The following is a 138231-nucleotide window of genomic DNA, read 5'->3' on the forward strand; positions in this document are numbered from 1 at the left end:
GGGAAAGCTGGGGTTTGGCCTGGAAACGCAGGTAGCATCTAGTGCCTCCCCATGGACAGGGGAGGTCATTAGCGGACTTCCCCCTGGCAGGGAACACCTGTGACACCAGGAAGCTCCGTGGAGGGCGGCCCTAAACCTCACCCACACAGTCACCCGTGTTCCGGAATTCTGAGTGTGGGGAGGTTCCGTCTTCTGTCTGCAGCACCCGGGATCTCCTAGGAGCCCTTCGAGTGTCTTCCCCGAGTCCCTCCCAGTGCGGGCTGCCGGGGAAAGGCGGGGGTTGGGCTGGAAACGCAGGTAGAATCTAGTGCCTCCCCATGGACAGGGGAGGTCATTAGCGGACTTCCCCCTGCCAGGGAACACCTGTGACACCAGGCAGCTGCGTGGAGGGCGGCCCAGAACCTCCCCCAAACAGTCAGCCGTGTTCCGGAATTCTGAGTGTGGGGAGGTTCCGTCTTCTGTCTGCAGCACCCGGGATCTCCTAGGAGCCCTTCGAGTGTCTTCCCCGAGTCCCTCCCAGTGCGGGCTGTCGGGGAAAGGCGGGGGTTGGGCTGGAAACGCAGGTAGCATCTAGTGCCTCCCCATGGACAGGGGAGGTAAGTAGCGGACTTCCCCTTGAGAGGGAACACCTGTGACACCAGGAAGCTTCGTGGAGGGCGGCCCTAAACCTCACCCACACAGTCACCCGTGTTCCGGAATTCTGAGTGTGGGCAGGTTCCGTCTTCTGTCTGTAGCACCCGGGATCTCCTAGGTGCCCTTCGAGTGTCTTCCCCGAGTCCCTCCCAGTGCGGGCTCCCGGGGAAAGGCGGGGGTTGGGCTGGAAACGCAGGTAGCATCTAGTGCCTCCCCATGGACAGGGGAGGTCATTAGCGGACTTCCCCCTGCCAGGGAACACCTGTGACACCAGGCAGCTTCGTGGAGGGCGGCCCCGAACATCCCCCACAGTCAGCCGTGTTCCGGAATTCTGAGTGTGGGGAAGTTCCGTCTCTGTCTGCAGCACCCGGCATCTCCTAGGAGCCCTTCGAGTGTCTTCCCCGAGTCCCTCCCAGTGCGGGCTGCCGGGGAAAGGCGGGAGTTGGTCTGGAAACGCAGGTAGCATCTAGTGCCTCCCCATGGACAGGGGAGGTCATTAGCGGACTTCCCCCTGCCAGGGAACACCTGTGACACCAGGCAGCTGCGTGGAGTGCGGCCCCGAACCTCCCCCACACAGTCAGCCGTGTTCCGGAATTCTGAGTGTGGGGAGGTTCCGTCTTCTGTCTGCAACACCTGGGATCTCCTAGGAGCCCTTGGAGTGTCTTCCCCGAGTCCCTCCCAGTGCTGGCTGCCGGGCAAAGGCGGGGGGTGTGCTGGAAACCCAGGTAGCATCTAGTGCCTCCCCATGGACAGGGGAGGTAATTAGCGGACTTCCCCCTGCCAGGGAAAACCTGTGACACCAGGAAGCTCCGTGGAGGGCGGCCCTAAACCTCACCCACACAGTAAGCCGTGTTCCGGAATTCTGAGTGTGGGGAGGTTCTGTCTTCTGTCTGCAGCACCTGGGATCTTCTAGGAGCCTTTCGAGTGTCTTCCCCGAGTCCCTCCCAGTGCGGGCTGCCGGGCAAAGGCGGGGGTTGTGCTGGAAACGCAGGTAGCATCTAGTGCCTCCCCATGGACAGGGGAGGTAATTAGCGGACTTCCCCCTGGCAGGGAACACCTGTGACACCAGGCAGCTGCGTGGAGGGCGGCCCAGAACCTCCCCCACACAGTCAGCCTTGTTCCGGATTTCTGAGTGTGGGGAGGTTCCGTCTTCAGTCTGCAGCACCCGGGATCTCCAAGGAGCCCTTCGAGTGTCTTCCCCGAGTCCCTCACAGTGCGGGCTGCCGGGGAAAGGCGGGGGTTGGGCTGGAAACGCAGGTAGCATCTAGTGCCTCCCCATGGACAGGGGAGGTCATTAGCGGACTTCCCCCTGCCAGGGAACACCTGTGACACCAGGCAGCTGCGTGGAGGGCGGCCCAGAACCTCCCCCACACAGTCAGCCGTGTTCCGGAATTCTGAGTGTGGGGAGGTTCCGTCTTCTGTCTGCAGCACCCGGGATCTCCTAGGAGCCTTTCGAGTGTCTTCCCCGAGTCCCTCCCAGTGCGGGATGTCGGGGAAAGGCGGGGGTTGGGCTGGAAACGCAGGTAGCATCTAGTGCCTCCCCATGGACAGGGGAGGTAATTAGCGGACTTCCCCCTGCCAGGGAACACCTGTGACACCAGGAAGCTTCGTGGAGGGCGGCCCTTAACCTCACCCACACAGTCACCCTTGTTCCGGAATTCTGAGTGTGGGGAGGTTCCGTCTTCTGTCTGCAGCACCCGGGATCTCCTAGGAGCCCTTCGAGTGGCTTTCCCGAGTCCCTCCCAGTGCGGGCTCCCGGGGAAAGGCGGGGGTTGGGCTGGAAACGCAGGTAGCATCTAGTGCCTCCCCATGGACAGGGGAGGTAATTAGCGGACTTCCCCCTGCCAGGGAACACCTGTGACACCAGGCAGCTTCGGGGAGGGCGGACCCGAACCTCCCCCACACAGTCAGCCGTGTTCCGGAATTCTGAGTGTGGGGAGGTTCAGTCTTCTCTCTGCAGCACCCGGCATCTCATAGGAGCCCCTTCGAGTGTCTTCCCCGAGTACCTCCCAGTGCGGGCTGCCGGGGAAAGGTGGGGGTTGGGCTGGAAACGCAGGTAGCATCTAGTGCCTCCCCATGGACAGGGGAGGTCATTAGCGGACTTCCCCCTGCCAGGGAACACCTGTGACACCTGGCAGCTGCGTGGAGTGCGGCCCCGAACCTCCCCCACACAGTCAGCCGTGTTCCGGAATTCTGAGTGTGGGGAGGTTCCGTCTTCTGTCTGCAGCACCCGGGATCTCCTAGGAGCCCTTCGAGTGTCTTCCCCGAGTCCCTCCCAGTGCGGGCTGCCGGGGAAAGGCGGGGTTTGGCCTGGAAACGCAGGTAGCATCTAGTGCCTCCCCATGGACAGGGGAGGTAATTAGCGGACTTCCCCCTGCCAGGGAACACCTGTGACACCAGGCAGCTGCGTGGAGGGCGGCCCAGAAACTCCCCCAAACAGTCAGCCGTGTTCCGGAATTCTGAGTGTGGGGAGGTTCCGTCTTCTGTCTGCAGAACCCGGGATCTCCTAGGAGCCCTTCGAGTGTCTTCCCCGAGTCCCTCCCAGTGCGGGCTGTCGGGGAAATGCGGGGGTTGGTCTGGAAACGCAGGTAGCATCTAGTGCCTCCCCATGGACAGGGGAGGTAAGTAGCGGACTTCCCCTTGAGAGGGAACACCTGTGACACCAGGAAGCTTCGTGGAGGGCGGCCCTAAACCTCACCAACACAGTCACCCGTGTTCGGAATTCTGAGTGTGGGGAGGTTCCGTCTTCTGTCTGCAGCACCCGGCATCTCCTAGGAGCCCTTCGAGTGTCTTCCCCGAGTACCTCCCAGTGCGGGCTGCCGGGGAAATGTGGGGGTTGGGTTGGAAACGCAGGTAGCATCTAGTGCCTCCCCATGGACAGGGGAGGTCATTAGCGGACTTCCCCCTGCCAGGGAACACCTGTGACACCAGGCAGCTTCGTGGAGGGCGGCCCCGAACCTCCCCCACACAGTCAGCCGTGTTCCGGAATTCTGAGTGTGGGGAGTTTCCGTCTTCTGTCTGCAGCACCCGGGATCTCCTAGGTGCCCTTCGAGTGGCTTCCCCGAGTCCCTCCCAGTGCGGGCTCCCGGGGAAAGGCGGGGGTTGGGCTGGAAACGCAGGTAGAATCTAGTGCCTCCCCATGGACAGGGGAGGTAATTAGCGGACTTCCCCCTGCCAGGGAACACCTGTGACACCAGGCAGCTTCGGGGAGGGCGGATCCGAACCTCCCCCACACAGTCAGCCGTGTTCCGGAATTCTGAGTGTGGGGAGGTTCCGTCTTCTCTCTGCAGCACCCGGCATCTCATAGGAGCCCTTCGAGTGTCTTCCCCGAGTACCTCCCAGTGCGGGCTGCCGGGGAAAGGTGGGGGTTGGGCTGGAAACGCAGGTAGCATCTAGTGCCTCCCCATGGACAGGGGAGGTCATTAGCGGACTTCCCCCTGCCAGGGAACACCTGTGACACCTGGCAGCTGCGTGGAGTGCGGCCCCGAACCTCCCCCACACAGTCAGCCGTGTTCCGGAATTCTGAGTGTGGGGAGGTTCCGTCTTCTGTCTGCAGTACCCGGGATCTCCTAGGAGCCCTTCGAGTGTCTTCCCCGAGTCCCTCCCAGTGCGGGCTGCCGGGGAAAGGCGGGGTTTGGCCTGGAAACGCAGGTAGCATCTAGTGCCTCCCCATGGACAGGGGAGGTAATTAGCGGACTTCCCCCTGGCAGGGAACACCTGTGACACCAGGAAGCTCCGTGGAGGGCGGCCCTAAACCTCACCCACACAGTCACCCGTGTTCCGGAATTCTGAGTGTGGGGAGGTTCCGTCTTCTGTGTGCAGCATCCGGGATCTCCTAGGAGCCCTTCGAGTGTCTTCCCCGATTCCCTCCCAGTGCGGGCTGCCGGGGAAAGGCGGGGGTTGGGCTGGAAACGCAGGTAGCATCTAGTGCCTCCCCATGGACAGGGGAGGTCATTAGCGGACTTCCCCCTGCCAGGGAACACCTGTGACACCAGGCAGCTGCGTGGAGGGCGGCCCAGAACCTCCCCCAAACAGTCAGCCGTGTTCCGGAATTCTGAGTGTGGGGAGGTTCCGTCTTCTGTCTGCAGCACCCGGGATCTCCTAGGAGCCCTTCGAGTGTCTTCCCCGAGTCCCTCCCAGTGCGGGCTGCCGGGGAAAGTTGGGGTTTGGGCTGGAAACGCAGGTAGCATCTAGTGCCTCCCCATGGACAGGGGAGGTCATTAGCGGACTTCCCCCTGCCAGGGAACACCTGTGACACCAGGCAGCTGCGTGGAGTGCGGCCCCGAACCTCCCCCACACAGTCAGCCGTGTTCCGGAATTCTGAGTGTGGGGAGTTTCCGTCTTCTGTCTGCAGCACCCGGGATCTCCTAGGAGCCCTTCGAGTGTCTTCCCCGAGTCCCTCCCAGTGCGGGCTGCCGGGGAAAGGCGGGGGTAGGGCTGGAAACGCAGGTAGCATCTAGTGACTCCCCATGGACAGGGGAGGTAAGTAGCGGACTTCCCCTTGAGAGGGAACACCTGTGACACCAGGAAGCTTCGTGGAGGGCGGCCCTAAACCTCACCCACACAGTCAACCGTGTTCCGGAATTCTGAGTGTGGGGAGGATCCGTCTTCTGTCTGCAGCACCCGGGATCTCCTAGGTGCCCTTCGAGTGTCTTCCCCGAGTCCCTCCCTGTGCGGACTCCCGGGGAAAGGCGGGGGTTGGGCTGGAAACGCAGGTAGCATCTAGTGCCTCCCCATGGACAGGGGAGGTCATTAGCGGACTTCCCCCTGCCAGGGAACACCTGTGACACCAGGCAGCTTCGTGGAGGGCGGCCCCGAACCTCCCCCACACAGTCAGACGTGTTCCGGAATTCTGAGTGTGGGGAGGTTCCGTCTTCTGTCTGCAGCACCCGGCATCTCCTAGGAGCCCTTCGAGTGTCTTCCCCGAGTACCTCCCAGTGAGTGCTCCCGGGGAAAGGTGGGGGTTGGGCTGGAAACGCAGGTAGCATCTAGTGCCTCCCCATGGACAGGGGAGGACATTAGCGGACTTCCCCCTGCCAGGGAACACCTGTGACACCAGGCAGCTGCGTGGAGTGCGGCCCCGAACCTCCCCCACACAGTCAGCCGTGTTCCGGAATTCTGAGTGTGGGGAGGTTCCCTCTTCTGTCTGCAGCACCCGGGATCTCCTAGGAGCCCTTCGAGTGTCTTCCCCGAGTCCCTCCCAGTGCGGGCTCCCGGGGAAAGGCGGGGGTTGGGCTGGAAAAGCAGGTAGAATCTAGTGCCTCCCCATGGACAGGGGAGGTCATTAGCGGACTTCCCCCTGCCAGGGAACACCTGTGACACCAGGCAGCTGCGTGGAGTGCGGCCCCGAACCTCCCCCACACAGTCAGCCGTGTTCCGGAATTCTGAGTGTGGGGAGGTTCCGTCTTCTGTTTACAGCACCCGGGATCTCCTAGGAGCCCTTCGAGTGTCTTCCCCGAGTCCCTCCCAGTGCGGGCTCCCGGGGAAAGGCGGGGGTTGGGCTGGAAACGCAGGTAGCATCTAGTGCCTCCCCATGGACAGGGAAGGTAATTAGCGGACTTCCCCCTGCCAGAGAACACCTGTGACACCAGGCAGCTTCGTGGAGGGCGGCCCCGAACCTCCCCCACACAGTCAGCCGTGTTCCGGAATTCTGAGTGTGGGGAGGTTCCGTCTTCTGTCTGCAGCAGCCGGGATCTCCTAGGAGCCCTTCGAGTGTCTTCCCCGAGTCCCTCCCAGTGCGGGCTCCCGGGGAAAGGCGGGGGTTGGGCTGGAAAAGCAGGTAGCATCTAGTGCCTCCCCATGGACAGGGGAGGTCATTAGCGGAATTCCCCCTGCCAGGGAACACCTGTGACACCAGGCAGCTGCGTGGAGTGCGGCCCCGAACCTCCCCCACACAGTCAGCCGTGTTCCGGAATTCTGAGTGTGGGGAGGTTCCGTCTTCTGTCTACAGCACCCGGGATCTCCTAGGAGCCCTTCGAGTGTCTTCCCCGAGTCCCTCCCAGTGCGGGCTCCCGGGGAAAGGCGGGGGTTGGGCTGGAAACGCAGGTAGCATCTAGTGCCTCCCCATGGACAGGGAAGGTAATTAGCGGACTTCCCCCTGCCAGAGAACACCTGTGACACCAGGCAGCTTCGTGGAGGGCGGCCCCGAACCTCCCCCACACAGTCAGCCGTGTTCCGGAATTCTGAGTGTGGGGAGGTTCCGTCTTCTGTCTGCAGCAGCCGGGATCTCCTAGGAGCCCTTCGAGTGTCTTCCCCGAGTCCCTCCCAGTGCGGGCTGCCGGGGAAAGGCGGGGGTTGTGCTGGAAACGCAGGTAGCATCTAGTGCCTCCCCATGGATAGGGGAGGTAATTAGCGGACTTCCCCCTGCCAGGGAACACCTGTGACACCAGGCAGCTTCGGGGAGGGCGGACCCGAACCTCCCCCACACAGTCAGACGTGTTCCGGAATTCTGAGTGTGGGGAGGTTCCGTCTTCCCTCTGCAGCACCCGGCATCTCCTAGGAGCCCTTCGAGTGTCTTCCCCGAGTACCTCCCAGTGCGGGCTGCCGGGCAAAGGTGGGGGTTGGGCTGGAAACGCAGGTAGCATCTAGTGCCTCCCCATGGACAGGGGAGGTCATTAGCGGACTTCCCCCTGCCAGGGAACACCTGTGACACCAGGCATCTGCGTGGAGTGCGGCCCCGAACCTCCCCCACACAGTCAGCCGTGTTCCGGAATTCTGAGTGTGGGGAGTTTCCGTCTTCTGTCTGCAGCACCCGGGATCTCCTAGGAGCCCTTCGAGTGTCTTCCCCGAGTCCCTCCCAGTGCGGGCTGCCGGGGAAAGGCGGGGGTAGGGCTGGAAACGCAGGTAGCATCTAGTGACTCCCCATGGACAGGGGAGGTAAGTAGCGGACTTCCCCTTGAGAGGGAACACCTGTGACACCAGGAAGCTTCGTGGAGGGCGGCCCTAAACCTCACCCACACAGTCAACCGTGTTCCGGAATTCTGAGTGTGGGGAGGTTCCGTCTTCTGTCTGCAGCACCCGGGATCTCCTAGGTGCCGTTCAAGTGTCTTCCCCGAGTCCCTCCGTGTGCGGACTCCCGGGGAAAGGCGGGGGTTGGGCTGGAAATGCAGGTAGCATCTAGTGCCTCCCCATGGACAGGGGAGGTCATTAGCGGACTTCCCCCTGCCAGGGAACACCTGTGACACCAGGCAGCTTCGTGGAGGGCGGCCCCGAACCTCCCCCACACAGTCAGCCGTGTTCCGGAATTCTGAGTGTGGGGAGGTTCCGTCTTCTGTCTGCAGCACCCGGCATCACCTAGGAGCCCTTCGAGTGTCTTCCCCGAGTACCTCCCAGTGTGGGCTGCCGGGGAAAGGTGGGGGTTGGGCTGGAAACGCAGGTAGCATCTAGTGCCTCCCCATGGACAGGGGAGTTCATTAGCGGACTTCCCCCTGCCAGGGAACACCTGTGACACCAGGCAGCTGCGTGGAGTGCGGCCCCGAACCTCCCCCACACAGTCAGCCGTGTTCCGGAATTCTGAGTGTGGGGAGGTTCCGTCTTCTGTCTGCAGCACCCGGGATCTCCTAGGAGCCCTTCGAGTGTCTTCCCCGAGTCCCTCCCAGTGCGGGCTCCCGGGGAATGGCGGGGGTTGTGCTGGAAACGAAGGTAGCATCTAGTGCCTCCCCATGGACAGGGGAGGTCATTAGCGGACTTCCCCCTGCCAGGGAACTCCTGTGACACCAGGCAGCTGCGTGGAGTGCGGCCCCGAACCTCCCCCACACAGTCAGCCGTGTTCCGGAATTCTGAGTGTGGGGAGGTTCCGTCTTCTGTCTGCAGCAGCCGGGATCTCCTAGGAGCCCTTCGAGTGTCTTCCCCGAGTCCCTCCCAGTGCGGGCTGCCGGGGAAAGTCGGGAGTGGGCTGGAAACGCAGGTAGCATCTAGTGCCTCCCCATGGACAGGGGAGGTAATTAGCGGACTTCCCCTTGAGAGGGAACACCTGTGACACCAGGAAGCTTCGTGGAGGGCGGCCCTAAACCTCACCCACACAGTCACCCGTGTTCCGGAATTCTGAGTGTGGGGAGGATCCGTCTTTTGTCTGCAGCACCCGGGATCTCCTAGGTGCCCTTCGAGTGGCTTCCCCGAGTCCCTCCCAGTGCGGGCTCCCGGGGAAAGGTGGGGGTTGGGCTGGAAACGCAGGTAGCATCTAGTGCCTCCCCATGGACAGGGGAGGTCATTAGCGGACTTCCCCCTGCCAGGGAACACCTGTGACACCAGGCAAATTCGGGCAGGGCGGACCCGAACCTCCCCCACACAGTCAGCCGTGTTCCGGAATTCTGAGTGTGGGGAGGTTCTGTCTTCTCTCTGCAGCACCCGGCATCTCCTAGGAGCCCTTCGAGTGTCTTCCCCGAGTACCTCCCAGTGCGGGCTGCCGGGGAAAGGTGGGGGTTGGGCTGGAAACGCAGGTAGCATCTAGTGCCTCCCCATGGACAGGGGAGGTCATTAGCGGACTTCCCCCTGCCAGGGAACACCTGTGACACCAGGCAGCTGCGTGGAGTGCGGCCCCGAACCTCCCCCACACAGTCAGCCGTGTTCCGGAATTCTGAGTGTGGGGAGGTTCCGTCTTCTGTCTGCAGCAACCGGGATCTCCTAGGAGCCCTTCGAGTGTCTTCCCCGAGTCCCTCCCAGTGCGGGCTGCCTGGGAAAGGCGGGGTTTGGCCTGGAAACGCAGGTAGCATCTAGTGCCTCCCCATGGACAGGGGAGGTAATTAGCGGACTTCCCCCTGGCAGGGAACACCTGTGACACCAGGAAGCTCCGTGGAGGGCGGCCCTAAACCTCACCCACACAGTCACCCGTGTTCCGGAATTCTGAGTGTGGGGAGGTTCCGTCTTCTGTCTGCAGCACCCGGGATCTCCTAGGAGCCCTTCGAGTGTCTTCCCCGAGTCCCTCCCAGTGCGGGCTGCCGGGGAAAGGCGGGGGTTGGGCTGGAAACGCAGGTAGCATCTAGTGCCTCCCCATGGACAGGGGAGGTCATTAGCGGACTTCCCCCTGCCAGGGAACACCTGTGACACCAGGCAGCTGCGTGGAGGGCGGCCCAGAACCTCCCCCAAACAGTCAGCCGTGTTCTGGAATTCTGAGTGTGGGGAGGTTCCGTCTTCTGTCTGCAGCACCCGGGATCTCCTAGGAGCCCTTCGAGTGTCTTCCCCGAGTCCCTCCCAGTGCGGGCTGTCGGGGAAAGGCGGGGGTTGGGCTGGAAACGCAGGTAGCATCTAGTGCCTCCCCATGGACAGGGGAGGTAAGTAGCGGACATCCCCTTGAGAGGGAACACCTGTGACACCAGGAAGCTTCGTGGAGGGCGGCCCTAAACCTCACCCACACAGTCACCCGTGTTCGGAATTCTGAGTGTGGGGAGGTTCCGTCTTCTGTCTGCAGCACCCGGGATCTCCTAGGAGCCCTTCGAGTGTCTTCCCCGAGTACCTCCCAGTGCGGGCTGCCGGGGAAAGGCGGGGGTTGGGCTGGAAACGCAGGTAGCATCTAGTGCCTCCCCATGGACAGGGGAGGTCATTAGCGGACTTCCCCCTGCCAGGGAACACCTGTGACACCAGGAAGCTCCGTGGAGGGCGGCCGTAAACCTCACCCACACAGTCAGCCGTGTTCCGGAATTCTGAGTGTAAGGAGGTTCCGTCTTCTGTCTGCAGCACCCGGGATCTCCTAGGAGCCCTTCGAGTGTATTCCCCGAGTCCCTCCCAGTGCGGGCTGTCGGGGAAAGGCGGGGTTTGGGCTGGAAACGCAGGTAGCATCTAGTGCCTCCCCATGGACAGGGGAGGTAAGTAGCGGACTTCCCCTTGAGAGGGAACACCTGTGACACCAGGAAGCTTCGTGGAGGGCGGCCCTAAACCTCACCCACACAGTCACCCGTGTTCCGGAATTCTGAGTGTGGGGAGGTTCCGTCTTCTGTCTGCAGCACCCGGGATCTCCTAGGAGCCCTTCGAGTGTCTTCCCCGAGACCCTCCCAATGCGGGCTCCCGGGGAAAGGCAGGGGTTGGGCTGGAAACGCAGGTAGCATCTAGTGCCTCCCCATGGACAGGGGAGGTAATTAGCGGACTTCCCCCTGCCAGGGAACACCTGTGACACCAGGCAGCTTCGGGGAGGGCGGACCCGAACCTCCCCCACACAGTCAGCCGTGTTCCGGAATTCTGAGTGTGGGGAGGTTCAGTCTTCTCTCTGCAGCACCCGGCATCTCATAGGAGCCCCTTCGAGTGTCTTCCCCGAGTACCTCCCAGTGCGGGCTGCCGGGGAAAGGTGGGGGTTGGGCTGGAAACGCAGGTAGCATCTAGTGCCTCCCCATGGACAGGGGAGGTCATTAGCGGACTTCCCCCTGCCAGGGAACACCTGTGACACCTGGCAGCTGCGTGGAGTGCGGCCCCGAACCTCCCCCACACAGTCAGCCGTGTTCCGGAATTCTGAGTGTGGGGAGGTTCCGTCTTCTGTCTGCAGCACCCGGGATCTCCTAGGAGCCCTTCGAGTGTCTTCCCCGAGTCCCTCCCAGTGCGGGCTGCCGGGGAAAGGCGGGGTTTGGCCTGGAAACGCAGGTAGCATCTAGTGCCTCCCCATGGACAGGGGAGGTAATTAGCGGACTTCCCCCTGCCAGGGAACACCTGTGACACCAGGCAGCTGCGTGGAGGGCGGCCCAGAAACTCCCCCAAACAGTCAGCCGTGTTCCGGAATTCTGAGTGTGGGGAGGTTCCGTCTTCTGTCTGCAGAACCCGGGATCTCCTAGGAGCCCTTCGAGTGTCTTCCCCGAGTCCCTCCCAGTGCGGGCTGTCGGGGAAATGCGGGGGTTGGTCTGGAAACGCAGGTAGCATCTAGTGCCTCCCCATGGACAGGGGAGGTAAGTAGCGGACTTCCCCTTGAGAGGGAACACCTGTGACACCAGGAAGCTTCGTGGAGGGCGGCCCTAAACCTCACCCACACAGTCACCCGTGTTCGGAATTCTGAGTGTGGGGAGGTTCCGTCTTCTGTCTGCAGCACCCGGCATCTCCTAGGAGCCCTTCGAGTGTCTTCCCCGAGTACCTCCCAGTGCGGGCTGCCGGGGAAATGTGGGGGTTGGGTTGGAAACGCAGGTAGCATCTAGTGCCTCCCCATGGACAGGGGAGGTCATTAGCGGACTTCCCCCTGCCAGGGAACACCTGTGACACCAGGCAGCTTCGTGGAGGGCGGCCCCGAACCTCCCCCACACAGTCAGCCGTGTTCCGGAATTCTGAGTGTGGGGAGTTTCCGTCTTCTGTCTGCAGCACCCGGGATCTCCTAGGTGCCCTTCGAGTGGCTTCCCCGAGTCCCTCCCAGTGCGGGCTCCCGGGGAAAGGCGGGGGTTGGGCTGGAAACGCAGGTAGAATCTAGTGCCTCCCCATGGACAGGGGAGGTAATTAGCGGACTTCCCCCTGCCAGGGAACACCTGTGACACCAGGCAGCTTCGGGGAGGGCGGATCCGAACCTCCCCCACACAGTCAGCCGTGTTCCGGAATTCTGAGTGTGGGGAGGTTCCGTCTTCTCTCTGCAGCACCCGGCATCTCATAGGAGCCCTTCGAGTGTCTTCCCCGAGTACCTCCCAGTGCGGGCTGCCGGGGAAAGGTGGGGGTTGGGCTGGAAACGCAGGTAGCATCTAGTGCCTCCCCATGGACAGGGGAGGTCATTAGCGGACTTCCCCCTGCCAGGGAACACCTGTGACACCTGGCAGCTGCGTGGAGTGCGGCCCCGAACCTCCCCCACACAGTCAGCCGTGTTCCGGAATTCTGAGTGTGGGGAGGTTCCGTCTTCTGTCTGCAGTACCCGGGATCTCCTAGGAGCCCTTCGAGTGTCTTCCCCGAGTCCCTCCCAGTGCGGGCTGCCGGGGAAAGGCGGGGTTTGGCCTGGAAACGCAGGTAGCATCTAGTGCCTCCCCATGGACAGGGGAGGTAATTAGCGGACTTCCCCCTGGCAGGGAACACCTGTGACACCAGGAAGCTCCGTGGAGGGCGGCCCTAAACCTCACCCACACAGTCACCCGTGTTCCGGAATTCTGAGTGTGGGGAGGTTCCGTCTTCTGTGTGCAGCATCCGGGATCTCCTAGGAGCCCTTCGAGTGTCTTCCCCGATTCCCTCCCAGTGCGGGCTGCCGGGGAAAGGCGGGGGTTGGGCTGGAAACGCAGGTAGCATCTAGTGCCTCCCCATGGACAGGGGAGGTCATTAGCGGACTTCCCCCTGCCAGGGAACACCTGTGACACCAGGCAGCTGCGTGGAGGGCGGCCCAGAACCTCCCCCAAACAGTCAGCCGTGTTCCGGAATTCTGAGTGTGGGGAGGTTCCGTCTTCTGTCTGCAGCACCCGGGATCTCCTAGGAGCCCTTCGAGTGTCTTCCCCGAGTCCCTCCCAGTGCGGGCTGCCGGGGAAAGTTGGGGTTTGGGCTGGAAACGCAGGTAGCATCTAGTGCCTCCCCATGGACAGGGGAGGTCATTAGCGGACTTCCCCCTGCCAGGGAACACCTGTGACACCAGGCAGCTGCGTGGAGTGCGGCCCCGAACCTCCCCCACACAGTCAGCCGTGTTCCGGAATTCTGAGTGTGGGGAGTTTCCGTCTTCTGTCTGCAGCACCCGGGATCTCCTAGGAGCCCTTCGAGTGTCTTCCCCGAGTCCCTCCCAGTGCGGGCTGCCGGGGAAAGGCGGGGGTAGGGCTGGAAACGCAGGTAGCATCTAGTGACTCCCCATGGACAGGGGAGGTAAGTAGCGGACTTCCCCTTGAGAGGGAACACCTGTGACACCAGGAAGCTTCGTGGAGGGCGGCCCTAAACCTCACCCACACAGTCAACCGTGTTCCGGAATTCTGAGTGTGGGGAGGATCCGTCTTCTGTCTGCAGCACCCGGGATCTCCTAGGTGCCCTTCGAGTGTCTTCCCCGAGTCCCTCCCTGTGCGGACTCCCGGGGAAAGGCGGGGGTTGGGCTGGAAACGCAGGTAGCATCTAGTGCCTCCCCATGGACAGGGGAGGTCATTAGCGGACTTCCCCCTGCCAGGGAACACCTGTGACACCAGGCAGCTTCGTGGAGGGCGGCCCCGAACCTCCCCCACACAGTCAGACGTGTTCCGGAATTCTGAGTGTGGGGAGGTTCCGTCTTCTGTCTGCAGCACCCGGCATCTCCTAGGAGCCCTTCGAGTGTCTTCCCCGAGTACCTCCCAGTGAGTGCTCCCGGGGAAAGGTGGGGGTTGGGCTGGAAACGCAGGTAGCATCTAGTGCCTCCCCATGGACAGGGGAGGACATTAGCGGACTTCCCCCTGCCAGGGAACACCTGTGACACCAGGCAGCTGCGTGGAGTGCGGCCCCGAACCTCCCCCACACAGTCAGCCGTGTTCCGGAATTCTGAGTGTGGGGAGGTTCCCTCTTCTGTCTGCAGCACCCGGGATCTCCTAGGAGCCCTTCGAGTGTCTTCCCCGAGTCCCTCCCAGTGCGGGCTCCCGGGGAAAGGCGGGGGTTGGGCTGGAAAAGCAGGTAGAATCTAGTGCCTCCCCATGGACAGGGGAGGTCATTAGCGGACTTCCCCCTGCCAGGGAACACCTGTGACACCAGGCAGCTGCGTGGAGTGCGGCCCCGAACCTCCCCCACACAGTCAGCCGTGTTCCGGAATTCTGAGTGTGGGGAGGTTCCGTCTTCTGTTTACAGCACCCGGGATCTCCTAGGAGCCCTTCGAGTGTCTTCCCCGAGTCCCTCCCAGTGCGGGCTCCCGGGGAAAGGCGGGGGTTGGGCTGGAAACGCAGGTAGCATCTAGTGCCTCCCCATGGACAGGGAAGGTAATTAGCGGACTTCCCCCTGCCAGAGAACACCTGTGACACCAGGCAGCTTCGTGGAGGGCGGCCCCGAACCTCCCCCACACAGTCAGCCGTGTTCCGGAATTCTGAGTGTGGGGAGGTTCCGTCTTCTGTCTGCAGCAGCCGGGATCTCCTAGGAGCCCTTCGAGTGTCTTCCCCGAGTCCCTCCCAGTGCGGGCTCCCGGGGAAAGGCGGGGGTTGGGCTGGAAAAGCAGGTAGCATCTAGTGCCTCCCCATGGACAGGGGAGGTCATTAGCGGAATTCCCCCTGCCAGGGAACACCTGTGACACCAGGCAGCTGCGTGGAGTGCGGCCCCGAACCTCCCCCACACAGTCAGCCGTGTTCCGGAATTCTGAGTGTGGGGAGGTTCCGTCTTCTGTCTACAGCACCCGGGATCTCCTAGGAGCCCTTCGAGTGTCTTCCCCGAGTCCCTCCCAGTGCGGGCTCCCGGGGAAAGGCGGGGGTTGGGCTGGAAACGCAGGTAGCATCTAGTGCCTCCCCATGGACAGGGAAGGTAATTAGCGGACTTCCCCCTGCCAGAGAACACCTGTGACACCAGGCAGCTTCGTGGAGGGCGGCCCCGAACCTCCCCCACACAGTCAGCCGTGTTCCGGAATTCTGAGTGTGGGGAGGTTCCGTCTTCTGTCTGCAGCAGCCGGGATCTCCTAGGAGCCCTTCGAGTGTCTTCCCCGAGTCCCTCCCAGTGCGGGCTGCCGGGGAAAGGCGGGGGTTGTGCTGGAAACGCAGGTAGCATCTAGTGCCTCCCCATGGATAGGGGAGGTAATTAGCGGACTTCCCCCTGCCAGGGAACACCTGTGACACCAGGCAGCTTCGGGGAGGGCGGACCCGAACCTCCCCCACACAGTCAGACGTGTTCCGGAATTCTGAGTGTGGGGAGGTTCCGTCTTCCCTCTGCAGCACCCGGCATCTCCTAGGAGCCCTTCGAGTGTCTTCCCCGAGTACCTCCCAGTGCGGGCTGCCGGGCAAAGGTGGGGGTTGGGCTGGAAACGCAGGTAGCATCTAGTGCCTCCCCATGGACAGGGGAGGTCATTAGCGGACTTCCCCCTGCCAGGGAACACCTGTGACACCAGGCATCTGCGTGGAGTGCGGCCCCGAACCTCCCCCACACAGTCAGACGTGTTCCGGAATTCTGAGTGTGGGGAGTTTCCGTCTTCTGTCTGCAGCACCCGGGATCTCCTAGGAGCCCTTCGAGTGTCTTCCCCGAGTCCCTCCCAGTGCGGGCTGCCGGGGAAAGGCGGGGGTAGGGCTGGAAACGCAGGTAGCATCTAGTGACTCCCCATGGACAGGGGAGGTAAGTAGCGGACTTCCCCTTGAGAGGGAACACCTGTGACACCAGGAAGCTTCGTGGAGGGCGGCCCTAAACCTCACCCACACAGTCAACCGTGTTCCGGAATTCTGAGTGTGGGGAGGTTCCGTCTTCTGTCTGCAGCACCCGGGATCTCCTAGGTGCCGTTCAAGTGTCTTCCCCGAGTCCCTCCGTGTGCGGACTCCCGGGGAAAGGCGGGGGTTGGGCTGGAAATGCAGGTAGCATCTAGTGCCTCCCCATGGACAGGGGAGGTCATTAGCGGACTTCCCCCTGCCAGGGAACACCTGTGACACCAGGCAGCTTCGTGGAGGGCGGCCCCGAACCTCCCCCACACAGTCAGCCGTGTTCCGGAATTCTGAGTGTGGGGAGGTTCCGTCTTCTGTCTGCAGCACCCGGCATCACCTAGGAGCCCTTCGAGTGTCTTCCCCGAGTACCTCCCAGTGTGGGCTGCCGGGGAAAGGTGGGGGTTGGGCTGGAAACGCAGGTAGCATCTAGTGCCTCCCCATGGACAGGGGAGTTCATTAGCGGACTTCCCCCTGCCAGGGAACACCTGTGACACCAGGCAGCTGCGTGGAGTGCGGCCCCGAACCTCCCCCACACAGTCAGCCGTGTTCCGGAATTCTGAGTGTGGGGAGGTTCCGTCTTCTGTCTGCAGCACCCGGGATCTCCTAGGAGCCCTTCGAGTGTCTTCCCCGAGTCCCTCCCAGTGCGGGCTCCCGGGGAATGGCGGGGGTTGTGCTGGAAACGAAGGTAGCATCTAGTGCCTCCCCATGGACAGGGGAGGTCATTAGCGGACTTCCCCCTGCCAGGGAACTCCTGTGACACCAGGCAGCTGCGTGAAGTGCGGCCCCGAACCTCCCCCACACAGTCAGCCGTGTTCCGGAATTCTGAGTGTGGGGAGGTTCCGTCTTCTGTCTGCAGCAGCCGGGATCTCCTAGGAGCCCTTCGAGTGTCTTCCCCGAGTCCCTCCCAGTGCGGGCTGCCGGGGAAAGTCGGGAGTGGGCTGGAAACGCAGGTAGCATCTAGTGCCTCCCCATGGACAGGGGAGGTAATTAGCGGACTTCCCCTTGAGAGGGAACACCTGTGACACCAGGAAGCTTCGTGGAGGGCGGCCCTAAACCTCACCCACACAGTCACCCGTGTTCCGGAATTCTGAGTGTGGGGAGGATCCGTCTTTTGTCTGCAGCACCCGGGATCTCCTAGGTGCCCTTCGAGTGGCTTCCCCGAGTCCCTCCCAGTGCGGGCTCCCGGGGAAAGGTGGGGGTTGGGCTGGAAACGCAGGTAGCATCTAGTGCCTCCCCATGGACAGGGGAGGTCATTAGCGGACTTCCCCCTGCCAGGGAACACCTGTGACACCAGGCAAATTCGGGCAGGGCGGACCCGAACCTCCCCCACACAGTCAGCCGTGTTCCGGAATTCTGAGTGTGGGGAGGTTCTGTCTTCTCTCTGCAGCACCCGGCATCTCCTAGGAGCCCTTCGAGTGTCTTCCCCGAGTACCTCCCAGTGCGGGCTGCCGGGGAAAGGTGGGGGTTGGGCTGGAAACGCAGGTAGCATCTAGTGCCTCCCCATGGACAGGGGAGGTCATTAGCGGACTTCCCCCTGCCAGGGAACACCTGTGACACCAGGCAGCTGCGTGGAGTGCGGCCCCGAACCTCCCCCACACAGTCAGCCGTGTTCCGGAATTCTGAGTGTGGGGAGGTTCCGTCTTCTGTCTGCAGCAACCGGGATCTCCTAGGAGCCCTTCGAGTGTCTTCCCCGAGTCCCTCCCAGTGCGGGCTGCCTGGGAAAGGCGGGGTTTGGCCTGGAAACGCAGGTAGCATCTAGTGCCTCCCCATGGACAGGGGAGGTAATTAGCGGACTTCCCCCTGGCAGGGAACACCTGTGACACCAGGAAGCTCCGTGGAGGGCGGCCCTAAACCTCACCCACACAGTCACCCGTGTTCCGGAATTCTGAGTGTGGGGAGGTTCCGTCTTCTGTCTGCAGCACCCGGGATCTCCTAGGAGCCCTTCGAGTGTCTTCCCCGAGTCCCTCCCAGTGCGGGCTGCCGGGGAAAGGCGGGGGTTGGGCTGGAAACGCAGGTAGCATCTAGTGCCTCCCCATGGACAGGGGAGGTCATTAGCGGACTTCCCCCTGCCAGGGAACACCTGTGACACCAGGCAGCTGCGTGGAGGGCGGCCCAGAACCTCCCCCAAACAGTCAGCCGTGTTCTGGAATTCTGAGTGTGGGGAGGTTCCGTCTTCTGTCTGCAGCACCCGGGATCTCCTAGGAGCCCTTCGAGTGTCTTCCCCGAGTCCCTCCCAGTGCGGGCTGTCGGGGAAAGGCGGGGGTTGGGCTGGAAACGCAGGTAGCATCTAGTGCCTCCCCATGGACAGGGGAGGTAAGTAGCGGACATCCCCTTGAGAGGGAACACCTGTGACACCAGGAAGCTTCGTGGAGGGCGGCCCTAAACCTCACCCACACAGTCACCCGTGTTCGGAATTCTGAGTGTGGGGAGGTTCCGTCTTCTGTCTGCAGCACCCGGGATCTCCTAGGAGCCCTTCGAGTGTCTTCCCCGAGTACCTCCCAGTGCGGGCTGCCGGGGAAAGGCGGGGGTTGGGCTGGAAACGCAGGTAGCATCTAGTGCCTCCCCATGGACAGGGGAGGTCATTAGCGGACTTCCCCCTGCCAGGGAACACCTGTGACACCAGGAAGCTCCGTGGAGGGCGGCCGTAAACCTCACCCACACAGTCAGCCGTGTTCCGGAATTCTGAGTGTAAGGAGGTTCCGTCTTCTGTCTGCAGCACCCGGGATCTCCTAGGAGCCCTTCGAGTGTATTCCCCGAGTCCCTCCCAGTGCGGGCTGTCGGGGAAAGGCGGGGTTTGGGCTGGAAACGCAGGTAGCATCTAGTGCCTCCCCATGGACAGGGGAGGTAAGTAGCGGACTTCCCCTTGAGAGGGAACACCTGTGACACCAGGAAGCTTCGTGGAGGGCGGCCCTAAACCTCACCCACACAGTCACCCGTGTTCCGGAATTCTGAGTGTGGGGAGGTTCCGTCTTCTGTCTGCAGCACCCGGGATCTCCTAGGAGCCCTTCGAGTGTCTTCCCCGAGACCCTCCCAATGCGGGCTCCCGGGGAAAGGCAGGGGTTGGGCTGGAAACGCAGGTAGCATCTAGTGCCTCCCCATGGACAGGGGAGTTCATTAGCGGACTTCCCCCTGCCAGGGAACACCTGTGACACCAGGCAGCTGCGTGGAGTGCGGCCCCGAACCTCCCCCACACAGTCAGCCGTGTTCCGGAATTCTGAGTGTGGGGAGGTTCCGTCTTCTGTCTGCAGCACCCGGGATCTCCTAGGAGCCCTTCGAGTGTCTTCCCCGAGTCCCTCCCAGTGCGGGCTCCCGGGGAATGGCGGGGGTTGTGCTGGAAACGAAGGTAGCATCTAGTGCCTCCCCATGGACAGGGGAGGTCATTAGCGGACTTCCCCCTGCCAGGGAACTCCTGTGACACCAGGCAGCTGCGTGGAGTGCGGCCCCGAACCTCCCCCACACAGTCAGCCGTGTTCCGGAATTCTGAGTGTGGGGAGGTTCCGTCTTCTGTCTGCAGCAGCCGGGATCTCCTAGGAGCCCTTCGAGTGTCTTCCCCGAGTCCCTCCCAGTGCGGGCTGCCGGGGAAAGTCGGGAGTGGGCTGGAAACGCAGGTAGCATCTAGTGCCTCCCCATGGACAGGGGAGGTAATTAGCGGACTTCCCCTTGAGAGGGAACACCTGTGACACCAGGAAGCTTCGTGGAGGGCGGCCCTAAACCTCACCCACACAGTCACCCGTGTTCCGGAATTCTGAGTGTGGGGAGGATCCGTCTTTTGTCTGCAGCACCCGGGATCTCCTAGGTGCCCTTCGAGTGGCTTCCCCGAGTCCCTCCCAGTGCGGGCTCCCGGGGAAAGGTGGGGGTTGGGCTGGAAACGCAGGTAGCATCTAGTGCCTCCCCATGGACAGGGGAGGTCATTAGCGGACTTCCCCCTGCCAGGGAACACCTGTGACACCAGGCAAATTCGGGCAGGGCGGACCCGAACCTCCCCCACACAGTCAGCCGTGTTCCGGAATTCTGAGTGTGGGGAGGTTCTGTCTTCTCTCTGCAGCACCCGGCATCTCCTAGGAGCCCTTCGAGTGTCTTCCCCGAGTACCTCCCAGTGCGGGCTGCCGGGGAAAGGTGGGGGTTGGGCTGGAAACGCAGGTAGCATCTAGTGCCTCCCCATGGACAGGGGAGGTCATTAGCGGACTTCCCCCTGCCAGGGAACACCTGTGACACCAGGCAGCTGCGTGGAGTGCGGCCCCGAACCTCCCCCACACAGTCAGCCGTGTTCCGGAATTCTGAGTGTGGGGAGGTTCCGTCTTCTGTCTGCAGCAACCGGGATCTCCTAGGAGCCCTTCGAGTGTCTTCCCCGAGTCCCTCCCAGTGCGGGCTGCCTGGGAAAGGCGGGGTTTGGCCTGGAAACGCAGGTAGCATCTAGTGCCTCCCCATGGACAGGGGAGGTAATTAGCGGACTTCCCCCTGGCAGGGAACACCTGTGACACCAGGAAGCTCCGTGGAGGGCGGCCCTAAACCTCACCCACACAGTCACCCGTGTTCCGGAATTCTGAGTGTGGGGAGGTTCCGTCTTCTGTCTGCAGCACCCGGGATCTCCTAGGAGCCCTTCGAGTGTCTTCCCCGAGTCCCTCCCAGTGCGGGCTGCCGGGGAAAGGCGGGGGTTGGGCTGGAAACGCAGGTAGCATCTAGTGCCTCCCCATGGACAGGGGAGGTCATTAGCGGACTTCCCCCTGCCAGGGAACACCTGTGACACCAGGCAGCTGCGTGGAGGGCGGCCCAGAACCTCCCCCAAACAGTCAGCCGTGTTCTGGAATTCTGAGTGTGGGGAGGTTCCGTCTTCTGTCTGCAGCACCCGGGATCTCCTAGGAGCCCTTCGAGTGTCTTCCCCGAGTCCCTCCCAGTGCGGGCTGTCGGGGAAAGGCGGGGGTTGGGCTGGAAACGCAGGTAGCATCTAGTGCCTCCCCATGGACAGGGGAGGTAAGTAGCGGACATCCCCTTGAGAGGGAACACCTGTGACACCAGGAAGCTTCGTGGAGGGCGGCCCTAAACCTCACCCACACAGTCACCCGTGTTCGGAATTCTGAGTGTGGGGAGGTTCCGTCTTCTGTCTGCAGCACCCGGGATCTCCTAGGAGCCCTTCGAGTGTCTTCCCCGAGTACCTCCCAGTGCGGGCTGCCGGGGAAAGGCGGGGGTTGGGCTGGAAACGCAGGTAGCATCTAGTGCCTCCCCATGGACAGGGGAGGTCATTAGCGGACTTCCTTCTGCCAGGGAACACCTGTGACACCAGGAAGCTCCGTGGAGGGCGGCCGTAAACCTCACCCACACAGTCAGCCGTGTTCCGGAATTCTGAGTGTAAGGAGGTTCCGTCTTCTGTCTGCAGCACCCGGGATCTCCTAGGAGCCCTTCGAGTGTATTCCCCGAGTCCCTCCCAGTGCGGGCTCTCGGGGAAAGGCGGGGTTTGGGCTGGAAACGCAGGTAGCATCTAGTGCCTCCCCATGGACAGGGGAGGTAAGTAGCGGACTTCCCCTTGAGAGGGAACACCTGTGACACCAGGAAGCTTCGTGGAGGGCGGCCCTAAACCTCACCCACACAGTCACCCGTGTTCCGGAATTCTGAGTGTGGGGAGGTTCCGTCTTCTGTCTGCAGCACCCGGGATCTCCTAGGAGCCCTTCGAGTGTCTTCCCCGAGACCCTCCCAATGCGGGCTCCCGGGGAAAGGCAGGGGTTGGGCTGGAAACGCAGGTAGCATCTAGTGCCTCCCCATGGACAGGGGAGGTAATTAGCGGACTTCCCCCTGCCAGGGAACACCTGTGACACCAGGCAGCTGCGTGGAGGGCGGCCCCGAACCTCCCCCACACAGTCAGCCGTGTTCCGGAATTCTGAGTGTGGGGAGGTTCCGTCTTCTGTCTGCAGCACCCGGGATCTCCTAGGAGCCCTTCGAGTGTCTTCCCCGAGTCCCTCCCAGTGCGGGCTCCCGGGGAAAGGCAGGGGTTGGGCTGGAAACGCAGGTAGCATCTAGTGCCTCCCCATGGACAGGGGAGGTAATTAGCGGACGTCCCCCTGCCAGGGAACACCTGTGGCACCAGGAAGCTCCGTGGAGGGCGGCCCTAAACCTCACCAACACAGTCACCCGTGTTCCGGAATTCTGAGTGAGGGGAGGTTCCGTCTTCTGTCTGCAGCACCCGGGATCTCCTAGGAGCCCTTCGAGTTTCTTCCCCGAGTCCCTCCCAGTGCGGGCTGCCGGGGAAAGGCGGGGGTTGGGCTGGAAACGCAGGTAGCATCTAGTGCCTCCCCATGGACAGGGGAGGTAATTAACGGACTTCCCCCTGCCAGGGAACACCTGTGACACCAGGAAGCTGCGTGGAGGGCGGCCCTAAACCTCACCCTCACAGTCAGCCGTGTTCTGGAATTCTGAGTGTGGGGAGGTTCCGTCTTCTGTCTGCAGCACCCGGGATCTCCTAGGAGCCCTTCGAGTGTCTTCCCCGAGTCCCTCCCAGTGCGGGATAACGGGGAAAGGCGGGTGTTGGGCTGGAAACGCAGGTAGCATCTAGTGCCTCCCCATGGACAGGGGAGGAAAGTAGCGGACTTCCCCCTGCCAGGGAACACCTGTGACACCAGGCAGCTTCTTGGAGTGCGGCCCCGAACCTCCCCCACACAGTCAGCCGTGTTCCGGAATTCTGAGTGTGGGGAGGTTCCGTCTTCTGTCTGCAGCACCCGGCATCTCATAGGAGCCCTTCGAGTGTCTTCCCCGAGTACCTCCCAGTGCGGGCTGCCGGGGAAATGTGGGGGTTGGGCTGGAAACGCAGGTAGCATCTAGTGCCTCCCCATGGACAGGGGAGGTCATTAGCGGACTTCCCCCTGCCAGGGAACACCTGTGACACCAGGCAGCTGCGTGGTGTGCGGCCCCGAACCTCCCCCACACAGTCAGCCGTGTTCCGGAATTCTGAGTGTGGGGAGGTTCCGTCTTCTGTCTGCAGCACCCGGGATTTCCTAGGAGCCCTTCGAGTGTCTTCCCCGAGTCCCTCCCAGTGCGGGCTGCCGGGGAAAGGCGGTGGTTGGGCTGGAAACGCAGGTAGCATCTAGTGTCTCCCCATGGACAGGGAAGGTAATTAGCGGACTTCCCCCTGCCAGGGAACACCTGTGACACCAGGCAGCTGCGTGGAGTGCGGCCCTAAACCTCCCCCACACAGTCAGCCGTTTTCCGGAATTCTGAGTGTGGGGAGGTTCCGTCTTCTGTCTGCAGCACCCGGGATCTCCTAAGAGCCTTTCGAGTGTCTTCCCCGAGTCCCTCCCAGTGCGGGCCGCCGGGGAAAGGCGGGGTTTGGCCTGGAAACACAGGTAGCATCTAGAGCCTCCCCATGGACAGGGGAGGTAATTAGCGGAATTCCCCCTGCCAGGGAACACCTGTGACACCAGGATGCTGCGAGGAGGGCGGCCCTAAACCTCACCCACACAGTAAGCCGTGTTCCGGAATTCTGAGTGTGGGGAGGTTCCGTCTTCTGTCTGCAGCACCTGGATCTCCTAGGAGCCTTTCGTGTGTCTTCCCCGAGTCCCTCCCAGTGCGGGCTGCCGGGGAAAGGCGGGGGTTGGGCTGGAAACGCAGGTAGCATCTAGTGCCTCCCCATGGACAGGGGAGGTAATTAGCGGACTTCCCCCTGCCAGGGAACACCTGTGGCACCAGGAAGCTCCGTGGAGGGCGGCCCTAAACCTCACCAACACAGTCACCCGTGTTCCGGAATTCTGAGTGTGGGGAGGTTCCGTCTTCTGTCAGCAGCACCCGGGATCTCCTAGGAGCCCTTCGAGTGTCTTCCCCGAGTCCCTCCCAGTGCGGGCTGCCGGGGAAAGGCGGGGGTTGGGCTGGAAACGCAGGTAGAATCTAGTGCCTCCCCATGGACAGGGGAGGTAATTAACGGACTTCCCCCTGCCAGGGAACACCTGTGACACCAGGAAGCTGCGTGGAGGGCGGCCTTAAACCTCACCCTCACAGTCAGCCGTGTTCCGGAATTCTGAGTGTGGGGAGGTTCCGTCTTCTGTCTGCAGCACCCGGGATCTCCTAGGAGCCCTTCGAGTGTCTTCCCCGAGTCCCTCCCAGTGCGGGCTGCCGGGGAAAGACGGGGGTTGGGCTGGAAACGCAGGTAGCATCTAGTGCCTCCCCATGGACAGGGGAGGTAATTAGCGGACTTCCCCCTGCCAGGGAACACCTGTGACACCAGGAAGCTGCGTGGAGGGCGGCCCTAAACCTCACCATCACAGTCAGCCGTGTTCCGGAATTCTGAGTGTGGGGAGGTTCCGTCTTCTGTCTGCAGCACCCGGGATCTCCTAGGAGACCTTCGAGTGTCTTCCCCGAGTCCCTCCAAGTGCGGGCTGCCGGGGAAAGGCGGGGGTTGGGCTGGAAACGCAGGTAGCATCTAGTGCCTCCCCATGGACAGGGGAGGTAAGTAGCGGACTTCCCCCTGCCAGGGAACACCTGTGACACCAGGCAGCTACGTGGAGGGCGGCCCAGAACCTCCCCCACACAGTCAGCCGTTTTCCGGAATTCTGAGTGTGGGGAGGTTCCGTCTTCTGTCTGCAGAACCCGGGATCCCCTAGGAGCCCTTCGACTGTCTTCCCCGAGTCCCTCCCAGTGCGGGCTGCCGGGGAAAGGCGGGGTTTGGGCTGGAAACGCAGGTAGCATCTAGAGCCTCCCTATGGACAGGGGAGGTAATTAGCGGACTTCCCCCTGCCAGGGAACACCTGTGACAACAGGCAGCTTCGTGGAGGGCGGCCCCGAACCTCCCCCACACAGTCAGCCTTGTTCCGGAATTCTGAGTGTGGGGAGGTTCCGTCTTCTGTCTGCATCACCCGGCAGCTCCTAGGAGACCTTCGAGTGTCTTCCCCGGGTCCCTCCCAGTGCGGGCTGTCGGAGAAAGGCGGGGGTTGGGCTGGAAACGCAATAGCATCTATTGCCTCCCCATGGACAGGGGAGGTAATTAGCGGACTTCCCCCTGCCAGGGAACACCTGTGGCACCAGGAAGCTCCGTGGAGGGCGGCCCTAAACCTCACCAACACAGTCACCCGTGTTCCGGAATTCTGAGTGTGGGGAGGATCCGTCTTCTGTCAGCAGCACCCGGGATCTCCTAGGAGCCCTTCGAGTGTCTTCCCCGAGTCCCTCCCAGTGCGGGCTGCCGGGGAAAGGCGGGGGTTGGGCTGGAAACGCAGGTAGCATCTAGTGCCTCCCCATGGACAGGGGAGGTAATTAACGGACTTCCCCCTGCCAGGGAACACCTGTGACACCAGGAAGCTGCGTGAAGGGCGGCCCTAAAACTCACCCTCACAGTCAGCCGTGTTCCGGAATTCTGAGTGTGGGGAGGTTCCGTCTGCTGTCTGCAGCACCCGGGATCTCCTAGGAGCCCTTCGAGTGTCTTCCCCGAGTCCCTCCCAGTGCGGGCTGCCGGGGAAAGACGGGGGTTGGGCTGGAAACGCAGGTAGCATCTAGTGCCTCCCCATGGACAGGGGAGGTAATTAGCGGACTTCCCCCTGCCAGGGAACACCTGTGACACCAGGAAGCTGCGTGGAGGGCGGCCCTAAACCTCACCATCACAGTCAGCCGTGTTCCGGAATTCTGAGTGTGGGGAGGTTCCGTCTTCTGTCTGCAGCACCCGGGATCTCCTAGGAGACTTTCGAGTGTCTTCCCCGAGTCCCTCCAAGTGCGGGCTGCCGGGGAAAGGCGGGGGTTGGGCTGGAAACGCAGGTAGCATCTAGTGCCTCCCCATGGACAGGGGAGGTAAGTAGCGGACTTCCCCCTGCCAGGGAACACCTGTGACACCAGGCAGCTTCTTGGAGTGCGGCCCCGAACCTCCCCCACACAGTCAACCGTGTTCCGGAATTCTGAATGTGGGGAGGTTCCGTCTTCTGTCTGCAGCACCCGGCATCTCCTAGGAGCCCTTCGAGTGTCTTCCCCGAGTCCCTCCCAGTGCGGGCTGCCGGGGAAAGGCGGGGGTTGGGCTGGAAACGCAGGTAGCATCTAGTGCCTCCCCATGGACAGGGGAGGTAATTAGCGGACTTCCCCCTGCCAGGGAACACTTGTGACACCAGGCAGCTACGTGGAGGGCGGCCCAGAACCTCCCCCACACAGTCAGCCGTGTTCCGGAATTCTGAGTGTGGGGAGGTTCCGTCTTCTGTCTGCAGCACCCGGCATCTCCTAGGAGCCCTTCGAGTGTCTTCCCCGAGTCCCTCCCAGTGCGGGCTGCCGGGGAAAGTCGGGGGTTGGGCTGGAAACGCAGGTAGCATCTAGTGCCTCCCCATGGACAGGGGAGGTAATTAGCGGACTTCCCCCTGCCAGGGAACACTTGTGACACCAGGCAGCTACGTGGAGGGCGGCCCAGAACCTCCCCCACACAGTCAGCCGTGTTCCGGAATTCTGATTGTGGGGAGGTTCCGTCTTCTGTCTGCAGAACCCGGGATCCCCTAGGAGCCCTTCGAGTGTCTTCCCCGAGTCCCTCCCTTTGCGGACTCCCGGGGAAAGGCGGGGTTTGGGCTGGAAACGCAGGTAGCATCTAGAGCCTCCCTATGGACAGGGGAGGTAATTAGCGGACTTCCCCCTGCCAGGGAACACCTGTGACAACAGGCAGCTTCGTGGAGGGCGGCCCCGAACCTCCCCCACACAGTCAGCCGTGTTCCGGAATTCTGAGTGTGGGGAGGTTCCGTCCTCTGTCTGCATCACCCGGCAGCTCCTAGGAGCCCTTCGAGTGTCTTCCCCGGGTCCCTCCCAGTGCGGGCTGCCGGAGAAAGGCGGGGGTTGGGCTGGAAACGCAATAGCATCTATTGCCTCCCCATGGACAGGGGAGGTCATTAGCGGACTTCCCCTTGCCAGGGAACACCTGTGACCCCAGGAAGCTGCGTGGAGGGCGGCCCTAAACCTCACACACACAGTCAGCCGTGTTCCGGAATTCTGAGTGTGGGGAGGTTCCGTCTTCTGTCTGCAGCACCCGGGATCCCCTAGGAGCCCTTCGAGTGACTTCCCGACTCCCTCCAAGTGCGGGCTGCCGGGGAAAGGCGGGGGTTGGGCTGGAAACGCAGGTAGCATCTAGTGCCTCCCCATGGACAGGGGAGGTAATTAACGGACTTCCCCCTGCCAGGGAACACCTGTGACACCAGGAAGCTGCGTGGAGGTCGGCCCTAAACCTCACCCTCACAGTCAGCCGTGTTCCGGAATTCTGAGTGTGGGGAGGTTCCGTCTTCTGTCTGCAGCACCCGGGATCTCCTAGGAGCCCTTCGAGTGTCTTCCCCGAGTCCCTCCCAGTGCGGGCTGCCGGGGAAAGACGGGGGTTGGGCTGGAAACGCAGGTAGCATCTAGTACCTCCCCATGGACAGGGGAGGTAATTAGCGGACTTCCCCCTGCCAGGGAACACCTGTGACACCAGGAAGCTGCGTGGATGGCGGCCCTAAACCTCACCATCACAGTCAGCCGTGTTCCGGAATTCTGAGTGTGGGGAGGTTCCGTCTTCTGTCTGCAGCACCCGGGATCTACTAGGAGACCTTCGAGTGTCTTCCCCGAGTCCCTCCAAGTGCGGGCTGCCGGGGAATGGCGGGGGTTGGGCTGGAAACGCAGGTAGCATCTAGTGCCTCCCCATGGACAGGGGAGGTAAGTAGCGGACTTCCCCCTGCCAGGGAACACCTGTGACACCAGGCAGCTTCTTGGAGTGCGGCCCCGAACCTCCCCCACACAGTCAGCCGTGTTCCGGAATTCTGAATGTGTGGAGGTTCCGTCTTCTGTCTGCAGCACCCTGCATCTCCTAGGAGCCCTTCGAGTGTCTTCCCCGAGTCCCTCCCAGTGCGGGCTGCCGGGGAAAGGCGGGGGTTGGGCTGGAAACGCAGGTAGCATCTAGTGCCTCCCCATGGACAGGGGAGGTAATTAGCGGACTTCCCCCTGCCAGGGAACACTTGTGACACCAGGCAGCTACGTGGAGGGCGGCCCAGAACCTCCCCCACACAGTCAGCCGTGTTCCGGAATTCTGAGTGTGGGGAGGTTCCGTCTTCTGTCTGCAGCAACCGGCATCTCCTAGGAGCCCTTCGAGTGTCTTCCCCGAGTCCCTCCCAGTGCGGGCTGCCGCGGAAAGGCGGGGGTTGGGCTGGAAACGCAGGTAGCATCTAGTGCCTCCCCATGGACAGGGGAGGTAATTAGCGGACTTCCCCCTGCCAGGGAACACTTGTGACACCAGGCAGCTATGTGGAGGGCGGCCCAGAACCTCCCCCACACAGTCAGCCGTGTTCCGGAATTCTGAGTGTGGGGAGGTTCCGTCTTCTGTCTGCAGAACCCGGGATCCCCTAGGAGCCCTTCGACTGTCTTCCCCGAGTCCCTCCCAGTGCGGGCTGCCGGGGAAAGGCGGGGTTTGGGCTGGAAACGCAGGTAGCATCTAGAGCCTCCCTATGGACAGGGGAGGTAATTAGCGGACTTCCCCCTGCCAGGGAACACCTGTGACAACAGGCAGCTTCGTGGAGGGCGGCCCCGAACCTCCCCCACACAGTCAGCCTTGTTCCGGAATTCTGAGTGTGGGGAGGTTCCGTCTTCTGTCTGCATCACCCGGCAGCTCCTAGGAGACCTTCGAGTGTCTTCCCCGGGTCCCTCCCAGTGCGGGCTGTCGGAGAAAGGCGGGGGTTGGGCTGGAAACGCAATAGCATCTATTGCCTCCCCATGGACAGGGGAGGTAATTAGCGGACTTCCCCCTGCCAGGGAACACCTGTGGCACCAGGAAGCTCCGTGGAGGGCGGCCCTAAACCTCACCAACACAGTCACCCGTGTTCCGGAATTCTGAGAGTGGGGAGGTTCCGTCTTCTGTCAGCAGCACCCGGGATCTCCTAGGAGCCCTTCGAGTGTCTTCCCCGAGTCCCTCCCAGTGCGGGCTGCCGGGGAAAGGCGGGGGTTGGGCTGGAAACGCAGGTAGCATCTAGTGCCTCCCCATGGACAGGGGAGGTAATTAACGGACTTCCCCCTGCCAGGGAACACCTGTGACACCAGGAAGCTTCGTGAACGGCGGCCCTAAACCTCACCCTCACAGTCAGCCGTGTTCCGGAATTCTGAGTGTGGGGAGGTTCAGTCTGCTGTCTGCAGCACCCGGGATCTCCTAGGAGCCCTTCGAGTGTCTTCCCCGAGTCCCTCCCAGTGCGGGCTGCCGGGGAAAGACGGGGGTTGGGCTGGAAACGCAGGTAGCATCTAGTGCCTCCCCATGGACAGGGGAGGTAATTAGCGGACTTCCCCCTGCCAGGGAACACCTGTGACACCAGGAAGCTGCGTGGAGGGCGGCCCTAAACCTCACCATCACAGTCAGCCGTGTTCCGGAATTCTGAGTGTGGGGAGGTTCCGTCTTCTGTCTGCAGCACCCGGGATCTCCTAGGAGACCTTCGAGTGTCTTCCCCGAGTCCCTCCAAGTGCGGGCTGCCGGGGAAAGGCGGGGGTTGGGCTGGAAACGCAGGTAGCATCTAGTGCCTCCCCATGGACAGGGGAGGTAATTAACGGACTTCCCCCTGCCAGGGAACACCTGTGACACCAGGAAGCTGCGTGGAGGGCGGCCTTAAACCTCACCCTCACAGTCAGCCGTGTTCCGGAATTCTGAGTGTGGGGAGGTTCCGTCTTCTGTCTGCAGCACCCGGGATCTCCTAGGAGCCCTTCGAGTGTCTTCCCCGAGTCCCTCCCAGTGCGGGCTGCCGGGGAAAGACGGGGGTTGGGCTGGAAACGCAGGTAGCATCTAGTGCCTCCCCATGGACAGGGGAGGTAATTAGCGGACTTCCCCCTGCCAGGGAACACCTGTGACACCAGGAAGCTGCGTGGAGGGCGGCCCTAAACCTCACCATCACAGTCAGCCGTGTTCCGGAATTCTGAGTGTGGGGAGGTTCCGTCTTCTGTCTGCAGCACCCGGGATCTCCTAGGAGACCTTCGAGTGTCTTCCCCGAGTCCCTCCAAGTGCGGGCTGCCGGGGAAAGGCGGGGGTTGGGCTGGAAACGCAGGTAGCATCTAGTGCCTCCCCATGGACAGGGGAGGTAAGTAGCGGACTTCCCCCTGCCAGGGAACACCTGTGACACCAGGCAGCTACGTGGAGGGCGGCCCAGAACCTCCCCCACACAGTCAGCCGTTTTCCGGAATTCTGAGTGTGGGGAGGTTCCGTCTTCTGTCTGCAGAACCCGGGATCCCCTAGGAGCCCTTCGACTGTCTTCCCCGAGTCCCTCCCAGTGCGGGCTGCCGGGGAAAGGCGGGGTTTGGGCTGGAAACGCAGGTAGCATCTAGAGCCTCCCTATGGACAGGGGAGGTAATTAGCGGACTTCCCCCTGCCAGGGAACACCTGTGACAACAGGCAGCTTCGTGGAGGGCGGCCCCGAACCTCCCCCACACAGTCAGCCTTGTTCCGGAATTCTGAGTGTGGGGAGGTTCCGTCTTCTGTCTGCATCACCCGGCAGCTCCTAGGAGACCTTCGAGTGTCTTCCCCGGGTCCCTCCCAGTGCGGGCTGTCGGAGAAAGGCGGGGGTTGGGCTGGAAACGCAATAGCATCTATTGCCTCCCCATGGACAGGGGAGGTAATTAGCGGACTTCCCCCTGCCAGGGAACACCTGTGGCACCAGGAAGCTCCGTGGAGGGCGGCCCTAAACCTCACCAACACAGTCACCCGTGTTCCGGAATTCTGAGTGTGGGGAGGATCCGTCTTCTGTCAGCAGCACCCGGGATCTCCTAGGAGCCCTTCGAGTGTCTTCCCCGAGTCCCTCCCAGTGCGGGCTGCCGGGGAAAGGCGGGGGTTGGGCTGGAAACGCAGGTAGCATCTAGTGCCTCCCCATGGACAGGGGAGGTAATTAACGGACTTCCCCCTGCCAGGGAACACCTGTGACACCAGGAAGCTGCGTGAAGGGCGGCCCTAAACCTCACCCTCACAGTCAGCCGTGTTCCGGAATTCTGAGTGTGGGGAGGTTCCGTCTGCTGTCTGCAGCACCCGGGATCTCCTAGGAGCCCTTCGAGTGTCTTCCCCGAGTCCCTCCCAGTGCGGGCTGCCGGGGAAAGACGGGGGTTGGGCTGGAAACGCAGGTAGCATCTAGTGCCTCCCCATGGACAGGGGAGGTAATTAGCGGACTTCCCCCTGCCAGGGAACACCTGTGACACCAGGAAGCTGCGTGGAGGGCGGCCCTAAACCTCACCATCACAGTCAGCCGTGTTCCGGAATTCTGAGTGTGGGGAGGTTCCGTCTTCTGTCTGCAGCACCCGGGATCTCCTAGGAGACTTTCGAGTGTCTTCCCCGAGTCCCTCCAAGTGCGGGCTGCCGGGGAAAGGCGGGGGTTGGGCTGGAAACGCAGGTAGCATCTAGTGCCTCCCCATGGACAGGGGAGGTAAGTAGCGGACTTCCCCCTGCCAGGGAACACCTGTGACACCAGGCAGCTTCTTGGAGTGCGGCCCCGAACCTCCCCCACACAGTCAACCGTGTTCCGGAATTCTGAATGTGGGGAGGTTCCGTCTTCTGTCTGCAGCACCCGGCATCTCCTAGGAGCCCTTCGAGTGTCTTCCCCGAGTCCCTCCCAGTGCGGGCTGCCGGGGAAAGGCGGGGGTTGGGCTGGAAACGCAGGTAGCATCTAGTGCCTCCCCATGGACAGGGGAGGTAATTAGCGGACTTCCCCCTGCCAGGGAACACTTGTGACACCAGGCAGCTACGTGGAGGGCGGCCCAGAACCTCCCCCACACAGTCAGCCGTGTTCCGGAATTCTGAGTGTGGGGAGGTTCCGTCTTCTGTCTGCAGCACCCGGCATCTCCTAGGAGCCCTTCGAGTGTCTTCCCCGAGTCCCTCCCAGTGCGGGCTGCCGGGGAAAGGCGGGGGTTGGGCTGGAAACGCAGGTAGCATCTAGTGCCTCCCCATGGACAGGGGAGGTAATTAGCGGACTTCCCCCTGCCAGGGAACACTTGTGACACCAGGCAGCTACGTGGAGGGCGGCCCAGAACCTCCCCCACACAGTCAGCCGTGTTCCGGAATTCTGATTGTGGGGAGGTTCCGTCTTCTGTCTGCAGAACCCGGGATCCCCTAGGAGCCCTTCGAGTGTCTTCCCCGAGTCCCTCCCTTTGCGGACTCCCGGGGAAAGGCGGGGTTTGGGCTGGAAACGCAGGTAGCATCTAGAGCCTCCCTATGGACAGGGGAGGTAATTAGCGGACTTCCCCCTGCCAGGGAACACCTGTGACAACAGGCAGCTTCGTGGAGGGCGGCCCCGAACCTCCCCCACACAGTCAGCCGTGTTCCGGAATTCTGAGTGTGGGGAGGTTCCGTCCTCTGTCTGCATCACCCGGCAGCTCCTAGGAGCCCTTCGAGTGTCTTCCCCGGGTCCCTCCCAGTGCGGGCTGCCGGAGAAAGGCGGGGGTTGGGCTGGAAACGCAATAGCATCTATTGCCTCCCCATGGACAGGGGAGGTCATTAGCGGACTTCCCCTTGCCAGGGAACACCTGTGACCCCAGGAAGCTGCGTGGAGGGCGGCCCTAAACCTCACACACACAGTCAGCCGTGTTCCGGAATTCTGAGTGTGGGGAGGTTCCGTCTTCTGTCTGCAGCACCCGGGATCCCCTAGGAGCCCTTCGAGTGACTTCCCGACTCCCTCCAAGTGCGGGCTGCCGGGGAAAGGCGGGGGTTGGGCTGGAAACGCAGGTAGCATCTAGTGCCTCCCCATGGACAGGGGAGGTAATTAACGGACTTCCCCCTGCCAGGGAACACCTGTGACACCAGGAAGCTGCGTGGAGGTCGGCCCTAAACCTCACCCTCACAGTCAGCCGTGTTCCGGAATTCTGAGTGTGGGGAGGTTCCGTCTTCTGTCTGCAGCACCCGGGATCTCCTAGGAGCCCTTCGAGTGTCTTCCCCGAGTCCCTCCCAGTGCGGGCTGCCGGGGAAAGACGGGGGTTGGGCTGGAAACGCAGGTAGCATCTAGTACCTCCCCATGGACAGGGGAGGTAATTAGCGGACTTCCCCCTGCCAGGGAACACCTGTGACACCAGGAAGCTGCGTGGATGGCGGCCCTAAACCTCACCATCACAGTCAGCCGTGTTCCGGAATTCTGAGTGTGGGGAGGTTCCGTCTTCTGTCTGCAGCACCCGGGATCTACTAGGAGACCTTCGAGTGTCTTCCCCGAGTCCCTCCAAGTGCGGGCTGCCGGGGAATGGCGGGGGTTGGGCTGGAAACGCAGGTAGCATCTAGTGCCTCCCCATGGACAGGGGAGGTAAGTAGCGGACTTCCCCCTGCCAGGGAACACCTGTGACACCAGGCAGCTTCTTGGAGTGCGGCCCCGAACCTCCCCCACACAGTCAGCCGTGTTCCGGAATTCTGAATGTGTGGAGGTTCCGTCTTCTGTCTGCAGCACCCTGCATCTCCTAGGAGCCCTTCGAGTGTCTTCCCCGAGTCCCTCCCAGTGCGGGCTGCCGGGGAAAGGCGGGGGTTGGGCTGGAAACGCAGGTAGCATCTAGTGCCTCCCCATGGACAGGGGAGGTAATTAGCGGACTTCCCCCTGCCAGGGAACACTTGTGACACCAGGCAGCTACGTGGAGGGCGGCCCAGAACCTCCCCCACACAGTCAGCCGTGTTCCGGAATTCTGAGTGTGGGGAGGTTCCGTCTTCTGTCTGCAGCAACCGGCATCTCCTAGGAGCCCTTCGAGTGTCTTCCCCGAGTCCCTCCCAGTGCGGGCTGCCGCGGAAAGGCGGGGGTTGGGCTGGAAACGCAGGTAGCATCTAGTGCCTCCCCATGGACAGGGGAGGTAATTAGCGGACTTCCCCCTGCCAGGGAACACTTGTGACACCAGGCAGCTATGTGGAGGGCGGCCCAGAACCTCCCCCACACAGTCAGCCGTGTTCCGGAATTCTGAGTGTGGGGAGGTTCCGTCTTCTGTCTGCAGAACCCGGGATCCCCTAGGAGCCCTTCGACTGTCTTCCCCGAGTCCCTCCCAGTGCGGGCTGCCGGGGAAAGGCGGGGTTTGGGCTGGAAACGCAGGTAGCATCTAGAGCCTCCCTATGGACAGGGGAGGTAATTAGCGGACTTCCCCCTGCCAGGGAACACCTGTGACAACAGGCAGCTTCGTGGAGGGCGGCCCCGAACCTCCCCCACACAGTCAGCCTTGTTCCGGAATTCTGAGTGTGGGGAGGTTCCGTCTTCTGTCTGCATCACCCGGCAGCTCCTAGGAGACCTTCGAGTGTCTTCCCCGGGTCCCTCCCAGTGCGGGCTGTCGGAGAAAGGCGGGGGTTGGGCTGGAAACGCAATAGCATCTATTGCCTCCCCATGGACAGGGGAGGTAATTAGCGGACTTCCCCCTGCCAGGGAACACCTGTGGCACCAGGAAGCTCCGTGGAGGGCGGCCCTAAACCTCACCAACACAGTCACCCGTGTTCCGGAATTCTGAGAGTGGGGAGGTTCCGTCTTCTGTCAGCAGCACCCGGGATCTCCTAGGAGCCCTTCGAGTGTCTTCCCCGAGTCCCTCCCAGTGCGGGCTGCCGGGGAAAGGCGGGGGTTGGGCTGGAAACGCAGGTAGCATCTAGTGCCTCCCCATGGACAGGGGAGGTAATTAACGGACTTCCCCCTGCCAGGGAACACCTGTGACACCAGGAAGCTTCGTGAACGGCGGCCCTAAACCTCACCCTCACAGTCAGCCGTGTTCCGGAATTCTGAGTGTGGGGAGGTTCAGTCTGCTGTCTGCAGCACCCGGGATCTCCTAGGAGCCCTTCGAGTGTCTTCCCCGAGTCCCTCCCAGTGCGGGCTGCCGGGGAAAGACGGGGGTTGGGCTGGAAACGCAGGTAGCATCTAGTGCCTCCCCATGGACAGGGGAGGTAATTAGCGGACTTCCCCCTGCCAGGGAACACCTGTGACACCAGGAAGCTGCGTGGAGGGCGGCCCTAAACCTCACCATCACAGTCAGCCGTGTTCCGGAATTCTGAGTGTGGGGAGGTTCCGTCTTCTGTCTGCAGCACCCGGGATCTCCTAGGAGACCTTCGAGTGTCTTCCCCGAGTCCCTCCAAGTGCGGGCTGCCGGGGAAAGGCGGGGGTTGGGCTGGAAACGCAGGTAGCATCTAGTGCCTCCCCATGGACAGGGGAGGTAAGTAGCGGACTTCCCCCTGCCAGGGAACACCTGTGACACCAGGCAGCTTCTTGGAGTGCGGCCCCGAAACTCCCCCACACAGTCAACCGTGTTCCGGAATTCTGAGTGTGGGGAGGTTCCGTCTTCTGTCTGCAGCACCCGGCATCTCCTAGGAGCCCTTCGAGTGTCTTCCCCGAGTCCCTCCCAGTGCGGGCTGCCGGGGAAAGGCGGGGGTTGGGCTGGAAACGCAGGTAGCATCAAGTGCCTCCCCATGGTCAGGGGAGGTAATTAGCGGACTTCCCCCTGCCAGGGAACACTTGTGACACCAGGCAGCTACGTGGAGGGCGGCCCAGAACCTCCCCCACACAGTCAGCCGTGTTCAGGAATTCTGAGGGTGGGGAGGTTCCGTCTTCTGTCTGCAGCACCCGGCATCTCCTAGGAGCCCTTCGAGTGTCTTCCCCGAGTCCCTCCCAGTGCAGGCTGCCGGGGAAAGGCGGGGGTTGGGCTGGAAACGCAGGTAGCATCTAGTGCCTCCCCATGGACAGGGGAGGTAATTAGCGGACTTCCCCCTGCCAGGGAACACTTGTGACACCAGGCAGCTACGTGGAGGGCGGCCCAGAACCTCCCCCACACAGTCAGCCGTGTTCCGGAATTCTGAGTGTGGGGAGGTTCCGTCTTCTGTCTGCAGAACCCGGGATCCCCTAGGAGCCCTTCGAGTGTCTTCCCCGAGTCCCTCCCAGTGCGGGCTGCCGGAGAAAGGCGGGGTTTGGGCTGGAAACGCAGGTAGCATCTAGAGCCTCCCTATGGACAGGGGAGGTAATTAGCGGACTTCCCCCTGCCAGGGAACACCTGTGACAACCGGCAGCTTCGTGGAGGGCGGCCCCGAACCTCCCCCACACAGTCAGCCGTGTTCCGGAATTCTGAGTGTGGGGAGGTTCCGTCTTCTGTCTGCATCAACCGGCAGCTCCTAGGAGCCCTTCGAGTGTCTTCCCCGGGTCCCTCCCAGTGCGGGCTGCCGGAGAAAGGCGGGGGTTGGGCTGGAAACGCAATAGCATCTATTGCCTCCCCATGGACAGGGGAGGTCATTAGCGGACTTCCCCATGCCAGGGAACACCTGTGACCCCAGGAAGCTGCGTGGAGGGCGGCCCTAAACCTCACACACACAGTCAGCCGTGTTCCGGAATTCTGAGTGTGGGGAGGTTCCGTCTTCTGTCTGCAGCACCCGGGATCCCCTAGGAGCCCTTCGAGTGACTTCCCCGACTCCCTCCAAGTGCGGGCTGCCGGGGAAAGGCGGGGTTTGGGCTGGAAACCCAGGTAGCATCTAGTGCCTCCCCATGGACAGGGGAGGTCATTAGCGGACTTCCCCCTGCCAGGGAACACCTGTGACACCAGGCAGCTTCTTGGAGGGCGGCCCCGAAACTCCCCCACACAGTCAGCCGTGTTCCGGAATTCTGAGTGTGGGTAGGTTCCGTCTTCTGTCTGCAGCACCCGGCATCTCCTAGGAGCCCTTCGAGTGTCTTCCCCGAGTCCCTCCCAGTGCGGGCTGCCGGGGAAATGTGGGGGTTGTCCTGGAAACGCAGGTAGCATCTAGTGCCTCCCCATGGACAGGGGAGGTCATTAGCGGACTTCCCCCTGCCAGGGAACACCTGTGACACCAGGCAGCTGCGTGGAGTGCGGCCCCGAACCTCCCCCACACAGTCAGCCGTGTTCCGGAATTCTGCGTGTGGGGAGGTTCCGTCTTCTGTCTGCAGCACCCGGCATCTCCTAGGTGCCCTTCGAGTGTCTTCCCCGAGTCCCTCCCAGTGCGGGCTGCTGTGGAAAGGCGGGGTTTGGGCTGGAAACACAGGTAGCATCTAGTGCCTCCCCATGGACAGGGGAGGTCATTAGCGGACTTCCCCCTGCCAGGGAACACCTGTGACACCAGGCAGCTTCTTGGAGGGCGGCCCCGAACCTCCCCCACACAGTCAGCCGTGTTCCGGAATTCTGAGTGTGGGGAGGTTCCGTCTTCTGTCTGCAGCACCCGGCATCTCCTAGGAGCCCTTCGAGTGTCTTCCCCGAGTACCTCCCAGTGCGGGCTGCCGGGGAAATTTGGGGGTTGGGCTGGAAACGCAGGTAGCATCTAGTGCCTCCCCATGGACAGGGGAGGTCATTAGCGGACTTCCCCCTGCCAGGGAACACCTGTGACACCAGGCAGCTGCGTGGTGTGCGGCCCCGAAACTCCCCCACACAGTCAGCCGTGTTCCGGAATTCTGAGTGTGGGGAGGTTCCGTCTTCTGTCTGCAGCACCCGGGATCTCCTAGGAGCCCTTCGAGTGTCTTCCCCGAGTCCCTCCCAGTGCGGGCTGCCGGGGAAAGGCGGTGGTTGGGCTGGAAACGCAGGTAGCATCTAGTGTCTCCCCATGGACAGGGGAGGTAATTAGCGGACTTCCCCCTGCCAGGGAACACCTGTGACACCAGGCAGCTTCGTGGAGGGCGGCCCCGAACCTCCCCCACACAGTCAGCCGTGTTCCGGAATTCTGAGTGTGGGGAGGTTCCGTCTTCTGTCTGCAACACCCGGGATCTCCTAGGAGCCCTTCGAGTGTCTTCCCCGAGTCCCTCCCAGTGCGGGCTCCCGGGGAAAGGCGGGGGTTGGGCTGGAAACGCAGGTAGCATCTAGTGCCTCCCCATGGACAGGGGAGGTAATTAGCGGACTTCCCCCTGCCAGGGAACACCTGTGACACCAGGCAGCTGCGTGGAGTGCGGCCCCGAACCTCCCCCACACAGTCAGCCGTGTTCCGGAATTCTGAGTGTGGGGAGGTTCCGTCTTCTGTCTGCAGCACCCGGGATCTCCTAAGAGCCTTTCGAGTGTCTTCCCCGAGTCCCTCCCAGTGCGGGCTGCCGGGGAAAGGCGGGGTTTGGCCTGGAAACACAGGTAGCATCTAGAGCCTCCCCATGGACAGGGGAGGTAATTAGCGGAATTCCCCCTGCCAGGGAACACCTGTGACACCAGGCAGCTTCGTGGAGGGCGGCCCCGAACCTCCCCCACACAGTCAGCCGTGTTCCGGAATTCTGAGTGTGGGGAGGTTCCGTCTTCTGTCTGCAACACCCGGGATCTCCTAGGAGCCCTTCGAGTGTCTTCCCCGAGTCCCTCCCAGTGCGGGCTCCCGGGGAAAGGCGGGGGTTGGGCTGGAAACGCAGGTAGCATCTAGTGCCTCCCCATGGACAGGGGAGGTAATTAGCGGACTTCCCCCTGCCAGGGAACACCTGTGACACCAGGCAGCTGCGTGGAGTGCGGCCCCGAACCTCCCCCACACAGTCAGCCGTGTTCCGGAATTCTGAGTGTGGGGAGGTTCCGTCTTCTGTCTGCAGCACCCGGGATCTCCTAAGAGCCTTTCGAGTGTCTTCCCCGAGTCCCTCCCAGTGCGGGCTGCCGGGGAAAGGCGGGGTTTGGCCTGGAAACACAGGTAGCATCTAGAGCCTCCCCATGGACAGGGGAGGTAATTAGCGGAATTCCCCCTGCCAGGGAACACCTGTGACACCAGGAAGCTGCGAGGAGGGCGGCCCTAAACCTCACCCACACAGTAAGCCGTGTTCCGGAATTCTGAGTGTGGGGAGGTTCCGTCTTCTGTCTGCAGCACCTGGGATCTCCTAGGAGCCTTTCGAGTGTCTTCCCCGAGTCCCTCCCAGTGCGGGCTGCCGGGGAAAGGCGGGGGTTGGGCTGGAAACGCAGGTAGCATCTAGTGCCTCCCCATGGACAGGGGAGGTAATTAGCGGACTTCCCCCTGCCAGGGAACACCTGTGGCACCAGGAAGCTCCGTGGAGGGCGGCCCTAAACCTCACCAACACAGTCACCCGTGTTCCGGAATTCTGAGTGTGGGGAGGTTCCGTCTTCTGTATGCAGGACCCGGGATCTCCTAGGAGCCCTTCGAGTGTCTTCCCCGAGTCCCTCCCAGTGCGGGCTGCCGGGGAAAGGCGGGGGTTGGGCTGGAAACGCAGGTAGCATCTAGTGCCTCCCCTTGGACAGGGGAGGTAATTAGCGGACTTCCCCCTGCCAGGGAACACCTGTGACACCAGGAAGCTTCGTGGGGGGCGGCCCTAAACCTCACCTTCACAGTCAGCCGTGTTCCGGAATTCTGAGTGTGGGGAGGTTCCGTCTTCTGTCTGCAGCACCCGGGATCTCCTAGGAGCCCTTCGAGTGTCTTCCCCGAGTCCCTCCCAGTGCTGGCTGCCGGGGAAAGACGGGGGTTGGGCTGGAAACGCAGGTAGCATCTAGTGCCTCCCCATGGACAGGGGAGGTCATTAGCGGACTTCCCCCTGCCAGGGAACACCTGTGACACCAGGCAGCTGCGTGGTGTGCGGCCCCGAAACTCCCCCACACAGTCAGCCGTGTTCCGGAATTCTGAGTGTGGGGAGGTTCCGTCTTCTGTCTGCAGCACCCGGGATCTCCTAGGAGCCCTTCGAGTGTCTTCCCCGAGTCCCTCCCAGTGCGGGCTCCCGGGGAAAGGCGGGGGTTGGGCTGGAAACGCAGGTAGCATCTAGTGCCTCCCCATGGACAGGGGAGGTAATTAGCGGACTTCCCCCTGCCAGGGAACACCTGTGACACCAGGCAGCTGCGTGGAGTGCGGCCCCGAACCTCCCCCACACAGTCAGCCGTGTTCCGGAATTCTGAGTGTGGGGAGGTTCCGTCTTCTGTCTGCAGCACCCGGGATCTCCTAAGAGCCTTTCGAGTGTCTTCCCCGAGTCCCTCCCAGTGCGGGCTGCCGGGGAAAGGCGGGGTTTGGCCTGGAAACACAGGTAGCATCTAGAGCCTCCCCATGGACAGGGGAGGTAATTAGCGGAATTCCCCCTGCCAGGGAACACCTGTGACACCAGGAAGCTGCGAGGAGGGCGGCCCTAAACCTCACCCACACAGTAAGCCGTTTTCCGGAATTCTGAGTGTGGGGAGGTTCCGTCTTCTGTCTGCAGCACCTGGGATCTCCTAGGAGCCTTTCGAGTGTCTTCCCCGAGTCCCTCCCAGTGCGGGCTGCCGGGGAAAGGCGGGGGTTGGGCTGGAAACGCAGGTAGCATCTAGTGCCTCCCCATGGACAGGGGAGGTAATTAGCGGACTTCCCCCTGCCAGGGAACACCTGTGGCACCAGGAAGCTCCGTGGAGGGCGGCCCTAAACCTCACCAACACAGTCACCCGTGTTCCGGAATTCTGAGTGTGGGGAGGTTCCGTCTTCTGTCTGCAGGATCCGGGATCTCCTAGGAGCCCTTCGAGTGTCTTCCCCGAGTCCCTCCCAGTGCGGGCTGCCGGGGAAAGGCGGGGGTTGGGCTGGAAACGCAGGTAGCATCTAGTGCCTCCCCATGGACAGGGGAGGTAATTAGCGGACTTCCCCCTGCCAGGGAACACCTGTGACACCAGGAAGCTTCGTGGAGGGCGGCCCTAAACCTCACCCTCACAGTCAGCCGTGTTCCGGAATTCTGAGTGTGGGGAGGTTCCGTCTTCTGTCTGCAGCACCCGGGATCTCCTAGGAGCCCTTCGAGTGTCTTCCCCGAGTCCCTCCCAGTGCGGGCTGCCGGGGAAAGACGGGGGTTGGGCTGGAAACGCAGGTAGCATCTAGTGCCTCCCCATGGACAGGGGAGGTAATTAGCGGACTTCCCCCTGCCAGGGAACACCTGTGACACCAGGAAGGTCCGTGGAGGGCGGCCCTAAACCTCACCAACACAGTCACCCGTGTTCCGGAATTCTGAGTGTGGGAAGGTTCCGTCTTCTGTCTGCAGCACCCGGGATCTCCTAGGAGCCCTTCGAGTGTCTTCCCCGAGTCCCTCCCAGTGCGGGCTGCCGTGGAAAGGCGGGGGTTGGGCTGGAAACGCAGGTAGCATCTAGTGCCTCCCCATGGACAGGGGAGGTAATTAGCGGACTTCCCCCTGCCAGGGAACACCTGTGACACCAGGAAGCTGCGTGGAGGGCGGCCCTAAACCTCACCCACACAGTCAGCCGTGTTCCGGAATTCTGAGTGTGGGTAGGTTCCGTCTTCTGTCTGCAGCACCCGGCATCTCCTAGGTGCCCTTCGAGTGTCTTCCCCGAGTCCCTCCCATTGCGGGCTGCCGGGGAAAGGCGGGGTTTGGGCTGGAAACGCAGGTAGCATCTAGTGCCTCCCCATGGACAGGGGAGGTAATTAGCGGACTTCCCCCTGCCAGGGAACACCTGTGACACCAGGCAGCTTCTTGGAGGGCGACCCCGAACCTCCCCCTCACAGTCAGCCGTGTTCCGGAATTCTGAGTGTGGGGAGGTTCCGTATTCTGTCTGCAGCACCCGGGATCTCCTAAGAGCCCTTCGAGTGTCTTCCCCGAGTCCCTCACAGTGCGGGCTGCCGGGGAAAGGCGGGGTTTGGGCTGGAAACGCAGGTAGCATCTAGTGCCTCCCCATGGACAGGGGAGGTAATTAGCGGACTTCCCCCTGCCAGGGAACACCTGTGACACCAGGCAGCTTCTTGGAGGGCGACCACGAACCTCCCCCTCACAGTCAGCCGTGTTCCGGAATTCTGAGTGTGGGGAGGTTCAGTCTTCTGTCTGCAGCACCAGGCATCTCCTAAGAGCCTTTCGAGTGTCTTCCCCGAGTCCCTCCCAGTGCGGGCTGCCGGGGAAAGGCGGGGTTTGGCCTGGAAACACAGGTAGCATCTAGAGCCTCCCCATGGACAGGGGAGGTAATTAGCGGAATTCCCCCTGCCAAGGAACACCTGTGACACCAGGAAGCTGCGAGGAGGGCGGCCCTAAACCTCACCCACACAGTAAGCCGTGTTCCGGAATTCTGAGTGTGGGGAGGTTCCGTCTTCTGTCTGCAGCACCTGGGATCTCCTAGGAGCCTTTCGAGTGTCTTCCCCGAGTCCCTCCCAGTGCGGGCTGCCGGGGAAAGGCGGGGGATGTGCTGGAAACGCAGGTAGCATCTAGTGCCTCCCCATGGACAGGGGAGGTCATTAGCGGACTTCCCCCTGCCAGGGAACACCTGTGACACCAGGAAGCTCCGTGGAGGGCGGCCCTAAACCTCACCAACACAGTCACCCGTGTTCCGGAATTCTGAGTGTGGGAAGGTTCCGTCTTCTGTCTGCAGCACCCGGGATCTCCTAGGAGCCCTTCGAGTGTCTTCCCCGAGTCCCTCCCAGTGCGGGCTGCCGTGGAAAGGCGGGGGTTGGGCTGGAAACGCAGGTAGCATCTAGTGCCTCCCCATGGACAGGGGAGGTAATTAGCGGACTTCCCCCTGCCAGGGAACACCTGTGACACCAGGAAGCTGCGTGGAGGGCGGCCCTAAACCTCACCCACACAGTCAGCCGTGTTCCGGAATTCTGAGTGTGGGTAGGTTCCGTCTTCTGTCTGCAGCACCCGGCATCTCCTAGGTGCCCTTCGAATGTCTTCCCCGAGTCCCTCCCATTGCGGGCTGCCGGGGAAAGGCGGGGTTTGGGCTGGAAACGCAGGTAGCATCTAGTGCCTCCCCATGGACAGGGGAGGTCATTAGCGGACTTCCCCCTGCCAGGGATCACCTGTGACACCAGGCAGCTTCTTGGAGGGCGGCCCCGAACCTCCCCCTCACAGTCAGCCGTGTTCCGGAATTCTGAGTGTGGGGAGGTTCCGTATTCTGTCTGCAGCACCCGGGATCTCCTAGGAGCCCTTCGAGTGTCTTCCCCGAGTCCCTCCCAGTGCGGGCTGCCGTGGAAAGGCGGGGGTTGGGCTGGAAACGCAGGTAGCATCTAGTGCCTCCCCATGGACAGGGGAGGTAATTAGCGGACTTCCCCCTGCCAGGGAACACCTGTGACACCAGGAAGCTGCGTGGAGGGCGGCCCTAAACCTCACCCACACAGTCAGCCGTGTTCCGGAATTCTGAGTGTGGGTAGGTTCCGTCTTCTGTCTGCAGCACCCGGCATCTCCTAGGTGCCCTTCGAGTGTCTTCCCCGAGTCCCTCCCATTGCGGGCTGCCGGGGAAAGTCGGGGTTTGGGCTGGAAACGCAGGTAGCATCTAGTGCCTCCCCATGGACAGGGGAGGTAATTAGCGGACTTCCCCCTGCCAGGGAACACCTGTGACACCAGGCAGCTTCTTGGAGGGCGACCCCGAACCTCCCCCTCACAGTCAGCCGTGTTCCGGAATTCTGAGTGTGGGGAGGTTCCGTATTCTGTCTGCAGCACCCGGGATCTCCTAAGAGCCCTTCGAGTGTCTTCCCCGAGTCCCTCACAGTGCGGGCTGCCGGGGAAAGGCGGGGTTTGGGCTGGAAACGCAGGTAGCATCTAGTGCCTCCCCATGGACAGGGGAGGTAATTAGCGGACTTCCCCCTGCCAGGGAACACCTGTGACACCAGGCAGCTTCTTGGAGGGCGACCCCGAACCTCCCCCTCACAGTCAGCCGTGTTCCGGAATTCTGAGTGTGGGGAGGTTCCGTCTTCTGTCTGCAGCACCAGGCATCTCCTAAGAGCCTTTCGAGTGTCTTCCCCGAGTCCCTCCCAGTGCGGGCTGCCGGGGAAAGGCGGGGTTTGGCCTGGAAACACAGGTAGCATCTAGAGCCTCCCCATGGACAGGGGAGGTAATTAGCGGAATTCCCCCTGCCAAGGAACACCTGTGACACCAGGAAGCTGCGAGGAGGGCGGCCCTAAACCTCACCCACACAGTAAGCCGTGTTCCGGAATTCTGAGTGTGGGGAGGTTCCGTCTTCTGTCTGCAGCACCTGGGATCTCCTAGGAGCCTTTCGAGTGACTTCCCCGAGTCCCTCCCAGTGCGGGCTGCCGGGGAAAGGCGGGGGTTGTGCTGGAAACGCAGGTAGCATCTAGTGCCTCCCCATGGACAGGGGAGGTAATTAGCGGACTTCCCCCTGCCAGGGAACACCTGTGACACCAGGAAGCTCCGTGGAGGGCGGCCCTAAACCTCACCAACACAGTCACCCGTGTTCCAGAATTCTGAGTGTGGGAAGGTTCCGTCTTCTGTCTGCAGCACCCGGGATCTCCTAGGAGCCCTTCGAGTGTCTTCCCCGAGTCCCTCCCAGTGCGGGCTGCCGTGGAAAGGCGCGGGTTGGGCTGGAAACGCAGGTAGCATCTAGTGCCTCCCCATGGACAGGGGAGGTAATTAGCGGACTTCCCCCTGCCAGGGAACACCTGTGACACCAGGAAGCTGCGTGGAGGGCGGCCCTAAACCTCACCCACACAGTCAGCCGTGTTCCGGAATTCTGAGTGTGGGTAGGTTCCGTCTTCTGTCTGCAGCACCCGGCATCTCCTAGGTGCCCTTCGAATGTCTTCCCCGAGTCCCTCCCATTGCGGGCTGCCGGGGAAAGGCGGGGTTTGGGCTGGAAACGCAGGTAGCATCTAGTGCCTCCCCATGGACAGGGGAGGTCATTAGCGGACTTCCCCCTGCCAGGGAACACCTGTGACACCAGGCAGCTTCTTGGAGGGCGGCCCCGAACCTCCCCCTCACAGTCAGCCGTGTTCCGGAATTCTGAGTGTGGGGAGGTTCCGTATTCTGTCTGCAGCACCCGGGATCTCCTAAGAGCCCTTCGAGTGTCTTCCCCGAGTCCCTCCCAGTGCGGGCTGCCGGGGAAAGGCGGGGGTTGGGCTGGAAACGCAGGTAGCATCTAGTGCCTCCCCATGGACAGGGGAGGTAATTAGCGGACTTCCCCCTGCCAGGGAACACCTGTGACACCAGGCAGATGCGTGGAGGGCGGCCCCGATCCTCCTCCACACAGTCAGCCTTGTTCCGGAATTCTGAGTGTGGGGAGGTTCCGTCTTCTGTCTGCAGCACCCGGGATCTCCTAGGAGCCCTTCGAGTGTCTTCCCCGAGTCCCTCCCAGTGCGGGCTGCCGGGGAAAGGCGGGGGTTGGGCTGGAAACGCAGGTAGCATCTAGTGCCTCCCCATGGACAGGGGAGGTCATTAGCGGACTTCCCCCTGCCAGGGAACACCTGTGACACCAGGCAGCTTCTTGGAGGGCGGCCCCGAAACTCCCCCACACAGTCAGCCGTGTTCCGGAATTCTGAGTGTGGGTAGGTTCCATCTTCTGTCTGCAGCACCCGGCATCTCCTAGGAGCCCTTCGAGTGTCTTCCCCGAGTCCCTCCCAGTGCGGGCTGCCGGGGAAATGCGTGGGTTGGGCTGGAAACGCAGGTAGCATCTAGTGCCTCCCCATGGACAGGGGAGGTAATTAGCGGACTTCCCCCTGCCAGGGAACACTTGTGACAACAGGCAGCTTCGTGGAGGGCGGCCCCGAACCTCCCCCACACAGTCAGCCGTGTTCCGGAATTCTGAGTGTGGGGAGGTTCCGTCTTCTGTCTGCATCACCCGGCAGCTCCTAGGAGCCCTTCGAGTGTCTTCCCCGGGTCCCTCCCAGTGCGGGCTGCCGGAGAAAGGCGGGGGTTGGGCTGGAAACGCAATAGCATCTATTGCCTCCCCATGGACAGGGGAGGTCATTAGCGGACTTCCCCTTGCCAGGGAACACCTGTGACCCCAGGAAGCTGCGTGGAGGGCGGCCCTAAACCTCACACACACAGTCAGCCTTGTTCCGGAATTCTGAGTGTGGGGAGGTTCCGTCTTCTGTCTGCAGCACCCGGGATCCCCTAGGAGCCCTTCGAGTGACTTCCCCGACTCCCTCCAAGTGCGGGCTGCCGGGGAAAGGCGGGGTTTGGGCTGGAAACGCAGGTAGCATCTAGTGCCTCCCCATGGACAGGGGAGGTCATTAGCGGACTTCCCCCTGCCAGGGAACACCTGTGACAACAGGCAGCTTCTTGGAGGGCGGCCCCGAAACTCCCCCACACAGTCAGCCGTGTTCCGGAATTCTGAGTGTGGGTAGGTTCCGTCTTCTGTCTGCAGCACCCGGCATCTCCTAGGAGCCCTTCGAGTGTCTTCCCCGAGTCCCTCCCAGTGCGGGCTGCCGGGGAAAAGTGGGGGTTGTCCTGGAAACGCAGGTAGCATCTAGTGCCTCCCCATGGACAGGGGAGGTCATTAGCGGACTTCCCCCTGCCAGGGAACACCTGTGACACCAGGCAGCTGCGTGGAGTGCGGCCCCGAACCTCCCCCACACAGTCAGCCGTGTTCCGGAATTCTGAGTGTGGGGAGGTTCCGTCTTCTGTCTGCAGCACCCGGCATCTCCTAGGTGCCCTTCGAGTGTCTTCCCCGAGTCCCTCCCATTGCGGGCTGCCGGGGAAAGGCGGGGTTTGGGCTGGAAACGCAGGTAGCATCTAGTGCCTCCCCATGGACAGGGGAGGTCATTAGCGGACTTCCCCCTGCCAGGGAACACCTGTGACACCAGGCAGCTTCTTGGAGGGCGGCCCCGAACCTCCCCCACACAGTCAGCCGTGTTCCGGAATTCTGAGTGTGGGGAGGTTCCGTCTTCTGTCTGCAGCACCCGGCATCTCCTAGGAGCCCTTCGAGGGTCTTCCCCGAGTACCTCCCAGTGCGGGCTGCCGGGGAAAGCGGTGGTTGGGCTGGAAACGCAGGTAGCATCTAGTGCCTCCCCATGGACAGGGGAGGTAATTAGCGGACTTCCCCCTGCCAGGGAACACCTGTGACACCAGGCAGCTTCGTGGAGGGCGGCCCCGAACCTCCCCCACACAGTCAGCCGTGTTCCGGAATTCTGAGTGTGGGGAGGTTCCGTCTTCTGTCTGCAACACCCGGGATCTCCTAAGAGCCCTTCGAGTGTCTTCCCCGAGTCCCTCCCAGTGCGGGCTCCCGGGGAAAGGCAGGGGTTGTCCTGGAAACGCAGGTAGCATCTAGTGCCTCCCCATGGACAGGGGAGGTCATTAGCGGACTTCCCCCTGCCAGGGAACACCTGTGACACCAGGCAGCTGCGTGGAGTGCGGCCCCGAACCTCCCCCACACAGTCAGCCGTGTTCCGGAATTCTGAGTGTGGGGAGGTTCCGTCTTCTGTCTGCAGCACCCGGCATCTCCTAGGTGCCCTTCGAGTGTCTTCCCCGAGTCCCTCCCATTGCGGGCTGCCGGGTAAAGGCGGGGTTTGGGCTGGAAACGCAGGTAGCATCTAGTGCCTCCCCATGGACAGGGGAGGTCATTAGCGGACTTCCCCCTGCCAGGGAACACCTGTGACACCAGGCAGCTTCTTGGAGGGCGGCCCCGAACCTCCCCCACACAGTCAGCCGTGTTCCGGAATTCTGAGTGTGGGGAGGTTCCGTCTTCTGTCTGCAGCACCCGGCATCTCCTAGGAGCCCTTCGAGTGTCTTCCCCGAGTCCCTCCCAGTGCGGGCTGCCGGGGAAAGGCGGGGGTTGGGCTGGAAACGCAGGTAGCATCTAGTGCCTCCCCATGGACAGGGGAGGTAATTAGCGGACTTCCCCCTGCCAGGGAACACCTGTGACACCAGGCAGATGCGTGGAGGGCGGCCCCGATCCTCCTCCACACAGTCAGCCTTGTTCCGGAATTCTGAGTGTGGGGAGGTTCCGTCTTCTGTCTGCAGCACCCGGGATCTCCTAGGAGCCCTTCGAGTGTCTTCCCCGAGTCCCTCTCAGTGCGGGCTGCCGGGGAAAGGCGGGGGTTGGGCTGGAAACGCAGGTAGCATCTAGTGCCTCCCCATGGACAGGGGAGGTCATTAGCGGACTTCCCCCTGCCAGGGAACACCTGTGACACCAGGCAGCTTCTTGGAGGGCGGCCCCGAAACTCCCCCACACAGTCAGCCGTGTTCCGGAATTCTGAGTGTGGGTAGGTTCCGTCTTCTGTCTGCAGCACCCGGCATCTCCTAGGAGCCCTTCGAGTGTCTTCCCCGAGTCCCTCCCAGTGCGGGCTGCCGGGGAAATGCGTGGGTTGGGCTGGAAACGCAGGTAGCATCTAGTGCCTCCCCATGGACAGGGGAGGTAATTAGCGGACTTCCCCCTGCCAGGGAACACTTGTGACAACAGGCAGCTTCGTGGAGGGCGGCCCCGAACCTCCCCCACACAGTCAGCCGTGTTCCGGAATTCTGAGTGTGGGGAGGTTCCGTCTTCTGTCTGCATCACCCGGCAGCTCCTAGGAGCCCTTCGAGTGTCTTCCCCGGGTCCCTCCCAGTGCGGGCTGCCGGAGAAAGGCGGGGGTTGGGCTGGAAACGCAATAGCATCTATTGCCTCCCCATGGACAGGGGAGGTCATTAGCGGACTTCCCCTTGCCAGGGAACACCTGTGACCCCAGGAAGCTGCGTGGAGGGCGGCCCTAAACCTCACACACACAGTCAGCCTTGTTCCGGAATTCTGAGTGTGGGGAGGTTCCGTCTTCTGTCTGCAGCACCCGGGATCCCCTAGGAGCCCTTCGAGTGACTTCCCCGACTCCCTCCAAGTGCGGGCTGCCGGGGAAAGGCGGGGTTTGGGCTGGAAACGCAGGTAGCATCTAGTGCCTCCCCATGGACAGGGGAGGTCATTAGCGGACTTCCCCCTGCCAGGGAACACCTGTGACAACAGGCAGCTTCTTGGAGGGCGGCCCCGAAACTCCCCCACACAGTCAGCCGTGTTCCGGAATTCTGAGTGTGGGTAGGTTCCGTCTTCTGTCTGCAGCACCCGGCATCTCCTAGGAGCCCTTCGAGTGTCTTCCCCGAGTCCCTCCCAGTGCGGGCTGCCGGGGAAAAGTGGGGGTTGTCCTGGAAACGCAGGTAGCATCTAGTGCCTCCCCATGGACAGGGGAGGTCATTAGCGGACTTCCCCCTGCCAGGGAACACCTGTGACACCAGGCAGCTGCGTGGAGTGCGGCCCCGAACCTCCCCCACACAGTCAGCCGTGTTCCGGAATTCTGAGTGTGGGGAGGTTCCGTCTTCTGTCTGCAGCACCCGGCATCTCCTAGGTGCCCTTCGAGTGTCTTCCCCGAGTCCCTCCCATTGCGGGCTGCCGGGGAAAGGCGGGGTTTGGGCTGGAAACGCAGGTAGCATCTAGTGCCTCCCCATGGACAGGGGAGGTCATTAGCGGACTTCCCCCTGCCAGGGAACACCTGTGACACCAGGCAGCTTCTTGGAGGGCGGCCCCGAACCTCCCCCACACAGTCAGCCGTGTTCCGGAATTCTGAGTGTGGGGAGGTTCCGTCTTCTGTCTGCAGCACCCGGCATCTCCTAGGAGCCCTTCGAGGGTCTTCCCCGAGTACCTCCTAGTGCGGGCTGCCGGGGAAAGCGGTGGTTGGGCTGGAAACGCAGGTAGCATCTAGTGCCTCCCCATGGACAGGGGAGGTAATTAGCGGACTTCCCCCTGCCAGGGAACACCTGTGACACCAGGCAGCTTCGTGGAGGGCGGCCCCGAACCTCCCCCACACAGTCAGCCGTGTTCCGGAATTCTGAGTGTGGGGAGGTTCCGTCTTCTGTCTGCAACACCCGGGATCTCCTAAGAGCCCTTCGAGTGTCTTCCCCGAGTCCCTCCCAGTGCGGGCTCCCGGGGAAAGGCGGGGGTTGTCCTGGAAACGCAGGTAGCATCTAGTGCCTCCCCATGGACAGGGGAGGTCATTAGCGGACTTCCCCCTGCCAGGGAACACCTGTGACACCAGGCAGCTGCGTGGAGTGCGGCCCCGAACCTCCCCCACACAGTCAGCCGTGTTCCGGAATTCTGAGTGTGGGGAGGTTCCGTCTTCTGTCTGCAGCACCCGGCATCTCCTAGGTGCCCTTCGAGTGTCTTCCCCGAGTCCCTCCCATTGCGGGCTGCCGGGTAAAGGCGGGGTTTGGGCTGGAAACGCAGGTAGCATCTAGTGCCTCCCCATGGACAGGGGAGGTCATTAGCGGACTTCCCCCTGCCAGGGAACACCTGTGACACCAGGCAGCTTCTTGGAGGGCGACCCCGAACCTCCCCCTCACAGTCAGCCGTGTTCCGGAATTCTGAGTGTGGGGAGGTTCCGTCTTCTGTCTGCAGCACCCGGCATCTCCTAGGAGCCCTTCGAGTGTCTTCCCCGAGTACCTCCCAGTGCGGGCTGCCGGGGAAATGTGGGGGTTGGGCTGGAAACGCAGGTAGCATCTAGTGCCTCCCGATGGACAGGGGAGGTAATTAGCGGACTTCCCCCTGCCAGGGAACACCTGTTACACCAGGCAGCTGCGTGGTGTGCGGCCCCGAAACTCCCCCACACAGTCAGCCGTGTTCCGGAATTCTGAGTGTGGGGAGGTTCCGTCTTCTGTCTGCAGCACCCGGGATCTCCTAGGAGCCCTTCGAGTGTCTTCCCCGAGTCCCTCCCAGTGCGGGCTGCCGGGGAAAGGCGGTGGTTGGGCTGGAAACGCAGGTAGCATCTAGTGTCTCCCAATGGACAGGGGAGGTAATAAGCGGAATTCCCCCTGCCAGGGAACACCTGTGACACAGGCAGCTTCGTGGAGGGCGGCCCCGAACCTCCCCCACACAGTCAGCCGTGTTCCGGAATTCTGAGTGTGGGGAGGTTCCGTCTTCTGTCTGCAACACCCGGGATCTCCTAGGAGCCCTTCGAGTGTCTTCCCCGAGTCCCTCCCAGTGCGGGCTCCCGGGGAAAGGCGGGGGTTGGGCTGGAAAAGCAGGTAGCATCTAGTGACTCCCCATGGACAGGGGAGGTAATTAGCGTACTTCCCCCTGCCAGGGAACACCTGTGACACCAGGCAGCTGCGTGGAGTGCGGCCCCGAACCTCCCCCACACAGTCAGCCGTGTTCCGGAATTCTGAGTGTGGGGAGGTTCCGTCTTCTGTCTGCAGCACCCGGGATCTCCTAAGAGCCTTTCGAGTGTCTTCCCCGAGTCCCTCCCAGTGCGGGCTGCCGGGGAAAGGCGGGGTTTGGCCTGGAAACACAGGTAGCATCTAGAGCCTCCCCATGGACAGGGGAGGTAATTAGCGGAATTCCCCCTGCCAGGGAACACCTGTGACACCAGGAAGCTGCGAGGAGGGCGGCCCTAAACCTCAACCACACAGTAAGCCGTGTTCCGGAATTCTGAGTGTGGGGAGGTTCCGTCTTCTGTCTGCAGCACCTGGGATCTCCTAGGAGCCTTTCGAGTGTCTTCCCCGAGTCCCTCCCAGTGCGGGCTGCCGGGGAAAGGCGGGGGTTGGGCTGGAAACGCAGGTAGCATCTAGTGCCTCCCCATGGACAGGGGAGGTCATTAGCGGACTTCCCCCTGCCAGGGAACACCTGTGGCAACAGGAAGCTCCGTGGAGGGCGGCCCTAAACCTCACCAACAGTCACCCGTGTTCCGGAATTCTGAGTGTGGGGAGGTTCCGTCTTCTGTCTGCAGCACCCGGCATCTCCTAGGAGCCCTTCGAGTGTCTTCCGCGAGTCCCTCCCAGTGCGGGCTGCCGGGGAAAGGCGGGGGTTGGGCTGGAAACGCAGGTAGCATCTAGTGCCTCCCCATGGACAGGGGAGGTAATTAGCGGACTTCCCCCTGCCAGGGAACACTTGTGACACCAGGCAGCTACGTGGAGGGCGGCCCAGAACCTCCCCCACACAGTCAGCCGTGTTCCGGAATTCTGAGTGTGGGGAGGTTCCGTCTTCTGTCTGCAGAACCCGGGATCCCCTAGGAGCCCTTCGAGTGTCTTCCCCGAGTCCCTCCCAGTGCGGGCTGCCGGGGAAAGGCGGGGTTTGGGCTGGAAACGCAGGTAGCATCTAGAGCCTCCCCATGGACAGGGGAGGTAATTAGCGGACTTCCCCCTGCCAGGGAACACCTGTGACAACAGGCAGCTTCGTGGAGGGCGGCCCCGAACCTCCCCCACACAGTCAGCCGTGTTCCGGAATTCTGAGTGTGGGGAGGTTCCGTCTTCTGTCTGCATCACCCGGCAGCTCCTAGGAGCCCTTCGAGTGTCTTCCCCGGGTCCCTCCTAGTGCGGGCTGCCGGAGAAAGGCGGGGGTTGGGCTGGAAACGAAATAGCATCTAGTGCCTCCCCATGGACAGGGGAGGTCATTAGCGGACTTCCCCTTGCCAGGGAACACCTGTGACACCAGGCAGCTGCGTGGAGTGCGGCCCCGAACCTCCCCCACACAGTCAGCCGTGTTCCGGAATTCTGAGTGTGGGGAGGTTCCGTCTTCTGTCTGCAACACCCGGGATCTCCTAGGAGCCCTTCGAGTGTCTTCCCCGAGTCCCTCCCAGTGCGGGCTCCCGGGGAAAGGCGGGGGTTGTCCTGGAAACGCAGGTAGCATCTAGTGCCTCCCCATGGACAGGGGAGGTCATTAGCGGACTTCCCCCTGCCAGGGAACACCTGTGACACCAGGCAGCTGCGTGGAGTGCGGCCCCGAACCTCCCCCACACAGTCAGCCGTGTTCCGGAATTCTGAGTGTGGGGAGGTTCCGTCTTCTGTCTGCAGCACCCGGCATCTCCTAGGTGCCCTTCGAGTGTCTTCCCCGAGTCCCTCCCATTGCGGGCTGCCGGGGAAAGGCGGGGTTTGGGCTGGAAACGCAGGTAGCATCTAGTGTCTCCCCATGGACAGGGGAGGTAATTAGCGGACTTCCCCCTGCCAGGGAACACCTGTGACACCAGGCAGCTTCGTGGAGGGCGGCCCCGAACCTCCCCCACACAGTCAGCCGTGTTCCGGAATTCTGAGTGTGGGGAGGTTCCGTCTTCTGTCTGCAACATCCGGGATCTCCTAGGAGCCCTTCGAGTGTCTTCCCCGAGTCCCTCCCAGTGCGGGCTCCCGGGGAAAGGCGGGGGTTGGGCTGGAAAAGCAGGTAGCATCTAGTGCCTCCCCATGGACAGGGGAGGTAATTAGCGTACTTCCCCCTGCCAGGGAACACCCGTGACACCAGGCAGCTGCGTGGAGTGCGGCCCCGAACCTCCCCCACACAGTCAGCCGTGTTCCGGAATTCTGAGTGTGGGGAGGTTCCGTCTTCTGTCTGCAGCACCCGGGATCTCCTAAGAGCCTTTCGAGTGTCTTCCCCGAGTCCCTCCCAGTGCGGGCTGCCGGGGAAAGGCGGGGTTTGGCCTGGAAACACAGGTAGCATCTAGAGCCTCCCCATGGACAGGGGAGGTATTTAGCGGAATTCCCCCTGCCAGGGAACACCTGTGACACCAGGAAGCTGCGAGGAGGGCGGCCCTAAACCTCACCCTCACAGTAAGCCGTGTTCCGGAATTCTGAGTGTGGGGAGGTTCCGTCTTCTGTCTGCAGCACCTGGGATCTCCTAGGAGCCTTTCGAGTGTCTTCCCCGAGTCCCTCCCAGTGCGGGCTGCCGGGGAATGGCGGGGGTTGGGCTGGAAACGCAGGTAGCATCTAGTGCCTCCCCATGGACAGGGGAGGTAATTAGCGGACTTCCCCCTGCCAGGGAACACCTGTGGCAACAGGAAGCTCCGTGGAGGGCGGCCCTAAACCTCACCAACAGTCACCCGTGTTCCGGAATTCTGAGTGTGGGGAGGTTCCGTCTTCTGTCTGCAGGACCCGGGATCTCCTAGGAGCCCTTCGAGTGTCTTCCCCGAGTCCCTCCCAGTGCGGGCTGCCGGGGAAAGGCGGGGGTTGGGCTGGAAACGCAGGTAGCATCTAGTGCCTCCCCATGGACAGGGGAGGTAATTAGCGGACTTCCCCCTGCCAGGGAACACCTGTGACACCAGGAAGCTTCGTGGAGTGCGGCCCTAAACCTCACCCTCACAGTCAGCCGTGTTCCGGAATTCTGAGTGTGGGGAGGTTCCGTCTTCTGTCTGCAGCACCCGGGATCTCCTAGGAGCCCTTCGAGTGTCTTCCCCGAGTCCCTCCCAGTGCGGGCTGCCGGGGAAAGACGGGGGTTGGGCTGGAAACGCAGGTAGCATCTAGTGCCTCCCCATGGACAGGGGAGGTAATTAGCGGACTTCCCCCTGCCAGGGAACACCTGTGACACCAGGAAGCTGCGTGGAGGGCGGCCCTAAACCTCACCATCACAGTCAGCCGTGTTCCGGAATTCTGAGTGTGGGGAGGTTCCGTCTTCTGTCTGCAGCACCCGGGATCTCCTAGGAGCCCTTCGAGTGTCTTCCGCGAGTCCCTCCCAGTGCGGGCTGCCGGGGAAAGGCGGGGGTTGGGCTGGAAACGCAGGTAGCATCTAGTGCCTCCCCATGGACAGGGGAGGTAATTAGCGGACTTCCCCCTGCCAGGGAACACTTGTGACACCAGGCAGCTACGTGGAGGGCGGCCCAGAACCTCCCCCACACAGTCAGCCGTGTTCCGGAATTCTGAGTGTGGGGAGGTTCCGTCTTCTGTCTGCAGAACCCGGGATCCCCTAGGAGCCCTTCGAGTGTCTTCCCCGAGTCCCTCCCAGTGCGGGCTGCCGGGGAAAGGCGGGGTTTGGGCTGGAAACGCAGGTAGCATCTAGAGCCTCCCCATGGACAGGGGAGGTAATTAGCGGACTTCCCCCTGCCAGGGAACACCTGTGACAACAGGCAGCTTCGTGGAGGGCGGCCCCGAACCTCCCCCACACAGTCAGCCGTGTTCCGGAATTCTGAGTGTGGGGAGGTTCCGTCTTCTGTCTGCATCACCCGGCAGCTCCTAGGAGCCCTTCGAGTGTCTTTCCCGGGTCCCTCCCAGTGCGGGCTGCCGGAGAAAGGTGGGGGTTGGGCTGGAAACGAAATAGCATCTAGTGCCTCCCCATGGACAGGGGAGGTCATTAGCGGACTTCCCCCTGCCAGGGAACACCTGTGACACCAGGCAGCTGCGTGGAGTGCGGCCCCGAACCTCCCCCACACAGTCAGCCGTGTTCCGGAATTCTGAGTGTGGGGAGGTTCCGTCTTCTGTCTGCAGCACCCGGCATCTCCTAGGATCCCTTCGAGTGACTTCCCCGAGTCCCTCCCATTGCGGGCTGCCGGGGAAAGGCGGGGTTTGGGCTGGAAACGCAGGTAGCTTCTAGTGCCTCCCCATGGACAGGGGAGGTCATTAGCGGACTTCCCCCTGCCAGGGAACACCTGTGACACCAGGCAGCTGCGTGGAGTGCGGCCCCGAACCTCCCCCACACAGTCAGCCGGGTTCCGGAATTCTGAGTGTGGGGAGGTTCCGTCTTCTTTCTGCAGCACCCGGCATCTCCTAGGAGCCCTTCGAGTGTCTTCCCCGAGTCCCTCCCAGTGCGGGCTGCCGGGGAAAGGCGGGGTTTGTGCTGGAAACGCAGGTAGCATCTAGTGCCTCCCCATGGACAGGGGAGGTCATTAGCGGACTTCCCCCTGCCAGGGAACACCTTTGACACCAGGCAGCTGCGTGGAGGGCGGCCCCGAACCTCCCCCACACAGTCAGCCTTGTTCCGGAATTCTGAGTGTGGGGAGGTTCCGTCTTCTTTCTGCAGCACCCGGGATCTCCTAGGAGCCTTTCGAGTTTCTTCCCCGAGTCCCTCCCAGTGCGGGCTGCCGGGGAAAGGCGGGGGTTGGGCTGGAAACGCAGGTAGCATCTAGTGCCTCCCCATGGACAGGGGAGGTCATTAGCGGACTTCCCCCTGCCAGGGAACACCTGTGACACCAGGCAGCTTCTTGGAGGGCGGCCCCGAACCTCCCCCACACAGTCAGCCGTGTTCCGGAATTCTGAGTGTGGGGAGGTTCCGTATTCTGTCTGCAGCACCCGGGATCTCCTAAGAGCCCTTCGAGTGTCTTCCCCGAGTCCCTCCCAGTGCGGGCTGTCGGGGAAAGGCGGGGTTTGGCCTGGAAACGCAGGTAGCATCTAGAGCCTCCCCATGGACAAGGGAGGTAATTAGCGGAATTCCCCCTGCCAGGGAACACCTGTGACACCAGGAAGCTGCGAGGAAGGCGGCCCTAAACCTCACCCACACAGTAAGCCGTGTTCCGGAATTCTGAGTGTGGGGAGGTTCCGTCTTCTGTCTGCAGCAACTGGGATCTCCTAGGAGCCCTTCGAGTGTCTTCCCCGAGTCCCTCCCAGTGCGGGCTGCCTGGCAAAGGCGGGGGTTGTGCTGGAAACGCAGGTAGCATCTAGTGCCTCCCCATGGACAGGGGAGGTAATTAGCGGACTTCCCCCTGCCAGGGAACACCTGTGACACCAGGAAGCTCCGTGGAGGGCGGCCCTAAACCTCACCAACACAGTCACCCGTGTTCCGGAATTCTGAGTGTGGGAAGGTTCCGTCTTCTGTCTGCAGCACCCGGGATCTCCAAGGAGACATTCGAGTGTCTTCCCCGAGTCCCTCCCAGTGCGGGCTGCCGTGGAAAGGCGGGGGTTGGGCTGGAAACGCAGGTAGCATCTAGTGCCTCCCCATGGACAGGGGAGGTAATTAGCGGACTTCCCCCTGCCAGGGAACACCTGTGAAACCAGGAAGCTGCGTGGAGGGCGGCCCTAAACCTCACCCACACAGTCAGCCGTGTTCCGGAATTCTGAGTGTGGGGAGGTTCCGTCTTCTGTCTGCAGCACCCGGGATCTCCTAGGAGCCCTTCGAGTGTCTTCCGCGAGTCCCTCCCAGTGCGGGCTGCCGGGGAAAGGCGGGGGTTGGGCTGGAAACGCAGGTAATATCTAGTGCATCACCATGGAATGGGGAGGTAATTAGCGGACTTCCCCCTGCCAGGGAACACCTGTGACACCAGGCAGATGCGTGGAGGGCGGCCCCGAACCTCCTCCACACAGTCAGCCTTGTTCCGGAATTCTGAGTGTGGGGAGGTTCCGTCTTCTGTCTGCAGCACCCGGGATCTCCTAGGAGCCCATCGAGTGTCTTCCCCGAGTCCCTCCCAGTGCGGGCTGCCGGGGAAAGGCGGGGGTTGGGCTGGAAACGCAGGTAGCATCTAGTGCCTCCCCATGGACAGGGGAGGTAAGTAGCGGACTTCCCCCTGCCAGGGAACACCTGTGACACCAGGCAGCTTCTTGGAGGGCGGCCCCGAAACTCCCCCACACAGTCAGCCGTGTTCCGGAATTCTGAGTGTGGGGAGGTTCCGTCTTCTGTCTGCAGCACCCGGCATCTCCTAGGAGCCCTTCGAGTGTCTTCCCCGAGTCCCTCCCAGTGCGGGCTGCCGGGGAAAGGCGTGGGTAGGGCTGGAAACGCAGGTAGCATCTAGTGCCTCCCCATGGACAGGGGAGGTAATTAGCGGACTTCCCCCTGCCAGGGAACACTTGTGACAACAGGCAGCTTCGTGGAGGGCGGCCCCGAACCTCCCCCACACAGTCAGCCGTGTTCCGGAATTCTGAGTGTGGGGAGGTTCCGTCTTCTGTCTGCATCACCCGGCAGCTCCTAGGAGCCCTTCGAGTGTCTTCCCCGGGTCCCTCCCAGTGCGGGCTGCCGGAGAAAGGCGGGGGTTGGGCTGGAAACGCAATAGCATCTATTGCCTCCACATGGACAGGGGAGGTCATTAGCGGACTTCCCCTTGCCAGGGAACACCTGTGACCCCAGGAAGCTGCGTGGAGGGCGGCCCTAAACCTCACACACACAGTCAGCCGTGTTCCGGAATTCTGAGTGTGGGGAGGTTCCGTCTTCTGTCTGCAGCACCCGGGATCCCCTAGGAGCCCTTCGAGTGACTTCCCCGACTCCTTCCCATTGCGGGCTGCCGGGGAAAGGCGGGGTTTGGGCTGGAAACCCAGGTAGCATCTAGTGCCTCCCCATGGACAGGGGAGGTCATTAGCGGACTTCCCCCTGCCAGGGAACACCTGTGACACTAGGCAGCTTCTTGGAGGGCGGCCCCGAAACTCCCCCACACAGTCAGCCGTGTTCCGGAATTCTGAGTGTGGATAGGTTCCGTCTTCTGTCTGCAGCACCCGGCATCTCCTAGGAGCCCTTCGAGTGTCTTCCCCGAGTCCCTCCCAGTGCGGGCTGCCGGGGAAAAGTGGGGGTTGTCCTGGAAACGCAGGTAGCATCTAGTGCCTCCCCATGGACAGGGGAGGTCATTAGCGGACTTCCCCCTGCCAGGGAACACCTGTGACACCAGGCAGCTGCGTGGAGTGCGGCCCCGAACCTCCCCCACACAGTCAGCCGTGTTCCGGAATTCTGAGTGTGGGGAGGTTCCGTCTTCTGTCTGCAGCACCCGGCATCTCCTAGGTGCCCTTCGAGTGTCTTCCCCGAGTCCCTCCCATTGCGGGCTGCCGGGGAAAGGCGGGGTTTGGGCTGGAAACGCAGGTAGCATCTAGTGCCTCCCCATGGACAGGGGAGGTCATTAGCGGACTTCCCCCTGCCAGGGAACACCTGTGACACCAGGCAGCTTCTTGGAGGGCGGCCCCGAAAATCCCCCACACAGTCAGCCGTGTTCCGGAATTCTGAGTGTGGGGAGGTTCCGTCTTCTGTCTGCAGCACCCGGCATCTCCTAGGAGCCCTTCGAGTGTCTTCCCCGAGTACCTCCCAGTGCGGGCTGCCGGGGAAATGTGGGGGTTGGGCTGGAAACGCAGGTAGCATCTAGTGCCTCCCCATGGACAGGGGAGGTCATTAGCGGACTTCCCCCTGCCAGGGAACACCTGTGACACCAGGCAGCTGCGTGGTGTGCGGCCCCGAAACTCCCCCACACAGTCAGCCGTGTTCCGGAATTCTGAGTGTGGGGAGGTTCCGTCTTCTGTCTGCAGCACCCGGGATCTCCTAGGAGCCCTTCGAGTGTCTTCCCCGAGTCCCTCCCAGTGCGGGCTGCCGGGAAAAGGCGGTGGTTGGGCTGGAAACGCAGGTAGCATCTAGTGTCTCCCCATGGACAGGGGAGGTAATTAGCGGACTTCCCCCTGCCAGGGAACACCTGTGACACCAGGCAGCTGCGTGGAGGGCGGCCCCGAACCTCCCCCACACAGTCAGCCGTGTTCCGGAATTCTGAGTGTGGGGAGGTTCCGTCTTCTGTCTGCAGCACCCGGGATCACCTAGGAGCCCTTCGAGTGTCTTCCCCGAGTCCCTCCCAGTGCGGGCTCCCGGGGAAAGGCGGGGTTTGGGCTGGAAAAGCAGGTAGCATCTAGTGCCTCCCCATGGACAGGGGAGGTAATTAGCGGACTTCCCCCTGCCAGGGAACACCTGTGACACCAGGCAGCTGCGTGGAGTGCGGCCCCGAACCTCCCACACACAGTCAGCCGTGTTCCGGAATTCTGAGTGTGGGGAGTTTCCGTCTTCTGTCTGCAGCACCCGGGATCTCCTAAGAGCCTTTCGAGTGTCTTCCCCGAGTCCCTCCCAGTGCGGGCTGCCGGGGAAAGGCGGGGTTTGGCCTGGAAACACAGGTAGCATCTAGAGCCTCCCCATGGACAGGGGAGGTAATTAGCGGACTTCCCCCTGCCAGGGAACACCTATGACACCAGGAAGCTGCGAGGGGGGCGGCCCTAAACCTCACCCACACAGTAAGCCGTGTTCCGGAATTCTGAGTGTGGGGAGGTTCCGTCTTCTGTCTGCAGCACCTGGGATCTCCTAGGAGCCTTTCGAGTGTCTTCCCCGAGTCCCTCCCAGTGCGGGCTGCCGGGGAAAGGCGGGGGTTGGGGTGGAAAAGCAGGTAGCATCTAGTGCCTCCCCATGGACAGGGGAGGTAATTAGCGGACTTCCCCCTGCCAGGGAACACCTGTGGCACCAGGAAGCTCCGTGGAGGGCGGCCCTAAACCTCACCAACACAGTCACCCGTGTTCCGGAATTCTGAGTGTGGGGAGGTTCCGTCTTCTGTCTGCAGGACCTGGGATCTCCTAGGAGCCCTTCGAGTGTCTTCCCCGAGTCCCTCCCAGTGCGGGCTGCCGGGGAAAGGCGGGGGTTGGGCTGGAAACGCAGGTAGCATCTAGTGCCTCCCCATGGACAGGGGAGGTAATTAGCGGACTTCCCCCTGCCAGGGAACACCTGTGACACCAGGAAGCTTCGTGGAGGGCGGCCCTAAACCTGACCCTCACAGTCAGCCGTGTTCCGGAATTCTGAGTGTGGGGAGGTTCCGTCTTCTGTCTGCAGCACCCGGGATCTCCTAGGAGCCCTTCGAGTGTCTTCCCCGAGTCCCTCCCAGTGCGGGCTGCCGGGGAAAGACGGGGGTTGGGCTGGAAACGCAGGTAGCATCTAGTGCCTCCCCATGGACAGGGGAGGTAATTAGCGGACTTCCCCCTGCCAGGGAACACCTGTGACACCAGGCAGATGCGTGGAGGGCGGCCCTAAACCTCACCATCACAGTCAGCCGTGTTCCGGAATTCTGAGTGTGGGGAGGTTCCGTCTTCTGTCTGCAGCACCCGGAATCTCCTAGGAGCCCTTCGAGTGTCTTCCGCGAGTCCCTCCCAGTGCGGGCTGCCGGGGAAAGGCGGGGGTTGGGCTGGAAACGCAGGTAGCATCTAGTGCCTCCCCATGGACAGGGGAGGTAATTAGCGGACTTCCCCCTGCCAGGGAACACTTGTGACACCAGGCAGCTACGTGGAGGGCGGCCCAGAACCTCCCCCACACAGTCAGCCGTGTTCCGGAATTCTGAGTGTGGGGAGGTTCCGTCTTCTGTCTGCAGAACCCGGGATCCCCTAGGAGCCCTTCGAGTGTCTTCCCCGAGTCCCTCCCAGTGCGGGCTCCCGGGGAAAGGCGGGGTTTGGGCTGGAAACGCAGGTAGCATCTAGAGCCTCCCCATGGACAGGGGAGGTAATTAGCGGACTTCCCCCTGCCAGGGAACACCTGTGACAACAGGCAGCTTCGTGGAGGGCGGCCCCGAACCTCCCCCACACAGTCAGCCGTGTTCCGGAATTCTGAGTGTGGGGAGGTTCCGTCTTCTGTCTGCATCACCCGGCAGCTCCTAGGAGCCCTTCGAGTGTCTTCCCCGGGTCCCTCCCAGTGCGGGCTGCCGGAGAAAGGCGGGGGTTGGGCTGGAAACGAAATAGCATCTAGTGCCTCCCCATGGACAGGGGAGGTCATTAGCGGACTTCCCCCTGCCAGGGAACACCTGTGACACCAGGCAGCTGCCTGGAGTGCGGCCCCGAACCTCCCCCACACAGTCAGCCGTGTTCCGGAATTCTGAGTGTGGGGAGGTTCCGTCTTCTGTCTGCAGCACCCGGCATCTCCTAGGAGCACTTCGAGTGACTTCCCCGAGTCCCTCCCATTGCGGGCTGCCGGGGAAAGGCGGGGTTTGGGCTGGAAACGCAGGTAGCTTCTAGTGCCTCCCCATGGACAGGGGAGGTCATTAGCGGACTTCCCCCTGCCAGGGAACACCTGTGACACCAGGCAGCTGCGTGGAGTGCGGCCCCGAACCTCCCCCACACAGTCAGCCGGGTTCCGGAATTCTGAGTGTGGGGAGGTTCCGTCTTCTTTCTGCAGCACCCGGCATCTCATAGGAGCCCTTCGAGTGTCTTCCCCGAGTCCCTCCTAGTGCGGGCTGCCGGGGAAAGGCGGGGTTTGTGCTGGAAACGCAGGTAGCATCTAGTGCCTCCCCATGGACAGGGGAGGTCATTAGCGGACTTCCCCCTGCCAGGGAACACCTTTGACACCAGGCAGCTGCGTGGAGGGCGGCCCCGAACCTCCCCCACACAGTCAGCCTTGTTCCGGAATTCTGAGTGTGGGGAGGTTCCGTCTTCTTTCTGCAGCACCCGGGATCTCCTAGGAGCCTTTCGAGTGTCTTCCCCGAGTCCCTCCCAGTGCGGGCTGCCGGGGAAAGGCGGGGGTTGGGCTGGAAACGCAGGTAGCATCTAGTGCCTCCTCATGGACAGGGGAGGTAATTTGCGGACTTCCCCCTGCCAGGGAACACCTGTGACACCAGGAAGCTCCGTGGAGAGCGGCCGTATACCTCACCCACACAGTCAGCCGTGTTCCGGAATTCTGAGTGTGGGGAGGTTCCGTATTCTGTCTGCAGCACCCGGGATCTCCTAAGAGCCCTTCGAGTGTCTTCCCCGAGTCCCTCCCAGTGCGGGCTGCCGGGGAAAGGCGGGGTATGGCCTGGAAACGCAGGTAGCATCTAGAGCCTCCCCATGGACAAGGGAGGTAATTAGCGGAATTCCCCCTGCCAGGGAACACCTGTGACACCAGGAAGCTGCGAGGAGGGCGGCCCTAAACCTCACCCACACAGTAAGCCGTGTTCCGGAATTCTGAGTGTGGGGAGGTTCCGTCTTCTGTCTGCAGCAACTGGGATCTCCTAGGAGCCCTTCGAGTGTCTTCCCCGAGTCCCTCCCAGTGCGGGCTGCCTGGCAAAGGCGGGGGTTGTGCTGGAAACGCAGGTAGCATCTAGTGCCTCCCCATGGACAGGGGAGGTAATTAGCGGACTTCCCCCTGCCAGGGAACACCTGTGACACCAGGAAGCTCCGTGGAGGGCGGCCCTAAACCTCACCAACACAGTCACCCGTGTTCCGGAATTCTGAGTGTGGGAAGGTTCCGTCTTCTGTCTGCAGCACCCGGGATCTCCTAGGAGCCCTTCGAGTGTCTTCCCCGAGTCCCTCCCAGTGCGGGCTGCCGTGGAAAGGCGGGGGTAGGGCTGGAAACGCAGGTAGCATCTAGTGCCTCCCCATGGACATGGGAGGTAATTAGCGGACTTCCCCCTGCCAGGGAACACCTGTGACACCAGGATGCTGCGTGGAGGGCGGCCCTAAACCTCACCCACACAGTCAGCCGTGTTCCGGAATTCTGAGTGTGGGGAGGTTCCGTCTTCTGTCTGCAGCACCCGGGATCTCCAAGGAGCCCTTCGAGTGTCTTCCCCGAGTCCCTCCCAGTGCGGGCTGCCGGGGAAAGGCGGGGGTTGGGCTGGAAACGCAGGTAATATCTAGTGCATCCCCATGGACAGGGGAGGTAATTAGCGGAATTCCCCCTGCCAGGGAACACCTGTGACACCAGGAAGCTGCGAGGAAGGCGGCCCTAAACCTCACCCACACAGTAAGCCGTGTTCCGGAATTCTGAGTGTGGGGAGGTTCCGTCTTCTGTCTGCAGCAACTGGGATCTCCTAGGAGCCCTTCGAGGGTCTTCCCCGAGTCCCTCCCAGTGCGGGCTGCCTGGCAAAGGCGGGGGTTGTGCTGGAAACGCAGGTAGCATCTAGTGCCTCCCCATGGACAGGGGAGGTAATTAGCGGACTTCCCCCTGCCAGGGAACACCTGTGACACCAGGAAGCTCCGTGGAGGGCGGCCCTAAACCTCACCAACACAGTCACCCGTGTTCCGGAATTCTGAGTGTGGGAAGGTTCCGTCTTCTGTCTGCAGCACCCGGGATCTCCTAGGAGACATTCGAGTGTCTTCCCCGAGTCCCTCCCAGTGCGGGCTGCCGTGGAAAGGCGGGGGTTGGGCTGGAAACGCAGGTAGCATCTAGTGCCTCCCCATGGACAGGGGAGGTAATTAGCGGACTTCCCCCTGCCAGGGAACACCTGTGAAACCAGGAAGCTGCGTGGAGGGCGGCCCTAAACCTCACCCACACAGTCAGCCGTGTTCCGGAATTCTGAGTGTGGGGAGGTTCCGTCTTCTGTCTGCAGCACCCGGGATCTCCTAGGAGCCCTTCGAGTGTCTTCCCCGAGTCCCTCCCAGTGCGGGCTGCCGGGGAAAGGCGGGGGTTGGGCTGGAAACGCAGGTAATATCTAGTGCATCACCATGGAATGGGGAGGTAATTAGCGGACTTCCCCCTGCCAGGGAACACCTGTGACACCAGGCAGATGCGTGGAGGGCGGCCCCGAACCTCCTCCACACAGTCAGCCTTGTTCCGGAATTCTGAGTGTGGGGAGGTTCCGTCTTCTGTCTGCAGCACCCGGGATCTCCTAGGAGCCCATCGAGTGTCTTCCCCGAGTCCCTCCCAGTGCGGGCTGCCGGGGAAAGGCGGGGGTTGGGCTGGAAACGCAGGTAGCATCTAGTGCCTCCCCATGGACAGGGGAGGTAAGTAGCGGACTTCCCCCTGCCAGGGAACACCTGTGACACCAGGCAGCTTCTTGGAGGGCGGCCCCGAAACTCCCCCACACAGTCAGCCGTGTTCCGGAATTCTGAGTGTGGGGAGGTTCCGTCTTCTGTCTGCAGCACCCGGCATCTCCTAGGAGCCCTTCGAGTGTCTTCCCCGAGTCCCTCCCAGTGCGGGCTGCCGGGGAAAGGCGTGGGTAGGGCTGGAAACGCAGGTAGCATCTAGTGCCTCCCCATGGACAGGGGAGGTAATTAGCGGACTTCCCCCTGCCAGGGAACACTTGTGACAACAGGCAGCTTCGTGGAGGGCGGCCCCGAACCTCCCCCACACAGTCAGCCGTGTTCCGGAATTCTGAGTGTGGGGAGGTTCCGTCTTCTGTCTGCATCACCCGGCAGCTCCTAGGAGCCCTTCGAGTGTCTTCCCCGGGTCCCTCCCAGTGCGGGCTGCCGGAGAAAGGCGGGGGTTGGGCTGGAAACGCAATAGCATCTATTGCCTCCACATGGACAGGGGAGGTCATTAGCGGACTTCCCCTTGCCAGGGAACACCTGTGACCCCAGGAAGCTGCGTGGAGGGCGGCCCTAAACCTCACACACACAGTCAGCCGTGTTCCGGAATTCTGAGTGTGGGGAGGTTCCGTCTTCTGTCTGCAGCACCCGGGATCCCCTAGGAGCCCTTCGAGTGACTTCCCCGACTCCTTCCCATTGCGGGCTGCCGGGGAAAGGCGGGGTTTGGGCTGGAAACCCAGGTAGCATCTAGTGCCTCCCCATGGACAGGGGAGGTCATTAGCGGACTTCCCCCTGCCAGGGAACACCTGTGACACTAGGCAGCTTCTTGGAGGGCGGCCCCGAAACTCCCCCACACAGTCAGCCGTGTTCCGGAATTCTGAGTGTGGGGAGGTTCCGTCTTCTGTCTGCAGCACCCGGCATCTCCTAGGAGCCCTTCGAGTGTCTTCCCCGAGTCCCTCCCAGTGCGGGCTGCCGGGGAAAGGCGTGGGTAGGGCTGGAAACGCAGGTAGCATCTAGTGCCTCCCCATGGACAGGGGAGGTAATTAGCGGACTTCCCCCTGCCAGGGAACACTTGTGACAACAGGCAGCTTCGTGGAGGGCGGCCCCGAACCTCCCCCACACAGTCAGCCGTGTTCCGGAATTCTGAGTGTGGGGAGGTTCCGTCTTCTGTCTGCATCACCCGGCAGCTCCTAGGAGCCCTTCGAGTGTCTTCCCCGGGTCCCTCCCAGTGCGGGCTGCCGGAGAAAGGCGGGGGTTGGGCTGGAAACGCAATAGCATCTATTGCCTCCACATGGACAGGGGAGGTCATTAGCGGACTTCCCCTTGCCAGGGAACACCTGTGACCCCAGGAAGCTGCGTGGAGGGCGGCCCTAAACCTCACACACACAGTCAGCCGTGTTCCGGAATTCTGAGTGTGGGGAGGTTCCGTCTTCTGTCTGCAGCACCCGGGATCCCCTAGGAGCCCTTCGAGTGACTTCCCCGACTCCTTCCCATTGCGGGCTGCCGGGGAAAGGCGGGGTTTGGGCTGGAAACCCAGGTAGCATCTAGTGCCTCCCCATGGACAGGGGAGGTCATTAGCGGACTTCCCCCTGCCAGGGAACACCTGTGACACTAGGCAGCTTCTTGGAGGGCGGCCCCGAAACTCCCCCACACAGTCAGCCGTGTTCCGGAATTCTGAGTGTGGATAGGTTCCGTCTTCTGTCTGCAGCACCCGGCATCTCCTAGGAGCCCTTCGAGTGTCTTCCCCGAGTCCCTCCCAGTGCGGGCTGCCGGGGAAAAGTGGGGGTTGTCCTGGAAACGCAGGTAGCATCTAGTGCCTCCCCATGGACAGGGGAGGTCATTAGCGGACTTCCCCCTGCCAGGGAACACCTGTGACACCAGGCAGCTGCGTGGAGTGCGGCCCCGAACCTCCCCCACACAGTCAGCCGTGTTCCGGAATTCTGAGTGTGGGGAGGTTCCGTCTTCTGTCTGCAGCACCCGGCATCTCCTAGGTGCCCTTCGAGTGTCTTCCCCGAGTCCCTCCCATTGCGGGCTGCCGGGGAAAGGCGGGGTTTGGGCTGGAAACGCAGGTAGCATCTAGTGCCTCCCCATGGACAGGGGAGGTCATTAGCGGACTTCCCCCTGCCAGGGAACACCTGTGACACCAGGCAGCTTCTTGGAGGGCGGCCCCGAAAATCCCCCACACAGTCAGCCGTGTTCCGGAATTCTGAGTGTGGGGAGGTTCCGTCTTCTGTCTGCAGCACCCGGCATCTCCTAGGAGCCCTTCGAGTGTCTTCCCCGAGTACCTCCCAGTGCGGGCTGCCGGGGAAATGTGGGGGTTGGGCTGGAAACGCAGGTAGCATCTAGTGCCTCCCCATGGACAGGGGAGGTCATTAGCGGACTTCCCCCTGCCAGGGAACACCTGTGACACCAGGCAGCTGCGTGGTGTGCGGCCCCGAAACTCCCCCACACAGTCAGCCGTGTTCCGGAATTCTGAGTGTGGGGAGGTTCCGTCTTCTGTCTGCAGCACCCGGGATCTCCTAGGAGCCTTTCGAGTGTCTTCCCCGAGTCCCTCCCAGTGCGGGCTGCCGGGGAAAGGCGGGGGATGTGCTGGAAACGCAGGTAGCATCTAGTGCCTCCCCATGGACAGGGGAGGTCATTAGCGGACTTCCCCCTGCCAGGGAACACCTGTGACACCAGGAAGCTCCGTGGAGGGCGGCCCTAAACCTCACCAACACAGTCACCCGTGTTCCGGAATTCTGAGTGTGGGAAGGTTCCGTCTTCTGTCTGCAGCACCCGGGATCTCCTAGGAGCCCTTCGAGTGACTTCCCCGAGTCCCTCCCAGTGCGGGCTGCCGTGGAAAGGCGGGGGTTGGGCTGGAAACGCAGGTAGCATCTAGTGCCTCCCCATGGACAGGGGAGGTAATTAGCGGACTTCCCCCTGCCAGGGAACACCTGTGACACCAGGAAGCTGCGTGGAGGGCGGCCCTAAACCTCACCCACACAGTCAGCCGTGTTCCGGAATTCTGAGTGTGGGTAGGTTCCGTCTTCTGTCTGCAGCACCCGGCATCTCCTAGGTGCCCTTCGAATGTCTTCCCCGAGTCCCTCCCATTGCGGGCTGCCGGGGAAAGGCGGGGTTTGGGCTGGAAACGCAGGTAGCATCTAGTGCCTCCCCATGGACAGGGGAGGTCATTAGCGGACTTCCCCCTGCCAGGGAACACCTGTGACACCAGGCAGCTTCTTGGAGGGCGGCCCCGAACCTCCCCCTCACAGTCAGCCGTGTTCCGGAATTCTGAGTGTGGGGAGGTTCCGTATTCTGTCTGCAGCACCCGGGATCTCCTAGGAGCCCTTCGAGTGTCTTCCCCGAGTCCCTCCCAGTGCGGGCTGCCGTGGAAAGGCGGGGGTTGGGCTGGAAACGCAGGTAGCATCTAGTGCCTCCCCATGGACAGGGGAGGTAATTAGCGGACTTCCCCCTGCCAGGGAACACCTGTGACACCAGGAAGCTGCGTGGAGGGCGGCCCTAAACCTCACCCACACAGTCAGCCGTGTTCCGGAATTCTGAGTGTGGGTAGGTTCCGTCTTCTGTCTGCAGCACCCGGCATCTCCTAGGTGCCCTTCGAGTGTCTTCCCCGAGTCCCTCCCATTGCGGGCTGCCGGGGAAAGGCGGGGTTTGGGCTGGAAACGCAGGTAGCATCTAGTGCCTCCCCATGGACAGGGGAGGTAATTAGCGGACTTCCCCCTGCCAGGGAACACCTGTGACACCAGGCAGCTTCTTGGAGGGCGACCCCGAACCTCCCCCTCACAGTCAGCCGTGTTCCGGAATTCTGAGTGTGGGGAGGTTCCGTATTCTGTCTGCAGCACCCGGGATCTCCTAAGAGCCCTTCGAGTGTCTTCCCCGAGTCCCTCACAGTGCGGGCTGCCGGGGAAAGGCGGGGTTTGGGCTGGAAACGCAGGTAGCATCTAGTGCCTCCCCATGGACAGGGGAGGTAATTAGCGGACTTCCCCCTGCCAGGGAACACCTGTGACACCAGGCAGCTTCTTGGAGGGCGACCCCGAACCTCCCCCTCACAGTCAGCCGTGTTCCGGAATTCTGAGTGTGGGGAGGTTCCGTCTTCTGTCTGCAGCACCAGGCATCTCCTAAGAGCCTTTCGAGTGTCTTCCCCGAGTCCCTCCCAGTGCGGGCTGCCGGGGAAAGGCGGGGTTTGGCCTGGAAACACAGGTAGCATCTAGAGCCTCCCCATGGACAGGGGAGGTAATTAGCGGAATTCCCCCTGCCAAGGAACACCTGTGACACCAGGAAGCTGCGAGGAGGGCGGCCCTAAACCTCACCCACACAGTAAGCCGTGTTCCGGAATTCTGAGTGTGGGGAGGTTCCGTCTTCTGTCTGCAGCACCTGGGATCTCCTAGGAGCCTTTCGAGTGACTTCCCCGAGTCCCTCCCAGTGCGGGCTGCCGGGGAAAGGCGGGGGTTGTGCTGGAAACGCAGGTAGCATCTAGTGCCTCCCCATGGACAGGGGAGGTAATTAGCGGACTTCCCCCTGCCAGGGAACACCTGTGACACCAGGAAGCTCCGTGGAGGGCGGCCCTAAACCTCACCAACACAGTCACCCGTGTTCCGGAATTCTGAGTGTGGGAAGGTTCCGTCTTCTGTCTGCAGCACCCGGGATCTCCTAGGAGCCCTTCGAGTGTCTTCCCCGAGTCCCTCCCAGTGCGGGCTGCCGTGGAAAGGCGGGGGTTGGGCTGGAAACGCAGGTAGCATCTAGTGCCTCCCCATGGACAGGGGAGGTAATTAGCGGACTTCCCCCTGCCAGGGAACACCTGTGACACCAGGAAGCTGCGTGGAGGGCGGCCCTAAACCTCACCCACACAGTCAGCCGTGTTCCGGAATTCTGAGTGTGGGTAGGTTCCGTCTTCTGTCTGCAGCACCCGGCATCTCCTAGGTGCCCTTCGAATGTCTTCCCCGAGTCCCTCCCATTGCGGGCTGCCGGGGAAAGGCGGGGTTTGGGCTGGAAACGCAGGTAGCATCTAGTGCCTCCCCATGGACAGGGGAGGTCATTAGCGGACTTCCCCCTGCCAGGGAACACCTGTGACACCAGGCAGCTTCTTGGAGGGCGGCCCCGAACCTCCCCCTCACAGTCAGCCGTGTTCCGGAATTCTGAGTGTGGGGAGGTTCCGTATTCTGTCTGCAGCACCCGGGATCTCCTAAGAGCCCTTCGAGTGTCTTCCCCGAGTCCCTCCCATTGCGGGCTGCCGGGGAAAGGCGGGGGTTGGGCTGGAAACGCAGGTAGCATCTAGAGCCTCCCCATGGACAGGGGAGGTAATTAGCGGACTTCCCCCTGCCAGGGAACACCTGTGACAACAGGCAGCTTCGTGGAGGGCGGCCCCGAACCTCCCCCACACAGTCAGCCGTGTTCCGGAATTCTGAGTGTGGGGAGGTTCCGTCTTCTGTCTGCATCACCCGGCAGCTCCTAGGAGCCCTTCGAGTGTCTTCCCCGGGTCCCTCCCAGTGCGGGCTGCCGGAGAAAGGCGGGGGTTGGGCTGGAAACGAAATAGCATCTAGTGCCTCCCCATGGACAGGGGAGGTCATTAGCGGACTTCCCCCTGCCAGGGAACACCTGTGACACCAGGCAGCTGCCTGGAGTGCGGCCCCGAACCTCCCCCACACAGTCAGCCGTGTTCCGGAATTCTGAGTGTGGGGAGGTTCCGTCTTCTGTCTGCAGCACCCGGCATCTCCTAGGAGCACTTCGAGTGACTTCCCCGAGTCCCTCCCATTGCGGGCTGCCGGGGAAAGGCGGGGTTTGGGCTGGAAACGCAGGTAGCTTCTAGTGCCTCCCCATGGACAGGGGAGGTCATTAGCGGACTTCCCCCTGCCAGGGAACACCTGTGACACCAGGCAGCTGCGTGGAGTGCGGCCCCGAACCTCCCCCACACAGTCAGCCGGGTTCCGGAATTCTGAGTGTGGGGAGGTTCCGTCTTCTTTCTGCAGCACCCGGCATCTCCTAGGAGCCCTTCGAGTGTCTTCCCCGAGTCCCTCCTAGTGCGGGCTGCCGGGGAAAGGCGGGGTTTGTGCTGGAAACGCAGGTAGCATCTAGTGCCTCCCCATGGACAGGGGAGGTCATTAGCGGACTTCCCCCTGCCAGGGAACACCTTTGACACCAGGCAGCTGCGTGGAGGGCGGCCCCGAACCTCCCCCACACAGTCAGCCTTGTTCCGGAATTCTGAGTGTGGGGAGGTTCCGTCTTCTTTCTGCAGCACCCGGGATCTCCTAGGAGCCTTTCGAGTGTCTTCCCCGAGTCCCTCCCAGTGCGGGCTGCCGGGGAAAGGCGGGGGTTGGGCTGGAAACGCAGGTAGCATCTAGTGCCTCCTCATGGACAGGGGAGGTAATTTGCGGACTTCCCCCTGCCAGGGAACACCTGTGACACCAGGAAGCTCCGTGGAGAGCGGCCGTATACCTCACCCACACAGTCAGCCGTGTTCCGGAATTCTGAGTGTGGGGAGGTTCCGTATTCTGTCTGCAGCACCCGGGATCTCCTAAGAGCCCTTCGAGTGTCTTCCCCGAGTCCCTCCCAGTGCGGGCTGCCGGGGAAAGGCGGGGTTTGGCCTGGAAACGCAGGTAGCATCTAGAGCCTCCCCATGGACAAGGGAGGTAATTAGCGGAATTCCCCCTGCCAGGGAACACCTGTGACACCAGGAAGCTGCGAGGAGGGCGGCCCTAAACCTCACCCACACAGTAAGCCGTGTTCCGGAATTCTGAGTGTGGGGAGGTTCCGTCTTCTGTCTGCAGCAACTGGGATCTCCTAGGAGCCCTTCGAGTGTCTTCCCCGAGTCCCTCCCAGTGCGGGCTGCCTGGCAAAGGCGGGGGTTGTGCTGGAAACGCAGGTAGCATCTAGTGCCTCCCCATGGACAGGGGAGGTAATTAGCGGACTTCCCCCTGCCAGGGAACACCTGTGACACCAGGAAGCTCCGTGGAGGGCGGCCCTAAACCTCACCAACACAGTCACCCGTGTTCCGGAATTCTGAGTGTGGGAAGGTTCCGTCTTCTGTCTGCAGCACCCGGGATCTCCTAGGAGCCCTTCGAGTGTCTTCCCCGAGTCCCTCCCAGTGCGGGCTGCCGTGGAAAGGCGGGGGTAGGGCTGGAAACGCAGGTAGCATCTAGTGCCTCCCCATGGACATGGGAGGTAATTAGCGGACTTCCCCCTGCCAGGGAACACCTGTGACACCAGGATGCTGCGTGGAGGGCGGCCCTAAACCTCACCCACACAGTCAGCCGTGTTCCGGAATTCTGAGTGTGGGGAGGTTCCGTCTTCTGTCTGCAGCACCCGGGATCTCCTAGGAGCCCTTCGAGTGTCTTCCCCGAGTCCCTCCCAGTGCGGGCTGCCGGGGAAAGGCGGGGGTTGGGCTGGAAACGCAGGTAATATCTAGTGCATCCCCATGGACAGGGGAGGTAATTAGCGGAATTCCCCCTGCCAGGGAACACCTGTGACACCAGGAAGCTGCGAGGAAGGCGGCCCTAAACCTCACCCACACAGTAAGCCGTGTTCCGGAATTCTGAGTGTGGGGAGGTTCCGTCTTCTGTCTGCAGCAACTGGGATCTCCTAGGAGCCCTTCGAGGGTCTTCCCCGAGTCCCTCCCAGTGCGGGCTGCCTGGCAAAGGCGGGGGTTGTGCTGGAAACGCAGGTAGCATCTAGTGCCTCCCCATGGACAGGGGAGGTAATTAGCGGACTTCCCCCTGCCAGGGAACACCTGTGACACCAGGAAGCTCCGTGGAGGGCGGCCCTAAACCTCACCAACACAGTCACCCGTGTTCCGGAATTCTGAGTGTGGGAAGGTTCCGTCTTCTGTCTGCAGCACCCGGGATCTCCTAGGAGACATTCGAGTGTCTTCCCCGAGTCCCTCCCAGTGCGGGCTGCCGTGGAAAGGCGGGGGTTGGGCTGGAAACGCAGGTAGCATCTAGTGCCTCCCCATGGACAGGGGAGGTAATTAGCGGACTTCCCCCTGCCAGGGAACACCTGTGAAACCAGGAAGCTGCGTGGAGGGCGGCCCTAAACCTCACCCACACAGTCAGCCGTGTTCCGGAATTCTGAGTGTGGGGAGGTTCCGTCTTCTGTCTGCAGCACCCGGGATCTCCTAGGAGCCCTTCGAGTGTCTTCCCCGAGTCCCTCCCAGTGCGGGCTGCCGGGGAAAGGCGGGGGTTGGGCTGGAAACGCAGGTAATATCTAGTGCATCACCATGGAATGGGGAGGTAATTAGCGGACTTCCCCCTGCCAGGGAACACCTGTGACACCAGGCAGATGCGTGGAGGGCGGCCCCGAACCTCCTCCACACAGTCAGCCTTGTTCCGGAATTCTGAGTGTGGGGAGGTTCCGTCTTCTGTCTGCAGCACCCGGGATCTCCTAGGAGCCCATCGAGTGTCTTCCCCGAGTCCCTCCCAGTGCGGGCTGCCGGGGAAAGGCGGGGGTTGGGCTGGAAACGCAGGTAGCATCTAGTGCCTCCCCATGGACAGGGGAGGTAAGTAGCGGACTTCCCCCTGCCAGGGAACACCTGTGACACCAGGCAGCTTCTTGGAGGGCGGCCCCGAAACTCCCCCACACAGTCAGCCGTGTTCCGGAATTCTGAGTGTGGGGAGGTTCCGTCTTCTGTCTGCAGCACCCGGCATCTCCTAGGAGCCCTTCGAGTGTCTTCCCCGAGTCCCTCCCAGTGCGGGCTGCCGGGGAAAGGCGTGGGTAGGGCTGGAAACGCAGGTAGCATCTAGTGCCTCCCCATGGACAGGGGAGGTAATTAGCGGACTTCCCCCTGCCAGGGAACACTTGTGACAACAGGCAGCTTCGTGGAGGGCGGCCCCGAACCTCCCCCACACAGTCAGCCGTGTTCCGGAATTCTGAGTGTGGGGAGGTTCCGTCTTCTGTCTGCATCACCCGGCAGCTCCTAGGAGCCCTTCGAGTGTCTTCCCCGGGTCCCTCCCAGTGCGGGCTGCCGGAGAAAGGCGGGGGTTGGGCTGGAAACGCAATAGCATCTATTGCCTCCACATGGACAGGGGAGGTCATTAGCGGACTTCCCCTTGCCAGGGAACACCTGTGACCCCAGGAAGCTGCGTGGAGGGCGGCCCTAAACCTCACACACACAGTCAGCCGTGTTCCGGAATTCTGAGTGTGGGGAGGTTCCGTCTTCTGTCTGCAGCACCCGGGATCCCCTAGGAGCCCTTCGAGTGACTTCCCCGACTCCTTCCCATTGCGGGCTGCCGGGGAAAGGCGGGGTTTGGGCTGGAAACCCAGGTAGCATCTAGTGCCTCCCCATGGACAGGGGAGGTCATTAGCGGACTTCCCCCTGCCAGGGAACACCTGTGACACTAGGCAGCTTCTTGGAGGGCGGCCCCGAAACTCCCCCACACAGTCAGCCGTGTTCCGGAATTCTGAGTGTGGATAGGTTCCGTCTTCTGTCTGCAGCACCCGGCATCTCCTAGGAGCCCTTCGAGTGTCTTCCCCGAGTCCCTCCCAGTGCGGGCTGCCGGGGAAAAGTGGGGGTTGTCCTGGAAACGCAGGTAGCATCTAGTGCCTCCCCATGGACAGGGGAGGTCATTAGCGGACTTCCCCCTGCCAGGGAACACCTGTGACACCAGGCAGCTGCGTGGAGTGCGGCCCCGAACCTCCCCCACACAGTCAGCCGTGTTCCGGAATTCTGAGTGTGGGGAGGTTCCGTCTTCTGTCTGCAGCACCCGGCATCTCCTAGGTGCCCTTCGAGTGTCTTCCCCGAGTCCCTCCCATTGCGGGCTGCCGGGGAAAGGCGGGGTTTGGGCTGGAAACGCAGGTAGCATCTAGTGCCTCCCCATGGACAGGGGAGGTCATTAGCGGACTTCCCCCTGCCAGGGAACACCTGTGACACCAGGCAGCTTCTTGGAGGGCGGCCCCGAAAATCCCCCACACAGTCAGCCGTGTTCCGGAATTCTGAGTGTGGGGAGGTTCCGTCTTCTGTCTGCAGCACCCGGCATCTCCTAGGAGCCCTTCGAGTGTCTTCCCCGAGTACCTCCCAGTGCGGGCTGCCGGGGAAATGTGGGGGTTGGGCTGGAAACGCAGGTAGCATCTAGTGCCTCCCCATGGACAGGGGAAGTCATTAGCGGACTTCCCCCTGCCAGGGAACACCTGTGACACCAGGCAGCTGCGTGGTGTGCGGCCCCGAAACTCCCCCACACAGTCAGCCGTGTTCCGGAATTCTGAGTGTGGGGAGGTTCCGTCTTCTGTCTGCAGCACCCGGGATCTCCTAGGAGCCCTTCGAGTGTCTTCCCCGAGTCCCTCCCAGTGCGGGCTGCCGGGGAAAGGCGGTGGTTGGGCTGGAAACGCAGGTAGCATCTAGTGTCTCCCCATGGACAGGGGAGGTAATTAGCGGACTTCCCCCTGCCAGGGAACACCTGTGACACCAGGCAGCTGCGTGGAGGGCGGCCCCGAACCTCCCCCACACAGTCAGCCGTGTTCCGGAATTCTGAGTGTGGGGAGGTTCCGTCTTCTGTCTGCAGCACCCGGGATCACCTAGGAGCCCTTCGAGTGTCTTCCCCGAGTCCCTCCCAGTGCGGGCTCCCGGGGAAAGGCGGGGTTTGGGCTGGAAAAGCAGGTAGCATCTAGTGCCTCCCCATGGACAGGGGAGGTAATTAGCGGACTTCCCCCTGTCAGGGAACACCTGTGACACCAGGCAGCTGCGTGGAGTGCGGCCCCGAACCTCCCCCACACAGTCAGCCGTGTTCCGGAATTCTGAGTGTGGGGAGTTTCCGTCTTCTGTCTGCAGCACCCGGGATCTCCTAAGAGCCTTTCGAGTGTCTTCCCCGAGTCCCTCCCAGTGCGGGCTGCCGGGGAAAGGCGGGGTTTGGCCTGGAAACACAGGTAGCATCTAGAGCCTCCCCATGGACAGGGGAGGTAATTAGCGGACTTCCCCCTGCCAGGGAACACCTGTGACACCAGGCAGCTTCTTGGAGGGCGACCCCGAACCTCCCCCTCACAGTCAGCCGTGTTCCGGAATTCTGAGTGTGGGGAGGTTCCGTATTCTGTCTGCAGCACCCGGGATCTCCTAAGAGCCCTTCGAGTGTCTTCCCCGAGTCCCTCACAGTGCGGGCTGCCGGGGAAAGGCGGGGTTTGGGCTGGAAACGCAGGTAGCATCTAGTGCCTCCCCATGGACAGGGGAGGTAATTAGCGGACTTCCCCCTGCCAGGGAACACCTGTGACACCAGGCAGCTTCTTGGAGGGCGACCCCGAACCTCCCCCTCACAGTCAGCCGTGTTCCGGAATTCTGAGTGTGGGGAGGTTCCGTCTTCTGTCTGCAGCACCAGGCATCTCCTAAGAGCCTTTCGAGTGTCTTCCCCGAGTCCCTCCCAGTGCGGGCTGCCGGGGAAAGGCGGGGTTTGGCCTGGAAACACAGGTAGCATCTAGAGCCTCCCCATGGACAGGGGAGGTAATTAGCGGAATTCCCCCTGCCAAGGAACACCTGTGACACCAGGAAGCTGCGAGGAGGGCGGCCCTAAACCTCACCCACACAGTAAGCCGTGTTCCGGAATTCTGAGTGTGGGGAGGTTCCGTCTTCTGTCTGCAGCACCTGGGATCTCCTAGGAGCCTTTCGAGTGACTTCCCCGAGTCCCTCCCAGTGCGGGCTGCCGGGGAAAGGCGGGGGTTGTGCTGGAAACGCAGGTAGCATCTAGTGCCTCCCCATGGACAGGGGAGGTAATTAGCGGACTTCCCCCTGCCAGGGAACACCTGTGACACCAGGAAGCTCCGTGGAGGGCGGCCCTAAACCTCACCAACACAGTCACCCGTGTTCCGGAATTCTGAGTGTGGGAAGGTTCCGTCTTCTGTCTGCAGCACCCGGGATCTCCTAGGAGCCCTTCGAGTGTCTTCCCCGAGTCCCTCCCAGTGCGGGCTGCCGTGGAAAGGCGGGGGTTGGGCTGGAAACGCAGGTAGCATCTAGTGCCTCCCCATGGACAGGGGAGGTAATTAGCGGACTTCCCCCTGCCAGGGAACACCTGTGACACCAGGAAGCTGCGTGGAGGGCGGCCCTAAACCTCACCCACACAGTCAGCCGTGTTCCGGAATTCTGAGTGTGGGTAGGTTCCGTCTTCTGTCTGCAGCACCCGGCATCTCCTAGGTGCCCTTCGAATGTCTTCCCCGAGTCCCTCCCATTGCGGGCTGCCGGGGAAAGGCGGGGTTTGGGCTGGAAACGCAGGTAGCATCTAGTGCCTCCCCATGGACAGGGGAGGTCATTAGCGGACTTCCCCCTGCCAGGGAACACCTGTGACACCAGGCAGCTTCTTGGAGGGCGGCCCCGAACCTCCCCCTCACAGTCAGCCGTGTTCCGGAATTCTGAGTGTGGGGAGGTTCCGTATTCTGTCTGCAGCACCCGGGATCTCCTAAGAGCCCTTCGAGTGTCTTCCCCGAGTCCCTCCCAGTGCGGGCTGCCGGGGAAAGGCGGGGGTTGGGCTGGAAACGCAGGTAGCATCTAGTGCCTCCCCATGGACAGGGGAGGTAATTAGCGGACTTCCCCCTGCCAGGGAACACCTGTGACACCAGGCAGATGCGTGGAGGGCGGCCCCGATCCTCCTCCACACAGTCAGCCTTGTTCCGGAATTCTGAGTGTGGGGAGGTTCCGTCTTCTGTCTGCAGCACCCGGGATCTCCTAGGAGCCCTTCGAGTGTCTTCCCCGAGTCCCTCCCAGTGCGGGCTGCCGGGGAAAGGCGGGGGTTGGGCTGGAAACGCAGGTAGCATCTAGTGCCTCCCCATGGACAGGGGAGGTCATTAGCGGACTTCCCCCTGCCAGGGAACACCTGTGACACCAGGCAGCTTCTTGGAGGGCGGCCCCGAAACTCCCCCACACAGTCAGCCGTGTTCCGGAATTCTGAGTGTGGGTAGGTTCCGTCTTCTGTCTGCAGCACCCGGCATCTCCTAGGAGCCCTTCGAGTGTCTTCCCCGAGTCCCTCCCAGTGCGGGCTGCCGGGGAAATGCGTGGGTTGGGCTGGAAACGCAGGTAGCATCTAGTGCCTCCCCATGGACAGGGGAGGTAATTAGCGGACTTCCCCCTGCCAGGGAACACTTGTGACAACAGGCAGCTTCGTGGAGGGCGGCACCGAACCTCCCCCACACAGTCAGCCGTGTTCCGGAATTCTGAGTGTGGGGAGGTTCCGTCTTCTGTCTGCATCACCCGGCAGCTCCTAGGAGCCCTTCGAGTGTCTTCCCCGGGTCCCTCCCAGTGCGGGCTGCCGGAGAAAGGCGGGGGTTGGGCTGGAAACGCAATAGCATCTATTGCCTCCCCATGGACAGGGGAGGTCATTAGCGGACTTCCCCTTGCCAGGGAACACCTGTGACCCCAGGAAGCTGCGTGGAGGGCGGCCCTAAACCTCACACACACAGTCAGCCTTGTTCCGGAATTCTGAGTGTGGGGAGGTTCCGTCTTCTGTCTGCAGCACCCGGGATCCCCTAGGAGCCCTTCGAGTGACTTCCCCGACTCCCTCCAAGTGCGGGCTGCCGGGGAAAGGCGGGGTTTGGGCTGGAAACGCAGGTAGCATCTAGTGCCTCCCCATGGACAGGGGAGGTCATTAGCGGACTTCCCCCTGCCAGGGAACACCTGTGACAACAGGCAGCTTCTTGGAGGGCGGCCCCGAAACTCCCCCACACAGTCAGCCGTGTTCCGGAATTCTGAGTGTGGGTAGGTTCCGTCTTCTGTCTGCAGCACCCGGCATCTCCTAGGAGCCCTTCGAGTGTCTTCCCCGAGTCCCTCCCAGTGCGGGCTGCCGGGGAAAAGTGGGGGTTGTCCTGGAAACGCAGGTAGCATCTAGTGCCTCCCCATGGACAGGGGAGGTCATTAGCGGACTTCCCCCTGCCAGGGAACACCTGTGACACCAGGCAGCTGCGTGGAGTGCGGCCCCGAACCTCCCCCACACAGTCAGCCGTGTTCCGGAATTCTGAGTGTGGGGAGGTTCCGTCTTCTGTCTGCAGCACCCGGCATCTCCTAGGTGCCCTTCGAGTGTCTTCCCCGAGTCCCTCCCATTGCGGGCTGCCGGGGAAAGGCGGGGTTTGGGCTGGAAACGCAGGTAGCATCTAGTGCCTCCCCATGGACAGGGGAGGTCATTAGCGGACTTCCCCCTGCCAGGGAACACCTGTGACACCAGGCAGCTTCTTGGAGGGCGGCCCCGAACCTCCCCCACACAGTCAGCCGTGTTCCGGAATTCTGAGTGTGGGGAGGTTCCGTCTTCTGTCTGCAGCACCCGGCATCTCCTAGGAGCCCTTCGAGGGTCTTCCCCGAGTACCTCCCAGTGCGGGCTGCCGGGGAAATCGGTGGTTGGGCTGGAAACGCAGGTAGCATCTAGTGCCTCCCCATGGACAGGGGAGGTAATTAGCGGACTTCCCCCTGCCAGGGAACACCTGTGACACCAGGCAGCTTCGTGGAGGGCGGCCCCGAACCTCCCCCACACAGTCAGCCGTGTTCCGGAATTCTGAGTGTGGGGAGGTTCCGTCTTCTGTCTGCAACACCCGGGATCTCCTAAGAGCCCTTCGAGTGTCTTCCCCGAGTCCCTCCCAGTGCGGGCTCCCGGGGAAAGGCGGGGGTTGTCCTGGAAACGCAGGTAGCATCTAGTGCCTCCCCATGGACAGGGGAGGTCATTAGCGGACTTCCCCCTGCCAGGGAACACCTGTGACACCAGGCAGCTGCGTGGAGTGCGGCCCCGAACCTCCCCCACACAGTCAGCCGTGTTCCGGAATTCTGAGTGTGGGGAGGTTCCGTCTTCTGTCTGCAGCACCCGGCATCTCCTAGGTGCCCTTCGAGTGTCTTCCCCGAGTCCCTCCCATTGCGGGCTGCCGGGTAAAGGCGGGGTTTGGGCTGGAAACGCAGGTAGCATCTAGTGCCTCCCCATGGACAGGGGAGGTCATTAGCGGACTTCCCCCTGCCAGGGAACACCTGTGACACCAGGCAGCTTCTTGGAGGGCGGCCCCGAACCTCCCCCACACAGTCAGCCGTGTTCCGGAATTCTGAGTGTGGGGAGGTTCCGTCTTCTGTCTGCAGCACCCGGCATCTCCTAGGAGCCCTTCGAGTGTCTTCCCCGAGTACCTCCCAGTGCGGGCTGCCGGGGAAATGTGGGGGTTGGGCTGGAAACGCAGGTAGCATCTAGTGCCTCCCGATGGACAGGGGAGGTAATTAGCGGACTTCCCCCTGCCAGGGAACACCTGTGACACCAGGCAGCTGCGTGGTGTGCGGCCCCGAAACTCCCCCACACAGTCAGCCGTGTTCCGGAATTCTGAGTGTGGGGAGGTTCCGTCTTCTGTCTGCAGCACCCGGGATCTCCTAGGAGCCCTTCGAGTGTCTTCCCCGAGTCCCTCCCAGTGCGGGCTGCCGGGGAAAGGCGGTGGTTGGGCTGGAAACGCAGGTAGCATCTAGTGTCTCCCAATGGACAGGGGAGGTAATAAGCGGAATTCCCCCTGCCAGGGAACACCTGTGACACAGGCAGCTTCGTGGAGGGCGGCCCCGAACCTCCCCCACACAGTCAGCCGTGTTCCGGAATTCTGAGTGTGGGGAGGTTCCGTCTTCTGTCTGCAACACCCGGGATCTCCTAGGAGCCCTTCGAGTGTCTTCCCCGAGTCCCTCCCAGTGCGGGCTCCCGGGGAAAGGCGGGGGTTGGGCTGGAAAAGCAGGTAGCATCTAGTGACTCCCCATGGACAGGGGAGGTAATTAGCGTACTTCCCCCTGCCAGGGAACACCTGTGACACCAGGCAGCTGCGTGGAGTGCGGCCCCGAACCTCCCCCACACAGTCAGCCGTGTTCCGGAATTCTGAGTGTGGGGAGGTTTCGTCTTCTGTCTGCAGCACCCGGGATCTCCTAAGAGCCTTTCGAGTGTCTTCCCCGAGTCCCTCCCAGTGCGGGCTGCCGGGGAAAGGCGGGGTTTGGCCTGGAAACACAGGTAGCATCTAGAGCCTCCCCATGGACAGGGGAGGTAATTAGCGGAATTCCCCCTGCCAGGGAACACCTGTGACACCAGGAAGCTGCGAGGAGGGCGGCCCTAAACCTCAACCACACAGTAAGCCGTGTTCCGGAATTCTGAGTGTGGGGAGGTTCCGTCTTCTGTCTGCAGCACCTGGGATCTCCTAGGAGCCTTTCGAGTGTCTTCCCCGAGTCCCTCCCAGTGCGGGCTGCCGGGGAAAGGCGGGGGTTGGGCTGGAAACGCAGGTAGCATCTAGTGCCTCCCCATGGACAGGGGAGGTCATTAGCGGACTTCCCCCTGCCAGGGAACACCTGTGGCTACAGGAAGCTCCGTGGAGGGCGGCCCTAAACCTCACCAACAGTCACCCGTGTTCCGGAATTCTGAGTGTGGGGAGGTTCCGTCTTCTGTCTGCAGCACCCGGCATCTCCTAGGAGCCCTTCGAGTGTCTTCCGCGAGTCCCTCCCAGTGCGGGCTGCCGGGGAAAGGCGGGGGTTGGGCTGGAAACGCAGGTAGCATCTAGTGCCTCCCCATGGACAGGGGAGGTCATTAGCGGACTTCCCCCTGCCAGGGAACACCTGTGACACCAGGCAGCTTCTTGGAGGGCGGCCCCGAAACTCCCCCACACAGTCAGCCGTGTTCCGGAATTCTGAGTGTGGGTAGGTTCCGTCTTCTGTCTGCAGCACCCGGCATCTCCTAGGAGCCCTTCGAGTGTCTTCCCCGAGTCCCTCCCAGTGCGGGCTGCCGGGGAAATGCGTGGGTTGGGCTGGAAACGCAGGTAGCATCTAGTGCCTCCCCATGGACTGGGGAGGTAATTAGCGGACTTCCCCCTGCCAGGGAACACTTGTGACAACAGGCAGCTTCGTGGAGGGCGGCCCCGAACCTCCCCCACACAGTCAGCCGTGTTCCGGAATTCTGAGTGTGGGGAGGTTCCGTCTTCTGTCTGCATCACCCGGCAGCTCCTAGGAGCCCTTCGAGTGTCTTCCCCGGGTCCCTCCCAGTGCGGGCTGCCGGAGAAAGGCGGGGGTTGGGCTGGAAACGCAATAGCATCTATTGCCTCCCCATGGACAGGGGAGGTCATTAGCGGACTTCCCCTTGCCAGGGAACACCTGTGACCCCAGGAAGCTGCGTGGAGGGCGGCCCTAAACCTCACACACACAGTCAGCCTTGTTCCGGAATTCTGAGTGTGGGGAGGTTCCGTCTTCTGTCTGCAGCACCCGGGATCCCCTAGGAGCCCTTCGAGTGACTTCCCCGACTCCCTCCAAGTGCGGGCTGCCGGGGAAAGGCGGGGTTTGGGCTGGAAACGCAGGTAGCATCTAGTGCCTCCCCATGGACAGGGGAGGTCATTAGCGGACTTCCCCCTGCCAGGGAACACCTGTGACAACAGGCAGCTTCTTGGAGGGCGGCCCCGAAACTCCCCCACACAGTCAGCCGTGTTCCGGAATTCTGAGTGTGGGTAGGTTCCGTCTTCTGTCTGCAGCACCCGGCATCTCCTAGGAGCCCTTCGAGTGTCTTCCCCGAGTCCCTCCCAGTGCGGGCTGCCGGGGAAAAGTGGGGGTTGTCCTGGAAACGCAGGTAGCATCTAGTGCCTCCCCATGGACAGGGGAGGTCATTAGCGGACTTCCCCCTGCCAGGGAACACCTGTGACACCAGGCAGCTGCGTGGAGTGCGGCCCCGAACCTCCCCCACACAGTCAGCCGTGTTCCGGAATTCTGAGTGTGGGGAGGTTCCGTCTTCTGTCTGCAGCACCCGGCATCTCCTAGGTGCCCTTCGAGTGTCTTCCCCGAGTCCCTCCCATTGCGGGCTGCCGGGGAAAGGCGGGGTTTGGGCTGGAAACGCAGGTAGCATCTAGTGCCTCCCCATGGACAGGGGAGGTCATTAGCGGACTTCCCCCTGCCAGGGAACACCTGTGACACCAGGCAGCTTCTTGGAGGGCGGCCCCGAACCTCCCCCACACAGTCAGCCGTGTTCCGGAATTCTGAGTGTGGGGAGGTTCCGTCTTCTGTCTGCAGCACCCGGCATCTCCTAGGAGCCCTTCGAGGGTCTTCCCCGAGTACCTCCCAGTGCGGGCTGCCGGGGAAAGCGGTGGTTGGGCTGGAAACGCAGGTAGCATCTAGTGCCTCCCCATGGACAGGGGAGGTAATTAGCGGACTTCCCCCTGCCAGGGAACACCTGTGACACCAGGCAGCTTCGTGGAGGGCGGCCCCGAACCTCCCCCACACAGTCAGCCGTGTTCCGGAATTCTGAGTGTGGGGAGGTTCCGTCTTCTGTCTGCAACACCCGGGATCTCCTAAGAGCCCTTCGAGTGTCTTCCCCGAGTCCCTCCCAGTGCGGGCTCCCGGGGAAAGGCGGGGGTTTTCCTGGAAACGCAGGTAGCATCTAGTGCCTCCCCATGGACAGGGGAGGTCATTAGCGGACTTCCCCCTGCCAGGGAACACCTGTGACACCAGGCAGCTGCGTGGAGTGCGGCCCCGAACCTCCCCCACACAGTCAGCCGTGTTCCGGAATTCTGAGTGTGGGGAGGTTCCGTCTTCTGTCTGCAGCACCCGGCATCTCCTAGGTGCCCTTCGAGTGTCTTCCCCGAGTCCCTCCCATTGCGGGCTGCCGGGTAAAGGCGGGGTTTGGGCTGGAAACGCAGGTAGCATCTAGTGCCTCCCCATGGACAGGGGAGGTCATTAGCGGACTTCCCCCTGCCAGGGAACACCTGTGACACCAGGCAGCTTCTTGGAGGGCGGCCCCGAACCTCCCCCACACAGTCAGCCGTGTTCCGGAATTCTGAGTGTGGGGAGGTTCCGTCTTCTGTCTGCAGCACCCGGCATCTCCTAGGAGCCCTTCGAGTGTCTTCCCCGAGTACCTCCCAGTGCGGGCTGCCGGGGAAATGTGGGGGTTGGGCTGGAAACGCAGGTAGCATCTAGTGCCTCCCGATGGACAGGGGAGGTAATTAGCGGACTTCCCCCTGCCAGGGAACACCTGTGACACCAGGCAGCTGCGTGGTGTGCGGCCCCGAAACTCCCCCACACAGTCAGCCGTGTTCCGGAATTCTGAGTGTGGGGAGGTTCCGTCTTCTGTCTGCAGCACCCGGGATCTCCTAGGAGCCCTTCGAGTGTCTTCCCCGAGTCCCTCCCAGTGCGGGCTGCCGGGGAAAGGCGGTGGTTGGGCTGGAAACGCAGGTAGCATCTAGTGTCTCCCAATGGACAGGGGAGGTAATAAGCGGAATTCCCCCTGCCAGGGAACACCTGTGACACAGGCAGCTTCGTGGAGGGCGGCCCCGAACCTCCCCCACACAGTCAGCCGTGTTCCGGAATTCTGAGTGTGGGGAGGTTCCGTCTTCTGTCTGCAACACCCGGGATCTCCTAGGAGCCCTTCGAGTGTCTTCCCCGAGTCCCTCCCAGTGCGGGCTCCCGGGGAAAGGCGGGGGTTGGGCTGGAAAAGCAGGTAGCATCTAGTGACTCCCCATGGACAGGGGAGGTAATTAGCGTACTTCCCCCTGCCAGGGAACACCTGTGACACCAGGCAGCTGCGTGGAGTGCGGCCCCGAACCTCCCCCACACAGTCAGCCGTGTTCCGGAATTCTGAGTGTGGGGAGGTTCCGTCTTCTGTCTGCAGCACCCGGGATCTCCTAAGAGCCTTTCGAGTGTCTTCCCCGAGTCCCTCCCAGTGCGGGCTGCCGGGGAAAGGCGGGGTTTGGCCTGGAAACACAGGTAGCATCTAGAGCCTCCCCATGGACAGGGGAGGTAATTAGCGGAATTCCCCCTGCCAGGGAACACCTGTGACACCAGGAAGCTGCGAGGAGGGCGGCCCTAAACCTCAACCACACAGTAAGCCGTGTTCCGGAATTCTGAGTGTGGGGAGGTTCCGTCTTCTGTCTGCAGCACCTGGGATCTCCTAGGAGCCTTTCGAGTGTCTTCCCCGAGTCCCTCCCAGTGCGGGCTGCCGGGGAAAGGCGGGGGTTGGGCTGGAAACGCAGGTAGCATCTAGTGCCTCCCCATGGACAGGGGAGGTCATTAGCGGACTTCCCCCTGCCAGGGAACACCTGTGGCAACAGGAAGCTCCGTGGAGGGCGGCCCTAAACCTCACCAACAGTCACCCGTGTTCCGGAATTCTGAGTGTGGGGAGGTTCCGTCTTCTGTCTGCAGCACCCGGCATCTCCTAGGAGCCCTTCGAGTGTCTTCCGCGAGTCCCTCCCAGTGCGGGCTGCCGGGGAAAGGCGGGGGTTGGGCTGGAAACGCAGGTAGCATCTAGTGCCTCCCCATGGACAGGGGAGGTAATTAGCGGACTTCCCCCTGCCAGGGAACACTTGTGACACCAGGCAGCTACGTGGAGGGCGGCCCAGAACCTCCCCCACACAGTCAGCCGTGTTCCGGAATTCTGAGTGTGGGGAGGTTCCGTCTTCTGTCTGCAGAACCCGGGATCCCCTAGGAGCCCTTCGAGTGTCTTCCCCGAGTCCCTCCCAGTGCGGGCTGCCGGGGAAAGGCGGGGTTTGGGCTGGAAACGCAGGTAGCATCTAGAGCCTCCCCATGGACAGGGGAGGTAATTAGCGGACTTCCCCCTGCCAGGGAACACCTGTGACAACAGGCAGCTTCGTGGAGGGCGGCCCCGAACCTCCCCCACACAGTCAGCCGTGTTCCGGAATTCTGAGTGTGGGGAGGTTCCGTCTTCTGTCTGCATCACCCGGCAGCTCCTAGGAGCCCTTCGAGTGTCTTCCCCGGGTCCCTCCTAGTGCGGGCTGCCGGAGAAAGGCGGGGGTTGGGCTGGAAACGAAATAGCATCTAGTGCCTCCCCATGGACAGGGGAGGTCATTAGCGGACTTCCCCTTGCCAGGGAACACCTGTGACACCAGGCAGCTGCGTGGAGTGCGGCCCCGAACCTCCCCCACACAGTCAGCCGTGTTCCGGAATTCTGAGTGTGGGGAGGTTCCGTCTTCTGTCTGCAACACCCGGGATCTCCTAGGAGCCCTTCGAGTGTCTTCCCCGAGTCCCTCCCAGTGCGGGCTCCCGGGGAAAGGCGGGGGTTGTCCTGGAAACGCAGGTAGCATCTAGTGCCTCCCCATGGACAGGGGAGGTCATTAGCGGACTTCCCCCTGCCAGGGAACACCTGTGACACCAGGCAGCTGCGTGGAGTGCGGCCCCGAACCTCCCCCACACAGTCAGCCGTGTTCCGGAATTCTGAGTGTGGGGAGGTTCCGTCTTCTGTCTGCAGCACCCGGCATCTCCTAGGTGCCCTTCGAGTGTCTTCCCCGAGTCCCTCCCATTGCGGGCTGCCGGGGAAAGGCGGGGTTTGGGCTGGAAACGCAGGTAGCATCTAGTGTCTCCCCATGGACAGGGGAGGTAATTAGCGGACTTCCCCCTGCCAGGGAACACCTGTGACACCAGGCAGCTTCGTGGAGGGCGGCCCCGAACCTCCCCCACACAGTCAGCCGTGTTCCGGAATTCTGAGTGTGGGGAGGTTCCGTCTTCTGTCTGCAACATCCGGGATCTCCTAGGAGCCCTTCGAGTGTCTTCCCCGAGTCCCTCCCAGTGCGGGCTCCCGGGGAAAGGCGGGGGTTGGGCTGGAAAAGCAGGTAGCATCTAGTGCCTCCCCATGGACAGGGGAGGTAATTAGCGTACTTCCCCCTGCCAGGGAACACCCGTGACACCAGGCAGCTGCGTGGAGTGCGGCCCCGAACCTCCCCCACACAGTCAGCCGTGTTCCGGAATTCTGAGTGTGGGGAGGTTCCGTCTTCTGTCTGCAGCACCCGGGATCTCCTAAGAGCCTTTCGAGTGTCTTCCCCGAGTCCCTCCCAGTGCGGGCTGCCGGGGAAAGGCGGGGTTTGGCCTGGAAACACAGGTAGCATCTAGAGCCTCCCCATGGACAGGGGAGGTATTTAGCGGAATTCCCCCTGCCAGGGAACACCTGTGACACCAGGAAGCTGCGAGGAGGGCGGCCCTAAACCTCACCCTCACAGTAAGCCGTGTTCCGGAATTCTGAGTGTGGGGAGGTTCCGTCTTCTGTCTGCAGCACCTGGGATCTCCTAGGAGCCTTTCGAGTGTCTTCCCCGAGTCCCTCACAGTGCGGGCTGCCGGGGAATGGCGGGGGTTGGGCTGGAAACGCAGGTAGCATCTAGTGCCTCCCCATGGACAGGGGAGGTAATTAGCGGACTTCCCCCTGCCAGGGAACACCTGTGGCAACAGGAAGATCCGTGGAGGGCGGCCCTAAACCTCACCAACAGTCACCCGTGTTCCGGAATTCTGAGTGTGGGGAGGTTCCGTCTTCTGTCTGCAGGACCCGGGATCTCCTAGGAGCCCTTCGAGTGTCTTCCCCGAGTCCCTCCCAGTGCGGGCTGCCGGGGAAAGGCGGGGGTTGGGCTGGAAACGCAGGTAGCATCTAGTGCCTCCCCATGGACAGGGGAGGTAATTAGCGGACTTCCCCCTGCCAGGGAACACCTGTGACACCAGGAAGCTTCGTGGAGTGCGGCCCTAAACCTCACCCTCACAGTCAGCCGTGTTCCGGAATTCTGAGTGTGGGGAGGTTCCGTCTTCTGTCTGCAGCACCCGGGATCTCCTAGGAGCCCTTCGAGTGTCTTCCCCGAGTCCCTCCCAGTGCGGGCTGCCGGGGAAAGACGGGGGTTGGGCTGGAAACGCAGGTAGCATCTAGTGCCTCCCCATGGACAGGGGAGGTAATTAGCGGACTTCCCCCTGCCAGGGAACACCTGTGACACCAGGAAGCTGCGTGGAGGGCGGCCCTAAACCTCACCATCACAGTCAGCCGTGTTCCGGAATTCTGAGTGTGGGGAGGTTCCGTCTTCTGTCTGCAGCACCCGGGATCTCCTAGGAGCCCTTCGAGTGTCTTCCGCGAGTCCCTCCCAGTGCGGGCTGCCGGGGAAAGGCGGGGGTTGGGCTGGAAACGCAGGTAGCATCTAGTGCCTCCCCATGGACAGGGGAGGTAATTAGCGGACTTCCCCCTGCCAGGGAACACTTGTGACACCAGGCAGCTACGTGGAGGGCGGCCCAGAACCTCCCCCACACAGTCAGCCGTGTTCCGGAATTCTGAGTGTGGGGAGGTTCCGTCTTCTGTCTGCAGAACCCGGGATCCCCTAGGAGCCCTTCGAGTGTCTTCCCCGAGTCCCTCCCAGTGCGGGCTGCCGGGGAAAGGCGGGGTTTGGGCTGGAAACGCAGGTAGCATCTAGAGCCTCCCCATGGACAGGGGAGGTAATTAGCGGACTTCCCCCTGCCAGGGAACACCTGTGACAACAGGCAGCTTCGTGGAGGGCGGCCCCGAACCTCCCCCACACAGTCAGCCGTGTTCCGGAATTCTGAGTGTGGGGAGGTTCCGTCTTCTGTCTGCATCACCCGGCAGCTCCTAGGAGCCCTTCGAGTGTCTTTCCCGGGTCCCTCCCAGTGCGGGCTGCCGGAGAAAGGTGGGGGTTGGGCTGGAAACGAAATAGCATCTAGTGCCTCCCCATGGACAGGGGAGGTCATTAGCGGACTTCCCCCTGCCAGGGAACACCTGTGACACCAGGCAGCTGCGTGGAGTGCGGCCCCGAACCTCCCCCACACAGTCAGCCGTGTTCCGGAATTCTGAGTGTGGGGAGGTTCCGTCTTCTGTCTGCAGCACCCGGCATCTCCTAGGATCCCTTCGAGTGACTTCCCCGAGTCCCTCCCATTGCGGGCTGCCGGGGAAAGGCGGGGTTTGGGCTGGAAACGCAGGTAGCTTCTAGTGCCTCCCCATGGACAGGGGAGGTCATTAGCGGACTTCCCCCTGCCAGGGAACACCTGTGACACCAGGCAGCTGCGTGGAGTGCGGCCCCGAACCTCCCCCACACAGTCAGCCGGGTTCCGGAATTCTGAGTGTGGGGAGGTTCCGTCTTCTTTCTGCAGCACCCGGCATCTCCTAGGAGCCCTTCGAGTGTCTTCCCCGAGTCCCTCCCAGTGCGGGCTGCCGGGGAAAGGCGGGGTTTGTGCTGGAAACGCAGGTAGCATCTAGTGCCTCCCCATGGACAGGGGAGGTCATTAGCGGACTTCCCCCTGCCAGGGAACACCTTTGACACCAGGCAGCTGCGTGGAGGGCGGCCCCGAACCTCCCCCACACAGTCAGCCTTGTTCCGGAATTCTGAGTGTGGGGAGGTTCCGTCTTCTTTCTGCAGCACCCGGGATCTCCTAGGAGCCTTTCGAGTTTCTTCCCCGAGTCCCTCCCAGTGCGGGCTGCCGGGGAAAGGCGGGGGTTGGGCTGGAAACGCAGGTAGCATCTAGTGCCTCCCCATGGACAGGGGAGGTCATTAGCGGACTTCCCCCTGCCAGGGAACACCTGTGACACCAGGCAGCTTCTTGGAGGGCGGCCCCGAACCTCCCCCACACAGTCAGCCGTGTTCCGGAATTCTGAGTGTGGGGAGGTTCCGTATTCTGTCTGCAGCACCCGGGATCTCCTAAGAGCCCTTCGAGTGTCTTCCCCGAGTCCCTCCCAGTGCGGGCTGTCGGGGAAAGGCGGGGTTTGGCCTGGAAACGCAGGTAGCATCTAGAGCCTCCCCATGGACAAGGGAGGTAATTAGCGGAATTCCCCCTGCCAGGGAACACCTGTGACACCAGGAAGCTGCGAGGAAGGCGGCCCTAAACCTCACCCACACAGTAAGCCGTGTTCCGGAATTCTGAGTGTGGGGAGGTTCCGTCTTCTGTCTGCAGCAACTGGGATCTCCTAGGAGCCCTTCGAGTGTCTTCCCCGAGTCCCTCCCAGTGCGGGCTGCCTGGCAAAGGCGGGGGTTGTGCTGGAAACGCAGGTAGCATCTAGTGCCTCCCCATGGACAGGGGAGGTAATTAGCGGACTTCCCCCTGCCAGGGAACACCTGTGACACCAGGAAGCTCCGTGGAGGGCGGCCCTAAACCTCACCAACACAGTCACCCGTGTTCCGGAATTCTGAGTGTGGGAAGGTTCCGTCTTCTGTCTGCAGCACCCGGGATCTCCTAGGAGACATTCGAGTGTCTTCCCCGAGTCCCTCCCAGTGCGGGCTGCCGTGGAAAGGCGGGGGTTGGGCTGGAAACGCAGGTAGCATCTAGTGCCTCCCCATGGACAGGGGAGGTAATTAGCGGACTTCCCCCTGCCAGGGAACACCTGTGAAACCAGGAAGCTGCGTGGAGGGCGGCCCTAAACCTCACCCACACAGTCAGCCGTGTTCCGGAATTCTGAGTGTGGGGAGGTTCCGTCTTCTGTCTGCAGCACCCGGGATCTCCTAGGAGCCCTTCGAGTGTCTTCCCCGAGTCCCTCCCAGTGCGGGCTGCCGGGGAAAGGCGGGGGTTGGGCTGGAAACGCAGGTAATATCTAGTGCATCACCATGGAATGGGGAGGTAATTAGCGGACTTCCCCCTGCCAGGGAACACCTGTGACACCAGGCAGATGCGTGGAGGGCGGCCCCGAACCTCCTCCACACAGTCAGCCTTGTTCCGGAATTCTGAGTGTGGGGAGGTTCCGTCTTCTGTCTGCAGCACCCGGGATCTCCTAGGAGCCCATCGAGTGTCTTCCCCGAGTCCCTCCCAGTGCGGGCTGCCGGGGAAAGGCGGGGGTTGGGCTGGAAACGCAGGTAGCATCTAGTGCCTCCCCATGGACAGGGGAGGTAAGTAGCGGACTTCCCCCTGCCAGGGAACACCTGTGACACCAGGCAGCTTCTTGGAGGGCGGCCCCGAAACTCCCCCACACAGTCAGCCGTGTTCCGGAATTCTGAGTGTGGGGAGGTTCCGTCTTCTGTCTGCAGCACCCGGCATCTCCTAGGAGCCCTTCGAGTGTCTTCCCCGAGTCCCTCCCAGTGCGGGCTGCCGGGGAAAGGCGTGGGTAGGGCTGGAAACGCAGGTAGCATCTAGTGCCTCCCCATGGACAGGGGAGGTAATTAGCGGACTTCCCCCTGCCAGGGAACACTTGTGACAACAGGCAGCTTCGTGGAGGGCGGCCCCGAACCTCCCCCACACAGTCAGCCGTGTTCCGGAATTCTGAGTGTGGGGAGGTTCCGTCTTCTGTCTGCATCACCCGGCAGCTCCTAGGAGCCCTTCGAGTGTCTTCCCCGGGTCCCTCCCAGTGCGGGCTGCCGGAGAAAGGCGGGGGTTGGGCTGGAAACGCAATAGCATCTATTGCCTCCACATGGACAGGGGAGGTCATTAGCGGACTTCCCCTTGCCAGGGAACACCTGTGACCCCAGGAAGCTGCGTGGAGGGCGGCCCTAAACCTCACACACACAGTCAGCCGTGTTCCGGAATTCTGAGTGTGGGGAGGTTCCGTCTTCTGTCTGCAGCACCCGGGATCCCCTAGGAGCCCTTCGAGTGACTTCCCCGACTCCTTCCCATTGCGGGCTGCCGGGGAAAGGCGGGGTTTGGGCTGGAAACCCAGGTAGCATCTAGTGCCTCCCCATGGACAGAGGAGGTCATTAGCGGACTTCCCCCTGCCAGGGAACACCTGTGACACTAGGCAGCTTCTTGGAGGGCGGCCCCGAAACTCCCCCACACAGTCAGCCGTGTTCCGGAATTCTGAGTGTGGATAGGTTCCGTCTTCTGTCTGCAGCACCCGGCATCTCCTAGGAGCCCTTCGAGTGTCTTCCCCGAGTCCCTCCCAGTGCGGGCTGCCGGGGAAAAGTGGGGGTTGTCCTGGAAACGCAGGTAGCATCTAGTGCCTCCCCATGGACAGGGGAGGTCATTAGCGGACTTCCCCCTGCCAGGGAACACCTGTGACACCAGGCAGCTGCGTGGAGTGCGGCCCCGAACCTCCCCCACACAGTCAGCCGTGTTCCGGAATTCTGAGTGTGGGGAGGTTCCGTCTTCTGTCTGCAGCACCCGGCATCTCCTAGGTGCCCTTCGAGTGTCTTCCCCGAGTCCCTCCCATTGCGGGCTGCCGGGGAAAGGCGGGGTTTGGGCTGGAAACGCAGGTAGCATCTAGTGCCTCCCCATGGACAGGGGAGGTCATTAGCGGACTTCCCCCTGCCAGGGAACACCTGTGACACCAGGCAGCTTCTTGGAGGGCGGCCCCGAAAATCCCCCACACAGTCAGCCGTGTTCCGGAATTCTGAGTGTGGGGAGGTTCCGTCTTCTGTCTGCAGCACCCGGCATCTCCTAGGAGCCCTTCGAGTGTCTTCCCCGAGTACCTCCCAGTGCGGGCTGCCGGGGAAATGTGGGGGTTGGGCTGGAAACGCAGGTAGCATCTAGTGCCTCCCCATGGACAGGGGAGGTCATTAGCGGACTTCCCCCTGCCAGGGAACACCTGTGACACCAGGCAGCTGCGTGGTGTGCGGCCCCGAAACTCCCCCACACAGTCAGCCGTGTTCCGGAATTCTGAGTGTGGGGAGGTTCCGTCTTCTGTCTGCAGCACCCGGGATCTCCTAGGAGCCCTTCGAGTGTCTTCCCCGAGTCCCTCCCAGTGCGGGCTGCCGGGGAAAGGCGGTGGTTGGGCTGGAAACGCAGGTAGCATCTAGTGCCTCCCCATGGACAGGGGAGGTCATTAGCGGACTTCCCCCTGCCAGGGAACACCTGTGACACCAGGCAGCTGCGTGGAGGGCGGCCCCGAACCTCCCCCACACAGTCAGCCGTGTTCCGGAATTCTGAGTGTGGGGAGGTTCCGTCTTCTGTCTGCAGCACCCGGGATCACCTAGGAGCCCTTCGAGTGTCTTCCCCGAGTCCCTCCCAGTGCGGGCTCCCGGGGAAAGGCGGGGTTTGGGCTGGAAAAGCAGGTAGCATCTAGTGCCTCCCCATGGACAGGGGAGGTAATTAGCGGACTTCCCCCTGCCAGGGAACACCTGTGACACCAGGCAGCTGCGTGGAGTGCGGCCCCGAACCTCCCCCACACAGTCAGCCGTGTTCCGGAATTCTGAGTGTGGGGAGTTTCCGTCTTCTGTCTGCAGCACCCGGGATCTCCTAAGAGCCTTTCGAGTGTCTTCCCCGAGTCCCTCCCAGTGCGGGCTGCCGGGGAAAGGCGGGGTTTGGCCTGGAAACACAGGTAGCATCTAGAGCCTCCCCATGGACAGGGGAGGTAATTAGCGGACTTCCCCCTGCCAGGGAACACCTGTGACACCAGGAAGCTGCGAGGGGGGCGGCCCTAAACCTCACCCACACAGTAAGCCGTGTTCCGGAATTCTGAGTGTGGGGAGGTTCCGTCTTCTGTCTGCAGCACCTGGGATCTCCTAGGAGCCTTTCGAGTGTCTTCCCCGAGTCCCTCCCAGTGCGGGCTGCCGGGGAAAGGCGGGGGTTGGGGTGGAAAAGCAGGTAGCATCTAGTGCCTCCCCATGGACAGGGGAGGTAATTAGCGGACTTCCCCCTGCCAGGGAACACCTGTGGCACCAGGAAGCTCCGTGGAGGGCGGCCCTAAACCTCACCAACACAGTCACCCGTGTTCCGGAATTCTGAGTGTGGGGAGGTTCCGTCTTCTGTCTGCAGGACCTGGGATCTCCTAGGAGCCCTTCGAGTGTCTTCCCCGAGTCCCTCCCAGTGCGGGCTGCCGGGGAAAGGCGGGGGTTGGGCTGGAAACGCAGGTAGCATCTAGTGCCTCCCCATGGACAGGGGAGGTAATTAGCGGACTTCCCCCTGCCAGGGAACACCTGTGACACCAGGAAGCTTCGTGGAGGGCGGCCCTAAACCTGACCCTCACAGTCAGCCGTGTTCCGGAATTCTGAGTGTGGGGAGGTTCCGTCTTCTGTCTGCAGCACCCGGGATCTCCTAGGAGCCCTTCGAGTGTCTTCCCCGAGTCCCTCCCAGTGCGGGCTGCCGGGGAAAGACGGGGGTTGGGCTGGAAACGCAGGTAGCATCTAGTGCCTCCCCATGGACAGGGGAGGTAATTAGCGGACTTCCCCCTGCCAGGGAACACCTGTGACACCAGGCAGATGCGTGGAGGGCGGCCCTAAACCTCACCATCACAGTCAGCCGTGTTCCGGAATTCTGAGTGTGGGGAGGTTCCGTCTTCTGTCTGCAGCACCCGGAATCTCCTAGGAGCCCTTCGAGTGTCTTCCGCGAGTCCCTCCCAGTGCGGGCTGCCGGGGAAAGGCGGGGGTTGGGCTGGAAACGCAGGTAGCATCTAGTGCCTCCCCATGGACAGGGGAGGTAATTAGCGGACTTCCCCCTGCCAGGGAACACTTGTGACACCAGGCAGCTACGTGGAGGGCGGCCCAGAACCTCCCCCACACAGTCAGCCGTGTTCCGGAATTCTGAGTGTGGGGAGGTTCCGTCTTCTGTCTGCAGAACCCGGGAAACCCTAGGAGCCCTTCGAGTGTCTTCCCCGAGTCCCTCCCAGTGCGGGCTCCCGGGGAAAGGCGGGGTTTGGGCTGGAAACGCAGGTAGCATCTAGAGCCTCCCCATGGACAGGGGAGGTAATTAGCGGACTTCCCCCTGCCAGGGAACACCTGTGACAACAGGCAGCTTCGTGGAGGGCGGCCCCGAACCTCCCCCACACAGTCAGCCGTGTTCCGGAATTCTGAGTGTGGGGAGGTTCCGTCTTCTGTCTGCATCACCCGGCAGCTCCTAGGAGCCCTTCGAGTGTCTTCCCCGGGTCCCTCCCAGTGCGGGCTGCCGGAGAAAGGCGGGGGTTGGGCTGGAAACGAAATAGCATCTAGTGCCTCCCCATGGACAGGGGAGGTCATTAGCGGACTTCCCCCTGCCAGGGAACACCTGTGACACCAGGCAGCTGCCTGGAGTGCGGCCCCGAACCTCCCCCACACAGTCAGCCGTGTTCCGGAATTCTGAGTGTGGGGAGGTTCCGTCTTCTGTCTGCAGCACCCGGCATCTCCTAGGAGCACTTCGAGTGACTTCCCCGAGTCCCTCCCATTGCGGGCTGCCGGGGAAAGGCGGGGTTTGGGCTGGAAACGCAGGTAGCTTCTAGTGCCTCCCCATGGACAGGGGAGGTCATTAGCGGACTTCCCCCTGCCAGGGAACACCTGTGACACCAGGCAGCTGCGTGGAGTGCGGCCCCGAACCTCCCCCACACAGTCAGCCGGGTTCCGGAATTCTGAGTGTGGGGAGGTTCCGTCTTCTTTCTGCAGCACCCGGCATCTCCTAGGAGCCCTTCGAGTGTCTTCCCCGAGTCCCTCCTAGTGCGGGCTGCCGGGGAAAGGCGGGGTTTGTGCTGGAAACGCAGGTAGCATCTAGTGCCTCCCCATGGACAGGGGAGGTCATTAGCGGACTTCCCCCTGCCAGGGAACACCTTTGACACCAGGCAGCTGCGTGGAGGGCGGCCCCGAACCTCCCCCACACAGTCAGCCTTGTTCCGGAATTCTGAGTGTGGGGAGGTTCCGTCTTCTTTCTGCAGCACCCGGGATCTCCTAGGAGCCTTTCGAGTGTCTTCCCCGAGTCCCTCCCAGTGCGGGCTGCCGGGGAAAGGCGGGGGTTGGGCTGGAAACGCAGGTAGCATCTAGTGCCTCCTCATGGACAGGGGAGGTAATTTGCGGACTTCCCCCTGCCAGGGAACACCTGTGACACCAGGAAGCTCCGTGGAGAGCGGCCGTATACCTCACCCACACAGTCAGCCGTGTTCCGGAATTCTGAGTGTGGGGAGGTTCCGTATTCTGTCTGCAGCACCCGGGATCTCCTAAGAGCCCTTCGAGTGTCTTCCCCGAGTCCCTCCCAGTGCGGGCTGCCGGGGAAAGGCGGGGTTTGGCCTGGAAACGCAGGTAGCATCTAGAGCCTCCCCATGGACAAGGGAGGTAATTAGCGGAATTCCCCCTGCCAGGGAACACCTGTGACACCAGGAAGCTGCGAGGAGGGCGGCCCTAAACCTCACCCACACAGTAAGCCGTGTTCCGGAATTCTGAGTGTGGGGAGGTTCCGTCTTCTGTCTGCAGCAACTGGGATCTCCTAGGAGCCCTTCGAGTGTCTTCCCCGAGTCCCTCCCAGTGCGGGCTGCCTGGCAAAGGCGGGGGTTGTGCTGGAAACGCAGGTAGCATCTAGTGCCTCCCCATGGACAGGGGAGGTAATTAGCGGACTTCCCCCTGCCAGGGAACACCTGTGACACCAGGAAGCTCCGTGGAGGGCGGCCCTAAACCTCACCAACACAGTCACCCGTGTTCCGGAATTCTGAGTGTGGGAAGGTTCCGTCTTCTGTCTGCAGCACCCGGGATCTCCTAGGAGCCCTTCGAGTGTCTTCCCCGAGTCCCTCCCAGTGCGGGCTGCCGTGGAAAGGCGGGGGTAGGGCTGGAAACGCAGGTAGCATCTAGTGCCTCCCCATGGACATGGGAGGTAATTAGCGGACTTCCCCCTGCCAGGGAACACCTGTGACACCAGGATGCTGCGTGGAGGGCGGCCCTAAACCTCACCCACACAGTCAGCCGTGTTCCGGAATTCTGAGTGTGGGGAGGTTCCGTCTTCTGTCTGCAGCACCCGGGATCTCCTAGGAGCCCTTCGAGTGTCTTCCCCGAGTCCCTCCCAGTGCGGGCTGCCGGGGAAAGGCGGGGGTTGGGCTGGAAACGCAGGTAATATCTAGTGCATCCTCATGGACAGGGGAGGTAATTAGCGGACTTCCCCCCGCCAGGGAACACCTGTGATACCAGGCAGATGCGTGGAGGGTGGCCCCGAACCTCCTCCACACAGTCAGCCTTGTTCCGGAATTCTGAGTGTGGGGAGGTTCCGTCTTCTGTCTGCAGCACCCGGGATCTACTAGGAGCCCTTCGAGGGTCTTCCCCGAGTCCCTCCCAGTGCGGGCTGCCGGGGAAAGGCGGGGGTTGGGCTGGAAACGCAGGTAGCATCTAGTGCCTCCCCATGGACAGGGGAGGTAAGTAGCGGACTTCCCCCTGCCAGGGAACACCTGTGACACCAGGCAGCTTCTTGGAGGGCGGCCCCGAAACTCCCCCACACAGTCAGCCGTGTTCCGGAATTCTGAGTGTGGGGAGGTTCCGTCTTCTGTCTGCAGCACCCGGGATCACCTAGGAGCTCTTCGAGTATCTTCCCCGAGTCGCTCCCAGTGCGGGCTGCCGGGAAAATGCGGGGGTTGGGCTGGAAACGCAGGTAGCATCTAGTGCCTCCCCATGGACAGGGGAGTTAATTAGCGGACTTCCTCCTGCCAGGGAACACTTGTGACACCAGGCAGCTGCGTGGAGGGCGGCCCAGAACCTCCCCCACACAGTCAGCCGTGTTCCGGAATTCTGAGTGTGGGGAGGTTCCGTCTTCTGTCTGCAGCACCCGGCATCTCCTAGGAGCCCTTCGAGTGTCTTCCCCGAGTCCCTCCCAGTGCGGGCTGCCGGGGAAAGGCGGGGGTTGGGCTGGAAACGCAGGTAGCATCTAGTGCCTCCCCATGGACAGGGGAGTTAATTAGCGGACTTCCCCCTGCCAGGGAACACTTGTGACACCAGGCAGCTGCGTGGAGGGCGGCCCAGAACCTCCCCCACACAGTCAGCCGTGTTCCGGAATTCTGAGTGTGGGGAGGTTCCGTCTTCTGTCTGCAGCACCCGGGATCCCCTAGGAGCCCTTCGAGTGTCTTCCCCGAGTCCCTCCCAGTGCGGGCTGCCGGGGAAAGGCGGGGTTTGGGCTGGAAACGCAGGTAGCATCTATTGCCTCCCCATGGACAGGGGAGGTCATTAGCGGACTTCCCCCTGCCAGGGAACACCTTCGACACCAGGCAGCTGCGTGGAGGGCGGCCCCGAACCTCCCCCACACAGTCAGCCGTGTTCCGGATTTCTGAGTGTGGGGAGGTTCCGTCTTCTGTCTGCAGCACCCGGCAGCTCCTAGGAGCCCTTCGAGTGTCTTCCCCGAGTCCCTCCCAGTGCGGGCTGCCGGGGAAAGGCGGGGGTTGGGCTGGAAACGCAATAGCATCTAGTGCCTCCCCATGGACACGGGAGGTAATTAGCGGACTTCCCCCTGCCAGGGAACACCTGTGACACCAGGAATCTGCGTGGAGGGCGGCCCTAAACCTCACCCACACAGTCAGCCGTGTTCCGGAATTCTGAGTGTGGGGAGGTTCCGTCTTCTGTCTGCAGCACCCGGGATCTCCTAGGAGCACTTCGAATGTCTTCCCCGAGTCCCTCCCAGTGCGGGCTACCGGAGAAAGGCGGGGGTTGGGCTGGAAACGCAGGTAGCATCTAGTGCCTCCCCATGGACAGGGGAGGTCATTAGCGGACTTCCCCCTGCCAGGGAACACCTTCGACACCAGGCAGCTGCGTGGAGGGCGGCCCCGAACCTCCCCCACACAGTCAGCCGTGTTCCGGATTTCTGAGTGTGGGGAGGTTCCGTCTTCTGTCTGCAGCACCCGGCAGCTCCTAGGAGCCCTTCGAGTGTCTTCCCCGAGTCCCTCCCAGTGCGGGCTGCCGGGGAAAGGCGGGGGTTGGGCTGGAAACGCAATAGCATCTAGTGCCTCCCCATGGACACGGGAGGTAATTAGCGGACTTCCCCTTGAGAGGGAACACCTGTGACACCAGGAATCTGCGTGGAGGGCGGCCCTAAACCTCACCCACACAGTCAGCCGTGTTCCGGAATTCTGAGTGTGGGGAGGTTCCGTCTTCTGTCTGCAGCACCCGGCATCTCCTAGGAGCCCTTCGAGTGTCTTCCCCGAGTCCCTCACAGTGCGGGCTGCCCGGGAAAGGTGGGGGTTGTCCTGGAAACGCAGGTAGCATCTAGTGCCTCCCCATGGACAGGGGAGGTCATTAGCGGACTTCCCCCTGCCAGGGAACACCTGTGACACCAGGCAGCTGCGTGGAGTGCAGCCCCGAAACTCCCCCACACAGTCAGAAGTGTTCCGGAATTCTGAGTGTGGGGAGGTTCCGTCTTCTGTCTGCAGCACCCGGGATCTCCTAGGAGCCCTTCGAGTGTCTTCCCCGAGTCCCTCCCAGTGCGGGCTGCCGGGGAAATGCGGGGGTTGGGCTGGAAACGCAGGTAGCATCTAGTGACTCCCCATGGACAGGGGAGGTAATTAGCGGACTTCCGCTTGCGAGGGAACACCTGTGACACCAGGCAGCTTCATGGAGGGCGGTCCCGTACCTCCCCCACACAGTCAGCCGTGTTCTGGAATTCTGAGTGTGGGGAGGTTCCGTCTTCTGTCTGCAGCACCCGGGATCTCTTAGGAGCCCATTGAGTGTCTTCCCCGAGTCCCTCCCACTGCGGGCTGCCGGGGAAAAATGGGGGTTGGGCTGGAAACGCTGGTAGCATCTAGTGCCTCCCCATGGACAGGGGAGGTCATTAGCGGACTTCCCCCTGCCAGGGAACACCTGTGACACCAGGCAGCTTCGTGGAGGGCGGCCCCGAACCTCCCCCACACAGTCAGACGTGTTCCGGAATTCTGAGTGTGGGGAGGTTCCGTCTTCGGTCTGCAGCACCCGGGATCCCCTAGGAGCCCTTCGAGTGTCTTCCCCGAGTCCCTCCCAGTGCGGGCTGCCGGGGAAAGGCGGGGTTTGGGCTGGAAACGCAGGTAGCTTCTAGTGCCTCCCCATGGATAGGGGAGGACATTAGCGGACTTCCCCCTGCCAGGGAACACTTGTGACACTAGGCAGCTTCTTGGAGGGCGGCCCCGAAACTCCCCCACACAGTCAGCCGTGTTCCGGAATTCTGAGTGTGGATAGGTTCCGTCTTCTGTCTGCAGCACCCGGCATCTCCTAGGAGCCCTTCGAGTGTCTTCCCCGAGTACCTCCCAGTGCGGGCTGCCGGGGAAATGTGGGGGTTGGGCTGGAAACGCAGGTAGCATCTAGTGCCTCCCCATGGACAGGGGAGGTCATTAGCGGACTTCCCCCTGCCAGGGAACACCTGTGACACCAGGCAGCTGCGTGGTGTGCGGCCCCGAAACTCCCCCACACAGTCAGCCGTGTTCCGGAATTCTGAGTGTGGGGAGGTTCCGTCTTCTGTCTGCAGCACCCGGGATCTCCTAAGAGCCTTTCGAGTGTCTTCCCCGAGTCCCTCCCAGTGCGGGCTGCCGGGGAAAGGCGGGGTTTGGCCTGGAAACACAGGTAGCATCTAGAGCCTCCCCATGGACAGGGGAGGTAATTAGCGGACTTCCCCCTGCCAGGGAACACCTGTGACACCAGGAAGCTGCGAGGAGGGCGGCCCTAAACCTCACCCACACAGTAAGCCGTGTTCCGGAATTCTGAGTGTGGGGAGGTTCCGTCTTCTGTCTGCAGCACCTGGGATCTCCTAGGAGCCTTTCGAGTGTCTTCCCCGAGTCCCTCCCAGTGCGGGCTGCCGGGGAAAGGCGGGGGTTGGGGTGGAAACGCAGGTAGCATCTAGTGCCTCCCCATGGACAGGGGAGGTAATTAGCGGACTTCCCCCTGCCAGGGAACACCTGTGGCACCAGGAAGCTCCGTGGAGGGCGGCCCAAAACCTCACCAACACAGTCACCCGTGTTCCGGAATTCTGAGTGTGGGGAGGTTCCGTCTTCTGTCTGCAGGACCTGGGATCTCCTAGGAGCCCTTCGAGTGTCTTCCCCGAGTCCCTCCCAGTGCGGGCTGCCGGGGAAAGGCGGGGGTTGGGCTGGAAACGCAGGTAGCATCTAGTGCCTCCCAATGGACAGGGGAGGTAATTAGCGGACTTCCCCCTGCCAGGGAACACCTGTGACACCAGGAAGCTTCGTGGAGGGCGGCCCTAAACCTCACCCTCACAGTCAGCCTTGTTCCGGAATTCTGAGTGTGGGGAGGTTCCGTCTTCTGTCTGCAGCACCCGGGATCTCCTAGGAGCCCTTCGAGTGTCTTCCCCGAGTCCCTCCCAGTGCGGGCTGCCGGGGAAACACGGGGGTTGGGCTGGAAACACAGGTAGCATCTAGTGCCTCCCCATGGACAGGGGAGGTAATTAGCGGACTTCCCCCTGCCAGGGAACACCTGTGACACCAGGCAGATGCGTGGAGGGCGGCCCTAAACCTCACCATCACAGTCAGCCGTGTTCCGGAATTCTGAGTGTGGGGAGGTTCCGTCTTCTGTCTGCAGCACCCGGGATCTCCTAGGAGCCCTTCGAGTGTCTTCCGCGAGTCCCTCCCCGTGCGGGCTGCCGGGGAAAGGCGGGGGTTGGACTGGAAACGCAGGTAGCATCTAGTGCCTCCCCATGGACAGGGGAGGTAATTAGCGGACTTCCCCCTGCCAGGGAACACTTGGACACCAGGCAGCTACGTGGAGGGCGGCCCAGAACCTCCCCCACACAGTCAGCCGTGTTCCGGAATTCTGAGTGTGGGGAGGTTCCGTCTTCTGTCTGCAGAACCCGGGATCCCCTAGGAGCCCTTCGAGTGTCTTCCCCGAGTCCCTCCCAGTGCGGGCTCCCGGGGAAAGGCGGGGTTTGGGCTGGAAACGCAGGTAGCATCTAGAGCCTCCCCATGGACAGGGGAGGTAATTAGCGGACTTCCCCCTGCCAGGGAACACCTGTGACAACAGGCAGCTTCGTGGAGGGCGGCCCCGAACCTCCCCCACACAGTCAGCCGTGTTCCGGAATTCTGAGTGTGGGGAGGTTCCGTCTTCTGTCTGCATCACCCGGCAGCTCCTAGGAGCCCTTCGAGTGTCTTCCCCGGGTCCCTCCCAGTGCGGGCTGCCGGAGAAAGGCGGGGGTTGGGCTGGAAACGAAATAGCATCTAGTGCCTCCCCATGGACAGGGGAGGTCATTAGCGGAATTCCCCCTGCCAGGGAACACCTGTGACACCAGGCAGCTGCGTGGAGTGCGGCCCCGAACCTCCCCCACACAGTCAGCCGTGTTCCGGAATTCTGAGTGTGGGGAGGATCCGTCTTCTGTCTGCAGCACCCGGCATCTCCTAGGAGCCCTTCGAGTGACTTCCCCGAGTCCCTCCCATTGCGGGCTGCCGGGGAAAGGCGGGGTTTGGGCTGGAAACGCAGGTAGCTTCTAGTGCCTCCCCATGGACAGGGGAGGTCATTAGCGGACTTCCCCCTGCCAGGGAACACCTGTGACACCAGGCAGCTGCGTGGAGTGCGGCCCCGAACCTCCCCCACACAGTCAGCCGGGTTCCGGAATTCTGAGTGTGGGGAGGTTCCGTCTTCTTTCTGCAGCACCCGGCATCTCCTAGGAGCCCTTCGAGTGTCTTCCCCGAGTCCCTCCCAGTGCGGGCTGACGGGGAAAGGCGGGGTTTGTGCTGGAAACGCAGGTAGCATCTAGTGCCTCCCCATGGACAGGGGAGGTCATTAGCGGACTTCCCCCTGCCAGGGAACACCTTTGACACCAGGCAGCTGCGTGGAGGGCGGCCCCGAACCTCCCCCACACAGTCAGCCTTGTTCCGGAATTCTGAGTGTGGGGAGGTTCCGTCTTCTTTCTGCAGCACCCGGGATCTCCTAGGAGCCTTTCGAGTGTCTTCCCCGAGTCCCTCCCAGTGCGGGCTGCCGGGGAAAGGCGGGGGTTCGGCTGGAAACGCAGGTAGCATCTAGTGCCTCCCCATGGACAGGGGAGGTAATTTGCGGACTTCCCCCTGCCAGGGAACACCTGTGACACCAGGAAGCTCCGTGGAGGGCGGCCGTATACCTCACCCACACAGTCAGCCGTGTTCCGGAATTCTGAGTGTGGGGAGGTTCCGTATTCTGTCTGCAGCACCCGGGATCTCCTAAGAGCCCTTCGAGTGTCTTCCCCGAGTCCCTCCCAGTGCGGGCTGCCGGGGAAAGGCGGGGTTTGGCCTGGAAACGCAGGTAGCATCTAGAGCCTCCCCATGGACAAGGGAGGTAATTAGCGGAATTCCCCCTGCCAGGGAACACCTGTGACACCAGGAAGCTGCGAGGAGGGCGGCCCTAAACCTCACCCACACAGTAAGCCGTGTTCCGGAATTCTGAGTGTGGGGAGGTTCCGTCTTCTGTCTGCAGCAACTGGGATCTCCTAGGAGCCCTTCGAGTGTCTTCCCCGAGTCCCTCCCAGTGCGGGCTGCCTGGCAAAGGCGGGGGTTGTGCTGGAAACGCAGGTAGCATCTAGTGCCTCCCCATGGACAGGGGAGGTAATTAGCGGACTTCCCCCTGCCAGGGAACACCTGTGACACCAGGAAGCTCCGTGGAGGGCGGCCCTCAACCTCACCAACACAGTCACCCGTGTTCCGGAATTCTGAGTGTGGGAAGGTTCCGTCTTCTGTCTTCAGCACCCGGGATCTCCTAGGAGCACTTCGAGTGTCTTCCCCGAGTCCCTCCCAGTGCGGGCTGCCGTGGAAAGGCGGGGGTTGGGCTGGAAACGCAGGTAGCATCTAGTGCCTCCCCATGGACAGGGGAGGTAATTAGCGGACTTCCCCCTGCCAGGGAACACCTGTGACACCAGGATGCTGCGTGGAGGGCGGCCCTAAACCTCACCCACACAGTCAGCCGTGTTCCGGAATTCTGAGTGTGGGGAGGTTCCGTCTTCTGTCTGCAGCACCCGGGATCTCCTAGGAGCCCTTCGAGTGTCTTCCCCGAGTCCCTCCCAGTGCGGGCTGCCGGGGAAATGCGGGGGTTGGGCTGGAAACGCAGGTAATATCTAGTGCATCCCCATGGACAGGGGAGGTAATTAGCGGACTTCCCCCTGCCAGGGAACACCTGTGATACCAGGCAGATGCGTGGAGGATGGCCCCGAACCTCCTCCACACAGTCAGCCTTGTTCCGGAATTCTGAGTGTGGGGAGGTTCCGTCTTCTGTCTGCAGCACCCGGGATCTCCTAGGAGCCCTTCGAGTATCTTCCCCGAGTCGCTCCCAGTGCGGGCTGCCGGGAAAATGCGGGGGTTGGGCTGGAAACGCAGGTAGCATCTAGTGACTCCCCATGGACAGGGGAGGTAATTAGCGGACTTCCGCTTGCGAGGGAACACCTGTGACACCAGGCAGGTTCTTGGAGGGCGTCCCCGAACCTCCCCCACACAGTCAGCCTTGTTCCGGAATTCTTAGTGTGGGGAGGTTCCGTCTTCTGTCTGCAGCACCCGGCATCTCCTAGGAGCCCTTCGAGTGTCTTCCCCGAGTCCCTCCCAGTGCGGGCTGCCGGGGAAAGGCGGGGGTTGTGCTGGAAACGCAGGTAGCATCTAGTGCCTCCCCATGGACAGGGGAGTTAATTAGCGGACTTCCCCCTGCCAGGGAACACTTGTGACACCAGGCAGCTGCGTGGAGGGCGGCCCAGAACCTCCCCCACACAGTCAGCCGTGTTCCGGAATTCTGAGTGTGGGGAGGTTCCGTCTTCTGTCTGCAGCACCCGGGATCCCCTAGGAGCCCTTCGAGTTTCTTCCCCGAGTCCCTCCCAGTGCGGGCTGCCGGGGAAAGGTGAGGTTTGGGCTGGAAAGGCAGGTAGCATCTAGTGCCTCCCCATGGACAGGGGAGGTAATTAGCGGACTTCCCCCTTCCAGGGAACACCTGTGACAACAGGCAGCTTCGTGGAGGGCGGCCCCGAACCTCCCCCACACAGTCAGCCGTGTTCCGGAATTCTAAGTGTGGGGAGGTTCCGTCTTCTGTCTGCAGCACCCGGCAGCTCCTAGGAGACCTTCGAGTGTCTTCCCCGAGTCCCTCGCAGTGCGGGCTGCCGGGGAAAGGCGGGGGTTGGGCTGGAAATGCAGGTAGCATCTAGTGCCTCCCCATGGACAGGGGAGGTAATTTGCGGACTTCCCCCTGCCAGGGAACACCTGTGACACCAGGAAGCTCCGTGGAGGGCGGCCGTATACCTCACCCACACAGTCAGCCGTGTTCCGGAATTCTGAGTGTGGGGAGGTTCCGTATTCTGTCTGCAGCACCCGGGATCTCCTAAGAGCCCTTCGAGTGTCTTCCCCGAGTCCCTCCCAGTGCGGGCTGCCGGGGAAAGGCGGGGTTTGGCCTGGAAACGCAGGTAGCATCTAGAGCCTCCCCATGGACAAGGGAGGTAATTAGCGGAATTCCCCCTGCCAGGGAACACCTGTGACACCAGGAAGCTGCGAGGAGGGCGGCCCTAAACCTCACCCACACAGTAAGCCGTGTTCCGGAATTCTGAGTGTGGGGAGGTTCCGTCTTCTGTCTGCAGCAACTGGGATCTCCTAGGAGCCCTTCGAGTGTCTTCCCCGAGTCCCTCCCAGTGCGGGCTGCCTGGCAAAGGCGGGGGTTGTGCTGGAAACGCAGGTAGCATCTAGTGCCTCCCCATGGACAGGGGAGGTAATTAGCGGACTTCCCCCTGCCAGGGAACACCTGTGACACCAGGAAGCTCCGTGGAGGGCGGCCCTAAACCTCACCAACACAGTCACCCGTGTTCCGGAATTCTGAGTGTGGGAAGGTTCCGTCTTCTGTCTGCAGCACCCGGGATCTCCTAGGAGCCCTTCGAGTGTCTTCCCCGAGTCCCTCCCAGTGCGGGCTGCCGGGGAAAGGCGGGGGTTGGTCTGGAAACGCAGGTAGCATCTAGTGCCTACCCATGGACAGGGGAGGTAATTAGCGGACTTCCCCCTGCCAGGGAACACCTGTGACACCAGGATGCTTCGTGGAGGGCGGCCCTAAACCTCACCCACACAGTCAGCCGTGTTCCGGAATTCTGAGTGTGGGGAGGTTCCGTCTTCTGTCTGCAGCACCCGGGATCTCCTAGGAGCCCTTCGAGTGTCTTCCCCGAGTCCCTCCCAGTGCGGGCTGCCGGGGAAAGGCGGGGGTTGGGCTGGAAACGCAGGTAATATCTAGTGCATCCCCATGGACAGGGGAGGTAATTAGCGGACTTCCCCCTGCCAGGGAACACCTGTGATACCAGGCAGATGCGTGGAGGGTGGCCCCGAACCTCCTCCACACAGTCAGCCTTGTTCCGGAATTCTGAGTGTGGGGAGGATCCGTCTTCGGTCTGCAGCACCCGGGATCTCCTAGGAGCCCTTCGAGTGTCTTCCCCGAGTCCCTCCCAGTGCGGGCTGCCGGGGAAAGGCGGGGATTGGGCTGGAAACGCAGGTAGCATCTAGTGCCTCCCCATGGACAGGGGAGGTAAGTAGCGGACTTCCCCCTGCCAGGGAACACCTGTGACACCAGGCAGCTTCTTGGAGGGCGGCCCCGAAACTCCCCCACACAGTCAGCCGTGTTCCGGAATTCTGAGTGTGGGGAGGTTCCGTCTTCTGTCTGCAGCACCCGGGATCACCTAGGAGCTCTTCAAGGATCTTCCCCGAGTCGCTCCCAGTGCGGGCTGCCGGGAAAATACGGGGGTTGGGCTGGAAACGCAGGTAGCATCTAGTGACTCCCCATGGACAGGGGAGGTAATTAGCGGACTTCCGCTTGCGAGGGAACACCTGTGACACCAGGCAGGTTCTTGGAGGGCGGCCCCGAACCTCCCCCACACAGTCAGCCGTGTTCCGGAATTCTTAGTGTGGGGAGGTTCCGTCTTCTGTCTGCAGCACCCGGCATCTCCTAGGAGCCCTTCGAGTGTCTTCCCCGAGTCCCTCCCAGTGCGGGCTGCCGGGGAAAGGCGGGGTTTGGCCTGGAAACGCAGGTAGCCTCTAGTGCCTCCCCATGGACAGGGGAGGTAATTAGCGGACTTCCCCCTGGCAGGGAACACCTGTGACACAAGGAAGCTCCGTGGAGGGCGGCCCTAAACCTCACCCACACAGTCACCCGTGTTCGGAATTCTGAGTGTGGGGAGGTTCCGTCTTCTGTCTGCAGCACCCGGGATCTCCTAGGTGCCCTTCGAGTGGCTTCCCCGAGTCCCTCCCAGTGCGGGCTCCCGGGGAAAGGCGGGGGTTGGGCTGGAAACGCAGGTAGCATCTAGTGCCTCCCCATGGAGAGGGGAGGTAATTAGCGGACTTCCCCCTGCCAGGGAACACCTGTGACACCAGGCAGCTTCGGGGAGGGCGGACCCGAACCTCCCCCACACAGTCAGCCGTGTTCCGGAATTCTGAGTGTGGGGAGGTTCCGTCTTCTCTCTGCAGCACCCGGCATCTCCTAGGAGCCCTTCGAGTGTCTTCCCCGAGTACCTCCCAGTGCGGGCTGCCGGGGAAAGTTGGGGGTTGTGCTGGAAACGCAGGTAGCATCTAGTGCCTCCCCATGGACAGGGGAGGTCATTAGCGGACTTCCCCCTGCCAGGGAACACCTGTGACACCAGGCAGCTGCGTGGAGTGCGGCCCCGAACCTCCCCCACACAGTCAGCCGTGTTCCGGAATTCTGAGTGTGGGGAGGTTCCGTCTTCTGTCTGCAGCACCCGGGATCTCCTAGGAGCCCTTCGAGTGTCTTCCCCGAGTCCCTCCCAGTGCGGGCTGCCGGGGAAAGGCGGGGTTTGGCCTGGAAACGCAGGTAGCCTCTAGTGCCTCCCCATGGACAGGGGAGGTAATTAGCGGACTTCCCCCTGGCAGGGAACACCTGTGACACAAGGAAGCTCCGTGGAGGGCGGCCCTAAACCTCACCCACACAGTCACCCGTGTTCGGAATTCTGAGTGTGGGGAGGTTCCGTCTTCTCTCTGCAGCACCCGGCATCTCCTAGGAGCCCTTCGAGTGTCTTCCCCGAGTATCTCCCAGTGCGGGCTGCCGGGGAAAGGTGGGGGTTGTGCTGGAAACGCAGGTAGCATCTAGTGCCTCCCCATGGACAGGGGAGGTCATTAGCGGACTTCCCCCTGCCAGGGAACACCTGTGACACCAGGCAGCTGCGTGGAGTGCGGCCCCGAACCTCCCCCACACAGTCAGCCGTGTTCGGAATTCTGAGTGTGGGGAGGTTCCGTCTTCTGTCTGCAGCACCCGGGATCTCCTAGGTGCCCTTCGAGTGGCTTCCCCGAGTCCCTCCCAGTGCGGGCTCCCGGGGAAAGGCGGGGGTTGGGCTGGAAACGCAGGTAGCATCTAGTGCCTCCCCATGGACAGGGGAGGTAATTAGCGGACTTCCCCCTGCCAGGGAACACCTGTGACACCAGGCAGCTTCGGGGAGGGCGGACCCGAACCTCCCCCACACAGTCAGCCGTGTTCCGGAATTCTGAGTGTGGGGAGGTTCCGTCTTCTGTCTGCAGCAACTGGGATCTCCTAGGAGCCCTTCGAGTGTCTTCCCCGAGTCCCTCCCAGTGCGGGCTGCCTGGCAAAGGCGGGGGTTGTGCTGGAAACGCAGGTAGCATCTAGTGCCTCCCCATGGACAGGGGAGGTAATTAGCGGACTTCCCCCTGCCAGGGAACACCTGTGACACCAGGAAGCTCCGTGGAGGGCGGCCCTAAACCTCACCAACACAGTCAGCCGTGTTCCGGAATTCTGAGTGTGGGAAGGTTCCGTCTTCTGTCTGCAGCACCCGGGATCTCCTAGGAGCCCTTCGAGTGTCTTCCCCGAGTCCCTCCCAGTGCGGGCTGCCGGGGAAAGGCGGGGGTTGGGCTGGAAACGCAGGTAGCATCTAGTGCCTCCCCATGGACAGGGGAGGTAATTAGCGGACTTCCCCCTGCCAGGGAACACCTGTGACACCAGGATGCTTCGTGGAGGGCGGCCCTAAACCTCACCCACACAGTCAGCCGTGTTCCGGAATTCTGAGTGTGGGGAGGTTCCGTCTTCTGTCTGCAGCACCCGGGATCTCCTAGGAGCCCTTCGAGTGTCTTCCCCGAGTCCCTCCCAGTGCGGGCTGCCGGGGAAAGGCGGGGGTTGGGCTGGAAACGCAGGTAATATCTAGTGCATCCCCATGGACAGGGGAGGTAATTAGCGGACTTCCCCCTGCCAGGGAACACCTGTGATACCAGGCAGATGCGTGGAGGGTGGCCCCGAACCTCCTCCACACAGTCAGCCTTGTTCCGGAATTCTGAGTGTGGGGAGGATCCGTCTTCGGTCTGCAGCACCCGGGATCTCCTAGGAGCCCTTCGAGTGTCTTCCCCGAGTCCCTCCCAGTGCGGGCTGCCGGGGAAAGGCGGGGATTGGGCTGGAAACGCAGGTAGCATCTAGTGCCTCCCCATGGACAGGGGAGGTAAGTAGCGGACTTCCCCCTGCCAGGGAACACCTGTGACACCAGGCAGCTTCTTGGAGGGCGGCCCCGAAACTCCCCCACACAGTCAGCCGTGTTCCGGAATTCTGAGTGTGGGGAGGTTCCGTCTTCTGTCTGCAGCACCCGGGATCACCTAGGAGCTCTTCGAGGATCTTCCCCGAGTCGCTCCCAGTGCGGGCTGCCGGGAAAATGCGGGGGTTGGGCTGGAAACGCAGGTAGCATCTAGTGACTCCCCATGGACAGGGGAGGTAATTAGCGGACTTCCGCTTGCGAGGGAACACCTGTGACACCAGGCAGGTTCTTGGAGGGCGGCCCCGAACCTCCCCCACACAGTCAGACGTGTTCCGGAATTCTGAGTGTGGGGAGGTTCCGTCTTCGGTCTGCAGCACCCGGGATCCCCTAGGAGCCCTTCGAGTGTCTTCCCCGAGTCCCTCCCAGTGCGGGCTGCCGGGGAAAGGCGGGGTTTGGGCTGGAAACGCAGGTAGATTCTAGTGCCTCCCCATGGACAGGGGAGGTAATTAGCGGACTTCCCCCTGCCAGGGAACACTTGTGACACCAGGCAGCTGCGTGGAGGGCGGCCCAGAACCTCCCCCACACAGTCAGCCGTGTTCCGGAATTCTGAGTGTGGGGAGGTTCCGTCTTCTGTCTGCAGCACCCTGGATCCCCTAGGAGCCCTTCGAGTGTCTTCCCCGAGTCCCTCCCTGTGCGGGCTGTCTGGGAAAGGCGGGGTTTGGGCTGGAAACGCAGGTAGCATCTAGTGCCTCCCCATGGACAGGGGAGGTAATTAGCGGACTTCCCCCTGCCAGGGAACACCTGTGACAACAGGCAGCTTCGTGGAGGGCGGCCCCGAACCTCCCCCACACAGTCAGCCGTGTTCCGGAATTCTGAGTGTTTGGAGGTTCCGTCTTCTGTCTGCAGCACCCGGGATCTCCTAGGAGCCCTTCGAGTGTCTTCCCCGAGTCCCTCCCAGTGCGGCTGCCGGGGAAGGGCGGGGGTTGGGCTGGAAACGCAGGTAGCATCTAGTGCCTCCCCATGGACAGGGGAGGTAATTAGCGGACTTCCCCCTGCCAGGGAACACCTGTGACACCAGGAAGCTCCGTGGAGGGCGGCCGTATACCTCACCCACACAGTCAGCCGTGTTCCGGAATTCTGAGTGTGGGGAGGTTCCGTATTCTGTCTGCAGCACCCGGGATCTCCTAAGAGCCCTTCGAGTGTCTTCCCCGAGTCCCTCCCAGTGCGGGCTGCCGGGGAAAGGCGGGGTTTGGCCTGGAAACGCAGGTAGCATCTAGAGCCTCCCCATGGACAAGGGAGGTAATTAGCGGAATTCCCCCTGCCAGGGAACACCTGTGACACCAGGAAGCTGCGAGGTGGGCGGCCCTAAACCTCACCCACACAGTAAGCCGTGTTCCGGAATTCTGAGTGTGGGGAGGTTCCGTCTTCTGTCTGCAGCAACTGGGATCTCCTAGGAGCCCTTCGAGTGTCTTCCCCGAGTCCCTCCCAGTGCGGGCTGCCTGGCAAAGGCGGGGGTTGTGCTGGAAACGCAGGTAGCATCTAGTGCCTCCCCATGGACAGGGGAGGTAATTAGCGGACTTCCCCCTGCCAGGGAACACCTGTGACACCAGGAAGCTCCGTGGAGGGCGGCCCTAAACCTCACCAACACAGTCACCCGTGTTCCGGAATTCTGAGTGTGGGAAGGTTCCGTCTTCTGTCTGCAGCACCCGGGATCTCCTAGGAGCCCTTCGAGTGTCTTCCCCGAGTCCCTCCCAGTGCGGGCTGCCGTGGAAAGGCGGGGGTTGGGCTGGAAACGCAGGTAGCATCTAGTGCCTCCCCATGGACAGGGGAGGTAATTAGCGGACTTCCCCCTGCCAGGGAACACCTGTGACACCAGGATGCTGCGTGGAGGGCGGCCCTAAAACTCACCCACACAGTCAGCCGTGTTCCGGAATTCTGAGTGTGGGGAGGTTCCGTCTTCTGTCTGCAGCACCCGGGATCTCCTAGGAGCCCTTCGAGTGTCTTCCCCGAGTCCCTCCCAGTGCGGGCTGCCGGGGAAAGGCGGGGGTTGGGCTGGAAACGCAGGTAATATCTAGTGCATCCCCATGGACAGGGGAGGTAATTAGCGGACTTCCCCCTGCCAGGGAACACCTGTGATACCAGGCAGATGCGTGGAGGGTGGCCCCGAACCTCCTCCACACAGTCAGCCTTGTTCCGGAATTCTGAGTGTGGGGAGGTTCCGTCTTCGGTCTGCAGCACCCGGGATCTCCTAGGAGCCCTTCGAGTGTCTTCCCCGAGTCCCTCCCAGTGCGGGCTGCCGGGGAAAGGCGGGGGTTGGGCTGGAAACGCAGGTAGCATCTAGTGCCTCCCCATGGACAGGGGAGGTAAGTAGCGGACTTCCCCCTGCCAGGGAACACCTGTGACACCAGGCAGCTTCGTGGAGGGCGGCCCCGAAACTCCCCCACACAGTCAGCCGTGTTCCGGAATTCTGAGTGTGGGGAGGTTCCGTCTTCTGTCTGCAGCACCCGGGATCACCTAGGAGCTCTTCGAGTATCTTCCCCGAGTCGCTCCCAGTGCGGGCTGCCGGGAAAATGCGGGGGTTGGGCTGGAAAGGCAGGTAGCATCTAGTGACTCCCCATGGACAGGGGAGGTAATTAGCGGACTTCCGCTTGCGAGGGAACACCTGTGACACTAGGCAGGTTCTTGGAGGGCGGCCCCGAACCTCCCCCACACAGTCAGCCGTGTTCCGGAATTCTTAGTGTGGGGAGGTTCCGTCTTCTGTCTGCAGCACCCGGCATCTCCTAGGAGCCCTTCGAGTGTCTTCCCCGAGTCCCTCCCAGTGCAGGCTGCCGGGGAAAAGCAGGGGTTGGGCTGGAAACGCAGGTAGCATCTAGTGCCTCCCCATGGACAGGGGAGTTAATTAGCGGACTTCCCCCTGCCAGGGAACACTTGTGACACCAGGCAGCTGCGTGGAGGGCGGCCCAGAACCTCCCCCACACAGTCAGCCGTGTTCCGGAATTCTGAGTGTGGGGAGGTTCCGTCTTCTGTCTGCAGCACCCGGGATCCCCTAGGAGCCCTTCGAGTGTCTTCCCCGAGTCCCTCCCAGTGCGGGCTGCCGGGGAAAGGCGGGGTTTGGGCTGGAAACGCAGGTAGCATCTAGTGCCTCCCCATGGACAGGGGAGGTAATTAGCGGACTTCCCCCTTCCAGGGAACACCTGTGACAACAGGCAGCTTCGTGGAAGGCGGCCCCGAACCTCCCCCACACAGTCAGCCGTGTTCCGGAATTCTGAGTGTGGGGAGGTTCCGTCTTCTGTCTGCAGCACCCGGCAGCTCCTTGGAGCCCTTCGAGTGTCTTCCCCGAGTCCCTCCCAGTGCGGGCTGCCGGGGAAAGGCGGGGGTTGTCCTGAAAACGCTGGTAGCATCTAGTGCATCCCCATGGACAGGGGAGGTAATTAGCGGAATTCCCCCTGCCAGGGAACACTTGTGACACCAGGCAGCTACGTGGAGGGCGGTCCAGAACCTCCCCCACACAGTCAGCCGTGTTCCGGAATTCTGAGTGTGGGGAGGTTCCGTCTTCTGTCTGCAGCACCCGGCATCTCCTAGGAGCCCTTCGAGTGTCTTCCCCGAGTCCCTCACAGTGCGGGCTGCCCGGGAAAGGTGGGGGTTGTTCTGGAAACGCAGGTAGCATCTAGTGCCTCCCCATGGACAGGGGAGGTCATTAGCGGACTTCCCCCTGCCAGGGAACACTTGTGACACCAGGCAGCTGCGTGGAGTGCAGCCCCGAAACTCCCCCACACAGTCAGAAGTGTTCCGGAATTCTGAGTGTGGGGAGGTTCCGTCTTCTGTCTGCAGCACCCGGGATCTCCTAGGAGCCCTTCGAGTGTCTTCCCCGAGTCCCTCCCAGTGCGGGCTGCCGGGGAAATGCGGGGGTTGGGCTGGAAACGCAGGTAGCATCTAGTGACTCCCCATGGACAGGGGAGGTAATTAGCGGACTTCCGCTTGCGAGGGAACACCTGTGACACCAGGCAGCTTCATGGAGGGCGGTCCCGTACCTCCCCCACACAGTCAGCCGTGTTCTGGAATTCTGAGTGTGGGGAGGTTCCGTCTTCTGTCTGCAGCACCCGGGATCTCTTAGGAGCCCATCGAGTGTCTTCCCCGAGTCCCTCCCACTGCGGGCTGCCGGGGAAAAATGGGGGTTGGGCTGGAAACGCTGGTAGCATCTAGTGCCTCCCCATGGACAGGGGAGGTCATTAGCGGACTTCCCCCTGCCAGGGAACACCTGTGACACCAGGCAGCTTCGTGGAGGGCGGCCCCGAACCTCCCCCACACAGTCAGACGTGTTCCGGAATTCTGAGTGTGGGGAGGTTCCGTCTTCGGTCTGCAGCACCCGGGATCCCCTAGGAGCCCTTCGAGTGTCTTCCCCGAGTCCCTCCCAGTGCGGGCTGCCGGGGAAAGGCGGGGTTTGGGCTGGAAACGCAGGTAGCTTCTAGTGCCTCCCCATGGACAGGGGAGGTAATTAGCGGACTTCCCCCTGCCAGGGAACACTTGTGACACCAGGCAGCTGCGTGGAGGGCGGCCCAGAACCTCCCCCACACAGTCAGCCGTGTTCCGGAATTCTGAGTGTGGGGAGGTTCCGTCTTCTGTCTGCAGCACCCGGGATCCCCTAGGAGCCCTTCGAGTGTCTTCCCCGAGTCCCTCCCTGTGCGGGCTCTCTGGGAAAGGCGGGGTTTGGGCTGGAAACGCAGGTAGCATCTAGTGCCTCCCCATGGACAGGGGAGGTAATTAGCGGACTTCCCCCTGCCAGGGAACACCTGTGACACCAGGCAGCTTCGTGGAGGGCGGCCCCGAACCTCCCCCACACAGTCAGCCGTGTTCCGGAATTCTGAGTGTTTGGAGGTTCCGTCTTCTGTCTGCAGCACCCGGCAGCTCCTAGGAGCCCTTCGAGTGTCTTCCCCGAGTCCCTCCAAGTGCGGGCTGCCGGGGAAAGGCGGGGGTTGGGCTGGAAACGCAATAGCATCTAGTGCCTCCCCATGGACACGGGAGGTAATTAGCGGAATTCCCCCTGCCAGGGAACACCTGTGACACCAGGAAGCTGCGTGGAGTGCGGCCCTAAACCTCACCCACACAGACAGCCGTGTTCCGGAATTATGATTGTGGGGAGGTTCCGTCTTCTGTCTGCAGCAGCCGGGATCTCCTAGGAGCCCTTCGAGTGTCTTCCCCGAGTCCCTCCCAGTGCGGGCTGCCGGAGAAAGGCGGGGGTTGGGCTGGAAACGCAGGTAGCATCTGGTGCCTCCTCATGGACAGGGGAGGTCATTAGCGGACTTCCCCCTGCCAGGGAACACCTTTGACACCAGGCAGCTGCGTGGAGGGCCGCCCCGAACCTCCCCCACACACTCAGCCGTGTTCCGGAATTCTGAGTGTGGGGAGGTTCCGTCTTCTGTCTGCAGCACCCGGGATCTCCTAGGAGCCCTTCGAGTGTCTTCCCCGAGTCCCTCCCAGTGCGGGCTCCCGGGGAAAGGTGGGGTTTGGGCTGGAAACGCAGGTAGCATCTAGTGCATCCCCATGGGCAGGGGAGGTAATTAGCGGAATTCCCCCTGCCAGGGAACACCTGTGACACCAGGAAACTGCGTGGAGGGCCGCCCTATACCTCACCCACACAGTCAGCCGTGTTCCGGAATTCTGAGTGTGGGGAGGTTCCGTCTTCTGTCTGCAGCACCCGGGATCTCCTAGGAGCCCTTCCAGTGTCTTCCCCGAGTCCCTCCCAGTGCGGGCTGCCGGGGAAAGGCGGGGGTTGGGCTGGAAACGCAGGTAGCATCTAGTGCCTCCCCATGGACAGGGGAGGTCATTAGCGGACTTCCCCCTGCCAGGGAACACTTGTGACACCAGGCAGCTGCGTGGAGGGCGGCCCAGAACCTCCCCCACACAGTCAGCCGTGTTCCGGAATTCTGAGTATGGGGAGGTTCCGTCTTCTGTCTGCAGCACCCGGGATCCAATAGGAGCCCTTCGAGTGTCTTCCCCGAGTCCCTCCCAGTGCGGGCTGCCGGGGAAATGCGGGGGTTGGGCTGGAAACGCAGGTAGCATCTAGTGCCTCCCCATGGACAGGGGAGGATATTAGCGGACTTCCCCCTGCCAGGGAACACCTGTGACACCAGGCAGCTGCGTGGAAGGCGGCCCCGAACCTCCCCCACACAGTCAGCCGTGTTCCGGAATTCTGAGATTGGGGAGGTTCCGTCTTCTGTCTGCAGCACCCGGGATCTACTAGGAGCCCTTCGAGTGTCTTCCGCGGGTTCCTCCCAGTGCGGTCTGCCGGGGAAAGGCGGGGGTTGGGTTGGAAACGCAGGTAGAATCTAGTGCCTCCCCATGGACAGGGGAGGTAATTAGCGGACTTGCCCTTGCGAGTGAAAACCTGTGACACCAGGAAGCTACGTGGAGGGCGGCCCTAAACCTCACCCACACAGTCACCCGTGTTCCGGAATTCTGAGTGTGGGGAGGTTCCGATTTCTGTCTGCAGCACCCGGGATCTCCTAGGATCCCTTCGAGTGTCTTCCCCGAGTCCCTCCCAGTGCGGGCTCCCAGGGAAAGGCGGGGGTTGGGCTGGAAACGCAGGTAGCATCTAGTGCCTCCTGATGGACATTGGAGTTAATTAGCGGAATTCCCCCTACCAGGGAACACCTGTGACACCAGGCAGCTGCGTGGAGTGCGGCCCCGAACCTCCCCCACACAGTCAGCCGTGTTTCGGAATTCTGAGTTTGGGGAGGTTCCGTATTCTGTCTGCAGCACCCAGGATCTCCTAGGAGCCCTTCGAGTGTCTTCCCCGAGTCCCTCCCAGTGCGGGCTCCAGGGGAAAGGCGGGTGTTGGGCTGGAAAAGCAGGTATAATCTACTGCCTCCCCATGGACAGGGGAGGTAATTAGCGGACTTCCCCTTGAGAGGGAAAACCTGTGACACCAGGAAGCTGCGTGGAGGGCGGCCCTAAACCTCACTCACACAGTCACCTGTGTTCCGGAATTCTGAGTGTGGGGAGGTTCCGTCTTCTGTCTGCAGCACCCGGGATCTCCTACGATCCCTTCGAGTGTCTTCCCCGAGTCCCTCCCAGTGCGGGCTGCCGGGGAAAGGCGGGGGTTGGGCTGGAAAAGCAGGTAGCATCTAGTGCCTCCCCATGGATAGGGGAGGTAATTAGCGGACTTCCCCCTGCCAGGGAACACCTGTGACACCAGGAAGCTCCGTGGAGGGCGGCCGTAAACCTCACCCAAACAGTCAGCCGTGTTCCGGAATTCTGAGTGTGGGGAGGTTCCGTCTTCTGTCTGCAGCACCCGGGATCTCCTAGGAGCCCTTCGAGTGTCTTCCCCGAGTCCCTCCCAGTGCGGGCTGCCGGGGAAACGCGGGGGTTGGGCTGGAAACGCAGGTAGCATCTAGTGCATCCCCATGGACAGGGGAGGTAATTAGCGGACTTCCCCTTGCGAGGGAAAACCTGTGACAAAAGGAAGCTGCGTGGAGTGCGGCCCTAAACCTCCCCCTCACAGTCAGCCTTGTTCCGGAATTCTGAGTGTGGTGAGGTTCCGTTTTCTGTCTGCAGCACCCGGGATCTCCTAGGATCCCATCGAGTGTCTTCCCCGAGTCCCTCCCAGTGCGGGCTGCCGGGGAAAGGCGGGGGTTGGGCTGGAAACGCAGGTAGCATCTAGTGCCTCCTCATGGACATGGGAGTTAATTAGCGGAATTCCCCCTGCCAGGGAACACCTGTGACACCAGGCAGCTGCGTGGAGAGCGGCCCCGAACCTCCCCCACACAGTCAGCCGTGTTTCGGAATTCTGAGTTTGGGGAGGTTCCATCTTCTGTCTGCAGCACCCGGGATCTCCTAGGAGCCCTTCGAGTGTCTTCCCCGAGTCCCTCCCAGTGCGGGCTGCCGGGGAAAGGCGGGTGTTGGGCTGGAAAATCAGGTAGCATCTAGTGCCTCCCCATGGACAGGGGAGGTAATTAGCGGACTTCCCCTTGCGAGGGAAAACCTGTGACACCAGGAAGCTGCGTGGAGGGCGGCCCTAAACCTCACCCACACAGTCACCCGTGTTCCGGAATTCTGAGTTTGGGGAGGTACCGTCTTCTGTCTGCAGCACCCGGTATATCCTATGATCCCTTCGACTGTTTTCCCCGAGTCCCTCACAGTGCGGGCTGCCGGGGAAAGGCGGGGGTTGGGCTGGAAACGCAGGTAGCATATAGTGCCTCCTCATGGACAGGGGAGTTAATTAGCGGACTTCCCCCTGCCAGGGAACACCTGTGACTCCAGGCAGCTGCGTGGAGGGCGGCCCCGAACCTCCCCCCACAGTCAGCCGTGTTCCGGAATTCTGAGTGTGGGGAGGTTCTGTCTCTGTCTGCAGCACCCGGGATCTCCTAGGAGCCCTTCGAATGTCTTCCCCGAGTCCCTCCCAGTGCAGGCTGCCGGGGAAAGGCGGGGGTTGTGCTGGAAACGCAGGTAGCATCTAGTGCCTCCCCATGGACAGGGGAGGTAAGTAGCGGACTTCCCCTTGCGAGGGAACACCTGTGACACCAGGAAGCTTCGTGGAGGGCGGCCCTAAACCTCACCCACACAGTCACCCGTGTTCCGGAATTCTGAGTGTGGGGAGGTTCCGTCTTCTGTCTGCAGAACCCGGGATCTCCTAGGAGCCCTTCGAGTGTCTTCCCCGAGTCCCTCCCAGTGCGGGCTGCTGGAGAAAGGCGGAGGTTGTGCTGGAAAAGCAGGTAGCATCTAGTGCCTCCCCATGGACAGGGGAGGTAATTAGCGGACTTCCCCCTGCCAGGGAAAACCTGTGACACCAGGAAGCTGCGTGGAGTGCGGCCCCGAACCTCCCCCACACAGTCGGCCGGGTTCCGGAATTCTGAGTGTGGGGAGCTTCCGTCTTCTGTCTGCAGCACCCGGGATCTCCTAGAATCCCATCGAGTGTCTTCCCCGACTCCCTCACACTGCGGTCTGCCGGGGAATGGCGGGGGTTGGGCTGGAAACGCAGGTAGCATCTAGTGCCTCCCCATGGACAGGGGAGGTAATTAGCGGACTTCCCCCTGCCAGGGAACACTTGTGACACCAGGCAGCTGCGTGGAGGGCGGCCCCGAACCTCCCCCACACAGTCATACGTGTTCCGGATTTCTGAGTGTGGGGAGGTTCCGTCTTCTGTCTCCAGCACCCGGGATTCCCTAGGAGCCCTTCGAGTGTCTTCCCCGAGTCCCTCCCAGTGCGGGCTGCCGGGAAAAGGCAGGGTTTGGGCTGGAAACGCAGGTAGCCTCTAGTGCCTCCCCATGGACAGGGGAGGTAATTAGCGGAATTCCCCCTGCCAGGGAACACCTGTGACACCAGGAAGCTTCTTGGAGGGCGGCGCCGATCCTCCCCCACACAGTCAGCCGTGATACGGAATTCTGAGTATGGGTAGGTTCCCTCTTCTGTCTGCAGCACCCGGCACCTCCTAGGAGCCCTTCGAGTGTCTTCCCCGAGTCCCTCACTGTGCGGGCTGCCGGGGAAAGTTGAGGGTTGTCCTGGAAACGCAGGTAGCATCTAGTGCCTCCCCATGGACAGGGGAGGTCATTAGCGGACTTCCCCCTCCCAGGGAACACCTGTGACACCAGGCAGCTGCGTGGAGTGCGGCCCCGAACCTCCCCCACACAGTCAGCCTTGTTTCGGAATTCTGAGTGTGGGGAGGTTCCGTCTTCTGTCTGCAGCAGCCGGGATCTCCTAGGAGCCCTTCGAGTGTCTTCCCCGAGTCCCTCCCAGTGCGGGCTGCCGGAGAAAGGCGGGGGTTGGGCTGGAAACGCAGGTAGCATCTGGTGCCTCCTCATGGACAGGGGAGGTCATTAGCGGACTTCCCCCTGCCAGGGAACACCTTTGACACCAGGCAGCTGCGTGGAGGGCCGCCCCGAACCTCCCCCACACACTCAGCCGTGTTCCGGAATTCTGAGTGTGGGGAGGTTCCGTCTTCTGTCTGCAGCACCCGGGATCTCCTAGGAGCCCTTCGAGTGTCTTCCCCGAGTCCCTCCCAGTGCGGGCTCCCGGGGAAAGGTGGGGTTTGGGCTGGAAACGCAGGTAGCATCTAGTGCATCCCCATGGGCAGGGGAGGTAATTAGCGGAATTCCCCCTGCCAGGGAACACCTGTGACACCAGGAAACTGCGTGGAGGGCCGCCCTATACCTCACCCACACAGTCAGCCGTGTTCCGGAATTCTGAGTGTGGGGAGGTTCCGTCTTCTGTCTGCAGCACCCGGGATCTCCTAGGAGCCCTTCCAGTGTCTTCCCCGAGTCCCTCCCAGTGCGGGCTGCCGGGGAAAGGCGGGGGTTGGGCTGGAAACGCAGGTAGCATCTAGTGCCTCCCCATGGACAGGGGAGGTCATTAGCAGACTTCACCCTGCCAGGGAACACTTGTGACACCAGGCAGCTGCGTGGAGGGCGGCCCAGAACCTCCCCCACACAGTCAGCCGTGTTCCGGAATTCTGAGTATGGGGAGGTTCCGTCTTCTGTCTGCAGCACCCGGGATCCAATAGGAGCCCTTCGAGTGTCTTCCCCGAGTCCCTCCCAGTGCGGGCTGCCGGGGAAAGGCGTGGTTTGGGCTGGAAACGCAGGTAGCATCTAGTGCCTCCCCATGGACAGGGGAGGATATTAGCGGACTTCCCCCTGCCAGGGAACACCTGTGACACCAGGCAGCTGCGTGGAAGGCGGCCCCGAACCTCCCCCACACAGTCAGCCGTGTTCCGGAATTCTGAGATTGGGGAGGTTCCGTCTTCTGTCTGCAGCACCCGGGATCTACTAGGAGCCCTTCGAGTGTCTTCCGCGGGTTCCTCCCAGTGCGGTCTGCCGGGGAAAGGCGGGGGTTGGGTTGGAAACGCAGGTAGAATCTAGTGCCTCCCCATGGACAGGGGAGGTAATTAGCGGACTTGCCCTTGCGAGTGAAAACCTGTGACACCAGGAAGCTACGTGGAGGGCGGCCCTAAACCTCACCCACACAGTCACCCGTGTTCCGGAATTCTGAGTGTGGGGAGGTTCCGATTTCTGTCTGCAGCACCCGGGATCTCCTAGGATCCCTTCGAGTGTCTTCCCCGAGTCCCTCCCAGTGCGGGCTCCCAGGGAAAGGCGGGGGTTGGGCTGGAAACGCAGGTAGCAACTAGTGCCTCCTGATGGACATTGGAGTTAATTAGCGGAATTCCCCCTACCAGGGAACACCTGTGACACCAGGCAGCTGCGTGGAGTGCGGCCCCGAACCTCCCCCACACAGTCAGCCGTGTTTCGGAATTCTGAGTTTGGGGAGGTTCCGTATTCTGTCTGCAGCACCCAGGATCTCCTAGGAGCCCTTCGAGTGTCTTCCCCGAGTCCCTCCCAGTGCGGGCTCCAGGGGAAAGGCGGGTGTTGGGCTGGAAAAGCAGGTATAATCTACTGCCTCCCCATGGACAGGGGAGGTAATTAGCGGACTTCCCCTTGAGAGGGAAAACCTGTGACACCAGGAATCTGCGTGGAGGGCGGCCCTAAACCTCACTCACACAGTCACCTGTGTTCCGGAATTCTGAGTGTGGGGAGGTTCCGTCTTCTGTCTGCAGCACCCGGGATCTCCTACGATCCCTTCGAGTGTCTTCCCCGAGTCCCTCCCAGTGCGGGCTGCCGGGGAAAGGCGGGGGTTGGGCTGGAAAAGCAGGTAGCATCTAGTGCCTCCCCATGGATAGGGGAGGTAATTAGCGGACTTCCCCCTGCCAGGGAACACCTGTGACACCAGGAAGCTCCGTGGAGGGCGGCCGTAAACCTCACCCAAACAGTCAGCCGTGTTCCGGAATTCTGAGTGTGGGGAGGTTCCGTCTTCTGTCTGCAGCACCCGGGATCTCCTAGGAGCCCTTCGAGTGTCTTCCCCGAGTCCCTCCCAGTGCGGGCTGCCGGGGAAACGCGGGGGTTGGGCTGGAAACGCAGGTAGCATCTAGTGCCTCCCCATGGACAGGGGAGGTAATTAGCGGACTTCCCCTTGCGAGGGAAAACCTGTGACAAAAGGAAGCTGCGTGGAGTGCGGCCCTAAACCTCCCCCTCACAGTCAGCCTTGTTCCGGAATTCTGAGTGTGGTGAGGTTCCGTTTTCTGTCTGCAGCACCCGGGATCTCCTAGGATCCCATCGAGTGTCTTCCCCGAGTCCCTCCCAGTGCGGGCTGCCGGGGAAAAGCGGGGGTTGGGCTGGAAACGCAGGTAGCATCTAGTGCCTCCTCATGGACATGGGAGTTAATTAGCGGAATTCCCCCTGCCAGGGAACACCTGTGACACCAGGCAGCTGCGTGGAGAGCGGCCCCGAACCTCCCCCACACAGTCAGCCGTGTTTCGGAATTCTGAGTTTGGGGAGGTTCCGTCTTCTGTCTGCAGCACCCGGGATCTCCTAGGAGCCCTTCGAGTGTCTTCCCCGAGTCCCTCCCAGTGCGGGCTGCCGGGGAAAGGCGGGTGTTGGGCTGGAAAATCAGGTAGCATCTAGTGCCTCCCCATGGACAGGGGAGGTAATTAGCGGACTTCCCCTTGCGAGGGAAAACCTGTGACACCAGGAAGCTGCGTGGAGGGCGGCCCTAAACCTCACCCACACAGTCACCCGTGTTCCGGAATTCTGAGTTTGGGGAGGTACCGTCTTCTGTCTGCAGCACCCGGTATATCCTATGATCCCTTCGACTGTTTTCCCCGAGTCCCTCACAGTGCGGGCTGCCGGGGAAAGGCGGGGGTTGGGCTGGAAACGCAGGTAGCATATAGTGCCTCCTCATGGACAGGGGAGTTAATTAGCGGACTTCCCCCTGCCAGGGAACACCTGTGACTCCAGGCAGCTGCGTGGAGGGCGGCCCCGAACCTCCCCCCACAGTCAGCCGTGTTCCGGAATTCTGAGTGTGGGGAGGTTCTGTCTCTGTCTGCAGCACCCGGGATCTCCTAGGAGCCCTTCGAGTGTCTTCCCCGAGTCCCTCCCAGTGCGGGCTGCTGGAGAAAGGCGGAGGTTGGGCTGGAAAAGCAGGTAGCATCTAGTGCCTCCCCATGGACAGGGGAGGTAATTAGCGGACTTCTCCCTGCCAGGGAAAACCTGTGACACCAGGAAGCTGCGTGGAGTGCGGCCCCGAACCTCCCCCACACAGTCGGCCGGGTTCCGGAATTCTGAGTGTGGGGAGCTTCCGTCTTCTGTCTGCAGCACCCGGGATCTCCTAGGATCCCATCGAGTGTCTTCCCCGACTCCCTCACACTGCGGTCTGCCGGGGAATGGCGGGGGTTGGGCTGGAAACGCAGGTAGCATCTAGTGCCTCCCCATGGACAGGGGAGGTAATTAGCGGACTTCCCCCTGCCAGGGAACACTTGTGACACCAGGCAGCTGCGTGGAGGGCGGCCCCGAACCTCCCCCACACAGTCATACGTGTTCCGGATTTCTGAGTGTGGGGAGGTTCCGTCTTCTGTCTCCAGCACCCGGGATTCCCTAGGAGCCCTTCGAGTGTCTTCCCCGAGTCCCTCCCAGTGCGGGCTGCCGGGAAAATGCAGGGTTTGGGCTGGAAACGCAGGTAGCCTCTAGTGCCTCCCCATGGACAGGGGAGGTAATTAGCGGAATTCCCCCTGCCAGGGAACACCTGTGACACCAGGAAGCTTCTTGGAGGGCGGCGCCGATCCTCCCCCACACAGTCAGCCGTGTTACGGAATTCTGAGTATGGGTAGGTTCCCTCTTCTGTCTGCAGCACCCGGCACCTCCTAGGAGCCCTTCGAGTGTCTTCCCCGAGTCCCTCACTGTGCGGGCTGCCGGGGAAAGTTGAGGGTTGTCCTGGAAACGCAGGTAGCATCTAGTGCCTCCCCATGGACAGGGGAGGTCATTAGCGGACTTCCCCCTCCCAGGGAACACCTGTGACACCAGGCAGCTGCGTGGAGTGCGGCCCCGAACCTCCCCCACACAGTCAGCCTTGTTTCGGAATTCTGAGTGTGGGGAGGTTCCGTCTTCTGTCTGCAGCACCCGGGATCTCCTAGGAGCCCTTCGAGTGTCTTCCCCGAGTCCCTCCCAGTGCAGGCTGCCGGGGAAAGGCGGGGGTGGTGCTGGAAACGCAGGTAGCATCTAGTGCCTCCCCATGGACAGGGGAGGTAAATAGCGGACTTCCCCTTGCGAGGGAACACCTGTGACTCCAGGAAGCTTCGTGGAGGGCGGCCCTAAACCTCTCCCACACAGTCACCACTGTTCCGGAATTCTGAGTGTGGGGAGGTTCCGTCTTCTGTCTGCAGCACCCGGGATCTCCTAGGAGCCCTTCGAGTGTCTTCCCCGAGTCCCTCCCAGTGCGGGCTGCTGGGGAAAGGCGGGGGTTGGGCTGGAAACGCAGGTAGCATTTAGTGCCTCCCCATGGAAAGGGGAGGTAATTAAAGGACTTCCCCCTGCCAGGGAACACCTGTGACACCAGGCAGCTTCGTGGAGGGCGGCCCCGAACCTCCCCCACACAGTCAGCCGTGTTCCGGAATTCTGAGTGTGGGGAGGTTCCGTCTTCTGTATGCAGCACCCGGCATCTCCTAGGAGCCCTTCGAGTGTCTTCCCCGAGTCCCTCCCAGTGCGGGCTGCCGGGGAAAGGCGGGGGTTGTGCTGGAAACGCAGGTAGCATCTAGTGCCTCCACATGGACAGGGGAGGTTAGTAGCGGACTTCCCCTTGCGAGGGAACACCTGTGACACCAGGAAGCTTCGTGGAGGGCGGCCCTAAACCTCACCCACACAGTCACACTTGTTCCGGAATTCTGAGTGTGGGGAGGTTCCGTCTTCAGTCTGCAGCACCCGGGATCTCCTAGGAGCCCTTCGAGTGTCTTCCCCGAGTCCCTCCCAGTGCGTGCTGCCGGGGAAAGGCGGGGGTTGGGCTGGAAACGCAGGTAGCATCTAGTGCATCCCCATGGACAGGGGAGGTAATTAGCGGACTTCCCCCTGCCAGGGAACACCTGTGACACCAGGCAGCTGCGTGGAGGGCGGCCCCGAACCTCCCCCACACAGTCAGCCGTGTTCCGGAATTCTGAGTGTGGGGAGGTTCCGTCTTCTGTCTGCAGCACCCGGCATCTCCTAGGAGCCCTTCGAGTGTCTTCCCCGAGTCCCTCCCAGTGCGGGCTGCCGGGGAAAGGCGGGGTTTGGCCTGGAAACGCAGGTAGCATCTAGTGCCTCCCCATGGACAGGGGAGGTAATTAGCGGAATTCCCCCTGCCAGGGAACACCTGTGACACCAGGAAGCTGCGTGGAGGGCGGCCCCGTACCTACCCCACACAGTCAGCCTTGTTCCGGAATTCTGAGTGTGGGGAGGTTCCGTCTTCTGTCTGCAGCACCCGGGATCTCCTAGGAGCCCTTCGAGTGTCTTCCCCGAGTCCCTCCCAGTGCGGGCTGCCGGGGAAACGCGAGGGTTGGGCTGGAAACGCAGGTAGCATCTAGTGCATCCCCATGGACAGGGGAGGTAATTAGCGGACTTCACCCTGCCAGGGAACACCTGTGACACAAGGCAGCTGCGTGGAGGGCGGCCCCGGACCTCCCCCACACAGTCAGCCGTGTTCCGGAATTCTGAGTTTGGGGAGGTTCCGTCTTCTGTCTGCAGCACCCGGGATCTACTAGGAGCCATTCGAGTGTCTTACCCGAGTCCCTCCCAGCGCGGGCTGCCAGGGAAAGGCGGGGGTTGGACTGGAAACGCAGGTAGCATCTAGTCCTCCCCATGGACAGGGGAGGTAATTAGCGGACTTCCCCTTGAGAGGGAAAACCTGTGACACCAGGAACCTGCGTGGAGGGCGGCCCTAAACCTCACCCACACAGTCACCCGTGTTCCGGAATTCTGAGTGTGGGGAGGTTCCGTTTTCTGTCTGCAGAACCCGGGATCTCCTAGGAGCCCTTTGAGTGTATTCCCCGAGTCCCTCCCAGTGCGGGCTGCCGGGGAAAGGCGGGGGTTGGGCTGGAAACGCAGGTAGCATCTAGTGCCTCCTCATGGACAGGGGAGTTAATTAGCGGACTTCCCCCTGCCAGGGAACACCTGTGACACCAGGAAGCTGCGTGGAGGGCGGCCCCGTACCTACCCCACACAGTCAGCCTTGTTCCGGAATTCTGAGTGTGGGGAGGTTCCGTCTTCTGTCTGCAGCACCCGGGATCTCCTAGGAGCCCTTCGAGTGTCTTTCCCAAGTCCCTCCCACTGCGGGCTGCAGAGGAATGGCGGGGGTTGGGCTGGAAACGCAGGTAGCATCTAGTGCCTCCCCATGGACAGGGGAGGTAATTAGCGGACTTCCCCCTGCCAGGGAACACTTGTGACACCAGGCAGCTGCGTGGAGGGCGGCCCTGAACCTCCCCCACACAGTCAGGCGTGTTCCGGAATTCTGAGTGTGGGGAGGTTCCGTCTTCTGTCTGCAGCACCCGGGATCCCCTAGGAGCCCTTCGAGTGTCTTCCCCGAGTCCCTCCCAGTGCGGGCTGCCGGGGAAACGCGGGGTTTGGGCTGGAAATGCAGGTAGCCTCTAGTGCCTCCCCAAGGACAGGGGAGGTAATTAGCGGAATTCCCCCTGCCAGGGAACACCTGTGACACCAGGAAGCTTCTTGGAGGGCGGCCCCGAAACTCCCCCACACAGTCAGTCGTGTTCCGGAATTCTGAGTGTGGGGAGGTTCCGTCTTCTGTCTGCAGCACCCGGCATCTCCTAGGAGCCCTTCGAGTGTCTTCCCCGAGTCCCTCCCTGTGCGGGCTGCCGGGGAAAGTTGGGGGTTGTCCTGGAAACGCAGGTAGCATCTAGTGCCTCCCCATGGACAGGGGAGGTCATTAGCGGACTTCCCCCTGCCAGGGAACACCTGTGACACCAGGAAGCTCCGTGGAGGGCGGCCCTAAACCTCACCCACACAGTCAGCCGTGTTCCGGAATTCTGAGTGTGGGGAGGTTCCTTCTTCTGTCTGCAGCACCCGGGATCTCCTAGGAGCCCTTCGAGTGTCTTCCCCGAGTCCCTCCCAGTGCGGGCTGCCGGGGAAAGGCGGAGTTTGGCCTGGAAACGCAGGTAGCATCTAGTGCTTCCCCATGGACAGGGGAGGTAATTAGCGGAATTCCCCCTGCCAGGGAACACCTTTGACACCAGGAAGCTGCGTGGAGTGCGGCCCTAAACTTCACCCACACAGTCAGCCGTGTTCCGGAATTCTGAGTGTGGGGAGGTTCCGTCTTCTGTCTGCAGCACCCGGGATCTACTAGGAGCCCTTCGAGTGTCTTCCCCGAGTCCCTCCAAGTGCGGGCTCCCGGGGAAAGGCGGGGGTTGGGCTGGAAACGCAGGTAGCATCTAGTGCCTCCCCATGGAGAGGGGAGATAATTAGCGGAATTCCCCGTGCCAGGGAACACCTGTGACACCAGGAAGCTCCGTGAAGGGCGGCCCTAAACCTCCCCTACACAGTCAGCCGTGTTCTGGAATTCTGAGTGTGGGGAGGTTCCGTCTCCTGTCTGCAGCACCCGGGATCTCCTAGGAGCCCTTCGAGTGTCTTCCCCGAGTCCCTCCCAGTGCGGGCTGCCGGCGAAAGGCGGGGGTTGGGCTGGAAACGCAGGTAGCATCTAGTGCCTCCCCATGGACAGGGGAGGTAATTAGCGGAATTCCCCCTGCCAGGGAACAGCTGTGACACCAGGAAGCTGCGTGGAGGGCGGCCCTAAACCTCACCCACACAGTCAGCCGTGTTCCGGAATTCTCAGTGTGGGGAGGTTCCGTCTTCTGTCTGCAGCACCCGGGATCTCCTAGGAGCCCTTCGATTGTCTTCCCCGAGTCCCTCCCAGTGCGGGATGCCGGGGAAAGGCGGGGGTTGGGCTGGAAACGCAGGTAGCATCTAGTGCCTCCCCATGGACAGGGGAGGTATTTAGCGGAATACCCCCTGCCAGGGAACACCTGTGACACCAGGAAGCTGCGTGGAGGGCGGCCCTAAACCTCACCCACACAGTCAGCCGTGTTCCGGAATTCTGAGTGTGGGGAGGTTACGTCTTCTGTCTGCAGCACCCGGGATCTCCTAGGAGCCCTTCGAGTGTCTTCCCCGAGTCCCTCCCAGTGCGGGCTGCCGGGGAATGGCGGGGGTTGGGCTGGAAAAGCCTTCAGCATCTAGTGCCTCCCCATGGACAGGGGAGGTAATTATCGGAATTCCCCCTGCCAGGGAACACCTCTGACACCAGGAAGCTCCGTGGAGGGCGGCCGTAAACCTCACCCACACAGTCAGCCGTGTTCCGGAATTCTGAGTGTGGGGAGGTTCCGTCTTCTGTCTGCAGCACCCGGGATCTCCTAGGAGCCCTTCGAGTGTCTTCCCCGAGTCCCTCCCTGTGCGGGCTGCCGGGGAAATGCGGGGTTGGGCTGGAAACGCAGGTAGCATCTAGTGCATTCCCATGGACAGGGGAGGTAATTAGCGGACTTCCCCCTGGCAGGGAACACCTGTGACACCAGGCAGCTTCTTGGAGGGCGGCACCGAACCTCCCCCACACAGTCAGCCTTGTTCCGGAATTCTGAGTGTGGGGATGTTCCGTCTTCTGTCTGCAGCACCCGGGATTTCCTAGGAGCCCTTCGAGAGTCTTCCCCGAGTCACTCCCAGTGCGGGCTGCCGGGGAAAGGCGGGGGTTGGGCTGGAAACGCAGGTAGCATCTAGTGCCTCCCCATGGACAGGGGAGGTAAGTAGCGGACTTCCCCTTGCGAGGGAACACCTGTGACACCAGGAAGCTTCGTGGAGGGCGGCCCTAAACCTCACCCACACAGTTACCCGTGTTCCGGAATTCTGAGTGTGGGGAGGTTCCGTCTTCTGTCTGCAGCACCCGGGATCTCCTAGGAGCCCTTCGAGTGTCTTCCCCGAGTCCCTCCCAGTGCGGGCTGCTGGAGAAAGGCGGAGGATGGGCTGGAAACGCAGGTAGCATCTAGTGCCTCCCCATGGACAGGGGAGGTAATTAACGGACTTCCCCCTGCCAGGGAAAACCTGTGACACCAGGCAGCTGCGTGGAGTGCGGCCCCGAACCTCCCCCACACAGTCGGCCGGGTTCCGGAATTCTGAGTGTGGGGAGCTTCCGTCTTCTGTCTGCAGCACCCGGCATCTCCTAGGAGCCCTTCGAGTGTCTTCCCCGTGTCCCTCCCAGTGCGGGCTGCCGGGGAAAGGCGGGGTTTGGGCTGGAAACGCAGGTAGCATCTAGTGCCTCCCCATGGACAGGGGAGGTAATTAGCGGACTTCCCCCTGCCAGGGAACACCTTTGACACCAGGCAGCTGCGTGGAGGGCGGCCCCGAACCTCCCCCACTCAGTCAGCCTTGTTCCGGAATTCTGAGTGTGGGGAGGTTCCGTCTTCTGTCTGCAGCACCCGGGATCTCCTACGAGCCCTTCGAGTGTCTTCCCCGAGTCCCTCCCAGTGCGGGCTGCCGGGGAAAGGCGGGGGTTGGGCTGGAAACGCAGGTAGCATCTAGTGCCTCCCGATGGACAGGGGAGGTAATTAGCGGACTTCCCCCTGCCAGGGAACACCTGTGACACCAGGAAGCTCCGTGGAGGGCGGCCGTAAACCTCACCAACACAGTCAGCCGTGTTCCGGAATTCTGAGTGTGGGGAGGTTCCGTCTTCTGTCTGCAGCACCTTGGATGTCCTAGGAGCCCTTCGAGTGTCTTCCCCAAGTCCCTCCCACTGCGGGCTGCCGGGGAAAGGCGGGGGTTGGGCTGGAAACGCAGGTAGCATCTAGTGCCTCCCCATGGACAGGGGAGGTAATTAGCGGACTTCCCCCTGCCAGGGAACACCTGTGACACCAGGCAGCTGCGTGAAGGGCGGCCCCGAACCTCCCCCACACAGTCAGCCGTGTTCCGGAATTCTGAGTTTGGGGAGGTTCCGTCTTCTGTCTGCAGCACCCGGGATCTACTAGGAGCCCTTCAAGTGTCTTCCCCGAGTCCCTCCCAGTGCGGGCTGCCGGGGAAAGGCGGGGGTTGGGCTGGAAACGCAGGTAGCATCTAGTGCCTCCCCATGGACAGGGGAGGTAATTAGCGGACTTCCCCCTGCCAGGGAACACCTCTGACACCAGGAAGCTCCGTGGAGGGCGGCCGTAAACCTCACCCACACAGTCAGCCGTGTTCCGGAATTCTGAGTGTGGGGAGGTTCCGTCTTCTGTCTGCAGCACCCGGGATCTCCTAGGAGCCCTTCGAGTGTCTTCCCCGAGTCCCTCCCAGTGCGGGCTGCCGGGGAAATGCGGGGTTGGGCTGGAAACGCAGGTAGCATCTAGTGCATTCCCATGGACAGGGGAGGTAATTAGCGGACTTCCCCCTGCCAGGGAACACCTGTGACACCAGGCAGCTTCTTGGAGGGCGGCACCGAACCTCCCCCACACAGTCAGCCTTGTTCCGGAATTCTGAGTGTGGTGAGGTTCCGTTTTCTGTCTGCAGCACCCGGGATCTCCTAGGATCCCATCGAGTGTCTTCCCCGAGTCCCTCCCAGTGCGGGCTGCCGGGGAAAGGCGGGGGTTGGGCTGGAAACGCAGGTAGCATCTAGTGCCTCCTCATGGACATGGGAGTTAATTAGCGGAATTCCCCCTGCCAGGGAACACCTGTGACACCAGGCAGCTGCGTGGAGAGCGGCCCCGAACCTCCCCCACACAGTCAGCCGTGTTTCGGAATTCTGAGTTTGGGGAGGTTCCATCTTCTGTCTGCAGCACCCGGGATCTCCTAGGAGCCCTTCGAGTGTCTTCCCCGAGTCCCTCCCAGTGCGGGCTGCCGGGGAAAGGCGGGTGTTGGGCTGGAAAATCAGGTAGCATCTAGTGCCTCCCCATGGACAGGGGAGGTAATTAGCGGACTTCCCCTTGCGAGGGAAAACCTGTGACACCAGGAAGCTGCGTGGAGGGCGGCCCTAAACCTCACCCACACAGTCACCCGTGTTCCGGAATTCTGAGTTTGGGGAGGTACCGTCTTCTGTCTGCAGCACCCGGTATATCCTATGATCCCTTCGACTGTTTTCCCCGAGTCCCTCACAGTGCGGGCTGCCGGGGAAAGGCGGGGGTTGGGCTGGAAACGCAGGTAGCATATAGTGCCTCCTCATGGACAGGGGAGTTAATTAGCGGACTTCCCCCTGCCAGGGAACACCTGTGACTCCAGGCAGCTGCGTGGAGGGCGGCCCCGAACCTCCCCCCACAGTCAGCCGTGTTCCGGAATTCTGAGTGTGGGGAGGTTCTGTCTCTGTCTGCAGCACCCGGGATCTCCTAGGAGCCCTTCGAATGTCTTCCCCGAGTCCCTCCCAGTGCAGGCTGCCGGGGAAAGGCGGGGGTTGTGCTGGAAACGCAGGTAGCATCTAGTGCCTCCCCATGGACAGGGGAGGTAAGTAGCGGACTTCCCCTTGCGAGGGAACACCTGTGACACCAGGAAGCTTCGTGGAGGGCGGCCCTAAACCTCACCCACACAGTCACCCGTGTTCCGGAATTCTGAGTGTGGGGAGGTTCCGTCTTCTGTCTGCAGAACCCGGGATCTCCTAGGAGCCCTTCGAGTGTCTTCCCCGAGTCCCTCCCAGTGCGGGCTGCTGGAGAAAGGCGGAGGTTGTGCTGGAAAAGCAGGTAGCATCTAGTGCCTCCCCATGGACAGGGGAGGTAATTAGCGGACTTCCCCCTGCCAGGGAAAACCTGTGACACCAGGAAGCTGCGTGGAGTGCGGCCCCGAACCTCCCCCACACAGTCGGCCGGGTTCCGGAATTCTGAGTGTGGGGAGCTTCCGTCTTCTGTCTGCAGCACCCGGGATCTCCTAGGATCCCATCGAGTGTCTTCCCCGACTCCCTCACACTGCGGTCTGCCGGGGAATGGCGGGGGTTGGGCTGGAAACGCAGGTAGCATCTAGTGCCTCCCCATGGACAGGGGAGGTAATTAGCGGACTTCCCCCTGCCAGGGAACACTTGTGACACCAGGCAGCTGCGTGGAGGGCGGCCCCGAACCTCCCCCACACAGTCATACGTGTTCCGGATTTCTGAGTGTGGGGAGGTTCCGTCTTCTGTCTCCAGCACCCGGGATTCCCTAGGAGCCCTTCGAGTGTCTTCCCCGAGTCCCTCCCAGTGCGGGCTGCCGGGAAAAGGCAGGGTTTGGGCTGGAAACGCAGGTAGCCTCTAGTGCCTCCCCATGGACAGGGGAGGTAATTAGCGGAATTCCCCCTGCCAGGGAACACCTGTGACACCAGGAAGCTTCTTGGAGGGCGGCGCCGATCCTCCCCCACACAGTCAGCCGTGATACGGAATTCTGAGTATGGGTAGGTTCCCTCTTCTGTCTGCAGCACCCGGCACCTCCTAGGAGCCCTTCGAGTGTCTTCCCCGAGTCCCTCACTGTGCGGGCTGCCGGGGAAAGTTGAGGGTTGTCCTGGAAACGCAGGTAGCATCTAGTGCCTCCCCATGGACAGGGGAGGTCATTAGCGGACTTCCCCCTCCCAGGGAACACCTGTGACACCAGGCAGCTGCGTGGAGTGCGGCCCCGAACCTCCCCCACACAGTCAGCCTTGTTTCGGAATTCTGAGTGTGGGGAGGTTCCGTCTTCTGTCTGCAGCAGCCGGGATCTCCTAGGAGCCCTTCGAGTGTCTTCCCCGAGTCCCTCCCAGTGCGGGCTGCCGGAGAAAGGCGGGGGTTGGGCTGGAAACGCAGGTAGCATCTGGTGCCTCCTCATGGACAGGGGAGGTCATTAGCGGACTTCCCCCTGCCAGGGAACACCTTTGACACCAGGCAGCTGCGTGGAGGGCCGCCCCGAACCTCCCCCACACACTCAGCCGTGTTCCGGAATTCTGAGTGTGGGGAGGTTCCGTCTTCTGTCTGCAGCACCCGGGATCTCCTAGGAGCCCTTCGAGTGTCTTCCCCGAGTCCCTCCCAGTGCGGGCTCCCGGGGAAAGGTGGGGTTTGGGCTGGAAACGCAGGTAGCATCTAGTGCATCCCCATGGGCAGGGGAGGTAATTAGCGGAATTCCCCCTGCCAGGGAACACCTGTGACACCAGGAAACTGCGTGGAGGGCCGCCCTATACCTCACCCACACAGTCAGCCGTGTTCCGGAATTCTGAGTGTGGGGAGGTTCCGTCTTCTGTCTGCAGCACCCGGGATCTCCTAGGAGCCCTTCCAGTGTCTTCCCCGAGTCCCTCCCAGTGCGGGCTGCCGGGGAAAGGCGGGGGTTGGGCTGGAAACGCAGGTAGCATCTAGTGCCTCCCCATGGACAGGGAAGGTCATTAGCAGACTTCCCCCTGCCAGGGAACACTTGTGACACCAGGCAGCTGCGTGGAGGGCGGCCCAGAACCTCCCCCACACAGTCAGCCGTGTTCCGGAATTCTGAGTATGGGGAGGTTCCGTCTTCTGTCTGCAGCACCCGGGATCCAATAGGAGCCCTTCGAGTGTCTTCCCCGAGTCCCTCCCAGTGCGGGCTGCCGGGGAAGGGCGTGGTTTGGGCTGGAAACGCAGGTAGCATCTAGTGCCTCCCCATGGACAGGGGAGGATATTAGCGGACTTCCCCCTGCCAGGGAACACCTGTGACACCAGGCAGCTGCGTGGAAGGCGGCCCCGAACCTCCCCCACACAGTCAGCCGTGTTCCGGAATTCTGAGATTGGGGAGGTTCCGTCTTCTGTCTGCAGCACCCGGGATCTACTAGGAGCCCTTCGAGTGTCTTCCGCGGGTTCCTCCCAGTGCGGTCTGCCGGGGAAAGGCGGGGGTTGGGTTGGAAACGCAGGTAGAATCTAGTGCCTCCCCATGGACAGGGGAGGTAATTAGCGGACTTGCCCTTGCGAGTGAAAACCTGTGACACCAGGAAGCTACGTGGAGGGCGGCCCTAAACCTCACCCACACAGTCACCCGTGTTCCGGAATTCTGAGTGTGGGGAGGTTCCGATTTCTGTCTGCAGCACCCGGGATCTCCTAGGATCCCTTCGAGTGTCTTCCCCGAGTCCCTCCCAGTGCGGGCTCCCAGGGAAAGGCGGGGGTTGGGCTGGAAACGCAGGTAGCATCTAGTGCCTCCTGATGGACATTGGAGTTAATTAGCGGAATTCCCCCTACCAGGGAACACCTGTGACACCAGGCAGCTGCGTGGAGTGCGGCCCCGAACCTCCCCCACACAGTCAGCCGTGTTTCGGAATTCTGAGTTTGGGGAGGTTCCGTATTCTGTCTGCAGCACCCAGGATCTCCTAGGAGCCCTTCGAGTGTCTTCCCCGAGTCCCTCCCAGTGCGGGCTCCAGGGGAAAGGCGGGTGTTGGGCTGGAAAAGCAGGTATAATCTACTGCCACCCCATGGACAGGGGAGGTAATTAGCGGACTTCCCCTTGAGAGGGAAAACCTGTGACACCAGGAAGCTGCGTGGAGGGCGGCCCTAAACCTCACTCACACAGTCACCTGTGTTCCGGAATTCTGAGTGTGGGGAGGTTCCGTCTTCTGTCTGCAGCACCCGGGATCTCCTACGATCCCTTCGAGTGTCTTCCCCGAGTCCCTCCCAGTGCGGGCTGCCGGGGAAAGGCGGGGGTTGGGCTGGAAAAGCAGGTAGCATCTAGTGCCTCCCCATGGATAGGGGAGGTAATTAGCGGACTTCCCCCTGCCAGGGAACACTTGTGACACCAGGAAGCTCCGTGGAGGGCGGCCGTAAACCTCACCCAAACAGTCAGCCGTGTTCCGGAATTCTGAGTGTGGGGAGGTTCCGTCTTCTGTCTGCAGCACCCGGGATCTCCTAGGAGCCCTTCGAGTGTCTTCCCCGAGTCCCTCCCAGTGCGGGCTGCCGGGGAAACGCGGGGGTTGGGCTGGAAACGCAGGTAGCATCTAGTGCATCCCCATGGACAGGGGAGGTAATTAGCGGACTTCCCCTTGCGAGGGAAAACCTGTGACAAAAGGAAGCTGCGTGGAGTGCGGCCCTAAACCTCCCCCTCACAGTCAGCCTTGTTCCGGAATTCTGAGTGTGGTGAGGTTCCGTTTTCTGTCTGCAGCACCCGGGATCTCCTAGGATCCCATCGAGTGTCTTCCCCGAGTCCCTCCCAGTGCGGGCTGCCGGGGAAAAGCGGGGGTTGGGCTGGAAACGCAGGTAGCATCTAGTGCCTCCTCATGGACATGGGAGTTAATTAGCGGAATTCCCCCTGCCAGGGAACACCTGTGACACCAGGCAGCTGCGTGGAGAGCGGCCCCGAACCTCCCCCACACAGTCAGCCGTGTTTCGGAATTCTGAGTTTGGGGAGGTTCCGTCTTCTGTCTGCAGCACCCGGGATCTCCTAGGAGCCCTTCGAGTGTCTTCCCCGAGTCCCTCCCAGTGCGGGCTGCCGGGGAAAGGCGGGTGTTGGGCTGGAAAATCAGGTAGCATCTAGTGCCTCCCCATGGACAGGGGAGGTAATTAGCGGACTTCCCCTTGCGAGGGAAAACCTGTGACACCAGGAAGCTGCGTGGAGGGCGGCCCTAAACCTCACCCACACAGTCACCCGTGTTCCGGAATTCTGAGTTTGGGGAGGTACCGTCTTCTGTCTGCAGCACCCGGTATATCCTATGATCCCTTCGACTGTTTTCCCCGAGTCCCTCACAGTGCGGGCTGCCGGGGAAAGGCGGGGGTTGGGCTGGAAACGCAGGTAGCATATAGTGCCTCCTCATGGACAGGGGAGTTAATTAGCGGACTTCCCCCTGCCAGGGAACACCTGTGACTCCAGGCAGCTGCGTGGAGGGCGGCCCCGAACCTCCCCCCACAGTCAGCCGTGTTCCGGAATTCTGAGTGTGGGGAGGTTCTGTCTCTGTCTGCAGCACCCGGGATCTCCTAGGAGCCCTTCGAATGTCTTCCCCGAGTCCCTCCCAGTGCAGGCTGCCGGGGAAAGGCGGGGGTTGTGCTGGAAACGCAGGTAGCATCTAGTGCCTCCCCATGGACAGGGGAGGTAAGTAGCGGACTTCCCCTTGCGAGGGAACACCTGTGACACCAGGAAGCTTCGTGGAGGGCGGCCCTAAACCTCACCCACACAGTCACCCGTGTTCCGGAATTCTGAGTGTGGGGAGGTTCCGTCTTCTGTCTGCAGAACCCGGGATCTCCTAGGAGCCCTTCGAGTGTCTTCCCCGAGTCCCTCCCAGTGCGGGCTGCTGGAGAAAGGCGGAGGTTGGGCTGGAAAAGCAGGTAGCATCTAGTGCCTCCCCATGGACAGGGGAGGTAATTAGCGGACTTCCCCCTGCCAGGGAAAACCTGTGACACCAGGAAGCTGCGTGGAGTGCGGCCCCGAACCTCCCCCACACAGTCGGCCGGGTTCCGGAATTCTGAGTGTGGGGAGCTTCCGTCTTCTGTCTGCAGCACCCGGGATCTCCTAGGATCCCATCGAGTGTCTTCCCCGACTCCCTCACACTGCGGTCTGCCGGGGAATGGCGGGGGTTGGGCTGGAAACGCAGGTAGCATCTAGTGCCTCCCCATGGACAGGGGAGGTAATTAGCGGACTTCCCCCTGCCAGGGAACACTTGTGACACCAGGCAGCTGCGTGGAGGGCGGCCCCGAACCTCCCCCACACAGTCATACGTGTTCCGGATTTCTGAGTGTGGGGAGTTTCCGTCTTCTGTCTCCAGCACCCGGGATTCCCTAGGAGCCCTTCGAGTGTCTTCCCCGAGTCCCTCCCAGTGCGGGCTGCCGGGAAAAGGCAGGGTTTGGGCTGGAAACGCAGGTAGCCTCTAGTGCCTCCCCATGGACAGGGGAGGTAATTAGCGGAATTCCCCCTGCCAGGGAACACCTGTGACACCAGGAAGCTTCTTGGAGGGCGGCGCCGATCCTCCCCCACACAGTCAGCCGTGTTACGGAATTCTGAGTATGGGTAGGTTCCCTCTTCTGTCTGCAGCACCCGGCACCTCCTAGGAGCCCTTCGAGTGTCTTCCCCGAGTCCCTCACTGTGCGGGCTGCCGGGGAAAGTTGAGGGTTGTCCTGGAAACGCAGGTAGCATCTAGTGCCTCCCCATGGACAGGGGAGGTCATTAGCGGACTTCCCCCTCCCAGGGAACACCTGTGACACCAGGCAGCTGCGTGGAGTGCGGCCCCGAACCTCCCCCACACAGTCAGCCTTGTTTCGGAATTCTGAGTGTGGGGAGGTTCCGTCTTCTGTCTGCAGCACCCGGGATCTCCTAGGAGCCCTTCGAGTGTCTTCCCCGAGTCCCTCCCAGTGCAGGCTGCCGGGGAAAGGCGGGGGTGGTGCTGGAAACGCAGGTAGCATCTAGTGCCTCCCCATGGACAGGGGAGGTAAATAGCGGACTTCCCCTTGCGAGGGAACACCTGTGACTCCAGGAAGCTTCGTGGAGGGCGGCCCTAAACCTCTCCCACACAGTCACCACTGTTCCGGAATTCTGAGTGTGGGGAGGTTCCGTCTTCTGTCTGCAGCACCCGGGATCTCCTAGGAGCCCTTCGAGTGTCTTCCCCGAGTCCCTCCCAGTGCGGGCTGCTGGGGAAAGGCGGGGGTTGGGCTGGAAACGCAGGTAGCATTTAGTGCCTCCCCATGGAAAGGGGAGGTAATTAAAGGACTTCCCCCTGCCAGGGAACACCTGTGACACCAGGCAGCTTCGTGGAGGGCGGCCCCGAACCTCCCCCACACAGTCAGCCGTGTTCCGGAATTCTGAGTGTGGGGAGGTTCCGTCTTCTGTATGCAGCACCCGGCATCTCCTAGGAGCCCTTCGAGTGTCTTCCCCGAGTCCCTCCCAGTGCGGGCTGCCGGGGAAAGGCGGGGGTTGTGCTGGAAACGCAGGTAGCATCTAGTGCCTCCACATGGACAGGGGAGGTTAGTAGCGGACTTCCCCTTGCGAGGGAACACCTGTGACACCAGGAAGCTTCGTGGAGGGCGGCCCTAAACCTCACCCACACAGTCACACTTGTTCCGGAATTCTGAGTGTGGGGAGGTTCCGTCTTCAGTCTGCAGCACCCGGGATCTCCTAGGAGCCCTTCGAGTGTCTTCCCCGAGTCCCTCCCAGTGCGTGCTGCCGGGGAAAGGCGGGGGTTGGGCTGGAAACGCAGGTAGCATCTAGTGCATCCCCATGGACAGGGGAGGTAATTAGCGGACTTCCCCCTGCCAGGGAACACCTGTGACACCAGGCAGCTGCGTGGAGGGCGGCCCCGAACCTCCCCCACACAGTCAGCCGTGTTCCGGAATTCTGAGTGTGGGGAGGTTCCGTCTTCTGTCTGCAGCACCCGGCATCTCCTAGGAGCCCTTCGAGTGTCTTCCCCGAGTCCCTCCCAGTGCGGGCTGCCGGGGAAAGGCGGGGTTTGGCCTGGAAACGCAGGTAGCATCTAGTGCCTCCCCATGGACAGGGGAGGTAATTAGCGGAATTCCCCCTGCCAGGGAACACCTGTGACACTAGGAAGCTGCGTGGAGGGCCGCCCTAAACCTCACCCACACAGTCAGCCGTGTTCCGGAATTCTCAGTGTGGGGAGGTTCCGTCTTCTGTCTGCAGCACCCGGGATCTCCTACGAGCCCTTCGAGTGTCTTCCCCGAGTCCCTCCCAGTGCGGGCTGCCGGGGAAACGCGAGGGTTGGGCTGGAAACGCAGGTAGCATCTAGTGCATCCCCATGGACAGGGGAGGTAATTAGCGGACTTCACCCTGCCAGGGAACACCTGTGACACAAGGCAGCTGCGTGGAGGGCGGCCCCGAACCTCCCCCACACAGTCAGCCGTGTTCCGGAATTCTGAGTTTGGGGAGGTTCCGTCTTCTGTCTGCAGCACCCGGGATCTACTAGGAGCCATTCGAGTGTCTTACCCGAGTCCCTCCCAGCGCGGGCTGCCAGGGAAAGGCGGGGGTTGGACTGGAAACGCAGGTAGCATCTAGTCCTCCCCATGGACAGGGGAGGTAATTAGCGGACTTCCCCTTGAGAGGGAAAACCTGTGACACCAGGAACCTGCGTGGAGGGCGGCCCTAAACCTCACCCACACAGTCACCCGTGTTCCGGAATTCTGAGTGTGGGGAGGTTCCGTTTTCTGTCTTCAGAACCCGGGATCTCCTAGGAGCCCTTTGAGTGTATTCCCCGAGTCCCTCCCAGTGCGGGCTGCCGGGGAAAGGCGGGGGTTGGGCTGGAAACGCAGGTAGCATCTAGTGCCTCCTCATGGACAGGGGAGTTAATTAGCGGACTTCCCCCTGCCAGGGAACACCTGTGACACCAGGAAGCTGCGTGGAGGGCGGCCCCGTACCTACCCCACACAGTCAGCCTTGTTCCGGAATTCTGAGTGTGGGGAGGTTCCGTCTTCTGTCTGCAGCACCCGGGATCTCCTAGGAGCCCTTCGAGTGTCTTTCCCAAGTCCCTCCCACTGCGGGCTGCAGAGGAATGGCGGGGGTTGGGCTGGAAACGCAGGTAGCATCTAGTGCCTCCCCATGGACAGGGGAGGTAATTAGCGGACTTCCCCCTGCCAGGGAACACTTGTGACACCAGGCAGCTGCGTGGAGGGCGGCCCTGAACCTCCCCCACACAGTCAGGCGTGTTCCGGAATTCTGAGTGTGGGGAGGTTCCGTCTTCTGTCTGCAGCACCCGGGATCCCCTAGGAGCCCTTCGAGTGTCTTCCCCGAGTCCCTCCCAGTGCGGGCTGCCGGGGAAACGCGGGGTTTGGGCTGGAAATGCAGGTAGCCTCTAGTGCCTCCCCAAGGACAGGGGAGGTAATTAGCGGAATTCCCCCTGCCAGGGAACACCTGTGACACCAGGAAGCTTCTTGGAGGGCGGCCCCGAAACTCCCCCACACAGTCAGTCGTGTTCCGGAATTCTGAGTGTGGGGAGGTTCCGTCTTCTGTCTGCAGCACCCGGCATCTCCTAGGAGCCCTTCGAGTGTCTTCCCCGAGTCCCTCCCTGTGCGGGCTGCCGGGGAAAGTTGGGGGTTGTCCTGGAAACGCAGGTAGCATCTAGTGCCTCCCCATGGACAGGGGAGGTCATTAGCGGACTTCCCCCTGCCAGGGAACACCTGTGACACCAGGAAGCTCCGTGGAGGGCGGCCCTAAACCTCACCCACACAGTCAGCCGTGTTCCGGAATTCTGAGTGTGGGGAGGTTCCTTCTTCTGTCTGCAGCACCCGGGATCTCCTAGGAGCCCTTCGAGTGTCTTCCCCGAGTCCCTCCCAGTGCGGGCTGCCGGGGAAAGGCGGAGTTTGGCCTGGAAACGCAGGTAGCATCTAGTGCTTCCCCATGGACAGGGGAGGTAATTAGCGGAATTCCCCCTGCCAGGGAACACCTTTGACACCAGGAAGCTGCGTGGAGTGCGGCCCTAAACTTCACCCACACAGTCAGCCGTGTTCCGGAATTCTGAGTGTGGGGAGGTTCCGTCTTCTGTCTGCAGCACCCGGGATCTACTAGGAGCCCTTCGAGTGTCTTCCCCGAGTCCCTCCAAGTGCGGGCTCCCGGGGAAAGGCGGGGGTTGGGCTGGAAACGCAGGTAGCATCTAGTGCCTCCCCATGGAGAGGGGAGATAATTAGCGGAATTCCCCGTGCCAGGGAACACCTGTGACACCAGGAAGCTCCGTGAAGGGCGGCCCTAAACCTCCCCCACACAGTCAGCCGTGTTCTGGAATTCTGAGTGTGGGGAGGTTCCGTCTCCTGTCTGCAGCACCCGGGATCTCCTAGGAGCCCTTCGAGTGTCTTCCCCGAGTCCCTCCCAGTGCGGGCTGCCGGCGAAAGGCGGGGGTTGGGCTGGAAACGCAGGTAGCATCTAGTGCCTCCCCATGGACAGGGGAGGTAATTAGCGGAATTCCCCCTGCCAGGGAACAGCTGTGACACCAGGAAGCTGCGTGGAGGGCGGCCCTAAACCTCACCCACACAGTCAGCCGTGTTCCGGAATTCTCAGTGTGGGGAGGTTCCGTCTTCTGTCTGCAGCACCCGGGATCTCCTAGGAGCCCTTCGATTGTCTTCCCCGAGTCCCTCCCAGTGCGGGATGCCGGGGAAAGGCGGGGGTTGGGCTGGAAACGCAGGTAGCATCTAGTGCCTCCCCATGGACAGGGGAGGTATTTAGCGGAATACCCCCTGCCAGGGAACACCTGTGACACCAGGAAGCTGCGTGGAGGGCGGCCCTAAACCTCACCCACACAGTCAGCCGTGTTCCGGAATTCTGAGTGTGGGGAGGTTACGTCTTCTGTCTGCAGCACCCGGGATCTCCTAGGAGCCCTTCGAGTGTCTTCCCCGAGTCCCTCCCAGTGCGGGCTGCCGGGGAATGGCGGGGGTTGGGCTGGAAAAGCCTTCAGCATCTAGTGCCTCCCCATGGACAGGGGAGGTAATTATCGGAATTCCCCCTGCCAGGGAACACCTCTGACACCAGGAAGCTCCGTGGAGGGCGGCCGTAAACCTCACCCACACAGTCAGCCGTGTTCCGGAATTCTGAGTGTGGGGAGGTTCCGTCTTCTGTCTGCAGCACCCGGGATCTCCTAGGAGCCCTTCGAGTGTCTTCCCCGAGTCCCTC

The sequence above is a fragment of the Camelus bactrianus genome, chromosome 23 (genome assembly GCF_048773025.1).
Source record: "Camelus bactrianus isolate YW-2024 breed Bactrian camel chromosome 23, ASM4877302v1, whole genome shotgun sequence".
NCBI classification, from domain to species: domain Eukaryota; kingdom Metazoa; phylum Chordata; class Mammalia; order Artiodactyla; family Camelidae; genus Camelus; species Camelus bactrianus.